General features: G+C 47.3%; 2 protein-coding genes across 7 annotated transcripts; both read left to right on the top strand.

The window, feature by feature from the left end:
- Positions 1 to 81,851: 81,851 nt before the first annotated feature.
- On the top strand, positions 81,852 to 114,682 carry LOC133904397 (helicase and polymerase-containing protein TEBICHI). 6 transcript variants are annotated; one of them, XM_062345889.1, is made up of 29 exons: positions 81,858 to 82,036; positions 82,116 to 82,435; positions 82,532 to 82,685; positions 82,775 to 82,843; positions 82,912 to 83,859; positions 85,309 to 85,373; positions 85,566 to 85,671; positions 85,743 to 85,943; positions 91,406 to 91,603; positions 92,611 to 92,772; positions 92,867 to 93,106; positions 93,488 to 93,700; positions 93,880 to 94,230; positions 94,305 to 94,457; positions 99,968 to 100,180; positions 100,930 to 101,148; positions 101,235 to 101,352; positions 108,175 to 109,166; positions 109,348 to 109,545; positions 109,625 to 109,884; positions 111,146 to 111,335; positions 111,412 to 111,525; positions 111,649 to 112,001; positions 113,109 to 113,217; positions 113,285 to 113,425; positions 113,536 to 113,632; positions 113,715 to 113,892; positions 113,985 to 114,106; positions 114,397 to 114,682. In XM_062345889.1, the coding sequence occupies exons 1-27, from the start codon at positions 82,001 to 82,003 to the stop codon at positions 113,786 to 113,788; spliced, it is 6,294 nt and encodes a 2,097-aa protein (XP_062201873.1). In that variant the 5' UTR covers positions 81,858 to 82,000; the 3' UTR covers positions 113,789 to 113,892; positions 113,985 to 114,106; positions 114,397 to 114,682. The 6 variants fall into 6 exon arrangements, with proteins under 6 accessions (XP_062201877.1, XP_062201873.1, XP_062201872.1 ...); XM_062345888.1 differs by having other exon boundaries at positions 114,223 to 114,682; XM_062345887.1 differs by having other exon boundaries at positions 113,985 to 114,130; positions 114,223 to 114,682.
- A 1,080-nt stretch (positions 114,683 to 115,762) lies between these two features.
- On the top strand, positions 115,763 to 116,814 carry LOC133904398 (ribulose bisphosphate carboxylase small subunit, chloroplastic 2). Its single transcript, XM_062345894.1, has 2 exons — positions 115,763 to 115,976; positions 116,079 to 116,814. Exons 1-2 carry the CDS (start codon positions 115,830 to 115,832, stop codon positions 116,457 to 116,459), a joined length of 528 nt encoding a protein of 175 aa, XP_062201878.1. The 5' UTR covers positions 115,763 to 115,829; the 3' UTR covers positions 116,460 to 116,814.
- The last annotated feature ends 27,365 nt before the right edge of the window (positions 116,815 to 144,179 follow it).

The raw sequence follows: 144,179 nt of genomic DNA, 5'->3' as shown, positions 1-144,179 counted from the left end.
AGTGTGGTTCCAGAGGTTCCGTTGCGGACTTGTGCATCAGTTGAGGTAGAGACGGCAAGAGAAGAATGTAACAACGGGGAAGATAATCAGGCCATGATACTCGCTGATCAGGGGGGCGGGACAAGGCACTTGTGGACTAGATAGAGGCAGATGACAATGAGTTCCGCACATTTGTGGACTCAGGTGCTGGAATTTAGGAGGAATGGTCGAATTTTACATCGGAGAATTTGCGGTGAACAATGGACACAAGTCATCATGGCAGTATGATTTCATCGTAGTGACCAAATGCTAGATGTTTCATGATAAGGTCCATCTGCAGCATGCAGTGAAGAGATTGTGTTTCTCAGAGAAGAGGGAGTTCAAGGTGGTTATTTCCAATCCTCGGACATACGATGTGAAATGTTTAGCGGAAGGTTGCACGTGGTGAGTCTATGGATTCTTGTTGAGGTGTGACACTGTATGGGTAGTGTCCATTGTTCAGTCGCATACTTACAACTTGTGCTGACATCTACGTGCACACAGGAATATGACCGTTGTTTTGTTGCAAAGGAGATATACACAGAGATTGTGGAGAAGACTAGTATGTCCCTGTTTGGAATTATGCATGCTATCAACAACCAATGTGGGTCCAAGATTTCATATGACATGGCTTGGAGAGTGAAACAGAAGGTGTTAAAGAAGAGGTTTGGCACATATAAGGACTCATACCACAACCTACCTTCATTGCTAGAGGTTATTCTCGGGAGAAACCTAGGCACCTGCATTGCTTCTCATGATTTTGTCAATCAGGATGGAGATCGAGTCCTTCAGGGAGCGTTCTCGTCATTCGGGTGAATGATCGAGGTATTCCGACATTGTCGGCCGGTGATGTGTGTGGACGGGATATTCCTCACAGGAAAATACAAAGGGGGTAGATACTCATGGTATCGGGGTTGATGGTGAGAACCAGGTTGTGTCTTTGGCTTTTGCACTTGTCGAACGCGAGTCTACGAATAGTTAGTTGTAGTTCATGCAGTGTGTTAAGAGATGTGTTATTTGTATTATGCCAAACATGTGTGTCCTGCACAATTGCCATGCAGGCTTATTGAACGCTATTAACACATAGTAGAGTGGTGCGAGCAGGGTATTGCCATGCGGGCAAACTTCTACAAATAATTTAGGAGCAAGAGATTGATGGATCTTTTTAAGAAGCTATGCAAACAGAACCAAAGGAGGAAGTTTGATGCTCCATGGGAAGAGCTGGATAGATTAACTGGTAGGCACATAGAAGAAATTTTGAAAAAGCCAATTGTACCAAGGGAGGAGGAGCCCGAGGACTTAAGGCCTTTACCATTTGAGCCGCAGAGTGTGACCGGGAGGAGGAAGTGTGTAAGGAAGGTTAAGTGTTTCTTCAACTGGATCATACACGAACCATTAGAGAAATAAAAGGGTACTTATTGTGGACATTGATGGTTCACATAATGGAATTATAACAACTAACATCGCCGAGGTTTACAATTGGGTAATGAAGGGGAATATGTCACTGCCATTGGTAGCAATTCTGGAGGGAGTCACTCGTGGAATGCAGTGGTATCTCCGAGTGCGTTACAGCAAGGTCGCGATACATATGGGCAACCCACAAAGGGTGTACACAGAGAAGATAACATCTTACATAGAAGAGAAGAGCGGGAAGGGCTAGTCCCGTAGGGTTCATGTTGTTGGTAACCGTTAGCACGTGTTCAATGTGATGTTGCGTGACAAGGGTGGACTCGGTATCGAAAGGCATGAAATTATATGGAATGCAGGTTGTGGCCAGCGAACTACAAGTGCGAGTGCACTGCAACAAGCCATCACTGATGCATTTGCCTTGCTCTCATGTGCTTGCTTATTGCGCGATGTCATCATTACTTTCTGTATGTGGCTTCTTTAAATTCCCTAACGAATGTTAGGTTTGTCATCGGTACATGCCTATGATGGAATGAAAACTGTACCGAATATGCAACTATCGTTGTTAGAGTCAGTGTATGACCTGTGGTGCTTCGTGCACTTTAACATTTCAATATTACAAGTGGCTCTATGTATGTACACTGAATTTTACTAAATTAAAAAATAATATTACTAAAAAATTAAAAAATATTGAAATGCCACCAGTCGGCACTCTATTTGCTGATAGGCCTGTCGGTACTTGGAATGTCGATAGGCCGGTCAGCTCTCGCCTAACCCGATAACCATATCAGTGTCTACTCTGGGGCCTGTCAGTACGCGGAGTGCCGTCAGGCCTTTTCGGCCACACATGCGTGCTAACAAGACCCCAGGTACACTGCCAAGTAGGATGTCGACATGCGGAGTATCGACAAGTCCCTAGTCGGTACTCCGCGTATTGGCAGGTACATATTCTTGCAATTTTGTGAATTTTTCTATTACTTTTATAATTTTCCAATAAATAATATTATTAAAAACAATTCTTGAGCTGGAGGGTTAACAATTAATGTGTGGGCCTCCCATGGCTAAGATAGAGTTAAGGGAGCCAGGCGAAACACTAATCCTACCCATAGCATCTGCCATGTTGCATAATAGAATTTAATTAACTGATGTATTATTACAACAAAGGTTACGTCGTTGCAGCATTACTACTTTTATTGCAGTAGCATCTTTTGTGTGCTGAGCTTTTTGACATTTGAACATAATTACTGTCTGTTGCTATTTTGAAGCTGTTGCACTAGGACATGTTTTGCATATGGCCTTAAAGTAGTTGCATTAAATATTTTGAGGCTGTTACGTTGAGTATTTCAAATTGTTCTGTTAGCTCTTTTCAGAAAAGATGCGTATGCCTCACAGAAATGTTACATTGAGTCGTACAAATTGTTAGTAATACTTTAATTTTATTTAAAAACATTAGGATCAAACTAAAAATTTAGACGTCATGAAAAAGTGGAAATAAATTGTAAAAAGTTAATCTATACTATATAAGACAGAAGTTGTTTCTCGCGTCACCTCTTCCCTTACTCTCCTCTCATCTAATAAAAACCCTTAAAATTTGAATAATTTGCCCAATTTTACCATTCACCCTCGTCCTCTAGCCTCCCTCGTTATCGGTTACAGATATGACACCCATTTTACTAATAAAAATAAATAAAGAAAATATGAGGAACATTAGCGGATAATCTTCTCCTTTTTCAGATCCCATCTGAAATTAAACTATGATATATCCTCTTGACATATTCATTCGGCCACTACTAAAAGATCATTTTTACAGATGGTTTGGAAACTCCGTGCAGGACAGTTTTTTGAACTATCTGTGGAAAATAGTCTATACAAATCAGATTTGTACAGACGTATTTTGAACCGTCTATACAAATCTTTTGTACAGATGGCTCATAGTCACGAGCCATATGTGATATAGTAATAGTACAAATGGCTCCAAAGAAAAGCCATATGTACTTATGTAATATCACAGACAACTCGAAACTTTGAGCCGTCTGTGATATAGCAACAGTATAGATGGTTAAAATTTCGAGCCGTCTATACTGTATAACAGAGGCCGTTGTAAAAAATCTATTATATAGACGATTGTATTTCTAAAACCGTCTGTAATTTCGTATATACAGTACAAAATCCATATATTACCGAATGTAACTGACATATCAACAACAAAAACACAGCAGTATTACTAAGGCTCAACAACATTACAAAATACAATACAGAATCAATATATTAGTAAATGTAATCCATATATATATATCACAAAGTCACACATTTACAAAGCCTCGCTACATTACAAAGTCACAAAGTCAATATTACATAGCCTCACGACATTTGCGTAGCATTCTTCACTCTTCATTCTTCATTCTCCCATGAACTCCATGCCTGATAATATATAAACCAACAAATTAGCTATAACACAGTGAATTAAAAGAATGTAATGAGTTCATTTGCTTCATTTTCAATATATTGAATTGACCGGCTTCTGTTGAGATTACAAACCTTGCCTAATAAAGTTTTCGGGATCATAAAATTCATCGGTCCCCTTTATGATCTCCCTAAGTATGAAACTGACGAGCCTTTTTTGATATACATGAGAGCGTCCTTTGAAGGATTATTTTTAGGAAATTTATATATCTATAGAAGAAACTTAAAATAGTTAGACACAACGATGGAAAATACATTTTAATATACTATAATTACACTAACCGACGGATATACTGGTGGACTAGAGCAAACAATTTGCATCATATACTGGGCATAATAGAACCCACAGAGCTTGGTGCCCGGTGGCTGCTTGTGACACTGCAGGAAATTTGTGCACGGTACATTTAGTTGTATGGAATGCATATTATAACGGTAACTTGATATGCGACAGAGGAATTATTACCGGAAACTTATGTTGGTGGCTCACCGAGGGTTTATCTTTCCATACAATCCGTTCATACTTCGCGAATGCCCTTGTCAACAAGTCTGTCAGATCGGAATACCTTTCTTTGTCGTAGTACATCGAGTCGAGGTATATGCAGTGTTGATTGTGTGTAAAGATACAAACTAGCATTCAATGGTCTCGGTAGTTGTATGATAGAAGAATTAGGTCCTTCTATCCACAGAGGGCAACCATGGACTCAACGATGTATTTCTCGACCTCCCCCGGAGACCAAGTGATTGTTGACCCACATATGACCTGTGGTCGAGGAATCCAATCGGATTCTCTCTCCTGGTTTCTTGAATCATAAGTCTACACATAAGAGTAATGTAGATGAATAAATGTATCAATGAGTTTGGCGGTTCATTAAGTATAGATCACGATTAGTAACATTTACACTATCCAGCATCTCAATAGACCGACATCCAGCTTATCAAGACGGTAGAGGAGGAATAAATCATCGAAAGTCACGATGAATCATCCAGCTAGTTGCAAGAAATGTTGCCGCTGGTACTTAGCACTGAAACAAGGAGAAAGATGTTTCTCCTAATGGAATCTCTTAAGGTATAGGTTGTGCAGAATCGTACTTGCCCAGCCCAATTTCTCTAACACTTTCTTGCTCAATAACGGCTCGCCTGGCACATAGGTGTTTGACAAATGTTCTTCTTCTACCTCCTTGATCTTGTCTTTCTGTTTGTTGGCTCTGCACTTTCCGGGAGGTGCCATTTTGATGGACTGTTGGCCAATTTTGCTGGACACTTGTTGCTGCTCATGTGGTGCAGAAGAAGATTTGCCCTTCAGCAGAGCACGACGAAAAGAGAAGTCACTGATGTCGCGTACTGGAGATAGAGGCCGCGGAGGTGGTGGAGGTGCAACCAGTGTTATGAACTTCTTCGGCCACTGGATGAAGGAGTGGACGGCCTCCCCAAGTGTCCCGACATCATCTTCTGGGGGAATAGGAACTGGGAGGGACGTGCAATTCTTGTGTATCAAGTCCATTGACACCCTAGTGTAACTAGGCTCTAACGGTAGTCTATGGATTTTCTGATCCCTGACACATGGGAACGTCAAGCCCATGCCAACCTCAATGATGTTATTGGCGCCATTTTTGGTGGGCAGTACGAGCTTGCACTTGGTGCTCGCCTCTATGTCGTAGACGGGGTATCTCTCGCCAGGGACCTCTTTTGGATTGTCATCGTCGGGAGTGTTACCTTCAAATCCGCTGATAGGGAAGTACTATTGATCAAGCATGTTATCTGGATCGTTCCCTGATGCAGATGCGCAGCTGCTCCAGTGCTGAGCCGGTGGAGATTCAAGTGTCGTGGCTGCATCCAGCTGCCTCATTGCTCGTACTCGCTCCTCGACCCATTGTTCCATCCTTTCTGCAAGCATATCCATCTGTTTTTTCATCCTTGCTTCGACCTCAACAATAATCTCCTTTCTCATCCATTCACGTTCGGCTGCATTGCGCTTAGCTTTATTTCTCCTTCAGATCCTATATGAATCGGCGTCGTCAGGGAGTCCCAACTTCCATGGAGCGAAAACACCTATGCCACGCTTGCGACCCATGTGCTCTTTGCTCCCCAAAGTTGAGGTTAGTATGTCTTTTTCCTGAGATGGCTGGAATGATCCTTGAGTGAATTCTTCTGAAAGTTGTAGGATCATTTGAGCCACTTGCTCGGTTTCTAGCTTCCTGAAGGTGACGGAACCATCGGCCGAGTGTACAGCCCTTCCTTGAAACTAGTTTCGGGCTCACCTCTCTTGGATCTGTGAAAATGGTGTGGAGCGGTTCTCCCGAGCTGCCTGCTCATCCTCCTTGTCCTAGTCCAACTCCTTGCTCGCGTACCCACCAGTGCCGAGCCTGTGGGGGTGCGTGTTGCGTGACTGGCGCGTCTTGTTAGCCTAACTCTGCTGCTAAAATTCCTCAGACTGGCACCTCTCCACAAAATTTGCCCATTGATCCGCCAAGTATCCATAAGTAATATTATTGGGGATGAGATCCTACTTCACATATGTATTATACAGCTCGCTCTTGAAGGTCTTCCACGCCTTGCCCATCTTGGCTATTGCCTGTCTTTCCACATCCTCCAAGGAGCACCCTTCAGGAAAGTCAAATTGGGCTTTAATTGTTTCCCACAAGAAGCTTTTTTCGCTCTACAGCATGGCCTTCCAGTTTGGGTAGGTTATCATGACCCTTGTCCATCCGAGTGAGGCACATGCTCTACAGAATGACACCTGAGCTTGCTGAGGCTGTGTTGGCACGCCTGCCTCATTGATGTGAGTTACAGTGTAGTGACCTGTGGGCATTTGGTTTCTGTCTCGACCACCTCGCTTTCGCTTCTGCATCTTAGTTTCTTCTGTTTGCTCCTGAGAAGTGGCATCGGCATCTCATTGAGGAGCAGAGGCTGGAGGCAGTTCGCGTTCATCTCCAGACGCCATCTTGAAAATAGGAAAAGTCACATGCTTATTAGGAACTTGTTATAATGGTAGAAGATTATTCATAGAAATAGAGGAAAGAAAAGGAATCAAGGTATGTGTTTTAAATTTTCAATTAAATTTAACATGTGTATTAGATTTGGCACTAGTTAAAGCTAACTTTGATGTAAAGTCATCTTATCTCAAAAGATTAACAAATCCATAACTTAAGCTCATGCTACGTGTACTAAGATATCGCTAATTTCCTGTTTTTTCTCTGTTAGTATATAGCCTCGCAGGGCCAATATTACATGGCAAATTGGTTGGCTAATAGACTTACCTAATTTATACTGAAATTACCGGGCCAATTGATTGGCTAATAGACTTACCTAAAGGAAATAATGAAGCACTATAGAAGTATTTCAATGGACAGTCAAGCACTACCAAGGCATAACATGCCTAAACAAACTTTTGATCGAAATGTACATGATGCAAGTACATATTAACAATCAGAGGAGAAATTGCATATATTGTTGAGTTGAACAATACTCAAAGATAACATAGTCCGTGACACCAACTAAAAGAAAAATTATCTATATGAAAGTTCAAATTTCTATTTATATTGCAACAAGTTTTTTTCCAATACATTTATGTGTAACTAATTTTCATCATAGAAACATGGAAAAAAATAGTGCACATAAATATTAGAGTAGTCATACATGCATAACACAGGCAATAGCTCATAGTTCAGTGACCATGTATAAACAACAATCGATGAAGGGTATAAGGTAAAAAAAATTGAGATGCATGACCAACTTGTCAAACTAGAATAACACAGATCAATACACATGTCCTTGGAATACAAGGAAGGAAAGAAAATGATCAACAATTGGCTCCAGGAAGGTAAGAAACTAGAATAACACAGATCAATACACATATCCGTACCATATACCAATTAGGGGGAAATGAATATGAGTCCTCACAAAAAATGATGAGCAATTGGCCCTAGAACTTTGAGAGTTATGCTCCCTAATTGTTCTAGTAAATACATCATAGAAATAGCAGTGTTTCTGAGATTTCACCTAGCAGCTAGAACCTCATTTAGCTCTAAAGCACCTATGTACCAAGCATCTAATAGGTTAATCAAGCTATCTCCAAGTGCAAGCATCTCATCACAGAGCCAAAACACATCGAGAAAAACACACCGAGCTATCTCTAGATGCAAGCTGAGAATATCACAGAACCAGCAAAATTACAGGTCTACGCTAGTGTACTCAGAAACATGCCCATTCTCATCAAATGTATTTCATCATCAAGCAAATTGTTGTAATACATGCCCAATTGAACACATCTATGCAAGATTTATAAATAACAACATTCATCAAAGAGCATAACCATCTGGCCTGAATACAAGCCAACATCACAGCATCGACTGGATCACCATCACAAGAATAGCCGGCCTGAATACAAACCAACAGCACAGCAGCACCACAAATCACAACAGTCGGCCACCACCACGGATGCGGCGCAAGAAGCACCAGCCGGATCACCATCACAAAAGAACAGTCGGCCAACACAAATCACATCGCCAATGATGGAGATCCTACTGAGATATACCAATTAGGGGGAAATGAATATGAGTGCTCTCATAATATGATCAACAATTGGCTCCAGAACTTTGAGAGTTCTGCTCCCTAATTGTTCTAGTAAGTACATCATAGAAATAGCAGTGTTTCTGAGATTTCACCTAGCAACTAGAACCTAATTTAGCTCTCAAGAACCTATATACCAAACATCAAGCAAAACACACCGAGCTATCTCCAAGTGCAAGCTGAGAATATCATAGAACCAGCAAAATTACAGGTCTACGCTAGTGTACTCAGAAACATGCCCATTCTCATCAAATGTATTTCATCATCGAGCACTAGCTGGATCACCATCACAAGAACAGCCAGCCTGAATACAAACCAGCAACACAATACCACCACATATCACAACAACCGGCCACCACCAGGGACGCGGTGCAAGAAGTACCGGTCGGATCACCATCACAAAAGAACAGCCGGCCAACACAAATCACATTGCCACCATCTCAACGGTCGTGGCATGGAGGCCGGCCAGATCACCACAGAGCAAATGCGTGAAGGTCATACCGGTGGCTCGCCGGGGAGAGAGGTCACTGAGGAGGTAGGTCGTACCAGTGGCTCACCGGGGAGGGACGAGGGCCGTCGGGGAGGGAGGTCACCGGGGAGGGATGAGGGCCGCCAGGGAGGGAGGTCGCCGGGAAGGGACGAGGGCCGCCAAGGACGGAGGTCACCCGGGGGGAGCTGCCGTAGAAGGACGAGGGCGACGGGGATGGAGGAGCCGCCGAGGATGGAGGTCGCTGGGAGGGGGCCGCCGGGGATGGAGGTCGCCGGGATTGAGCCGCCGGGGAGGAGTCATGGGGAGGATGTCGCCTAGGAGGAGTCTCTGGGGTCGTGAGGGAGACGAGCGGCTAGGGTTACACTTGGTGCGGCGCGGGTTGGACGAAACATTATTTATAGCCACATTTGTATAGATGGGTCGTAAATAGGAGCCATCAGTACTAATGGTATTAGTACAGTCGGCTTTTTTAATAAAATCCGTCTGTAAAAATAGTACAGATGGCTTATAACTTTGAGCCGTCTATACTACTGGTATTAGTACAGATGGCTTTTTATTAAAAGCCATCTGTACAAATAGTATAGACGGGTCATAACTACGAGCTATCTATACTATTGATTTTCCAGCAAAACATTGAAGCTTGCACAAATCATAAATAATCCTTACAAACTCTAAATGAGAACAAAATTTATATGTCAATTTATGATTAAATCTGTACTATCACATGGTGTGGGTACTCATCATAACTAATTCATACGAACTCCAAATTAATGAGATGCAATTTTTAAGTAAAATCATAACTAATTCATTGTAATATATTACACTGCAACATTAACAATAAGCCCTTCTTGATGATCGACGCATAGATAGCAAGCAGCCCCGGTCAGAAGTTGTTCTTTGTAATAGCGATGCTATGTCCAAGAGGGTACTCATCAAATTGATTGTACTCTTCTTCGTCCACAACATTCTTAACTCCAACAATCCTTCTTTTTCCCTAAAGGACTACGTTAAGCTTTGGGTTTACTGGGTCTTGCACATAAAAGACATAGACAACTTGCTTGGTGAGTACAAATGGTTTGTCTTTGTATGTGGCACGTTCGAGGTCGACAGTAGTCATTCCGTACTTGTCTACCTTAACACTTGAGAGTGCAACCCAATGGCACTAAAAGAGAGGGATCTTGAAACGTATATAGTCGAGTTCTCAAATCTCTTCTATGTACCCATAGTAGCACAGACCCCACGACGTTTGTCCTGGAAGGCATCTATGTACACACCGTTGTTCTATATGGTGCTCTTACTATCCCATGCTCTAGTATAAAAAGTGTACCCATTCATGTCGTATGCTTCAAATATCACGACTGTGTGACTTGGCCATCTTGCCAACTAGCCAATATTGTTCTCTGTTGAATTATTATTACGAAATTGCGCTGCCAACTAATTGTTGAAGCTGCGGTTGTGATGTTTTGTGATCCAAGCCTCCGTACGGCCTGGATTCTCTTTGTGTAGCACATCCTTATGCACTTCGATATGCGGGGCTACTTCAGTGATGTGTTACAAGACCGTGAAATGGGCTTTGGATAACGTGGAAAAGTTAGCGATGATTGATTTCCTACCTATGGTCCCCTTGCCATCCAGTCTCCCCTCATGGTGAGACATGGGCACACCAATTGGTTTGAGCTTCTCCATGTAATCGATACAGAACTCGACTACCTCTTCGGTTGTGTAACCTTGGACGATGCTGCCCTCCGGACGAGATCAATTCTATACATACTTCTTGAGAATTCCCATGTACCTCTCTAACGGGTACATCTGACGTAGGAATACTGGGCCGCATATCTTTATCTCTCTCACAAGGTGAATGATAACAAGTACCATGATATCAAAAAACAATGGAGGAATGTACATCTCAAGATGACACAGTGTCTTCACCACATCGGTTTGTAAAACATCAAGTACTTCGGGATCAATGACCTTATGAGAAATTGTGTTGAAGAAGTAACACAACTTGGTGATTGTGTCTCGGAGATAGGTCAGCTAGATATTTTGGATTGCAACAGGAAGCATCTGTGTCATCAACATGTGGCAATCATCGGACTTCATGCCAACCAATTTCAAATCTTGCATCGAAACAAGTTTCGAGATGTTGGTAGAGTAACCGAACGGAACTTTCACACCATGTAAGCACTGGCACAATTCGGTTCTCTTGGCCTTTTTTAGATTATAACAGGCTGGAGGAAGCCTCATTCTACCTTTTTCGGAGGGCTCAGCTGCCAACTTGGGCCTGATATTCAAATCAACCAAGTCAAGCCTTGTGTTGAGGTCGTCCTTCATCGTGCCTTCAATATTAAGTAAATGACCAACCAAGCTTTCGCATACGTTCTTCTATACGTGCATGACGTTGATGCAGTGGCGAACTTCAAGGTGCTTCCAATATAGTAGCTCCCGCAATATCGATCTCTTCTTCCACATGCCACCGGTACCCTTAGATTCTTTACTCCCCTTTCCGAACACAACATTGATATCTTTAACCATATTGTGCACCTCTTGACTACTGTAGTGCCTTGGACATAAATCTCTCTCCCTCGTTCTGTCGAATTGTTCCTTCATGCTGCGGTACGGATGATACCTATTAAGGAACCTACGGTGGCGCATGATCACCGTCTTGCATGAGTTAGGCAGCCACATACTCATGGTACCATCTAAGCAATGAGGGAACGCCATGTCTGCTTGTTTACTCTATCCCAAAAGGTTACGTAGAGCAGGAAAATCATTGATCATGCAGAACAACATGGCGCATAGCGTGAAATTCTCCCTTTTGTACGCATCCCATACTTGCGCCTCTTCGTTCCATAATGTTTTTAGATCTTCCACCAATGGTCTTAGGTATACATCAATATTGTTCCCAGGTTGTTCCAGGCCTTGGATAAGCAACGTCATCATCAAGTACTTCCGCTTCATACAGAGCCAAGGAGGTAGGTTATAAATACTAAAAATAATTGACCAAGTGTTGTGCCTACTGCTCATGTTCCTACAAGGATTCATCCCGTCCGTGCTCAAAGCAAACCTTATATTCCTCAGTTCTGCACCAAAGTCATCGAAGATCATGTCGATGTTTCTCCACTAGGGAGAATCAGCAGGGTGCCTTAGCTTTCCATCTTGCTTGCGGCCCTCTGAGTGTTAGCACAACAATTCAGCCTCTTTTCAATTCGCAAACAGACGCTTAAGACGCAGAATTAGATACCATACCACCTTAGCAAGAATCTTGTTCTGCACCTCATCGTCGTCTGATTGACTCTTACGCTTGTATCGGGATGCTTTGCACACTAGACATGATTGCAAGTCTAATAGATCTTTACGGTACAGGATACAATCATTCGGACATGCATGTATCCTTTCTACATGCATCCCCAATGGACATGATTGCTTCGTATGTGCTTTTGGGCAGCTCATTTCCATCTGGAAGCATGTCCGATAAGAGTTCTAATGTCACCATGAAACTCTTGTTCGACCAACCATCGCTTGCTTTCAATTTAAGCAGTTCAAGCACGGATGACAACTTTGTGTATTCCGGTTTGCATCCAGGGAACAACGGCTTCTCCGAGTCCTCGATCAAGCACATGAATCTGTTAAAGTCTCTATGAGTCCTCAAGTTCACGTCTGCATCAGCCAACATCTGACCCAACCTATCATCATCGCCTGCAGCACCACAATCATCATCATCTGCACCAAATTCTCGTCATCTTCTCTTCTTACGTCAACTTCGGGTTCTTCGACGATACCAACATCTTCATGTAACACATTCTCCTCTTCACCATGTTTGGTCCAACACGTGTAGTCCGGTTTGAATCCCCTGATAATCAAGTGCGCTTGGATCTGTAGGGCTGCGTTCTGTCTAAGAAAGGATCTTTCGTTTCTATAATCCTAGCAAGGACAATATATAAATTCAACACCCTTCTCCAAACAATCCTCCTCGGTAGTTTCCAGAAAAGCCGTCACACCATCAAGGTACCCTTGGTTCATACAAGAACCGTACATCCAGCCATGATCCATCTACAATATATGAAGTAAATTAATGTCAAATCAACCTAATAAATAGAGCAACCAATATTTTCGTCAAAAAAATGGAGCTACCATGCATGCATGCATGAATGAACCATACAAATGACAATTAATTCAGAAATAATTAATGATTACCATTATATTAATTATATACATGAATATCTAAAATAAGGGCAAACATAGATTCAAAACTTATCGTTAAATACTATAGTTATTGATAATTTTATGTTTATATACCAAAAATCCAAAATTTATCTACATTAACACTAGATTAAAGCTAGCCATTTATACTATCACATACTTATACCTTCATGTATACTTTGAGCTCCATATGTATACCTAGAGCAACTATTATATTCTAGATCATCATAAAAAAAAAATCTAAGTCTAGATATACATATAGTTGATCTCTCAAGACTAAATTGGAATACAAATCTACATCATCTAATGAATAGAACAAAACTATGATAATATGGAAAAAAATCTAGATCTATATCTATATCTAGCTAGCTCTCCAAACCAAAATCTAGACCATCTAAAACAAAATAGAGCATAATGCTTACCATGGAGTAACAAATGCCAATGAATCTTCAAGTTTTCGCCGAAATCTAACAATTTTTTGGTCAAAATCGCCCTCTCTCTCCAAAAGCTGTGCACAAACACTTCATAGTCCGGCGCCACTGTTCTGCTTCGATCCAGAGGTAGGGGATAATGTACTGTTAATAATACAGACGACTTCATCTTCGAAGCCCTCTGTACTAAAGTGTCCCACCTCCCCCCAGCTATTTTCTCAGACGGCTCGTGTTTAGAGCCGGCTATATTCTTAATACGGAGGGCTCGTGTTTGGAACCATCTGTGATATTCTTTTTAGTATAGATGGCTCCAAATACGAGCTGTCTGTATTAATATTACAGATGACTCCAATTTGGAGCGGTTTATGATACTAGTTTTATTATAGATGGCTCATAATTAGAGCCATCTATAATATTAATACACGTCTGTACTAAAAGTGTCCCACCCCTCCCAGAGGGGTCCACTCATTATCACAGACGGTTCTTGTTTAGAGCCGTATGTGATAATCTTTGTACAGACGACTCTATAGAACCATCTGTATAGGGGCATCCCACCAAATCATTTCTGTAGTAATGGGTGCTGCTTCCATGGCGTATTCACATCTCTATACCTTTAGTTTGTGATCAATATTATCACGTCCAATGCTTATGTTTTCGTTATAAGCATAGGCACTTATCCACAAAAAAGTGGAAATAGTAAAATGAAAATACAAACTAGAGAGAGAAACCCACGAGTGTGCGGGCATACCTCATGCAACACGTTCTGGCACTAGGGAGCACACACTTCGGCTAAAATCCAAAAATAGACAACATATGGCGCCGTATTTGCAAAAATTGACAATATGTTGGTGTATTTGCAAATTTAACATTTGTATTCAGCACCTCATTCACTGAAAATTCGATTTTGGTACGCGAGGCACCGAAAAAAGGGTAAGCCTGACCATTTTCGGCACCTGAGGTGCTAAATACGGCACGGTACAACGTATTCGGCACTTGAGTTGCCGAAAACAGCCTGTATGTGGCATATGCCGAATATTCTGAACAGTGCCATATTCGGCACCTCAAGTGCCGAATACAAGCTGACCCGTGCTACTTTCGAGGCCTCGCGACACCTCATGTCACATCTTGTCACTGCTATTGATGTGGTTGTGACATGTGCGGGGTCTCGTGCTGGTTTTGGTGCTGAATAAATGAGCTCACTAGCTTCAATCGAGAAGCATCAGCATGAGAAGAGAAAGGAGCAGTTGCAGAGTTGAGAAGCATCCGCACGAGAAGAGAAGGGAGCAACAACAGAGGAGCAACGCGAGGAGTAGCAGTAAAGAAGCAATACCCTCATGTAAGTACTTAGATTACGTAGTTAATTAATACTTATATTAGAGTACTTAGATTAGAGTAATTAGAGTACTTAGATTATTTGTTTATTCCGTTGTGAAGTAGATTTGCTTTGTCTCTTTGGAAGTAGATTATTTGCTTAGTTTGATTGTATGAATTTGATTAGTCAGTGTATGTAGATTATTTACTTAGTTTAATAACATGGAAAGATGATGTGGTTGTTAAGGAGAGCTGATTTTTTATTGGCCAACTATGTTTGATGATTGCTTTAGATATTACAAAGGATGTGAAGCATGTCAGAAATTTGGTGATCTACAATTAGTTTCTACTTCTATATTGCATCCTATCATCAAACCATGGCCGTTTCGTGGATGGGTTTTAGACTTTATCGGCTAAATTTATCCTTCATCTTCTAAAGGTCACCGTTTTATTTTGGTTGCTACAGATTATTTTCCAAAGTGACCAAGGAAGTTCCATTGAAGAACATGACACATAAAGAGGTAATCAAGTTTATTTTAGAGCATATCATTTATAGATTTGGCATTCCGCAAACTTTAACTATCGATCAAGGTTGTTCTTTTATTTCTCATCAAGTGTGTGAATTCGCCGAATCATCTAGAATTAAGCTTCTTAATTTTGGTCAGGCCGAGTCAAGCAATAAAACTTTGATTCAGCTTATAAAGAAGAAAATAGAAGAGTATCCAAAGAGATGGCATGAGGTTTTGAGTGAAGCATTGTGGGCTCATCGTATATCTAAATATAGTGCTACTAAAGTTACTCCTTATGAGCTAGTATATGGACAAGAGGCCATTTTGCCCATTGAGGTAAATCTTGGCGCGTTGATAGTGGCACGACAAAATGACTTATCGGATGTGGATTATTATAATGCTATGATAGCTAGGATAGATGATGTCATTGATGAAAGGCTTAAAGCTTTGAGAGAAATTGAGGATGATAAATTGAGGGTAGCTAAAGCCTACAATAAGAAAGTAAAGGAAAAATCGTTTCAATTAGGAGATCTAGTTTGGAAGATGATTTTACCTATTGGGTCTAAAGATAATAAGTTCGAAAAGTGGTCTCCTAGTTGGGAAGGTCCTTATAAAGTTGTAGAAATCATACATGGAAATTCATACATGCTGCAACATTTGCAAGGAGACAAGTTGCCTAGAGCTCTTAATGGGAAATATTTGAAAAGGTATTATCCTAGTATGTGGCAAGATGCATAGGGGAGATACTTGAATAATCATGACTGATGTAATCTACCATCGTCCTAAGAAATATAGTGGTACATGTCCGATGTAGTTAACATCGCCCTAAGAACATACATAAATGGCTGATATATTGTTTATATCGTCCTAAGTGATAGCTGAAAGTAGATAATGACCTATTCATGATTCTACTGTGTAAAAGTGTTTTTCGGTGCGCAAGCTTCACCAAAAAACAAGGGGGCATGTGTTGATAGCAAAAAATGGCACGACCCAGGTTTTTTGTGAATATTGGATAGTCCAGTGATCTATGTTGTGACTTCATCGGACTATCTGGTGTGTAGAGTAAGTTTTTGCAGAGAGGGTGCAGAAGTTTAGCTCTCTGGAAAAATTAGTCCGGTGAGGTATTTAGTAAATAACGAACTATCTGGTGAGCGTGTGGAATTTCTTGCAGAGAGAATTGCTCTCAAGAAAAATTAGTCTGATGCATGTTCCGGTGTATACGTTGGAATATCCGGTCAGCTCAAAGATGTTTTTTGCAGAAAATTTTGCTCTCCGAAAAAAATCATCCGGTGTAGATATAAAATGATCGTTGGACCATCCGGTGAATGTAAAGATGATTTCTTACAAAGAGTTTGCTCTCTGGAAATATTGATCCGGCGTACGGCTCTTTTGAGCACATTTTGGTCGGCGGAACATCCGGTGAACATTGGACTAGGATTTAGGTTTCAGCCGAGTTAAACTCACCGGATGGTTTGGTGTTTTCATTTTTGTTCTCACCGGACCATCCGGTGTTTAGCCCTAAACTGAATCAAGTTAGATTCTCATATCTGTTCAGATTCTTTTCATGTCTTTGGTCGAACAAGGCGTGTTGGCAGAGGTTTTAGGGTTTAGATCCTATTTCCATAAGGCCAAGTCCAAACCACCCTTATAAATAGCAAAGGGGGTGAAGGCTGATTGCAACACATCAGTCAATCGCAAAAATTGTATATGCTTTCATTCTCTTTTATTTTATTGCACATTAGGGTTAGTTCTTCATTGTTGCTTCAATTCTCCATGGATTGGGCAGTGGTCTTTGTTAACTGGCTTGTAAATCAATCGAGCAACGACTTTCACAGTTGTTGTTCGAAATCCTTTTCTTGTTTGCTCGTAAACAAGTTGCGATTTCCCTGCGAAATTGGGATAGTTATCCAAGATTAAAGTATTTATGTGTTGCACTGGGTTTGAAAATCTTGCACCAACACTTGCATCGCATCGGCACCAAAGCGAACCCATCATCAGACTGTTCACTTCATCAGGCACACCATACTACACAAAAGTGTATAAGTCCGGGGTGTACGCCTGGTACGGCGGCAGGGTGGGTCAATCCATGTCAAACCACTAGAAAGACCACAACATCAGCAGTGGGCACCCCGTGATGGAACCCATAGCTATGGTCCATATGCACGTGTCACAGAGCCCGAACTACGTCGAAGCCAAAACTGCAGAACCCTAGCTGTACTATGGAACCTCCTCCAAAGGGTCGTTCGCTATCTGTCGAGCATAGTAGACCAAGTGCTTATTGACGGTGTCGCCATAAATACTGGTGAACATCACCCACCTGAAAAGCCAGAGTAGGACTCCAGATGCCTACGAACTCTACAGTCCTTTGAATCTGGGATCAAACATGAGATGTGGAACTGCTCGGCCCAAGCCTTAGTGGGACCATGCTTCCTGTCAAAGGCCAACTACGGTCCCTCTGTGTGCTATGGGTCCTGTGGCAAGACCCCCTTGAACCGCTCCAGCAACTCTGTCCTTCACCTCAGCTCAGCCACAACTGGTCCGACAGCTACTCCTAAGATAACCAAGGAGCATCAAAACGTCATGTAGCATCGGGGCCATCTCACCAACTGCCAAGTGAAACGTGTGCGTCTCAGGACTCCAGTGGTCGACCCAGCATGCGCTGAGCAGTGTGGAGTCAAGTGGGAACTGGGGAGAACCATCCCGAGCTGACGCCACTAGTCTGGCAAACAGTAGCAACCCAGCAGGCTACAACCTATGTTGCAAGAAACATAGTAGGTACTCCTTACATCAAAAACTATAATATGAGACACATATAAATATTATTTACCTGGGTATCTAGTGGGCGTCTAAGGACTAGTAAATGGTCCGGTGTCCGGGGTTAAAGAGTGGGAAACAAGGCACCGTCTATGAGATGTGATCGAGGCTTAGCATCGATCAGTGGATCAAGCAACTCTAGGTCCACTAGACATGCAATGACACATTCTGACAAAGTAATATGAGATATTTCGAAATGCAACAACATAAGATTATTCTGAAAAGCTTATAGACCAACAAATATCATTACAGTCCGACACATAAAAACATGCATAGACCAACAAATTTCAATACAGTCTGATGCATAACGATATACATAGTCCAACATATATCATTACATTCCAACACATAAAAATAGACATAGACCAACAAATATCTATATAGTCTGACACATAACAAACATATATAGTCCAACACATATTATTACAATCTGACCGACACGTTAAAGTGTGCTACAAAGTCCAACTTATATTAGGCCCTGTTTGGTTCAGCTTCTACTGGCTTTTTCTACTTAGAAGCAGATTGTTAAACCAAACAGTTCATTTCTGGAAATGGCTTCTGAGAGGCAAAAGCTGTCATTGTTACTAGAAGCCAGAAGCAGATCTACAGGAGCTTTTGTAGCTTCTGAGGAATGATGTTATATGAGGTATTACATATTTATACATTTCATCTATTAAAAGACAATTCAAAAGCAGCTTTTCTATAAGTAGCTTTTCAACAATGGCTTTTTAAAGCAACTTTTAGAAAAGCCTTAGACCAACCAAACATGGCCTTATTACAGTTCAACATAAAACAATACATGGTTCAGATTGGACAGATACCTATCAAGAGTTTGGGCTTGCTTCCTTACTTTTGTCTCGCTTGCGCATCAAAACACGACATACGGTCTCTCCACCTTCTTGCACTATGTAAGCTTGTAATCCTTCCTCGAATGTCCTTCGCAGCACAACAGACATTCTTTCTTTCAATCTCTTGCCTCCAATTTGTCCATGGCGTTCTTGATTCACCTAGTCTTACGCCATCCCTTGATGTCGACCTTGCTACCCGGGTTTGGCGTCCAGAGCGGCACAAGCTCCGGAGGCTTTGTGAAGTTAGCAACTTCCCACCAACCATGCAATTCACCTTGCCATGTTGCTGCAACATTCTCCTTCATGTAGTAAGGAGAAACAAAGTGGATAGGCTCGATCCCTTCTTTTGCGCAAGTTGCCAAAACATGTGAGCATAAAAAAATGTAGGAGGAAAGGTTTGTTACAAGTGCATTCGCACTATGTATCAGTCGGCTTGAGTACACATTCCATTGTGATCTTGGATTGGGTAGCTTCAAGCCCTCCCTTGTCACGCAGAAGCACCTCAAATACATATTCTTTGTTGCCTGAGTACCATACCCAGTGCATCTAACCCTTTGCGCTCTTCTCAGCCATGTATTTGGTGATCTTGTCTGTGTAAAGCATCTGGGGTTCGTCACGTGTAGCAATGCAATGGTGTACCTTTACCGGAGATACTTCTATGTACCACATGTTATGCTTTCCACAATTGCTACTAACAATAGCGAGCGGGTTTCCTTCATGACCCAATTGTAGACTTTTGCAAGATTGGTCATCATTATACCATAATGTGAGCCATCAGTGTCATACAGGGGTGCCCACTTCTCCATTGGCTCATGCTCAATCCAATCTGAGAAAGCTTTCACCCTCCTACCACTCTTCTTCCTCCTCTTCACGGTACTCGGCTCATAAGGAATGGGTTCAATATGAGGAACCGTCCAAACAGTATTCTAATTAATCATTTAGTCGATCATTTGCTTAATCACAACTTAAACAATTAAGCAGAAGACCGCTCTGGTAGTCCTGGCACGTGTTTTATGCCCAAGATCGGAACACATGCCTTACCAACATAACACATCCCAACAAGGCTTAATAAAGATAAAGTAATTAAGGTTATATTACAAGTCTTTATTCATGCAACCATTTACAGCAATTTACAACAAAAGATGCAACTAAGCAGTGGAAGGTTAAACCGATTAACAAAAAAGAGAGCGGTGCCATATGCCCTTAGCACCGCCTTAAAAGCCTCAACAACAGAGTAGGATGAACTACTCTTGCTCATTGCCATCGCCGGCAGGCACGAAGTAGCCAAACACTGCCTCTTCATTACTGACAGAACCTAAAAGAGCAGTATGAGTACGAAGGTACTAGAAAGATTTAATCCATATAGAGCATATATACATAGCTCGACTCCAAGGATTATGCAATGAGCTATTAGCAAGGATAGACCACAAGGTTAAGTAAAACATATACAATATGCAACTTAGACCCATATGTGTGAGCATCTACACACAACCACAAACCTTACCCAAACCTGTAAACATCAATTGTCCACAAATGTAAAAGTAACCATGAACATAGCTGTAACTAGAACAACATCATCTTGTCATAACCAACTTCCAAACCCAACATACCATCCATCGACCCACAACGGAAATCTACGATGGTGCGCATGGATAGAAGGCGTGCTCATGACCGAGAGTACTTTACAATTTGAACTGTTTTTACACCCTTCAAGGGGTACTCCTTTACCCACACGACACAAGGACCATTAGGCTTGTGCAACCCGCTAAAGTCCACACAAGAGGGTACTCGTGATAACATTTCCCAATAAGCCCCAACCATTTGAAACAGGAACAGGCATCGCTCGGTGCAGAGATAGCTAGAACTACTCCTCGAGCAAACTAGCTACCTCTACAAGCCCGTCCAGTCACACCGTCGATGTTCAAGCCCAAATAATCACATCTAAAAAGGTATTCGACTCACCTTACCATTAGATCAACATGTGGTGAGTACGGTAAGTGCTAAAGCCAACGGCAACCAACACTCGGTGCTTAACATATGCAAAGCAGTCTACGGTGTCCGGGTTCCTTTCCTGAACTGCCCCGAGGACTCCTCCTGAGCAGAAAACACCCCTAACACCGCCCACATCTCTCCTCATCCTCACTTCTCACACAACCATCTCCACCATACTTTAATTGTGATCAATAATTAAGCCCTATGCTCACGAACAATGGCAGAACCATTATTGCATTGCTAAGCATTTCGATCAACCTTTGACATTAGACATCAACAACAACACCAAGGCTACAAGGATATAGATATTCAACAACACAAGGTAGAGATTATGCAATCAACATAGGTTCTACCCATACAGACCCAGCATCGACTTACTAAACATGAAAACATACATAAGCATAATTTATCAATTAAGACTCCATTCAATTCAACTAAAGGGGGTGCAATATGCTTAGATGTTTGCCTTGCTGCTCTGTCGGTTGCCTGATGCTAGCCACACAAAACTCACAAAAGTGGGGTGCCTAGGTGTCGCCCTCACTCACTTGAATCGTCGGTGTAACATTCTCTAAATGAAATAAGAATGCATAGCATAATTAAACAAATGATGGAAATGTGCACATATGATGCATGCTCAAGATATACTAGAACGCCGAGGTTCGAAAACACTTGCAAAAGATCACCAAGGTATTAGGGTTTCGAAGTTTGAAACCCCAGATAAACTAACCTAAGTGTACCTAGCTTCAATAGGCTGGCAGTCAGACCGGCCTTGAGGTGGTGGTTAGACCACTAGTTTACAGTAGGTTTTGGCCTCTAGTGGTCTGACTGAAGTTAAGCTGGCGGTCAGACTGCCCACCAACGTTCAAACCGGCCTGAGCGGCGATCAGACCGCCAGACCTGCTGACAGAATCTTCGCAAGGTCGCCGACGAGGATTCCAGTGAAGCCCTTGGCGACGAAGGGCGCCAATGTACTCCATAGGGCAAGGTAAAAGTTTTGCGTAGTCGTTCGGACACCATGCACAGCCCAAACACGTAAAACCCTAAAAAGTAGATCTATATCTAGGGTTGAAAATGGGTTTCCCAGCCAAAACCAAAATGGCGACAGGATCGAGCTAGGAAACAATGGAAAGACAGCATGGGGATGTTCACCTTGGGTAGGGGAACTTTATATTGTATCACTTTGCTTTGGGAATGCTTCGATCCACCGATTTGACTTCAAAAAGGGGAAGAGAGCTTGCAGTGGGAGACAAGCAGCGAAGAACTCCTCCGATGGCCGGAGGAAGGAGGGAAATGCTTGGTGGAGCCCTTCGGGAAGCTTGGGGAAGTTCCCACCTTCGATCTGCGACCTTGGAACGCGACGAACGGCAAAATCTCACTCTCTCTAGTGTTTTTAAGGTGTGAGAGAGGGAGAGAGTGAAATGAAAGAGAGGAGGGAGAGAGACCGGTTGAGGCCTTAGGTGGCTCCTCTGCTGTGTTCTGGCGGTCAGACCGCGCAGAGCTTCGGTCAAACCGTGGGAACACAGGTGGCAAGCCTACGTGGATGAACACCTGGCGGTCAGACCGCGGATATTCCTGGTCAGACTGCAAGGAGGGTTTTGTGCTAAAATTTTCTAAGTGTTCCTTCCCACCACATTTCTCCGCTTCCAACGTACCTAGGGTTTCTCTAAGTGCCTCAAAACCATCTTTAAGGTATTTTGAGACGTGGAACCCCTTTTTTTTAACAGGCAAACACACATATCCATAAGCGATGATGATTAAGCTTGCCTAACTGCTATTAACTTTCTAGGATGTCACATTCAAGACCCTGTCGCACCTCCTCCCTTGAAATTGCAAGCTTCTTCGACACTTTTTTCATGTGGCTGCTAGTGAGCCGTTCAAGCTCCTCCCATAGGACTTCAAAAAAAAATTCTTTGATTTTGTTTGCAGAGCTTCTTGAATTGGTTCATCAAGCACTTACTTTTGAACTACTTGTATAAGTTTGCCCCTAAGTGTTGCATGCACCTGCGACTATGCAAGTCTAGCCAAAGGAACAGCTCATTCGTGTTGGTCTGCAATGTATTAATGGCTGAAAACAAGCCTGCATGCCGATCGTGGAGGATGCAAACATTAGGTTTGTTCCAGAAAACTATCCTCTTAATCTCCCTCAGGAACCAAAGCCAGCTTTGGGTGTTCTCAGATTCAACGAAGGCAAATACCATGAGGACCACCTAATTATTGCCATCCACCCCGATCGCAGTGAGGATCTACCCTCTATACTTGCCTGTCAAGAAAGTTATCCACACACAACACTGGCCTGTAGTTCCTGAAAAGCCTCTATCATACAACCAAAAGACTAGAAAACATGCCAAATGACCCTTGTTTTGGATGGGTGCAAGAAGCCATCAATTGCAATCTAGGTATCCGGATTCCTTACTTGCAAAACCTCCAGAAGGGGAGGAAGGTCATGATAAGAGTCATCATACCTCCTAAGTCTCTTCTCCAATGCTTTCTGTTTCGCTTTCCATGTCTTGTTATAGGAGATTTCATAGCCAAATTTGTTCTCTATTGCATGCATAATATCGAAGGGAGACATATCACTCTTCTTCATGATCTCATGATACATCACCTTCGCCACATATCATGTTGCCATGTTCTTGTGCATTGCAAGGGTCTATTGTAAATTACATGTGTGCCTCTCCACCTTTGAAGCAACTCAAATGTTATCAACAGTAGGCTTGCAACCATGCACACGCCACGTGCACCCTGCATTTCCGCACTTAACATGATATATGCTCCTATTAGATATCACAACCTTGAACTCCCGTTTCTCAGAAAAAGCCCATCTCACGACCCAAATTCTTAACCACGCGATTAAGCATAATCATACTTTTGAAGCATTATGTTTAATTTTTGTGTAATTATAATTCGGAATGTTAATGCATTCGTATGAAATCATTTGGATGAGAGAAAGAAATACGGGAGAGAAAAGAATTGATTTCGCAGCGAAATGGACATCTTTCTCTCTAACATGTGGGACCCACCCGGCCCCACACCTCACCCACTCCAACCACTCAAGTGGGCAGCCCCCACCTGCTCCCTCTCTCTCCTCCCTCACTCCCACCGTGCAGCAGGAGCTGCTGCTCCTCCTCTCCCCTTCCCCAGTCAAGCTCGCACTCCCTCTCTCCATTTTCTTCCAAAATCCGAGCTCAAGAGAGGGATTGAAGGTATGCATGCGGTACCATTGCGATCACAAGCTCGCAAGCTATCCATCCCTCCAATTCATTTTTGTTTTCTCAAAGGATTCGAACCGACTTTGGTGTCTTTTGGTGTTCTAGGTCGAAACATGAAGAACACCGGAATTCAGCATCTCCCGAGCGTTTCCTCCATTTCCCGGTGGTCACCAACCTTCACAAGCTCTGTAGGTAAGTCCCTTAGGCTTCCCATGACAAGAATTCGTGGTTTGGTTGGTCGATTTCGAGTTTTAGCAAAGTTCATAAGATCTTGATGTTTTGGACAAAAAATGGGGATTTTGATGAAATTGAGTTAGGAATCGAGTTGCTACGTTGATGAGTGAGTTTTAGACTCTCTAAACTCTCCCAAACATATCCCCATTTGGAGTGAAAAAGATCGCAAATCAATTTGGTAAAGTTTCCCCTCAAATAAGAGCAATTCTGGAAAGTCCGGAACCTTCAGAAAATTGTCCAGAGGTTCCACAGTCCGAAACCTCCGCAGAAAAGTGCGAATAGTTTGCAAAAGTGCGGAGGGTCCGTACTTACTATTCATCAGGCATGTTGAGGCTTGTAAAATTCATAATTAATTCATCCGAACTCCAAACGACGTGAGACCAGTTGTGTTAGCTTCGTATGAGTGTGAGCTACGTGTTAAAAATGTTGGAAATTCAGAAAATATTTTTGATAATTAGTGAGTTAATTAAATGTGTTTCGGCTTGTTTAGGTCACGGTTAGTTGTTGTCATGTCCTAAAATTATGAAACCACTTTTGTTAGCCTTGTATTAACATGCTCTACACATTAAAAATACTATGATCTATGGGATGAGTGTTTGAATTCCGTTGGTTAATTAAATACGCGCTAAGGTTTAATAAGTCATTGAAATGGTTCCAATCTTTAACATTTCGTAATTAATTGAATCTAAACCCCTTATATAGTGTATGCCCATGTTTAGGTAAAGTGTGTCTAGTGTTCAAGTTGAATCAATCAACGAATCGGCGAAAACACATTTTCTGTCAATGTCCGGAGGGTCCGCACATGTCCGGAGTATCCAGAGAATTCTCCGGATAGTCTGGAGTTTGCCTGAGTTGCGCAAATGTCCGGATGTTCTGCATAATTTTGCAGATAGTCCGCATATGTCCGAAGGTTCCAGAGATTTTTCCGGAGGTTCCGCACTTTCAGCGACTTTTCAAATTGGTTTGAGTCCCAATTTTGTTCTAGCTCGCATGTTTGCACTTTTAACATGTTTTGCGCATCCTATCGCATGCATTGTTGCATTTCATCCATACTCATGGCATTGCATGCGTTATTCTTTTTAGAGAACGTTGAGCCGATTTTCCAAGAGAGCGAAGGAGATTTTGGGCAGCCACCTGAACAGCAAGGTAAGCAACTAACATATTTCACCCATGTAAAATTTGAAAGTCTTAATTGATGAATATGCTTATATATGTATGCATGTGTCGGGTACCCTTGGGTAGAACCTATGCCGATTGCATCTTTCTACCTTGGTCAATTGTTCAAGTAATTTCCTTGTAGTCTAGAGATGGTGTTATGTCTAGGTACAAGTACGATATATATGCTTAGCAATGCTTAGGTATTTCGGTAGAAGTCGAACGACGGTGTTCTCCGTTGTTCGTGAGATTAGGATCTACTACTGTTTACAATTACATGTTGTTGGTGATGGTATGGTTGGTGAGTGGTGAGTATGAGACGAGATGTGGGCGGTGTTAGGGCTGTCGTCTGCCTCGGTGAAAAGTCCAGGGGGCAAGTCGGGAGAGGAAACTCGAGCACCATACACCGCTTGCATCGTTTAAGGCCGTCCGTCAGTACCGTTGGCTTTAGCACTTACCTTACTCACCACATGCCAATCTAATGGTAAGGCGAGCCGAATACCTTCGCAGTTGTGGCTTTGTGGGTGTGAACATCGACAGTGTGAGTGGGCGGGCTTGTAAGTGGTACTAGTTTGCTCCGGGAGTAGTTCTAGTATCACCGCGCCGAGCGATGCATGCCCCACACGGTTGGGGCTGGTTGGGAAAGGTTGTCACGGGTACCCCTTGTGTGCACTTTAGCGGGTGGCACAAGCCGTATGGTCCTCGTGTCGTGTGGGTCCAGGAGTATCCCCCTGCAGGGTATATAAACAGTTTGAATTGCCGCGCTCTCGATCATGAGCATGCTACTGTTTCATCTGTATCAGTCGTAGAGGTTCGTTGTGGATTTGTGGTTCGGGTTTGTGGTGGTGGTATGGACATGGTGGTTATGTGAGAGTGGTCAGAGTTGGTACTTGTTATACTTTTTATATACTTGTTGCTCCTTTTACATATGCTCAGTTGTTGGTTATGGCAGGGTAGTTTCATATATGTTGGTCAAGTTAGTTGCACACACATATGTCTAGGTTGCTTACTGCTTTAATTCACTTAACCATATTTAATCCTTGCTACCAGCTAATGCATGATCCTTGGAGTCGAGCTATGTATATGTCCTCTATATTGTGTAAGAGTTGTGAGTACCTTCGTACTCAGAGTGCTGCCCTTAAGTTGATGCAGGTTCGCAGGTCAGTGAGGAAGAGACACTGTTTGGCTACTTTGTGCTTGCTGATCAGGGTGGCGGGTAGGAGTAGCACACTCTACTCCGAACTCAGTGTTTTGGTATGGAGCCTAAGGGCATGTGGCTCCATATCCTTTTTGTTGTATAGCTTTTAGTCTTCCGCTGCTTAGTTCTTTTGCTGGTTAGGTGAGCAGGTTTTAGTCTCCTTCTCGCTCTCTTTTGCTGTAAATTGTGATAACTTGTTGCATGCTTAATATTTGTAATATAAATGTTTATTACTTGCTCTTTATTAAGCTATGTTGTGATGCACTATGTTGGAGGCATGTGTTCCGATCCTTGGGCACAAAACACGTGTCGGGACTGCCGGAATGGTATTCGGGTTAATCGTCGAGGTTGGATTATGAATAATGATCCATCTGATGATTAATTTGAATGCTGTTTGGACGGGTCCTCACAGCCCACCTCTTAACTCCATCCTGCAATTGACCTTTATTGTGGAACATCTGCCCTATCCTAACCTCAAGTGCATCATACTTTCCGGATGAATCATGGTCATCATTCACCATTAGACTCTCCATAGAAAAGTTACTCCATTGATCGGATAAATCCTTCTCCTTGTCCCACTCAGCACTATTAGCAAATGTGACAAACTCTTCATTGTCTAACTCCATCTTCTCCACAACCTCCTCATCATCTAGCCCTGATCAGTGGCCAACAAGGAAATAAATTGTTCATTGCCTGAGTCTTGCACCGTAGCCTCCATCAACGGCTCAGGAGCCACATTTTTTTTCCTTTGTTGCAACAATTTCTTCCATCCCCATAGGGGCACTTGACTCACATTCTCTAGAACATGTCATAATACATTGCACGAGCATGACATGACTAAAACCCCTTTCAACCCCAACCTCACAAATTTCCTATGCTTTGGTCAACTGGGTTTCAAAATAACCAAAGTAGTCCTTCAACTGTTATTCTTGGTGTCAATTTTGTCTATTTACCTACTTGTTGTGTCATATGCTCATTCATCACCAACTCGGCAATAGGACTATTTCAATGACTTATCACATATACAAAAAAAAAACCTTTAACCCTCCCTCAAACACCTTTGTCTTAAACAAACATATTAACAAGTTTGCCACAACAGGATGTTATGGAGCCTGAAATTTGAAATTACAAGTTTTTCGCTAAGTTTTTTAATCTATTTGATAATTGGATTAGGAGTTACTTTTGGTCTAGGGGAGTAGGAAGAGATAAAATAGTATAGATGGAGAAAAGAGATTAAGACCCTTTTTGGCATTGCAGGTAGCTTTTTAAAAGTCTTTATTTATTTCTAACTAGCTAAGTGATCCATGTGTTGTAACGTAAATACAAGCATTGGACGCGGTAAAAACAAGCACAAACTCAAGATATGGAGATGTGGCTGCATCATGAGAGCGCCGCTGAACGAATACATCAGGAGCGATATCGTAGATTGATTTTAGATGAGATCCAAAAAATGAGAAGATTATATGCTCATTTTCCTCCTAATTTATTTATTTATTTTTATTAGTAAGGCAGGTCTCATATCCGTAGTTGCTAACAAGGCTAGGAGGTTAGAGGATAAGGATGGATATCAAAAATAGATAAATTATTTGAATTTTATGGGTTTTATTACATAAGAGAAGAGTAGGGGAAAATGTAATACGAGAACCAACTCGTATTTTATATAGTAGAGACGTTGGATGCAATGTTAGTTGGGAGCAGGTTTTAAAACTCAGTAACCGATACTCACTCAGTCACCTCAGCTATTATATGGTAATCGGCTTGTACTCAACCCTACTAGATTTATACATATATGTTCATATAGGTCCAAAATAAACATCAAATGTAGCTCTTTCAGCTATAACTGTACATGGACGATTTAACTTTTAAACCACCCGTGGAAGGCAATTTAAAGTAAAGCAAAACTTGTAATTCATATGACATATTGTTACAAAAGTAATAATACTTCATGATTCATTCCTTCATAGTTAATATCTACACCTTTACACTACTACAAAAACAGGTAAACAGTGTCGGTTCCAAAACCTTATCAGTGTCGGTTTTGGACCCGACACTAATTACTCGGCACTGATAGTCCGTGACTATCAGTGTAAGGTATGGAACCGACACTGAAAATCACTATCAGTGTCGGTTTGTGGATCGAACCAGCACTGATAGTACACATATCAGTGCTGGTTGGTAATACGAACCAACACTGATATGTGTACTATCAGTGCCGGTTTGTTTTACCAACCAGCACTGATAGGTATTTCCCGTCATTTTCAAAATGTGACGATTGTCGCCAATTCCGTGGTATTTTCAAATTTTGATAGTTGTCGGCAATAATATACGGTATATTTATGGACACGCACATATAAATTTAATTTACGAGACGTCGAGTTTTATCAAGCATATATACACAAGCACAAATAAATTTCAATTCTAAAACATCAAGTCGCATCACAGTATATATACACCGCATACATGTGAGGTTTCATTAAAAAATGAAAAAGAGTTTAAGGTTTCTTGATAATCGAAGAATCTGAACTCTGCTTTTTTCTTGTTGGATGAAGGTAACGAGAGAGAGAGGAGCCAAATTCATGGAACTCGCCGGTAGGACTGATGACTTGGTCATTGATGAACCCGACAAATTGTTCTTGAAGTGCGACGATTTCAATGGCCATGAGTCAATCTCTGGACAGCGCGAGGAGCTACAATTTCAACAATTGAAGAAATTAATCTGTCGGTGTATCAGGAACCGGGGGTCCCTGAGTCCCGAGGCCCGGCCAGCCATCCGCCGCCACATGGCGCAATTCCACGAGGTCCCTCCTAAGGGATGAGAAAAGCTCAAGTCCCGGGAGAATGTGCTCGGGGCCACAGTAGGTGGTCCCCGAGCGCCCCAGTTCCCCGATGATCCACAGAGTCTAAAGTACCGGGAAGAAAGTGCTCAGGGAGGTGACCGGTCACCCCCGAGCACCCTAGTCCCCCGACGATCAGAAGAGCTAAGTTCCGGGAGAGAGTGCTCGGGGCTGTGTGCGGCAGCTCCCGAGTGCTCGGTTCCCCGAAGATCCATACAAGAGTGCTCGGGGCTGCACGTGGCGGCCCCCAAGCACTCGGGCCCCTGAGCACTCGGTCCCCCGAAGGTCCATGCACGAGTGCTCGGGAGAGAGTGCTCGGGGAGGTGAACAGTACCCCCGAGCACCCGGTACCCCGAGGACAAGGATAGGCATTCTCGGGAGACAGTGCTCGGGGAGGTGAACAGTACCCCCGAGCACTCAGTGCCCCGACGACCCAGAAAGGCCCCCGAGGGGCCCGCCGATGAGGTGTCCACCAGTCAGAGGTTCGAGGCCACATTTAATGAGTGTGCGTGGCCTGACACATCCAACTGCTCCCGCTGCGGCGTCAGTTCCTGCCATGTTTTGGCAGAGAGGCGTGGGGTCATTAATTGCACGGGTCCCGTCCCGCGTCATCCGGCTTGTCTCGGGATAACATCACGAGGATCAAGGCGTTCTGTCTGCCGCCCTGCTGTGGCAGAGGAACAAGACAGGGCGGGCACGCCGGGTTGCTCTGCGGCTGCCCGGTGGGCCCTCTCCACCTCGCCCGTTGCCAGGGCGTTTATGGTGACAGGTGACCGGGCGTGCGACGCATTTTCCACCCCCGGTCACTTCACCCAGAAGAAATGATGACGCCTTTCCCAGTCATGGCGTCTTGGAACTTGTGCCCCCCTCCTTCCCGTTCGGGACATGTCGCAGCCGGCGAGTACTTAAAAGAGTCGGCGGCACAGAGGAGAGGGCAAGAATCGAAGATATAGACCAACAAGGAACCAACACAGGCAAGAGGCAACGGACTCACACACATACGAACTCGAGCCCTCTCGAAGAAGACCAGGCACAGTCCCAGCCGAAGAACAAGGAGCCTCAGGCTCTTAGTTAGGCTAGTATTCTTGTAACCAGCAACATCCTTGAGGGATTTCCTCAGGACGTTTATTGCATCCATACAGGAGTAGGGTATTACGCCCCCGTGCGGCCCGAACCTGTCTAAATTCCGGTGCATTTACTTCTTTTTGCACTAGGTCATCACCCCCACCACCGGCCGTTGCATTCATTCCATTTATTTCTCCGACGAACTTATTCAGGATCATCCCCCCGGCCGAATCTCTAAAAAGGGGTCTCTCGGGATCCCTGCGACAGGAGTTAATCCTCCAACAGCTGGCGCGCCAGATAGGGGGGAACATCCCTGAATCTGTTTGTTTGTTTTCTTCCATAGAAAAAATGGCCGGTGGACACCGCCTCCAGCGTTTCGGCTCCAGTTCTAGCGGGGAAATGCAGCCCCACGCACAGGAGGCCCTAGCCGCTGCTGCGTCCCAGCAGCAGCCGCGATCTGCACGCGCGGCATTTCCCTCCCAAGGGGACCAAGGCGCTGGGCCCAGCAGGGCCGCCGCCGCCGCCGCCGGTGCACCATCCGACCCCCAGCTGGTGGTCGAAACTCCGGCCGCCAGGTCTGCCTCTGGACAACACTGGGTGCCTCTCCGGCGTAGGCTCGCTTTCAGCGAAGCCGGCCCCGGGAGCGCGCTGCTTGCGGCGCACGCTCTCCTCAGGCATCCGCCTGTTCAGGCGACGCCGGAAACCCTGGAGGGCCGCTGGATCCAAGAAGTCGCTGCCCAGGTCAGCACTGCTCGCCGCCAGGTGCTGGCCAAGAGTTCTCGCGCCACCACCCAGCGTGGCGCCGCCAGAACCGGCCCATCAACGGGCAACGTTCGCACAGGTCAGGGGGCCTCCAGGCGGAGCGCCACCCCCCTGGCCGCGTCCGAAGCCCAGGACCTCCGCTTGCATCTCAACGAGCGGAGGGGCCACGAAGATGCGCGCGTCACTCTCAAGCGCCAGCGGGAGACCCGGCAGGAGGCCGAGGCTGAAGACCAGGCTTCCTCTTTGCCGGCCCACGATTGCCAGGATTCCCCGGCTCGCCGGCGTTCACCGCTAAGGAACGCCACCCGCACCACAGGGTACGGCACCGGCTGCCGTGCCTTCTCTAGTGAGCTCCGACGGGTCAAATGACCCTCCAAGTTCCGCCCTAGGCTGCCGGAGAAGTACGACGGGTCCATAGACCCCGTTGAGTTCCTCCAAATATACACTACGGCCGTCCAGGTGGCCGGTGGCAGTGAAAAGGTGATGGCAAATTATTTCCATGTTGCCTTGAGGGGCTCTGCCCGTTCTTGGCTCATGAACTTACCCCCAGGATCTATTAGCTCCTGGGATGACCTTTGCCACCAGTTTGTGGCTAATTTTCAGGGCACATTCACGTGCCCCGGTTTGGAGTGCGACCTCCACGCCGTCAAGCAACAGGAGGGGGAGACGCTGCGGCGCTTTATTCAGCGCTTCAGCCAAGTCTGCAACACCATCCCGCGGATAGCCCCCCATGTTGTTATCGTCGCCTTCCGGCAGGGCGTCCGCGATGAGCGGATGCTCGAGAAGCTAGGTACGCACGAAATCGAAACCACTGCGGAACTCTTCGCGTTGGCCGACAAGTGCGCCAAGGCAGCCGAGGCCCGGGCTTGGCATGCTCCACGCCCCGAGCGCCCCGCCGCCGACCAACCAAGTTCTTCCCGCTCCGACAGGCGGGAAAAGAAAAAGAGAAGGAAGCGCGAAGTCGCTCCTGTCGAACCGGCCCAGGGCCCCGCCCATAGGCCGGCCCAAGAGCCCGACCACCGGCAAGAACGTCAGGCGGCCGCCGACAGACGGCCTGCGCCCGCGAGAGCCCCGGCCAGGGCCCCTCCTAGGGCCCCAGCACCTGCAAGGGCACCAGCTCCCGCAAGAGCCCTGGCACCCGCCCGGGCTCCTGCTCCAGCGAGGGCCCCCACTCCCGCGGGGCCCGAGCCAGGCAAATGGTGCCCCATACACCAGACCAGATGGCACGATCTCACGGAGTGTCGTACGGTCAAAAGCCTCATCGAGCAGCGCCAAAGGGAGCGCGATGAGTCCCGCGGGGGAGGCGATGCTAAGGCCGCCCCCGGCAACGCCGAGCTCGGCTTCCAGGAACCCGAGCATACTGTCGCCTTCATCGACGGAGGCGCTTACACGCCTTCCTCACGATGTGGCATCAAGACCATGCGGCGCGAGGTATGCTCGGCAACCCCGAGCGAAGAGGCCGCCAGGCCCCTGAGGTGGTCAGACGCTCCAATCACGTTCAGTATAGCCGACCACCCCTCCAGTACTGCAGGCGTGGCACGACTACCTTTGGTAGTGTCCCCCACCATCTGTAATGTCAAGGTCGGCAGAGTGCTGATCGATGGGGGCGCAGGCCTCAACCTCCTCTCCAAGGAGGCCTTCGAGAAGCTGCAGGTGCCCTCCAGGCTCCTAAAGCCGTCGCTTCCATTCTGCGGAGTGACACCTGGGCACTCCCTGCCCCTCGGGCAGGTCAAGCTACCCGTAACCTTCGGGAGTCGGGACAACTTCCGCACGGAAAACGTCCTCTTCGATGTCGTGGAGCTCCCCCTCCCCTACAATGCCATCCTCGGGCGTCCGGCGCTCGCCAAATTCATGATGGCTGCGCATTATGCGTATCTCATGGTTAAGATGCTGGGCCCAGCAGGCCCCATCTCCATGACCACCGATTCCGGTGGCGCCGTTTCCTGCTGCGAGCAGTCATACATGGCTTTAGTATCAGCCCAGGCCGAGGTCGAAGGCTGCCCAGGGGGCCCGGGACCCTCTTCATCCAAACCCTGACTCACCGCCGACGCCTCTGTTCCTACGAAGGAGGTCGTGGTGAGCGAAGACGCCTCCCAGGTCATCCGAATCGGCGGTGACCTGGACGGCAAATAGGAAAGCACGCTCGTCACCTTCCTCCGGGCTAACGCCGACGTGTTTGCATGGCAGCCGTCTGACATGCCCGGGATCCCTAGGGAGGTGATTGAGCATCACTTGGTTGTGTGCCCGGACGCACGCCCGGTGAAGCAGAAGGTCCGGCGGCAGGCGCCTGAGCGCCAGGAGTTCATCCGGGAGCAGGTCAGCAAGCTCCTTGACGCCGGATTTATCCGAGAAGTCCTCCACCCCGAGTGGCTGGCGAATCCATTTATCGTCCCGAAGGCTAACGGCAAGCTCCGCATGTGCGTGGACTACACCGACCTAAATAAGGCTTACCCTAAAGATCCTTTTCCCTTGCCCCGCATAGATCAGATTGTAGATGCAACCGTGGGATATGATCTTTTGTGTTTTTTAGATGCAAATTCTGGATATCACCAGATTCGCATGGCCATAGAGGATGAAGAAAACACTGCTTTTACCACCCCGATGGAGACTTATTGTTATATGTCAATGCCTTTTGGTTTGCGCAACGCTGGGTCTTCCTTCCAGCGCGCTATCCGCATCACCCTTGGTTCGCAGGTTGGCCGTAACGTCGAGGCCTACATCGACGATCTCGTGGTCAAGTCCCGAGACCGCGCCACCCTGCTCGACGACCTTGCCGAGACTTTCAACGGTCTTCGCACTACCCGCCTAAAGCTCAACCCCGAGAAGTGTGTCTTCGGGGTACCCGCGGGCAAGCTCTTCGATTTCTTGGCTTCCAGCCGAGGAATCAAGGCCAATCCATAGAAGATCCGGGCCATCGAGCAGATGCGACCCCCGGCTCGACTCAAGGAGGTTCAGCGCCTCGCCGGTTGCATGGCGGCCCTCGGGCGCTTCATCTCCAAACTTGGGGAGCGGGGGCTCCCCTTCTTCAAGCTTCTGAAGAAGACTGGTCGTTTCGACTGGACGCCGGAGGCCGAGCAGGCCTTCCGCGATCTGAAGAAGTACCTCACCTCACCACCCATGCCGGTGGCTCCGACCGAAGGCGAGCCACTACTACTCTACGTATCGGCCACTCCTCAGGTCCTAAGCATGGTGCTAGTGGTGGAGCGCGACGAGTGCGCGGGGCCAGGTGCTGGGTCCCAGCTCCCGGCCGCCCCCGGGCACTCCCCCGTCCTCGCGGTTCCCCCCGAGCAGGGGGTTGATCCCGAGCACTTGGCTCCCCCCGAGCAGGGGGTTGAGCCTGAGCACTCGGCTCCTCCCGACTAGGGAGTAGAGCCCGAGCACCCGGTCAGCCCCGACCACGCCGCCGAGCCTGGGGGCTGCGACAGCCCCTCGGGTGAGGCCGCGGTCCGGGTTCGCCGGGTACAACGACCGGTGTACTTTGTCAGTGAAGTCCTCCGAGAGGCCAAAACAAGGAACCCCCAGGCTCAGAACCTGCTCTACACTGTGCTCATCGCATCCCGGAAGCTGCGCCACTACTTCCAAGCGCACAAGGTCTCGGTGGTTACCATGTATCCACTGGGACCTATCCTCCGGAACCGAGAAGGCACCGGGCATGTTGTCAAGTGGGCGGTGGAGCTGGCGGAATTTGACCTGCACTTTGTCAGTCGCCAGGCAATCAAAAGCCAGGCGCTCTCTGACTTCGTGGCAGAGTGGACACCCGTCCCCGAGGTCGTCCCAGAAGAGATTTCTGCATATCCCAGGCACGATGCGCCCGGGTACTGGATCATGCACTTCGACGGTTCCCTCTCGCTGAAAGGCGCGGGGGCCGGAGTGGTTCTCACCTCCCCAACGGGTGAAGAACTCCGGTACGTCGTGCAGCTGCAGTTCCGTGCATCCAACAACATGGCGGAATATGAAGGTCTCGTCGCTGACCTCCGAGCCGCGGTGGGCCTCGGGATTCGTCGCCTCCTGGTCAAGGGAGACTCCCAGCTGGTGGTCAACCAAGTATCCAAAGAGTACCAGTGCACAGATCCTCAAATGGCGGCGTACGTGGCAGCAGTCAGGAAGCTGGAGAAGCGCTACGATGGCCTTGAGCTGCGGTACATCCCTCGCCGTGACAACGCTCTGGCTGATTAACTCTCCCGCCTGGCCTCCTCCCGTGCGCGCGTCCCTGCCGGAGTCTTTGAAGAAAGACTCACACGGCCTTCCGTCCTGCCTGCCAAACAGGACAAAGGGGAAACCTCAAACTCAATCCAGGGGACCCCGGCGGTGCCCTCAGTGGGAAGCCCCGTCAGGGTGCCGCCGCCTGGCGAGTGAGCTGCACTTGCTGAATGTTCTCAAGATGCCTCGTGGATGAATGACATCCGAGGGTACTAGAAGGAAAAGTTCCTTCCCGCGGATGAGGCATCTGCCGAAAGAGTTGCTCGGCAGTCCAAACGCTATGCCATAGTAGATGGGGATCTCTACCGGCGTAGCGCAGGCGGTATTCTCCTGAAATGCATCTCCCGGGCAGAAGGCGGTGAGCTTCTCGCTGAGATCCACGAGGGCGAGGGCGGTGGCCATGCATCGTTCCGCACGCTGGTCGGGAAGGCCTTCCGGCAAGGTTTCTACTAGCCTACAGCCCTCCAGGATGCTTCCGAGCTGGTTCGACGCAGCAAGGCGTGCCAGTTCCATGCAAAGCAGATTCACCAGCCAGCTCAGGCTCTTCACACCATCCCCCTATCATGGCCTTTCGCGGTCTGGGGGCTGGACATTCTGGGTCCATTCCCCTGAGCAATCGGGGGCTATGAGTACCTCTACGTCACCATCGACAAATTCACCAAGTGGCCGGAGGCGGTCCCAGTCATCAAGGTGACCAAGAACACGGCACTCCAGTTCATCCACGGCATCACCAGTCGCTTTGGTGTCCCGAACCGGATCATCACCGACAACGGCACCCAGTTCACAAGTGCCCTGTTCGGGGACTACTGCGAAGACCTCAGCATCAAGCTCTGCTTCGCCTTCGTCGTTCATCCTCGGAGTAACGGGCAAGTTGAGCGCGCCAACGCAGAGATACTGAAGGGCCTCAAAACCCGGACCTATGACGTGCTCGCAAAGCACGGGAAGGGATGGGTCGACGAGCTACCTGTCATGCTATGGGCCAATCGGACCACGCCAAGCCGCGCTACCGGGGAGACTCCTTTCTTCCTCGTATACGGCGCTGAGGCAGTCCTCCCCTCCCAGCTCACTCTAGGCTCCCCTCAGGTGCATGCCTATTCTGAAGGCGAACAGGAGCAGCAGAGGCGCGACGACGTCGACTACTTGGAGGAGCGCCGGCGGCATGCCGCCGTCCGGGCAGCTCGTTACCAGCAAAGTCTGCGGCGCTACCATCAGCACCACGTCCGGGCCCGGTCTCTCGAGGTGGGGGACCTAGTTCTCCGACGCGTCCAGTCACACGAAGGAAAGAACAAGCTATCCCCTATGTGGGAAGGTCCCTTCACCGTGATTGGGGTCCCGCGAGAAGGCTCCTTCCGGCTGGCTGCAGAAGATGAGCAACCACTCCCCAACCCATGGAACATCGAGCACCTGCGCAAGTTCTACCCATAGATGACCATGTTCGCGGCTCAGGTCAACCAGGCCGGGGCCTTCCCCCCCCCCCCCCCCCCCAAGTTGACCGGGGGCTACCACTAGCTGGGTAAGTCACCCAACCTTGTAAAAATTTGTCAATTCAGTATGAATATAAATATGCAATCATGTGTCAATTTCGTTTTTCTGGATTCCATATGTTTAATCTGTCTGGTGAGATGCTCGATTGTGCGAGAAAAGTTCGATCTCTCATTTTCCCCGCTGATAAAAGAATCCCAATCGGTATGCTCGCGGGCAATTGCCGCTGACTTATGTCCGATGTGGTAGGCTGTGGTGTTCGGCGTCGTGGCAGGTCTCCGGCCACTACCGAGTCCCTGGGCGCCCTGGGTAATCCTATCGCTCGAGCTGCTCGAGTAGTCAGGAGCCCAGGCCCCAGGGGCGGGCTGTCGGTGCTCGGTCTGGTCTGTCATACCCGGGCGCCACCGAACCATAGGACCTCTGGGTTATGCCTCTGTCCGCTCTTGTCCGCCGATCTGGGTATTCGAGAGGTCTCGGGTCAAAAACGAGAGCAGTCTATAACAAGTACCGCACTAACAAAGCGCACCAAACAAGGATTTTCTCCATTCTCTCTTAAGTCACAGATCGACAATCAAAGCAAAAGTAGCTCGACCGCGAGGGCCTCGATGCCTAGGTCGCTGCTCAGCCCCAAGGGTCCTCAGGTGGTCCTACCGCTTAAGCATGAGTGGTCGAGATCACCCGACCCCGGGCTCCTCGCGCGCCCCTTGATGCTCGGGCGCCCCGGCTGAGGGAACCTGTGAGGAACCGTCCAAATAGTATTCTAATTAATCATCAGGAGGATCATTATTCATAATCACAACCTCGACGATTAACCAGAATACCATTCCGGTAGTCCCGGCACGTGTTTTGTGCCCAGGATCGGAACACATGCCTTCCAACTCAAATATCACAACACAGTTTAATAGAGAGCAAATAATTAAACTGGATTACAATTATTAAACATGCAACTACTTCCACAATTTAATCATGCAGCTGCTTCCACAATTTACAACAAAAGAGGAACAACAACAACTATGCAGCGGAAGAACAACCTATACAACAAAAGAGTATGGAGCCGTATGCCCTTAGGCTCCATACCAAAAGCGCCGGAGTTCGGAGTAGAAGGTGTTACTCCTGCCCACCACCCTGATCGGCAGGCACAAAGTAGCTTAACACTGCCTCTTCCTCGCCAACCTGCGAACCTGAAAGAAACTTAAGGGCAGCACCCCTTAGTACGAAGGTACTAGCAAGTCTTACATAGTATGAGTATATATATATTCTCGACTCCAAGGATCATGCATTTAAAGCTATAGCAAGGATTAAGACATGTTTAAGTTCATTAAGCGGTAAGCAACCTAGACTCTAGGTGTAAGCAACTGACTTAACCAACCACCGACTCAAACCCTGCCAACCAACTGATCAGAACTGATATATGAACAACAAGTGTATAAAAACAAACCATTCCCACCAAACCACCAACCACATACCGACCAACCCCCCCCCCCCAATCCAACCATGCCACAACCCACATCAAAACTCTATGACCAAAACATGGTCGCTCGATGGAGATAAGCGATAGCGATGCTCATGACCGAGAGCGCAGCAGCTCGAACTGATTATACACCCTGCAGGGGGATACTCCTGGACCCACACGACACAGGGACCATACGGCTTGTGCCACCCGCTAAGATGCACACAAGGGGGTACCCGTGACAACCTTTCCCAACCAAGCCCAACCATGTGGATCAACCATAGCTCGGCACGGCGGTATTAGAACTACTCCCCGAGCAAACTAATACCGCTAAAAGCCCGGACTCAAACCGGACTCACACCGTCTATGACGAGGCCCACATGACCACGTCTGCGAAGGTAATCAGTTTGCCTACCATTATATCAGCATGTGGTGAGTAAGGTATGTGCTAAAGCCGACTACACCGACGGTCGGTGCTTAACCGGCACAAGCGGTCTATGGTATCCGGGTTCCCTCCCCGAACTGCCTGAGGACTCCTCGTGAGCAGATGACACCCCTAACACTGCCCACACCTTGTCTCAACTCACCACTCACCAAACCGACTCATCATCAACACAACCATAAGTGTGAACAAGTAATAAGCCCTAGGCTCGCGACAACAGTAGACGCCGTCGTCGACTTCTACCGGAAAGCCTAAGTACCACTAAGCATAGCGAACTATAATTAGACCTCGACGACACCACTAGGCTCCAAGGAATAACACATGACACGTGACCAAAATGGGAGAATGCATCGTCATAGGTTCTACCCAACTCGGTACCCGACATATGCAATGTATACATAAGCGTAGATAATATATTAGATTTTGAATTGACACAGTGCAATATGATAGATGCTTGCCTTGCTGCCCTGGATCAGAAAGGTGGGGCGCCTCACGATCGCCCACGGCCTCCGGGATCTACGAATCGGCGTTCACTATAGAGAGCAACGCGTGCAATGTAATGAGCATGTATGAAATGCGACCATATAAGAAAAATATGCTCCACAATACATGACAATATTTTTCCCAGATTGCACTGTGCAAAACAAGAGTTTTCCCAGTGGTCTCAAAACTTTCGAACATGGCATTGACTATTTATGCTTTAACTAAGCTGAAATACATTTAATTAATAAATAAATTCTCAGAACGTATTTAATGAGTTTCAACATTTTTAACATGTAGTTCATGTTCCTACGAAGCCAACGCAACTGGTCTTATGAAATTTGGAGTTTGTACGAATTAACTTTGACTTTTACAAGCTACCAGCTTCCAGGAAAGCCTGATAACCGCCCTGCGACCACTGCTACAGTGCTCAGGGGTACCGGGGTGAGCAGTGCTCGGGGTACCGGGATGAACAGTACTCGGGGGGGCACCGGGATGAAAATGCACGGGCACTCGGGATGAACAGTACCCGGGAGTACTCGGGTGAACCGTGCTCGGGTGCTCGGTGTGAACAGTACCCGGAGTGCTCGGGGTGCTCGGGGGTGACCAGTATCCGGAGTGCTCGGGTGAACAGTACCCGGAGTGCTCGGGTGAACAGTACTCGGGGGTGCTCGAGGTGAGCAGTACTTCGGGATGAACAGTTCTCGAGGGTGCAACAGTCTCGGGCGCTACAGTAAAATCAGCCTCGTGCAGCTCCAGAACAGCAGCCATTACGAAGGGGAAAACTGGGCTAAACTAACCTGGGAGTCTCTCTAAATCAAAAGTAAAAATGACTAGAAGGGTGTACAAGGTCTAGACTTTGCTCAACCGCCTAGCAACATGATTCCTAACTCAAATCCACATAAATCCTCATTTGTTCCCAGACTGAAGAACTTTAAGAACTTTGCAACCCTAGTTCCAGATTCAAGATCTATCCAACGAAAAAGAGCATACTTGCCATGGGAGCCTAGCAGACTCACCCAATGTCCTTTGCTGAGGTTGGTGACCGCCAGTTGAAGGAGGAAACGACGGAAAATGGCTTGGAGAAGAGAGGAAAAACTGCTGCTTCCTTGCTTCTCCCAAAGAACACCAAACAAGTTCAGAACCAGCTCGAATTCCTTCGGGGAAACTAAAAATGAATTGGATGGACGAGTAGTCCTTGAGCTGGTGGTCACGTGAGTACCACATACGTACCTTGATCTTGCTCCCAGAGGTAGGGATCCAAAGGGGAAAAGGGAGCCTAAGAGAGAGAGTGAGAGACAGCCAACTCCAACTTGCTTCCTCAAAAAGCCTTATCTGGTGGAGTGGGTGAGTAGTACGTATGGGCAAGTTTGATGGGGAGAGAGAGTGTTGTTGCCCACCTATAGAGAGATATTTTCCACCCAAGTGGACCCCATTTACCTAGAGGAAAAGTCCAGACTTGCTTCTAGCTCCTTTATTTCTCTTAGTTTCCTTCTCCCACCTCATTGATTCAAAGTAAGGTGCTCCAGTGACCCAAACTGGAACATGAAGCTGAAATTGCATGTTTTAGGATTAAAACACACAATTACGGATTTCAGGACGTGACAGAACCAAGTCCCCGGGCACCCCGAGCTCGGAGCACACGCCCCTCCTGGATCGGTTGGCCGAAAGGCCGACAGCTGTCCGGTGAGTGGTTAAATTCAGAACGAATTTATGTTCAATAATATTTTGTTCCCGAGTCATCCTCGGGGGCCCTCATATTCTAATCTGCCCGGGGAGATGGTCTCCTCACGCACAAAACCCTACCGTGTGTCCTCTTTTCCCTAGAACGACAGAACGGTCCGTAGAAAGGTGTACCGTGCGTGCGGTAATGTCCAATCGAAGTCTTCCATGGTGGCCGTGGTGTTCGGTCCGCTTTTAGGGCCCCAAGCACTACCGAGTCCCTGCGCGCCCTGGGTAATCCTATCGCTCGAGCCGCTCGAGTAGTCTGGAGCCTAGGCCTCAGGGGCGGGCTGTCGGTGCTCGGTTTGGTCCGTCCTAAGCCCAGGCACCACCGAACCATGGGGACTCTTGGTCGCATTCCCGCCCGCACGTGTCTCCGGTCTGCTGACTGAGTGGTCGCAAGGTGGAAAAGCGTTCACTGGTCATGGCGTGCTCCGTGCTGGATCGATCTATCTCCCGAGCAAGGAAGTTCGTGTCTTTGTCTTTTGACTTAGCCGATGCGGACTCGCGAGGGCTCGGGGGCTGAACGCACCGAGAAGGACGGTCGGGACGACTTCGTTCGAAGGGAAGGAAAGGTCGGATCAAACCGACTAAGTACTCCTCGGGGCACCAAGGCAAAACATCAGAAGAAGCATCAACCACTCGCAAGAATACTGGAGTTGCGAGCCCAAAGAAAAGCTTCCATTATATTTACAAAGGGAATACAAGCATTTCTAAGGAATCACTCCCGTATTTACATCAAGTCAAAGAAAAATGAAAGAAGAACAAACTACAAAAAGCCTAGTCGGAGTCGACATCGGAGTCAGAATCGTCACGGCCACCCCCGGGGGCTGGCGGCGGCAGCACTTCCCGCTTGAAGCCGGCCGCCACCTCGGCAGTGGTGCTCCGAACTGCTTCCCGGGCGGCCTCTTCCTCGGCTTCGACTACTCCTTCCCAAGCTGGCTCCAGCGGGAAGTTCGAGTCTCTGCTCCGGTAGCAGGCCAGGACGTGCTCGGCCATCGCTTGGGCCAAGCCGCGCCCTTCCCGGGCGGCAAGTTCCTGGACGGCCCAGGGCAGCGCCTCGAAGTGCTCGCAGACCTCCTGGAGTCCCAGGACGAATCGGCCGGGACCGTCGCCCTTCGTCTCCACGACGAGTCACCCAAGGCTGGCCCTCGTCACGGACTGTCGCATCCGCCAGAGTGTATCCTCCAACATCTGCTGCAGGTTGGCCCGCGCGACAAAGGCGGCCTCGAGCTTCTCCTTCGCGATCCGCAGCTGCTCCTCGAGCCCCTAGCCCCCGACCGCGCCAGAAGAGCCGGCGTCGGGTGCATGGCCGGTGGCCAGCTTCACCTGCCCCGCCAGCTCGGACAGGGCCCGCTCTCGGGCGGCCAGCTCCGCCTCGTGCTTGGTGATCTGCTCCTCCCTGGCAGCAGTGGCCACCGCCGCCTCGGCAGCCTCCGACTCCCAGCAGGTCAGCAGTTCCTCTCGGGCACCCAAGTCCGCCGCCGTGATCCCGGTGTTGACCTCCCGCATGCCGACGTCCTCCTCCCAGCGTCGGAGATCCCCTTCGATGTTCTGGAGCTCCTCTGCCCAACGTTGGAGGTTGGCGCGTGTCCAGTCGGCCTCGCCCTCTCGACAGGTTAGCTCAGCCTGGAGGGCCTCCGCCGCCCTCTCGTGGCTCGCGACCGCCTCCTCCCGCTCCTGCGCCTGCCTCTCCCTGGCAAGGGCCTCAGCAGCCTGCTGCCACGACGCCTCAGCCAGGCGGGCGGCGTCTTCCCGCTCCCGCGCGACTTCCGCAAGTATCCTCCAAAAACTTCCGCTCCCGTGCGCCCTCCGCACGGGCCTCCTCCATGACGCGTTGTTCCTCCTCGTTAGCGGCGTGCACCGCGACGAGGTGGGACTCGAAGGAGCGCCAAGCAATCGTGAGCTGCGATCTCTCCGTGGCCAGCGCGGCGCGCTCCGCCTCTAGTTACGCCACCTCCTCTACCGCGGCCGCCTCCAGCCGCTCCATCGCCTCCCGGACGCTCCCCAGCGCGGCCGGGAGGGGTTCAGCGGGCTGCCTGGGCGGCGGCTGGGCGCTGGGTCCCCGAAAACTGCCGCACGATCATCCGCCCCGGGCTCGGCATGATCGAGGTAGGCTCGAACGGCACCGAACGCTCCGACGGCGGCTGCGTCTCCGTCTCGGCCGCCGCGTCCGCCGGCTCCGGCACCACCGCCGCGTCCGTCTGCCCCGTCTCCGTTGTCGTGTCCGCTGGCCTCGGCCCGGCCGCCTCGCTTGCCAGCCCTGGCTCCGCCGGCGCGCTCGGCTCGGGGGCTGGCGCCGGCCTTGGCGCCTCCGGCCGCCCCTGGCCCTCAGCGGCGCCCGTAGGCGGCCTGCAGGAGAAGGACGAAGATCAAAAACCTAAATCCAAAGCTTAGTTCGGGCGAAGCACGCCCAAGAAGGAATGAAGAACAAAACTTACGCGGCCTTAGTCCCTCGGTACTGCCACTTGGCTGCCGGAATCCTAAACTCCGGGCCCGATAGCGCCGGCCCAGAGTCCTCCCTCCTCCTCTTCCGCCGGGGGCTCGGCGGGGCCGCCGCGCGGTCTCCGGGCGCCGGATCGGGCCCCAGCCAAATGAGGCGCAGCTCCAGAACCGGGAACGCCACCTCTGCCAATGGCGACGGCGGGGACTCCGGCACGGGAATGAAGAGACGGGGGCGCTTGCCCCGGTCCTCCGGCGCCGCCGCCGCTCCAATGCCAGCGGTGCCTCCTCCTCCGGTGCGATGGCTACTACCCACAGCGGCCCCACCGCTGGCCTGCGGCTCGCCGCTCGCGGCGCCCGGGCCACCGGTCCGCACCGGACTGCTCACGGCCCCCTTACTGGCTGCCTCATCCAACCCGGGGAGCTCGGGGGCCTCGGGGCTCCGGCTCCTCGGCCGGTCGACTAGCCCCTGGGTGTCGAATTCCGGCAGCTTCGCCTGGATCGCCACGCACTCGGGGTTGGCGTAGAGCGCCATTTCCCTCCACGGGAGCTCCGCCCAGCTCATCTCCTCCATGTCATCACCACCCGGAGCATGCCCCTCAGCTCCGCCGGGCCTAAGTCCCAGCTTGCGTCGATCTAGGTCCGAGTGATGTCTTCAGGCCCGGTGTAGAGCCAGCAGGGCCGGGCCCGCTCCCGCAGGGGCACCAGGCGGCGACGCAGAAAATCCGCCACCACCATCACCGAGGTCAGCCCGGCGTTGTGCAGGAACCTGATGCGCTCGAAGACCGGCTCCAACCTTGCATCCGACAGCGGCAGTACCTCCCATGTCAATTTCTGGGGCTCCGCCGCCACCTCCGGCAGGGTGAGGCGGTCGTGGGGGTCAACGTCGACGTAAAACCAGTCCCGCCGCTGCTCCTCCCATTTGGTTCGTAGCACCTGGGGGATGTACCGCTCTCCCATGCCGTCCCGCAGCCGAAGATTGCAGCAGCCCGCGACGTCCGCCGTGGAGTAGCCTCTCTTCTTCCCGACCGATCGCAGGGTGAAGAAATGCCGAAGAAGCGTCACCGACGGCGCCACTCCCACGAACATCTCGTAGAAGTGCGCAAACACCGCCAAGACAACGATTGAGTTGGGGCTCAGATGCACCAACTGAACGCCGTAGGTGTCGAGGACTTGAAAAAAAATGTCAAAAACGGTGGCACCAGCCCCGCCGCCACGAAGGAAGTAAACAGGACGATGCGCCCGGGGTGGGTCGTCACCGGCGGGAAGCTTGCCGGCGTCACCTTCAGGGCCCCCTGCTGGAACTCGGGGACCAGTAGCTTCCTGATCCTCTCCGCCGCCTCCTCATTCCTCAAGCGAGACTCCGATAGTACGCTGTCCGGAGTCCTATCACGACGGCTTTCCCTAGCTCTCAGCATCTCGTCGGAGGGGGAGGTTGTCTGGGTGGTGGAGAGAGAGAAATGCTCTAATCGCCTAGGGGATTCTAAGGGCTCAGGAGCGCGAAGGAAGCAAGAGCAGGATCGCGAGATGGCATAAAGAGGGGGGCGGATCGCTCCCCTCCTCCTTTTATACCTCAAAGAATTCAAACGTCTCCTGCCACGGCGGAACGGTTTCCTCGATAGATGCAACTGCCAGGTGAATCTCCCACTGGTCGTGCGGTGTCAGCGGCTACCAGGCGTATTTCCCTCGATCTGCGAGGCAGCCGCACGTGCCGCTCGTCCCGTTGTCATGCCCGTCGGGAGTTGTGTGGACGCATGTCCATTCGTCTCCCCATCGGGCCGTACTAAAGGCCCGGATCGAGGGGGCCACCATCTGAAAGCTTGCCAAGTGGCGTCCGCACCGGCTTCGGCCTCGTTCGCGACGAAGGGCCCATCCGCAGTCTCCGTGCCATCGTCTACCAATGGGCCCGGGGGCTACTGTCGGTGTATCAGGAGCCGGGGGTCCCTGAGTCCTGAGGCCCGGCCAGCCATCCGCCACATGGCGCCATTCCACGAGGTCCCTCCTAAGGGATGAGAAAAGCTCAAGTCTCGGGAGAAGGTGCTCAGGGCCACAGTCAGTGGTCCCCGAGCACCCCAATTCCCCGATGATCCACAGAGTCTAAAGTACCAGGAAGAAAGTGCTGGAGGAGGTGCCCGGTCACCCCCGAGCACCCTAGTCCCCCAACGATCAGAAGAGCTAAGTTCCGGGAGAGAGTGCTCGGGGCTGCGTGTGGCAGCTCCCGAGGGCTCGATTCCCCGAAGATCCATACAAGAGTGCTCGGAAGATAGTGCTCGGGGCTGCACGTGGCGGCCCCCGAGCACTCGGTCCCCCGAAGGTCCGTGCACGAGTGCTCGGGAGATAGTGCTCGGGGAGGTGAACAGTACCCCCGAGCACCCGGTACCCTGAGGATAAGGATAGGCATTCTCGGGAGAGACTGCTCGGGGAGGTGAACAGTACCCCCCGAGCACTCGGTGCCCCGACGACCCAGAAAGGCCCCCGAGGGGCCCGTCGATGAGGTGTCCACCAGTCAGAGGTCCGAGGCCACATTTAATGAGCGTGCGTGGCCTGACACATCCAACTGCTCCCACCGCGGCGTCAGTTCCTGCCATGTTTTGGCAGAGAGCCGTGGGGTCATTAATTGCATGGGTCCCGTCCCGCGTCATCCGGTTTGTCTCGGGATAACATCACGAGGATCAAGGCGTTCCATCTGCCGCCCTGCTGTGGCAGAGGAACAAGACAGGGTGGGCACGCCGGGTTGCTCTGCGGCTGCCCGGTGGGCCCTCTCCACGGCGCCCGTTGCCAGGGCGTTTATGGTGACAGGTGACCGAGCGTGCGACGTATTTTTCACCCCCGGTCACTTCACCCAAAAGAAATGATGACGCCTTTCCCAGTCATGGCATCTTGGAACTTGTGCCCCCTCCTTCCCGTTCGGGATATGTCGCAGCCGGTGAGTACTTCAAAGAGCCGGCGACACACTGGAGAGGGCAAGAATCGAAGATATAGACCAACAAGGAACCAACACAGGCAAGAGGCAACAGACTCACACACATACGAACTCGAGCCCTCTCGGAGAAGACCAGGCACAGTCCCAGCCGAAGAACAAGGAGCCTCAGGCTCTTAGTTAGGCCAGTATTCTTGTAAACAGCAACATCCTTGAGGGATTTCCTCAGGACAGTTATTGCATCCATATAGGAGTAGGGTATTACGCCCCCGTGCGGCCCGAACCTGTCTAAATTCTGGTGCATTTACTTCTTTTTGCACTAGGTCATCACCCCCACCACCGACCGTTGCATTCATTCCATTTATTTCTCCGACGAACTTATTCAGGATCATCCCCCGGCCGAATCTCTAAAAAGGGGTCTCTCGGGATCCCTGCGACAGGAGTTAATCCTCCGACACAATCCTTATGAACATGTGTCGGACCTGAAAATTAGTCATCAAGATGTATGTCACATACCTCAGCATCGACCACCTGGTACGACGCGTTTCCGTTGAATCCGTCTATGAATTCCATTACATAAAAACCACATAAATTATTGCCCAGGCCCTGCTTTCTACAAGGAAAGTCATGTCGAATAATCCATTCTTTCGCAAATGGCTAGTGTCCGACACTCTTCTTGATGTATCGTAGGTACACTATGCATTTATCTGATTATTATCGTAAGTAGATTTATATTCAATCTAATCAAATATTATAAGAGTAATAACGAAATGGCAAGGTTTTACCTTTGGAGCAATTCAATGATGGGTTGGTAGGTTTCTTTTGGATTATTCTGTGAGTCAAAAACAACAACGATCTTGCTGATGTCTGGCTGGATGACAAGGAGGATTCAGTGATAACTGCACATAGGTCACCATAGGTTAGTTGGTCCCAATTTCTAACTACGTATTGCTCAAAAAGAGTAGAACATTCATGGAGGGAAACACATACCCAAAGTGGTAGGGCAAAAGTATGTATTTCTTCAATTGTAGCTCCAGAAAACACTTCAATGCATAGTCCTCGGTTCCTTTTGGATCGTATTGCATCATTGTCAGGTTTACATGATGTGGGTCGATGAATCCCACATGATCGATGCCCTCTGTTCTGCATCTTTGTACCTCCATTCTACATAAGGAATAACTTAAGATATTCAATCCAATGATACATGAATGTATACTATGAATTACACATATATGACACTTACAGAGCCCAACAACTCAAGATAGACACGTCGAGGCCATCTTGTTGGTACAGTCGATACATTTCCTCAAATAATATATAAATAGAGCCGTTCCTGTGGAGGAAATATCAATCCTTGTATCTGGTCTTGAACATTTCCCTACCATCCTGCGACTCCTTCATGTACCACGTATGGAATTTCCGAAGTTAATAGGTCAATTTGTCCCACACGTTTGGCGCGACCAAGAGTTCGCCCAACTTAAATTGTCATCTCTCAGCAGCTTTTGGTACTAGGGACTCGTCTAGAAATTGCTCTTTTGTCATTTTAGCATCTTCAAGAAATCTTTCTAAATTCTGTTCTTGTCATATCTGTTCAATAGAAGACTCTTCCAAGTATTTCTTGCTTTTGATGCGCGCGTAGTCTGATTTACTCTTACCCTCAACAGGTTTGGCCATCGTCAAGAAAAACTTCTGCGTTTCTGCACGAATTGGTTTTTTCTTCTCAGGCTCTGTCTTTTGAAAGAATTTCTTGACACTGGCATCCACTGTCGCTTTTGTTTCCTCTGGTGTTTGTTCATAAGGCAACTTCTCAGGTGCTGCCACCTTCTTAGGTGCCCTTTGCTTCTGGGATGAAGCCCACTTCTAAGATGAACTCAAATTCTTAGACTGTGCAACTATTGTCAACTTCGGAGGGGGAGGAGTTGCCTCTCTTGGTGGCACTGGTGCTGACTTTTGAGGGGGAGGAGTTGGCTCCTTTGGTGGCAACTTCGGAGTGGGAAGAGTTGCCTCTATTCTGGGTGACGGTGGCAGTGGCGGCGACTGTGGAGGAGTTGGCTCTCTTCTTTGTGACGGTGGTGGTGGCGGCGACCGTGGAGGAGTCAGAGAAATTCTGTGTGGTGGGTCTGACTCCACATCAAACGACTCGTCAGTCTCATCTTCAAACACTATGTCGCGCTTGGGCCACAAAACGAAGCCACCCACGTCTGATCCGAGCCTCTTGGAACCCGTCTCTCTGGGGTAATCCATGTCAATCTTATGGTACGGCCTTCGCATGGAGTCCACGTGGACCTTGGCGTATCCCCACAGTATCAGAAGATCGTTGAAGAGAGCTCCTTTCGCGCATTAGTCGACCTGCCCCATAGCCACCGTGGTGGTAATGTTCAAGGTGGCCACAACAAGCTTGCACCTTTTGCTTTATGTGATGTCATCCATGGGGTAATGGGCTGATTCTTCTTCTACAAACCACGCAGACGCGCAACTGCTCCGACGACCACCAGGGCTCACAGCATTTTCTTCGCCTTGCTACTACCTGTTTACTTGCTGAAGTGCTTCTTTGATTTTGGCATCTGTCATCTGATGCTCCGGTACAAGTTCTTATCATACTACAGCCAGCAGGTCTTCTAGTTCTTCTCTCCTTCTCTTCTGACTACTGTAACTTTCTGCGACTTCTGGGAATCCCTCTATCCAAGGCACCACACCCTTGCCTCTGGTGCGTCCTGGGTGCTCCTTGGTTCCCAGAGCCAAGGTTAGATGGTCTTTCTCCCTTTCTGGCCTGAAAGAGCCTTGCAAAGACTGGGCATGGGCATCTGCAATTCTTTGTGTTACTTCCTGTTCTCTGTCGCTTTTGAAGTTTAGGCTGCCATCTGCCGACAAAGTCACCCCTCTCGCGTACAGATAGTGTTTCGCTAGTTCAATCAAGTCGGTTGTCTAAGGTGTGGCACCACTGCGGGTTACTTGTTCTTCCATCTCTGCCCACTCGTCATATTCCCTCATGCACCCACGCGAGCCAGTTCTGTGGGGGTACACGTTCTTGTGGGAGTTGGCCTTTTTTACCTCACTTAGTCGTTGAGCTTCCTCTGACCGCCTGTACTCTACGAAATCGTTCCAAAATAGTTCCACCGTCGGATAATCATCCATTTCAGTGTCTAGCCCACCAAGTAATAATTTCTCCATAGCTTACCCTTGAAATTCTTGAACGCGATATCCATTGTTGATAGGGCATGACTCTTCACTTTGACCATGTTGCATCCTTCATAGTATTCAAACTTTGTCACCAACTTGCCCCACATAAGATCCTTGATGTTATAGGGAACCACCCATATGTCATCTCGTCTGCCTCTCCAACTTCTATATGTGATTGCAACATGGTCCCTCACTAGACACCTAATTGCTGTTTTGAACGGCCCTAGAACAACTTTAGGTCTTGTGAGCTTCCTGACTGAATTCACCTCCGTGATGATGAAACGTCCCTCGGGCATCCTGTTGGGACCTCGTCCACTCCTTTCTTCTCCTATCATCTTGTCACCCTCTGGAGCATCAGCATCTGGATCGATCTGACCCTCCGGAGCATCATCTTCGGCCCTGCCCTGCGCAGCCTCAGCGGCTGTCTCCAACTCAAACTAATCCATGTTTAGGTACGCACTCGGGCTACCACCTCCCATCTGGTTCAGCTCCATGTTTGCATGCACATCATGTATCATAGCTGGAGCTGGATCTGAGGAGGGGCCTTATATCGGAGGGGGGATAGGAAGAGGCCGTGCACGGCGGTTGGATTTTGTACGTGCCATTCCTACACAAAAAAATTTGACACAAGAAGCACTTGATTTAATTTAAAATTAATGAGATATGTAATCAAATTATGGTCACAATATATGCATCCATTTACATTTAGGAAAAGACCAAGTAAAATGTGCAGATGGTTAGTAAGTCATTGTCTTACTCATGGACATATGCTAGCTAGCTACGTAGATATAAAGAAAAGGACACGACTTCTTGATGGGCCTCATAGTGCCACGAAGGCTAGCTACTCATTACCTCATTTGCCCTTGCCGCCTGCAATTGTATGCTGCACAATTAGCTAGTTAATCTATAGGAGTATCTGCTTCTAGGCTCTAGCGCGAGCTAAGTGGAGTAGGAAACATATCGCCCCTAGGTCTACTTCTACATTCAACTTTTCACACATCGTCTGTAGTGAGGATCTTGGTGCAATCAAAATGAACTAGTGTTGTAGTGCATAATCATGAGCGACAATCTTGTTTGGTCAAAGTCAAATGCATATATTTGTAGTAGAAATCAGTACAACATTCACGCTTCATCAAATATAATATCTTGAAAACTAATATTTAATTATCAATATTAACTCCAGTAGAATGACTTCAACTTTATATATATTTCCACTAGATTAATGTGAAAGGTCCATACACAAGAACATCCAGAGATAACAAAGCAACAACATAAGTGCAATATAGCCAAACATGTGGAAGGCATATGCTGCAGAAAACATAACAAAGTATAATGATGTATATATCCGTAATAAGCTAGTGTCTCTTTATTCCACCTTCCTCACTTTCATGAAACAGAAAAGATCAGCTAGCCAAACGATTTCACAAGAGTTTCTATTTCTACAAAGAAACGTTCCCACTCATAAACAAAATCAGAAACTGCTTCTTATGAAATAGAAATGCGCGTCGAGGAAAAAAAGCACACGCAATGAAAATGAGTACACATGTCGCACGCATCATGAGTGGAGTACGCGCATCACGTGCACATGAGCTCTGTCAAAAAAAAAAGAACCTACGAGCTGGTGAGACGTGTTACCTCATTAGAAGACTACACGGACAATAAACGGAGTAGCTAGTAGCTACTGAGCTATAGCGCGGTTCTTATACACTAGTTAGCGTCTAGCAAATGCATCATCAGAAGACCACGGTTTATGTCAAGACCAAATTAAGTTCATGTTAATACCTCTAGCAAGCCAGACAGACAGATTTGCAAACAATTTGTAATCTCGTCTAGTTTCTTTTCCGTTCTGGCACCCAACATGTGTATGTGCCTACCGACGATAATATGTGCATGCACGTAGGTAAGAACTAAGCATGAAAATTGTACGGAAATTTTAGTGACAATAATACTAGCATATATGCTAATACGCCTGCATATTATATCCTGCCGGTGACAAGAGGCAGACCGGCAAGCACTCCTGGTGGACTGCTGGAGTAGTACGTGCTCTGGCTGTCAGGCAGGACTGACCAATGTATGGTATAATTCAGATAGGATCATAGCAACCTGCAGTGAATATTGCAAGATGATCTCTAGCTGCATATAAACAAAAAACTATATAACCACGTGCAGACAAGCCATTCCTGTTGGATAGTTGAATACCAGTTTGGCCATTCCTCAAGCCCTGGCCCCAATTCAAGCCACGCAATTAATCTATCTGATTCTAACTACTCTCTTTCTCCTCTTTGAACGAAATATAAAGAGTAGTTAGCCTTTGATCACAACCATATATTGCCAAGATGAAACTAGCGTCATCACGCGGATCACCGACAAGGTCAAGTTTTGGGATTAATTTATAGGTAGGATGGAGGAAAATGCATGGTTATCTCTTGCATTAATTGATTGTCAAGCTCCCAGAAGTTGCAGGTAATTAGTATCCAATATTGGAGACAATTGCAACAATTAATTGAATCTGACTTTCAACATACACACTGCATATACATTACTCAGGATTTAAAAAAAAAATCCTCAGAAGACACAAGGCAAGTAACTGTTTCAATTGGGTGCAGGCGTGCAGCTACGTGTGACTTTCCACTATATATGTTGTTCTGCGTTCGTCAGGAAACAACTAGATGCATACATAAGCATACTGTTTTTCATGCCCGCATGACTTCAGTATATGATGTACTTATCATGATAACAGAATAATTTGGATCAAATTTGTGTCCAAAATTAAAATAAACAATAATGTCAACTTGCAACCAAATATATTGCATACTCTGGACCACATAAATGAAATCAAGGAGAAGTTCAAATTTCAAACTAAAAATAAATTAACACCTCAAATGAGGAACGCATCCGGAGGTTTCACATAGTTCATTGCTGTCACTTATAGTATGTACCCATTCCTCACAAAGGTAGCGCAGACAATGTAGGTGATAGGTGTAGAGTGCCCGATCTTTCGGCGAGTGATGATAATTTCGATTAGTGGACGTCGACCCTCACGATCCGACTACGACGAGCAAGCCCGAAGCGCCAATGCAATCGCTGAACCAACTTCCGATGGATATTAACCTTGCGGTAAACAAGATCAACCTGATCACGAGGATCAATTCTTGCAAGCAATCGAAGAACGAGCAAGAATTAGAGGCGAGCAATCTGATGTATTGCACGAAGGTGGAGTTCTGAATTCACGTCGAAGGACGGATTGTAGCTAGGCTATCAATTAAACAAAACTCAAGTAAAATAGGGGGCGCAGCCCCTGGTTTTATAGGGTGGAAAAGAGGGGGCGCAGCCCCTAGGGCCGGCTAGGAGAGGGAGAGGCACGCACCCCTAGGGGCGCCCTCCTTTGGGCCGCCTTGGCCAGATTGGCCCAAGTTGGTCCACATCAGTCTTTAGGCCTTCTGTTGGTCAAACTGAGCTTCTGGGCCTTCATTCTTCAGCACCAAAACAATCTTTAATTCTCGTGCACGGGCCCGAGTCATTGGCCTAGCTGGTGGCGCCTGGATTGATGGAGATGGCGTGTGGACTTGGGCTGATGGAGATGGCACCTGGGCTGGAGTGGATGGCGTCTGGGCTGATATATAGGTGTCGATGTCCTCATCATCCTCCCCTTCTTGAAGTGAAGTCGTCCTCGACGGCAATTCATCATCCTCGCCCAAATATAGTTTCAAATCTGCAACATTAAAACTAGTGGAAACACCAAACTCCATGGGCAGATCAAGAACATAAGCATTATCATTAATTTTGGTTAGCACTTTAAAAGGACCAGCAGCACGAGGCATCAATTTCGAACGACGCAAAGTAGGAAATCTATCTTTACGCAAATGCAACCAAACCAAATCACCAGGTTCAAAAGAAACATGTTTTCGACCTTTACTACCAGCAACTTGATACTTTTTATTAGCAACAGCAATGTTTTGTTGTGTTTCTTTATGCAATTGTTTCATGTGATCAATATGAGCAAGAGCATCAACATGTGGTTCATCTTCAACATCAATAACAAACAAATCAATAGGCGCCCTAGGAATATAGCCATAAACAACCTCAAAAGGACACATCTTAGTTGTAGAATGTGTAGCACGATTATAAGCAAATTCAACATGAGGTAAACAATCTTCCCAACGTCTCAAATTTTTATCTAGAACAGCTCTAAGCATAGCAGACAAAGTTCTATTTACTACCTCAGTTTGCCCATCAGTTTGAGGATGACAAGTAGTACTAAACAGCAGCTTAGTTCCCAATTTATTCCAAAGAGAACGCCAAAAGTGACTAAGAAATTTAGCATCACGATCAGAGACAATTGTTTTAGGAATTCCATGCAATCTAACAATCTCTCTAAAGAACAATTCAGCAACATTTGAGGCATCATCAGTTTTATGACAAGGTATAAAGTGAGCCATTTTAGAGAATCTATCAACGACTACAAAAATACTGTCCCTCCCCTTCTTAGTGCGAGGCAATCCCAAAACAAAATCCATCGAAATATTATGCCAAGGTGAAGAGGGAACAGGCAAGGGCATATACAAACCATGATTACCCAAACGAGACTTAGCTTTCTGACATGTAGTGCAACGTGCAACAAGGCGCTCAACATCACGGCGCATCCGTGGCCAAAAGAAGTGGTCGGACAACACCTCGTGTGTTTTGAAAACGCCGAAGTGACCCATCAGACCACCTCCATGCGCCTCCTGCAACAACAAAAGACGAACCGAGCTAGCTGGAATACACAGCTTGTTAGCACGAAACAGGAACCCATCCTGCATATGAAATTTGCCCCAAGGTTTGCCATCTTTACAGTGTAAAACAATGTCATGAAAATCAGCATCATTAACATATTGATCTTTCAAAGTTTGCAAACCAAAGATTTTAAAGTCTAATTGGGACAGCATCGTATAACGACGAGACAAAGCATCAGCAATCACATTTTCCTTCCCGTTTTTATGTTTGATGATGTACGGAAAAGACTCAATGAATTCGACCCACTTAGCATGACGACGGTTCAGATTAGTTTGGGTTCGAATATGTTTCAAAGCTTCATGATCAGAATGAATAATAAACTCGCGAGGCCATAGATAATGCTGCCATGTTTGCAAAGTTCGCACTAAAGCATAAAGTTCTTTATCATAAGTAGAATAATTAAGAGCAGCACCACTTAACTTCTCACTAAAATATGCAATGGGTTTATGATCTTGTAATAAAACAGCACCTAACCCAATTCCACTAGCATCACATTCCAATTCAAACACTTTATCAAAATTAGGCAATTGCAAGAGAGGAGCATGAGTTAACCGTTCCTTTAAAGTGTTGAAGGCTTCATCCTGTGGTGCGCCCCACTCAAATGGCGCACCCTTCTTGGTCAATTCGTGCAACGGTGCAGCGATGGTGCTAAAATCTTTCACAAAACGACGATAGAAACCTGCAAGACCAAGAAAACTGCGAACCTGTGTAACCGTCGTCGGTTGAGGCCAACTTTGAATGGCGTCCACCTTGCTGCCATCTACCTCAATTCCCTGTGAAGTGACAACATAGCCAAGAAACGAAACACGTTGCGTGCAAAAAGTGCATTTTTCCATGTTACCAAACAAGTGAGTAGCACGCAAAGCATCAAAAACAGCACGCAAATGATCTAAATGCTCATTCATGGATTTGCTGTATATAAGAATATCATCAAAATAAACAACAACAAATATTCCAATGAAAGGCCTAAGAACTTCATTCATTAAGCGCATAAAAGTGCTAGGAGCATTAGACAAACCAAACGGCATAACCAACCATTCATACAAGCCAAATTTTGTTTTAAATGCCGTTTTCCATTCATCTCCTAGTTTCATTCTAATCTGATGGTAACCACTACGCAAATCAACCTTAGAGAAAATTGTGGCACCACTAAGTTCATCAAGCACATCATCAAGGCGTGGTATAGGATATCGATAACGAATTGTAATATTGTTAATTGCACGACAATCGACACACATACGCCATGAACCATCTTTCTTAGGAACAAGCAAAACAGGAACCGAACAAGGACTAAGAGACTCACGAATGTAACCTTTGTCAAGCAACGCTTGGACTTGACGCTGAATTTCTTTCGTCTCTTCAGGATTTGTGCGGTACGGAGCGCGATTAGGAAGCTGTGCGCCTGGAATTAAATCAATTTGATGTTCTATGCCACGAATAGGAGGAAGACCCGGTGGCAATTCAGCGGGAAAGACATCTTTATATTCCTGCAAAAGGTTAGCAACAGCAGGAGGAATATGCAATGTAGGCGCCTCATCTAGTGAAACAAGCATACGAGAGCAAACGAGCGCATAACAAGGCAAATTAGCATCATGTAATTCATCAAAATCAGCACGTGTAGCAAGCAAGATAGGGTTATGCAATTTAATCTCAGGTTGAACAGGTGCAACAGGAGGTGATTTAATCAATTTTGCAGCTTTTGCCGCTCTAGCAATATCATCTTTTAGAACTTGTTCAGGTGTCATAGGATGAATAACAATTTTCTGACCCTTAAACATGAAGGAATAATAATTGGAACGACCATGATGAACACTATCAACATCATATTGCCAAGGACGGCCAAGCAACAAAGAACATGCTTCCATTGGAACAACATCACAATCCACAAAATCAGAATAGGCGCCAAGAGAAAAAGGAACACGTACCGAGCGCGTTACCTTTATTTTGCCGCCATCATTAAGCCACTGAACATGATAAGGATGTGGATGCTTCCTTGTTGGCAATGACAACTGCTCCACCAAGGTCGTACTAGCCAAATTGTTGCAACTGCCACCATCGATGATTATACGGACCGCTCGTTCTTGCACGACGCCTTTGATATGAAAAATGTTGTGGCGCTGATTCTTTTCGTCCTGAACGACCTGTGTACTAAGAACACGCTGCACAACAAGATTTGCATACCTGTCGGCGGCACTAGAGTCGACATGAAGCTCCGTATTATCTGCATGGTCAGTAGCAAGCATAGAATGTTGAACATCCTCAGAATCACTAGCGGAAGAATACTCACCGTCGTCACGAATCAGCATGGTCCGTTTGTTGGGGCAATCTCGAATTACATGACCAAACCCTTTGCAACGATGACACTGAATATCGCGAGCACGTCCAGATGACGGCGCGGGCTTGGCCGGAGGCGCGGTCGGCTTGGCCGACGAGTCGCGCGAAGGTGCGGTCGATGAAGAGGTCGACTCGCGCGGGGTGGAAGAGGAAGTAGGGGGCGTCGACCGTGGGGCTAGTGTAGGAGCCTTGCTCGAACCTGCAAAATGATTAGTGCGTGTCGAAGATCGCCGTCCCTGCACTTCGCGTTCAGCTTTACAAGCATATTCAAATAAGGTGGTCATGTCATCATAATCCTTATAATCAAGAATGTCCTGAATTTCACGGTTTAAACCACCTCTAAAACGAGCCATAGCAGCATCATCCTGTTCAACTAAACCACAGCGAATCATACCCTTTTGCAAAGCTTGATAATAATCCTCTACGGAAAGCGAACCTTGTTGAAAACGCTGCATTTGATTAAGCAAATCTCTAGCAAAATATGACGGCACAAAACGATGACGCATAGCAGCTTTTAATGCCGTCCAAGTGGCTGGAATATTATCAGGATATTTTTGTCTATACTCACGCCACCAAATTAAAGCAAATTCAGTAAATTCACTAATAGCAGCCTTAACTTGTAAATTAGCAGGAATATCATGGCAGGCAAATTTTTGTTCAACTTCTAATTCCCAATCAAGATAAGCAGCCGGATCATATTTGCCAGTAAAAGTAGGAATCTTAAATTTTATTTTGGCAAAAGAATCATTAATAGGAACACGTACCCTACGAGCACGACCACGACGATTGTCTTCATCTAGCTCGGTGTCGGCGCCGTAGTCACGTGCATTTTGCAACTCCGTGAGCTGTGTCGACATGGTCCGAAGCTGTGTCGTCATGGCCTCAAGACGAGTCGTGATCGACTCGAGCGTGGTGTGGGCAGCTGTATCAGCGAGGTCGAGCTGATCAAAACGCGCATTCGACGAAGTGATCGTAGAATCAAATCTCTCGTGCATCGTCTTCATGTCGTTTTTGAGCCCATCAACCTGCGCCTGGACATCCTGGAGGGAGAGCTCCTCCGACTGCGAGCCTTTTTCTGTCATCGAAACACCAACAAAAACAACCACAAAAAAAAAAGATCCTACGACGAGAGGTGAGTAATGGATGAAAAAGCTCAATCAGAAAGCTGTTATCAACTCTTACCCGTTCTTATCAAGCACGCAAGAGTGAACTGCAACCACAGGTAAAACCGGTGGAAGATTGGAGGAGCGATTGCGTGGTGAAACAAAAACCTGCTCGTAGTAGAAAATTTGTGGAGCTAGGAGGCTGCACTCAATCCAAGGGTTAGCACAATTCAAACAATAACTGCAAAGTTGAATAATAGTGCTAAACACGAACAGATGCTGCCGGCACAAGTGCGAAAGGCTAGTAAAAGGTGTAGGAACCGCCGGTGGAAAACTGATGGCCGATTGCCAGACGCGCCTGAAACCAAGGCGAGTGCGATCTTTCCAACAAACCAACGAGCAAAACGGAGTGGTAATCGGTCAAGATAAACAACCCCTTTTTCTTTTTCTTTTTTTTTTCTTCTTCAGGGGAACGTAAAATCTGAATATATGAACAAAGAGACCTCAAAAGAGCAATTGATGACACACACTTTTTTTTTTGTAGAGGCAGGGGTAAAACGGTAATTAAAAGATACTCTCTCTCTCTCTCTCTAGAGTAGGGTCAAAATTTGAGCTGGTTTGTGCTTGTCGCGGCGGATCTGGACGAGCAAAAGACGCGGCGCGACCGGGTAGGAAACGGCCGGATCGCGTGGCGCGGCAAACGGAACCGAACAGGACTCTCGCGCGCGGTAGCCAAAACGAGCTGGACTCTTGCGCGCGTCAAGAGACCGTGGCGCACACGGCAGGGAAGATTGGGGCGGCTAGAACAGATGGAGAGAAAGACACGAGTAACCAGCAACAATTGAACGCGTAAGCACAAAAAAACTCAACAATGCAGATTATTGAAAGAAAGTGCAAGGCGCAAAGGGTGCTGGGACAAAGATCTAACCTAATTTTTTTTTTTTTTTGGTTTATGTGGACTAGGATGAACGAAAAACACACGATAAACTCACCGAGAAAACCTGGAATCTGATACCACTTGATAGGTGTAGAGTGCCCGATCTTTCGGCGAGTGATGATAATTTCGATTAGTGGACGTCGACCCTCACGATCCGACTACGACGAGCAAGCCCGAAGCGCCAATGCAATCGCTGAACCAACTTCCGATGGATATTAACCTTGCGGTAAACAAGATCAACCTGATCACGAGGATCAATTCTTGCAAGCAATCGAAGAACGAGCAAGAATTAGAGGCGAGCAATCTGATGTATTGCACGAAGGTGGAGTTCTGAATTCACGTCGAAGGACGGATTGTAGCTAGGCTATCAATTAAACAAAACTCAAGTAAAATAGGGGGCGCAGCCCCTGGTTTTATAGGGTGGAAAAGAGGGGGCGCAGCCCCTAGGGCCGGCTAGGAGAGGGAGAGGCACGCACCCCTAGGGGCGCCCTCCTTTGGGCCGCCTTGGCCAGATTGGCCCAAGTTGGTCCACATCAGTCTTTAGGCCTTCTGTTGGTCAAACTGAGCTTCTGGGCCTTCATTCTTCAGCACCAAAACAATCTTTAATTCTCGTGCACGGGCCCGAGTCATTGGCCTAGCTGGTGGCGCCTGGATTGATGGAGATGGCGTGTGGACTTGGGCTGATGGAGATGGCACCTGGGCTGGAGTGGATGGCGTCTGGGCTGATATATAGGTGTCGATGTCCTCATCAGTAGGGGCGGAGCTAGGGTCCCTTACCGCCACGGGAAATCAGTAATCGGTGCCAAGTCCGAACAGGGAGGAATCGGTTCGTCGGAAGGAGGAGCGGTGGCACGTCGGGGAGGAGTTGACGCATCTGGAGGAGGAGCGGCGGCGCGTTGGGAGGAGGGGTGGCGCATCAGGGGTCGGCAGGACGGGGTGTCTGGGGTCAGCGGGACGGCCGGGGAAGAGGCAGCGCGGTCGGGGAGGAAGCGGCCGTTGGGGAGGAGCGGCGGTGGTGGAGATGAGGAGCGTCGGGAGGAGTGGGCTGAAATGGTGAATGGAGCAAACGAGGCTAAGTGTTGGTATGTATATGTACAGAAGCATCAATGCCGGTTCTAGTTTCTAACGGCACTGATGCACGTATCAGTGCCGGTTCTAGTTTCTAACCGGCACTGTTATGTTGAGTATCAGTGCTGATTACTACTCAGAACCGGCACTGATAAATATTTTTCCCTTGAAATATTCTTCTATTGTTAAATTCGGCTGAAAACTTGAAAAATTCATAGAACAATAATTAGAGTTGAGAAAAATATGAAACCAAATTTATTGAGTTTGTATAATTGTCGCCTACATGATAAAAATACTTGCATACATGAAATGTGCATTGAATTAATTTGTTAATTCCGTAATAAAATTATGAAATATCTGTATAAAAAAAACATGTGAAACCAATTATGTTAAACTTAATTTTTCATACTCTTTACATGAAAATTAATGTTGACTACTTATTCTTGGTTAACTTTGTGATTTTTAACTCTTCACTTGATTTTCTCCATTTAATCCAATTTGAATTCTAACCAAGTTATTAATATCAAAGTTGATTTTGTATATTTTAAATTTGTAATATTAATGAATACTTGCATGCATGAAATGTGCACGATATAACAAAAATCGGGTTTTGTGTGAAAATTGGTGCACGATACTTGTAGTGTCAAAGTACATAAAAAAGTAATGAATACTTGCATGCATGAAATGTGCACTAAATTTGAATTTTAACCAAATCAAACATACACAAACTTAATAGTTCGGATTTCCAATAAGAGAAAAGTGTGTTGTCACCTAAGCCCGATCGCCTGGTCCGACACCCAGATCTAAACTTTCAAAAAGTTACTCCTTATTACGGTCGCCAAATACGTGAAAACTGCTTTCATTAAACGATTAATGCTTCGTTATGGTCACGACGTATGTAGGTAGCTTCCTCAGTATCATCAATGAGAGGAAGTTTGACATTCTCTCCGAAAGGAGGCAGGTCATCTGTCGGAGGATGAACTCCACAAGCGGGGACCCGGAGGGACCCCCTTTGAGATTCGGCCGGGGGGATGATTCTGAGTCCGCCTTGTATGTGAAATAAATGGGAGTAAATGAGATGCAGGTAGAATGGATGATCGGATGCAGGAGGAAATAAATGCTCAGGGGATTTTAGACAGGTTCGGGCCGCATGGAGCGTAATACCCTACTCCTGTGTGTATGCTATAAATGCTTAGGGAATGCCTCTCTGAGGATCTCTTGTGTTACAAGGATGTTTGTCTAAGTCTAGAGCTTCGTGCTTCTTCCATCGTCGTCGTCCAGGATTCGTTTCGTGTGTTCCGTCCCTCTTCTCCGGGGAGCCCGCCCCTCTTTTATACCCGTCGGGGCGGGTAGTGTGCCCGGAAAGGATGGCGCAAGTTCCAAGGCGCCATAAATGGAAAGCAACCATCATGGGCTGAAGCTTGAGGTGACGGAGAGGGTTGAAAACGCGCCCCCGTCCGGTCTTCGTCGTCATCATTCCGCTTTTCAGCGGGTGCAGCAGGGAGGGCCCGCCGGGCAGCCACCGAGCAGCCCCGCGTGCCCGCCCGGTCAGAGCGAGCCTGACACAGTAGGGCGGTAGGCATTACGCCTCGAGCCCTACGACGTTATCCTGAGGCACGCCGGATGATGCGCGATGGGACCCGCGCATTAAATGTCCCTACGCCTCCCTGCCAGACCGTGGCAGGGACTGACAGCAGGCGTGGGGGGAGTGGTTGGAAGTGATAGGCCACGCGCCCTCTTAAATGCAACATCGGGCCTCTCACCAATTGACACCTCACCGCTGAGCCCTTGTGGGGACCACCGGTGAGGGACTTCTCAGGCCCTCGGGGAACTGTGAGTGCTTAGGGACTACCGTTCATAGCCCCGAGCACTCTCTCCCGAATATGCCCTTTCTTGATCCTCGGGGAACTCGGGTGCTCGGGGACCACTGTTCATGGCCCCGAGCGCCCTCTCCCGGAACTTGACTGCTCGGGTCCTCGGGGAACACGGGTGCGCAATGACCACTGTTCATGGCCTCGAGCACCCTCTCCCGGAACTGACTTCTATTGTCATCGGGGGACTCTGGTGCTCGGGGACCACTGTTCATGGCCCCGAGCACCCTCTCCCGGAACTTGGCCTTCTCGGGTCATCGAGGAACTTGGGTACTCGGGGACCACTGTTCATGGCCCCGAGCACCCTCTCCCAGAACTTGGTCTTCTCGGACCTCGAGGAGAGAATCCCCGAGGGAGGGCGCCACGTGGCACTCTGCTGTCTTGGCTTCGGGACTCGGGGACCCCTGGTTCCCATGTCACCGACAGCAGCCATCAGGCCCATTGGTAGGCGATGGCCCAGAGACTACGGATGGGGCCCTCGTTTTCTTTGAGGCCGATCCTAGCACCGATGCCACGTGGCCTGTTCTCAAGGCGCTGGTCTTTCTGGCCCAGGCTTTCGGTATGGCCCAGGCGGGGAACCGAAAGGACGCGTGTCCTTCTGACTTTCGAGGAGCGTGATAACGATGCGGGAGGTGCGCGTGGCAACCACACGGATCAAGGATAGTGCACCTTGCAACCGCACGGATCGAGGGAGATTCGCCTGGCATCCATGCCGATCGAGGGAATGCGCTTCGCCGAATGTGCTGTGGAAAGCGCCGTTTGAAATCCCTAGGATATAAAAAAGGGAGGGGGAGCGAACCGTTGCCCCTTACGCCATTCTTGCGATCATCTCCTCTGTCTTCTTCTTCCTTGAGCTCAGGAGTTCTCGCCTTCCTTTCAGCCCGCAGCGCACCCTCTCTCTCATTCCTTCTAGCACACTCCCCACCCCCAAAGATGTCGAGGGCAGGAAGTAGCCGTCGGGACAAGTTGAGCTCCGACAGTGTGCTGTTGGAGTCGCGCATCATGAACGAGGAGGGGGCGGAGAAGGTTCGCAAGCTGATGGTGCCCGCCGGCCAGCGGGAGGTGTCAGTGGTGACACCAGCGAGCTTTCCGCCCTCCACGCGCCGGCCGGAGTGGATCGTCATCTTCGTCTCCTTCATCACCGTCAGGCTGGTGCCGCCCTTATCAACCTTCTTCCTTCAAGTGCTAGACACCTTCGGCATCCAGCTCGTCCACCTGAGTCCAAACTCGGTGGTAATCCTGGCCATCTTCGCGCACTTCTGCGAGATGTTCATGGGAGTGCCGCCGTTGATAGCCCTGTTCTGACACTTCTTTGTCCTGCGAACAGCCGGGAAGAAGAAGGGATCCTCCGACGTGGACGTCGCCGGCTGCTGCAATTTCCACTTAGGGGACGGGCTTGGCGAACTCTACATTCCGCAAGTGCTGCGGAGCAAATGGGAGGACTGGCGCCGGGACTGGGTCTACGTCGACGTCACCCCCCATGACCGCCTCACGCTGCCTAAGACGCCGGCGGAACCCCACAAGTCGACTTGAGAAGTGGCCCCCGCGGAGGATGAGCGCATGCGCCCGGTGCTGAACCGCATCGACGATCAGCGCCGGGCGGGGCTGACTTCGCTGATGGTGGTGGCTGACTACCTGCGCCGCCGTCTGGCACCCTTGCGGGAGCGGGCCTGCCTCGCCTGGATGTACACGGGCCCGGGCGACATCACGAGGACCCACATCGGTGAGGACAGCAACCTGGATGAGGGGGCTGAGGGGGCGCTGGCGACCTTACTGAAGGTGGTGACCGGCGTTGAAGACCTCGCCCTGGCGGTCCTGCCTCGAGAGGAGCTGGAGCTCTGCGCGGACACGGGCCGGGTGGCACTGCAAGCAACTATGCCAGAATTCGATGCCCAGGGCCTGGTGGAGCGTCCAGGGTGCCGGAACCCCGGACTATACAAATCCCTAGGGTGGACAAAGAGGCAACCAGCGGGCAGCAAATTGGTGGCAGGGACACCGTGGGCGGTAGGCAGCAGACCGGCGGCAGGGGCGCCACGGGCGATAGGAAGCAGACCAGCGGTAGGGACGCCACGGGCAGCAGGCAGCAGGCTGGCCGCAGGGACACCGCAGGCAGCAGCCAGCAAGCCGACGGCAGGGACGCCGCAGGCAGCAGGGCGACGGCCTAAGGGGACAAGGGAAAGCATCCCCGGTCATACGTGCCTCAGCCATCTTCCTCGTCGTCACCGTCACCTCTGCAAAAACGGTTGGCGGAGCGACGGAGGGTGGCCGAGGCGGCCAATCTTCGGGTGCAGGGTTCGGGACGGGGGCCAGGTCTAGGGCACGGGAGCCCGAGGGCCAGGGCCCGACCGGCAGCGCAACAGCTAGCACCCGAACCGACCAGCCGCTAGAGGCAGGCCCTCCACCGAAGAGGAGGAAGGCGGAGCCTGGACTGAAGCCGCATGGCCCCAACTTCAAGATCCCTGAGTCCCGGTGGCAGTACCGCGGGCCAAAGTCCACGTTAGCTCCCTTTCTGTCTCGAGCATGTCTGCCCGGATGTTGACTTGTCACTAACTTTTTTCTGTTTTCAGGCCACCCAAGGACCCATCAGGAGACCAAGGGCAACCAGAGGAGCCGAGGCCAGCCACTGCTCCTGGGCCGAGCACGCCCGTTTCGGAGCCGAGCGCGCTAGTAGGCCCGGAGCCGAGGGCACCGACTAGCCCTGAGCCGAGGGCAGCGGCCGCTCCCAAGCAGCCAGCGCCGACCGAGCCCGTCCTGAGCACTCCGAGGGCGGAGCGAATGGCTGCGGTGGATGTGGTCGCGGTGAGGGCGGCGTCAGCACGGCAGCCGTCGGGGACCCCGAGTGCCTTTGCAGAGAGGGCTCGCAGGGGACCCAGCCCCCGGCCACCGTCTAGCCAAGTCCTGGAACCCCTCCCGGAGGTGCTCGGAAGCGCCCGGGAGGTCATTGAGCGGCTTGAAGTGGCCGTGGTGGCGGAGCGAGCCGAGCTCGACAAGGAGCGCACCGCCCTGGTTGAAGAGAGAGGGTGGCTAGAAGAGGTCGGCAAACTTTTAGAGGCCCGTATCTCCTTGGCCCGCGCAAACCACGAGAAGTCAATGCGCGCGGTGGCCGAGGAGCGGGAAGAGTTGGAGGAGATGCGTGACGAGGCCGTTGCCGCGCAGGAGAAGGCTAGCCACATGGAGCGGCAAGCGACCGAGTGCGACCAGGCATCCCGGAGGTGGGCCGCAGAGCTGCTCGCTCGGGAGCGGCTACTTCTGTCTCGGGAGGAGGCGGTCGGCAAGCCCGAGAAGGCCGTGCGATTTGCCCAAGCGGACTTAGCCCGCCAGAACGACAAGTTCGAGCGTGGCCGCGCCGAAGTCTTTCATCGGGAGGAGGAGGTCGCGGTACGTGAGACCGACGTCGAGATAACGGCATGGCTCTGGACGCCCAGGAGGAGCAGATCACGCGGCGCGAGGCGGATGCCGCCTTGGCATCATCGGCCCTCACTGTTCGGGAGGAGCTGGCCGCCAAGCGGGAGGCCGACCTGGCCGCCCGAGAGCAGGCCATCGCGGCCTGGGCCGAGCAGCTGAAGTGAGCTCAAGCCGAGGCCCCAGCCACCAGGGGCGTCCCTGCCGTCGCAGCCGACGGTACTAGCCTCGAGGACCGGTTGTGGATCGCAAAGGACGAGCTCGAGACCGTCATCACCGAGCGGAACCACGTCAAGCTGATGATGCGAGACATTCTCCATCAAGCACAGAAGTCCAAGAAGGTAGCCGGGCTCGGGCACGTGAACGTGGACGAGCAGGGGCTGGACAAGGAGACGATCGACCACATCGCCCTCAGCTTTGAAGAGATCTCCCGATGCCTTAAGGCTCTTTCGAAGGATGTGCAGGAGTTGGCATCCCGGGAGGGGCGTGCTCTGGCCCAGGCAGTGGCCGAGCACGTTCTTGCCTGCTACCGCAGCCGAGACCCTGCCTTCTCGCTGGAGCCGATCTGACCAGGAGTGGTCGAGGCCGAGGAAACTGCTGCCCAGGAAGTCGTCCATGACGTTGCCGCTGAGGTGGCGGCGTGCTTTACGTGGGAGCCTGCGCCAAAACCGAGCAGCAACGGCAGCAGCGACGCGTCTTTGCCTCCGTTGGAGCCTGCGGCTTAGTTTAGTTTTTTTGTTTTTTGAATGTTGTAAATATGGGAGTGATCCCCTCCAGAATGGTTCCTTTGAAATATAATAGAAGCCTTTCTTTGGGATCGAAACTCCATTGTACTTGTCTTTGATATTGTTTGCTTTTTGCTTGATGTCCCGAGAGGTACTAACCGGACCGAGCCCAGCCTTCTTCCCGCGAGAGTTAAGTTGCCCCGACCACTCATCGTATGAGTAGTGGGACCACCCGAGCATCCAGCCCCTGAGCCTTCGCGAGTCCGCAGTTGCTAAGTCAAGAGACACAGACACGAACTTCCTTGCTCGGGAGATAAGTCCATCCAGCACGGAGCACGCCACGACCAGTGAACACTTTCCATCCTGCGACCTCTCAAACAAGCAGACCGGAGACACGTGCGAGCGGAAATGCGACCAAGAGTCCCCACGGTTTGGTGGTGTCCGGGGTAGGACTGACCAGACTGAGCACCGACAGCCCGCCCCTGGGGTCTAGCGGTCCCGACCACTCTTTGCTCAAGCGGTAGGATTACCCGAGAACCCCAGAGACTCGGTAGTGCCTGAGGTACTGCCAAGCCGGCCGAACACCACGGCCACCATAAAGGACCTCGGTCAGTAATCACCATCTGTACGGTACATCGACTGCTGTTTGTTTTTGTTGTTCCGGAAAAAGAGAGCACGTGGGCAGGGTTTTGTGTGCGAGGAGACCATCTCGCTGAACAGATTAGAATGCGAGGGTCCCGAGGATCACTCGAGAACAATAGTTTATTGCGTATGTACGAAAGGAAAATTTATATGACTTTCGTCACTCACCGGACAGCTGTCAGCCTTCCAACCGACCAATCCAGGAGGGGTAGGTGCCTCGAGCTCAGGGCGCCCGGGAACGTTGGTTCCCTTGTACGGAATGCCCGAGCACTGGAAAGTAGGTGAGAGAACCAGGGGCTAGGCAGTCCCGACCACTCATGCCCGAGTGGTGGGATTACCCGAGGACCCCGTAGGTTCGAGCAGCGCCCTAGGCACTGAGGCCCTTGTGGTCGGGCTGCTTTGTTCTTGATCATTTGATCTGTAAGCTTAAGAAAATAGGAAAAGACTCTTTGTTTGGTACGCTCTGTTAGTGAGGTACTTATTAGACCGCTCTCGTTTTTGACACAAGACCTCTCGAATACTCGGACCGGTGAAGTGTACAGACAGAGGCATAACCAAAAGGTCCAATGGCTTGGCGGCGCCCGGGGTAGGACTGACTAGACCGAGCACCGACAGCCCACCTCTGGGGTCTAGGCGGTCCCGACCACTCTTTGCTCAAGCGGTAGGATTACCCGAGAACCCCAGAGGCTCGGTGGTGCTCAGGGCACTGCCATGTAGCCGGACACCACAGCTTACCACAACAGACTTAAGTCAGCAGCTAGTGCATGCGCGCATACCGACCAGGATCCGTTTTTATCAACGGAAAAAATGAGAGAGTGTTTTCTCGCACAATTGAGCATCTCACCAAACAAATTAAATATATGGATTCCAGAGAGAAAAAACTCGAATAAGAGTGTATATTGACAATTTTGTATAGAAGTGGTAACTTATATGGTTGGTGGTAGCCCCCGACCAACTTGGGCAGGGGGGACCCCTGGCCTGGTTGGCCCGAGCACTAACATGTCCACCTAGGGATAAAACAAGCGCAGATGCTCAATATTCCACGCGTTTGGGAGCGGCTGTCCATTTTCTGCAGCCAGCCGAAACGAGCCTTGTCGTGGGACACCGATCACGATGAAGGGGCCTTCCCACATAGGAGACAGTTTATTCTTTCCTTCGCGCAATTGACCGGGCTCGGATGTAACGCTAATGATAATGACTACTCGGACGGCGGCTCATCGCCGGCGCTCCTCCAGGTGGTCGACGTCGTCGCGTCTTCACTGTTCCTATTCGCCTTTGGAGTAGGTATTCACCCGAGGGGAGCCGAGAGTGAGCTCGGAGGGGAGGACTGCCTCGGCGTCGTACACAAGGAAGAATGGAGTCTCCCCGGTGGCGCAGCTTGGCGTGGTCCGGTTGGCCCATAACACAGCAGGTAGCACGTCAATCCACCATTTCCCGTGTTTTGCGAGCACGTCGTAGGTCCGGGTTTTGAGCCCTTTCAGTATCTCAGCATTGGCGCGCTCGACCTGCCCATTGCTCCGAAGATGAGCAACAGAGGCGAAGCCGAGCTTGATGCTGAGGTCCTCGCAGTAGTCCCCGAACAGGGCACTTGTGAACTGGGTGCTATTGTCGGTGATGATTCTGTTCGGGACGTCGAAGCGACTTGTGATACCACGGATGAATTAAAGCATCGTGTTCTTGGTAACCTTGATAACTGGGACCGCCTCCGGCCACTTGGTGAACTTGTCGATGGCAACGTAAAGGTACTCATAGCCCCCGATTGATCGGGGGAATGGACCCAGGATGTCCAGCCTCCAGACCGCGAAGGGCCATGACAGGGGAATGGTATGGAGAGCCTGAGCTGGCTGGTGAATCTACTTTGCATGGAACTGGCACACCCTGCAGCGCCGAACCAACTCGGAAGTGTCCTGGAGAGCTGTAGGCCAGTAGAAACCTTGCTGAAAGGCCTTTCCAATCAGCGTGCGAAATGATGCATGGCCACCGCACTCACCCTCATGGATCTCAGTGAGGAGCTCACTGCCTTCTGCCAGGGTGATGCATTTCAGGAGGACATCGTCCGTGCCGCGCCGGTAGAGATCTCCGTCTACTATGGCATAGCGTTTGGACTGCCATGCAATCCTCTCCTCAGAGGCGTCATCTCTGGGAAGGATGTTTTCTTTAAAGAACCCTCGGATCTCGTCGATCCACGAGGCATATTGAGAACCACCAGCAAGCGCAGCGCACTCACCGGGCGGCGGCACCCTAACAGGACCTCCCACTGAGGGTGCTGCCTGGGTTCCCTCAACTAGGCTCGATGGTTCCCCTTCATCCTTGTCGGCAGGCAGGACAGATGGCCGTGTGAGCCTTTCTTCAAAGGTTCCGGCTGGGACGAGCGCCCGAGCAGAGGCCAGGCGAGAGAGGTCATCGGCCAGAGCGTTGTCATGGCGAGATATGTACCGCAGCTCCAAGCCGTCGAAGTGCCTCTACAGCCTCCTAACTTCCGCCACATACACCACCATCTGAGGATCCGTGCACTGGTATTCCTTGGAAACTTGGTTGACTACCAGTTGGGAGTCTCCCTTGACCAGCAGGCACTGAATCCCGAGGCCCACCGCTGCTCGGAGGCCAGCGATGAGGCCCTCATACTTCGCCATGTTGTTGGTTGCTTGGAAATGCAGCCGCATGACGTACTGGAGTACTTCACCCATTGGGGAGGAAAGAACCACTCCAGCCCTCGCGCCTTTCAGCATGAGGGAGCCGTCAAAGTGCATGACCCAGTACCCGGGCCCATCTTGCCCGGAGTACTCGAAAATCTCTTCATGGTCGATCTCGGGGACCGGCGTCCACTCCGCCACAAAGTCAGACAGGGCCTGGCTTTTGATTGCCTGGCGGTTGATGAAGTGCAGATCGAACTCCGCCAGCTCCACTGCCCACTTGACGATACGCCCAGTGCCTTCTCGGTTCCGGAGGATCGGCCCCAGTTGATATGTTGTTACCACCGAGACCTTGTGCGCCTGGAAGTAGTGGCACAGCTTCCTCGAAGCGATGAGTACGGCATAGAGCATCTTCTAGGCCAAGGGATACCTTGTCTTGGTGTCTCGGAGGACTTCACTGACGAAGTACACCGGTCGCTATACACGGCGGGCCCGGACTGAGGCCTCGCCCGAGGGCTTATCACAGCCCCCGAGCTCAGCATAGTGGTCGGGGCCAGCCGGGTTCTCGGGCTTGACTCCCTGGTCGGGAGGGGCCATGCACTCGGGCTCGACTCCCTGCTCGGGAGGAGCCCCAAGAATTGAAGACTGCTCAGGGGTGGCCGGGAGCTCAGACCCAGAACCTTGCCCCGAGCACTCATCACTCTCTAACACAAGTACCATGCTCACGACCTGAGGAGTGGCCGAGACGTAGAGCAGTAAAGGCTCACCCTCGGAGGGGGCCACCAGTACAGGCGGTGAGGTGAGATACTTCTTCAAGTCTTGGAAGGCCTGCTCGGCCTCTGGTGTCCAGTCAAAGTGACCGGTCTTCTTCAGTAGTTTGAAGAGAGGGAGCCCTCGCTCCCTGAGCTTGGAGATAAAGCGCTCCAGGGCTGCCATGCAGCCAGCGAGACGCTGGAACTCCTTGAGTCGAGCCGGGGGTTGCATCTGTTCGATGGCTCGGATCTTCTCCGGATTAGCCTCGATCCCTCGGCTGGAGACCAACAAGACGAGGAGCTTGCCCGCGGGTACCCCGAAGACGCACTTCTCGGGGTTGAGCTTCAAACGGGTAGTGCAGAGACTATTGAAAGTCTCGGCTAAGTCCTCCAGCAGGGTGGCGCGGTCTTGGGATTTGACCACGAGATCGTCGATGTAAGCTTCGATGTTGTGGCCAACCTGCGAATCAAGGGTAATGCGTACGGCCCGCTGGAAAGACGACCCAGCGTTGTGCAAACCAAAAGGCATTGAGACATAACAATAGGTCCCCACCGGGGTAGTAAAAGAAGTTTTTTCCTCGTCCTGTTTGGCCATGCAGATTTGGTGATAACCCGAATTTGCATCTAAAAAACACAAAAGATCGCATCCCACAGTGGCATCTACAATTTCATTTATGCGGGGTAAAGGAAAAGGATCTTTCGGACAAGCCTTGTTTAAGTCGATATAGTCGACGCACATGCGAAGCTTGCCGTTGGCTTTCGGGACAATGACTGGGTTTGCCAGCCACTCTGGGTGGAGGACCTCTCGGATGAAGCCGACGTCAAGGAGCTTGCTGACTTGCTCCTGGATGAACTTCTGGCACTCGGGCGCCTGTCGCCAGACCTTCTGCCTCACCGGTCGTGCATCGGGGCTCACAGCAAGGTGGTGCTCGATCACCTCCCTAGGGATCCCGGGCATATCGGACGGCTGCCATGGAAACACGTTGACGTTAGCCCAGAGGAAGGCGACGAGCACGCTTTCCTATTTGCTGCCCAGGTCACTGGCGATCCGGACGACCTGGAAGGAGTCTTCGACCACCACGACCTCCTTCGTAGGGATGGAGGCGTCGGCGGCGAGTCGGGGATTGGATGAAAAGGGTCCCAGGCCCCCAGGGTGTCCTTCGACCTCAACCCGAGCAGAGACCAAGGCCGAGTAGAGCTGCTCGATGCAAGAGATGGCGCTGCCGGTCTCGGCGGGCACGGAGATGGGGCCTGCAGGGCCCAGCATCTTAACCGTGAGATAGGCATCTTAACCATGAACCGGACGAGCGCCAGGCGCCCGAGTATGGCATTGTAGGGGAGAGGGACTTCCGCGACATCGAAGGTGACGCTCTCTATCCGAAAATTGTCCCGGCTCCCGAATGTGACGGGCAACTCGACATGCCTACGGGGGCAGAGTGTGCCCCGGTGTCACCCCATAGAAGGGGAGCGACAGCTTTAGGCGCCTGTAAGGACCTGCAGCTTCTTGAAGGCCTCCTGAGACATGAGGTTTAGGCCTGCACCACCATCGATCAGCACACTGCTGACCTTTACATTACAGATGGTGGGGGGACACTACCAGGGGTAGTCACCCCACGCCTCCAGTACTCGCGAGGTGGTCTGTCATACTGAACGTGATCGGGGTGTCTGACCACTTCAGGGGCCTTGCGGCCGCAGTGCTCGGGGTCGCCGAGCACACCTCACGCCGCATGGTTTTGACGCAGCGACGGGAGGAGGGCGTGTACGCGCCTCCGTCGATGAAGGCGATGGTGTGCTTGGGCTCCTGGAACCCGAGCTCTTGGTTCTCGGGGGCGGCTCTGTCGTCGCCGCCACTGCAGCGCTCTTCACGCTCCTTCTGGTGCCGCTCGATAAGGCCTTTGACCGACCGACACTCTGTGAGGTCATGCCAGTCAGTCTGGTGGATCACGCACCACTTTGCCGGCTCGGGCTTCGCAGGAGCGGGAGCCCTTGGGGGAGCAGGAGCCCTCGCGGGAATGGTCCTTCTGTCGGCAGCCGCCCGGCGTGCCGGCATGCGGTCAGGGCCCTCTGCCGGTACAACCGGGGCAGCATTGCGCCTTGTTCTCTTTTTCTTTTCCCGCCTATCGAAGCGGGAAGAACCTGATTGGTCGGTAGCGGGTTGCTCAGGGTGCGGGACATGCCACGCCCGAGCATCCACTCATCGTGAACGCCCTGCCGGAATGCGACGATGATGGCGTGGGGAGTTATCCGCGGGATGGTGTTACGGACCTGGCTAAAGCGTTGTATGAAGCGCCTCAGCGTCTCCCCCTCCTGTTGCTTCATGGCGTGGAGGTCGCACTCCAAGCCGAGGCGCGTGAAGGTGCCCTGAAAGTTGGCCACAAACTGGTGGCAGAGATCATCCCAGGAACTAATAGATCCTAGGGGTAAGTTCATAAGCCATAAACGGGCAGAGCCCCTCAAGGCTACATGGAAGTAAATTGGCCATAACCTTTTCACTGCCGCCCGTCGCTTGGACGGCGGTGGTGTAGATCTGGAGGAACTCGACGGGGTCGATGGACCCATCGTACTTCTCCGGTAGTTCTGGCCTGAACTTCGTGGGCTAGTTGACCCGATGGAGCTCGTTGGTGAATGCACGGCAGCCTGTGCCGTATCCCGCTGCGTGAACAGCGCCCTGGGGTTGTGAACGCCGGCGCGCCGGGGAGCCCCGGCGGTCATGGGCTGGCATAAAGGAATCCTAGTCCTCTGCCTCGGCCTCGTGCCAGGACTCCCGATGGCGCTCGAGGGTGACGCGCGCATCTTCGGCGGCCCTCCGCTCGTTCAGGTGAAGCGGAGGTCCTGAGCTCCAGTTGTGGCCAAGGGGGCGGCACTCCACCTGGAGGCCCCCCGGCCGGTTCGGCCGCCACCTGAGGATGGACCGACCTTGGTTGCACCGCGGCGGGAGGTGGTGCGAGAGCTTTCGGCCAGCACCTGCCGGTGAGCTATACCCACCAGGGCAGCCACCTCCTGAAGCCAATGGCCTTCTGGGGTTCCCCCCGCTGCTTGGACAGGCGGGTGCCTGAGGAGTGCTTGCGCCGCAAACAACACACTCCCAGTGCTGTCCGAACGTAGATCTCGCGGAAGGGGTGTCTACCGCTTGCTGAGGGTTAGGCGGCCCGCCTGTGATGGTGGCCGCGGCCCTGCTGGGACCAGCGCCATTGTCCCCATGAGAGGGGAGCGTCGTACGGGCGGACCGTTGCTGCTGCTGCTGAGGAGCAGCAGAAACTGGGGCCGCCTGAGCGATGGGCTCCACTTCTTCGCTGGAGGTGGAGCCGGTGCGTTGGAGACGATGTCCACCTGCCATCTTTTCTGCAGGAAACAAAGCGGATTCAGGAATGCAACCCCCCTACCTGGCGCGTTGGCTGTCGGAGGATGAACTCCACAAGCGGGGACCCGGAGGGACCCCCTTTGAGATTCGGCCGGGGGATGATTCTTGATGAGTAATGTTGGCCTGATCTTCCGATAGGTAACGATAAGTCGGTGGGTGGAGAACTCGACGTTGATGATCCAAAGGATTCAACCCAAACAGATCGCCTCCCTTGCATCACTACATCACAGCTCCGTTGGTTATCAACCGTGTCGCGCGGTTGACCTCGCCAAGAAGGCTCAATCCCTGCAAGCGTACCGAGAACACAAGAAAGAACGTAGAACATGCAATCTGAAATATTGCGAATCGAATTCAAGCACTCGAAGTCGGGGTTCCACAAACACTTACGACGGCCTAGTCGGTCCGGAACAAGAGCGAAAATCTCACAACTGTGTATAGATCAATATCTAAGCAAAACCCAACCCTAATTAGGGCAGCGGCTACTGTATATAAAAAACTAGGGTCGGCCAAGGACCCCTGAATGCGTCCCTAATAGACTCCAACACGTTACACGGCCCAACGGCCCAAAAGATGGTGGCGCAGCACCCTGACAGATTCTGGATGTCCACTTGTTTTGATGATTTCTGTTGACTCAGAAAGAATTTGGACATGGGACCAGTCCCGTTGGAAAGCTTATCTCCTTATATTTCCATCCATGTGTAGAACGTTGAAAACGGAGTCCGTATGCGTCCTGGGCTACGATTTTAGTGCATGCTGGTCCTGGACTCCGAAACGGACTCGAACTTGATTGGACCTCCACCTTGGCTTGGGCGCCCTTGCTGTTCTTCTCCCGTGTTCCTAAGTAATAATACATCACAATTATTCAGTAGCATCCCATCCTTATCAAAATATAAAGGAACACTAAGGAACGAGCTCACCTCATGATTTAGTTGACATGCACGAGCTCGTGTCAATGGACCTATTGTTGGAGGAATACTCGGTGTGTGCGTATCCGAAAGAGTGATGTCCTCATCAATTCTGAGTCCGCCTTATATGTGAAATAAATGGGAGTAAATGAGATGCAGGTGGAATGGATGATCGGATGCAGGAGAAAATAAATGCTCAGGGAATTTTAGACAGGTTTGGGCCGCACGGAGCATAATAACCTACTCCTGTGTATATGCTATAAATGCTCAAGGAATGTCTCTCTGAGGATCTCTTGTGTTACAAGGATGTTTGTCTAAGTCTAGAGCTTCGTGCTTCTTCCGTCGTCATCATCCAGGGTTCGTTTCGTGTGTTCCGTCCCTCTTCTTCGGGGAGCCCGCCCCTCTTTTATACTCGTCGGGGCGGGTAGCGTGCCCAGAAAGGATGGCGCAAGTTCCAAGCCTCCATAAATGGAAAGCAACCATCATGGGCTGAAGCTTGAGGTGACGGGGAGGGTTGAAAACGCGCCCCCGTCCGGTCTACGTCATCATCATTCCGCTTTTCAGCGGGTGCAGCGGGGAGGGCCCGCCGGGCAGCCACCGAGCAGCCCCGCGTGCCCGCCCGGTCAGAGCGAGCCTGACACAGCAGGGCGGCAGGCGTTACGCCTCGAGCCCTGCGACATTATCCCGAGGCGCGTCGGATGACGCGCGATGGGACCCACGCATTAAATGTCCCCACGCCTCCCTGCCAGACCGTGGTAGGGACTGACAGCAGGCGTGGTGGAGTGGTTGGAAGTGACAGGCCACGCGCCCTCTTAAATCCAGCATCAGGTCTCTCACCAATTGACACATCACCGCTGAGCCCTTGTGGGGACCACCGGCGAGGGATTTCTCAGGCCCTCGGGGAACTGTGAGTGCTCGGGGACTACTATTCATAGCCCCGAGCACTCTCTCCCAGATATGCTCTTTCTTATTTCTCGGGGAACTCAGGTGCTCGGGGACCACTATTCATGGCCTTGAGCGCCCTTTCCTAGAACTTGACTGCTCAGGTCCACGGGGAACTGAGGTGCTCAGGGACCATTGTTCATGGCCCTGAGCACCCTCTCCCGGAACTGACTTCTATTGTCATCGGGGGACTCGGGTGCTCGGGGACCACTGTTCATGGCCCCGAGCACCCTCTCCCGGAACTTGGCCTTCTCGGGTCATCGAGGAACTTGGGTACTTGGGGACCACTGTTCATGGCCCCGAGCATCCTCTCCGGGAACTTGGTCTTCTTGGACCTCTGGGAGAGAATCCCCGAGGGAGGGTGCCACATGGCACTTTGCTGTCCTGGCCTCGGGACTCGGGGACCCCTGGTTCCCATGTCACCGACATCATCGAATTGTCGCAGTCTTCTTCATCGATAACATCCTCACACTGACAATCTTTCGTTTTCCTTGAAGAACCACATGAAGCTCCTCCTTGTCAGCTGGGTCCGGGTCCTTTACATAGAAGACTTGTGCAACATCCTTGACAAGCACGAATGGTTGTTCTCTATATCCAACGAGTTTGAGGTCCACAATAGTCATACCATACTTGTCGACCTTGATCCCCTGGGAGTCTCACCCATTGGCACCAAAACAGAGGGACTATCAACTCACTATATTCAAGCTCTCAAATCTCCTCTATGAATCCATAGTAGGTCTCCTTGTTGCCAGCGCGGTCGTAGAAATCAATACAGACACCGCTATTTTTATTAGTGCTTTTGTTGTCTTGTGCTCTCGTATAAAATATATAGCCATTGATCTCGTATGCTTAGAATGTGCGAATCATAGTTGACGGCCCATTAGCCGGCAGTTCCAACAGAGCATCATCGGTATCCTTACTCATCATGTGTTGACATAACCAATTACCAAAATTATCTCTGTCCTCTCTTGCGATCCAATCATCTGACTTCGTTGGATTTGTGGAGCGTAGTATGCTCACATGCAATTAACATACGGGCTCACTACAAGTGACTGTTACAGAACTACAAAGTGTGGTTTAGTGAATGAAACATGATCTTTAATATGGATTGAAGTATGACCTATCATCCCTTTCCCCTTTAGCCTTCCCTCACAGCGAGATATAGGCATACCAATCGCATTCAACTTTTGGCAATGCAACCTTTTAGGCGACCTCGGTTATGAACATATTTCTTCAGAACCCCCATGAACCTTTAGAAAGGATACATCTGATGCAAAAACACAGGGCCAAGGCTCTTTATCTCACCCACCATGTGAACAATTAGATGGGGCATTATATCAAAAAATATCGGAGGGAAAATAGTCTCAAACTGACATATAATATGGACCACGTCTTCCTGTAGCTTTGCCAGTTTGTTCAGATCAATGACCTTCTGTGAAATTGTGTTAAAAAAATGAACACAACTTTATGATTGGGTCTCGGACCTTATCCGGTAGAATACCTCTAATTGCAACTGGAAGCATCTGCATCATCATCACGTGACAATCATGAGACTTCTTACCAACTAACTTCTTATCTTTCATGTTTACTAAGCTCCTGATATTGGAGGAGTAACTAGTCGAAACTTTGACATCACGCAACCAACCACCAAATTTTGCATTCAATGTGTCCCACAACTCCTTTGCGTCTTTTATGTGCATGTACACATCATAGAGATGATCGGTAACTGCGCTAAGAACACATCCTACAAAGAGTGTGTTGGCTTCCTCGAACTTCTTCTCCTCATCAAAGAAAAGAGTTCCTATAGGGATCAGTGACTTCCTAAGAGGGGGTTCAATTAGGACACATAAATCTAATCGTCTCCAAAAACTTCACAAGATAAACCTATATCAATTTCTATCGAAATATGCTCTAGGTTCATCTAGTTTGTCTACTCTACCGTTTAAAAATGTTTGCAACCTATAGCCAATCCTAACAAACTACTTAAAAAGGTAAACATGAAAAGGTAGATTGCAAGTATGTAAATGCAGAAACGTAAAGATGGTAGAGGGAGCAAACTCGGCACTAGGGATTTTTATCTCGTGATATCAATGGCATAAACTCCACCCATAGTCCACATTGGAGCAGCCACCTAATCTATAGCTCCCAGACGACACCCGCTCACGACCCTTGAGTCACTTAGGCCTCAAGTAGGTTGAGCCATCAAGCCACTAAGGCAAGGCCTCATCACAAGCCTCTCTTTCGGTCACTTACTGCCATCTTCACTTTGGATCTTGAGCCACCAAGGCAAGGGTCTCTGTGTCCTCGTACTAGCTTCTTGCCGCTGCTCCACACAAAGTTGGATGGTCAACAAGCATGAGTCACCAAATCACCAAGGCTCACGGTGCCGATGAGTCACTAAGACTTCAAGGTATCGACGTACCACTTGGTATAATGTAAGATCACTCCTTGATCCCCTCTCTAGGCAGCAGCACCTAGCAACAACTCTCTCTAGGCCTATTAACACTAATCACTCCCTTAATCTTGTACTTAAATGCTTTGGATGATCATTTTTACTACTTTTGTGGCTTGTATATCTTCTCAAGTGTCTATGAGCTTCCTTGTACTCTAGCACATTTAAATATCTAAGTGGGGGTATTTATAGCCTCAAACCTACAAACTAGTCGTTGCTCCAAAAAGACTGTGAACACTAGATGATTCGACATCAATAGTAGTACAAACACAAGACCATTCTGTGTGTACAGTAGTAGAAACTAGCCGTTCAAATCGTACTCAATGTCATTATGAACACAGGATATACCGACGTTAATTTGACTCCATTACCGAACTATCCATTGTGTATACTTGAGCCAATCGAGCCACTTCTCATTATCCATTTGTTCGGTGTGTAAATCCTCTGATCACCAGACCATCCGGTGTGTACAACCACATCAGAGAAGCCGTTGCAACATCTCTTGGAAAATGCTTCGGTGTAGCAACCTTCTCATCGCTAGACCATCTGACGTATACAGCATTTTCACCTTCATCTGAGAATGCTCCGGGGTGTACAAGCCTCTAAGCGCCGCACCATACGGCGTTCAAACTCCTTCTGCCACCGAGAAACACCTCCTAAAAAAATGCTCCTGCGTGCTTATCACTTCAAAACTGGACAATCCGGTGCGTTCTTCAATTTTCTCTTCTTAGCTAAAAACACTTCGGCGTATACATTTTACTAAGCATCGAACCATCCAATGAGTACAATTTTTTTGAACTCGTCCAATTCAAACTCTCTTGAGTTATGCTTCAGTGGCTTCTTCATATATTACATCTATGAGATCTACTAAAACGTATACTTGATAAACATTTTAGTCCCACTGACTATGTTCACCAAAATCACATACATGCCCTAAAAGGGCTATATTCCCTACAGTTCCTTCAGATTTTCTAGACACAACCTAGTAGCAGTTCATAACCATAAGCCACATAGTGACTTTGACCTGCCATCTCTTAAAATTTGCACACCATTAAACTTGTCTGGCCTCAGTACATCGGCAAAACCAGCCATTGTTAAATCAAAATGTCTACACTAAGGTTGGAAAATAATAGCACTTTAGATTTAATTTAATTCAATACTCGATATAACACGAACAAGAACTAATGCAGATAATCAATATCGACTAGGTTTCAACTAGCTCCAACGAGTCTCAACTCGATTCAACTATCACTCGTGTTGGGCTCGACTAGCACTGACGAGTCTCGACTAGATTCGACTAGGTAGCAATGTACGTACCTGATGGTGACGTGTGATGTAGAGGCCCCTGTGATGTTGAAGCAATAGACGATGACGAAGATGATGAAGTAGTCAAAGTAGATCACAATGATGTAGAGGAAGCAGATCATGAGCAATTACAATGAGCACTTCCCAAAAACCTTATTCGCCCTCTCTCGGTGCAAGATCTCAATAGCTGCGGGTTCCGAAGACCTACACTCTTGTTCGTCAGTGCACGCCGGCACAACGGGATGGAGTAGACTACGTGTGACGGTACAACAGAGAGAAATTGGCAAAACCCTAATTCCGTATATTTCTTTATGGTGGTAGCTGGCAAATATATATAGAGGGTGGATTGCATGGTTGAGCATGCCACGATCGGACCCTGTTACGTGCTGCGATCGGACTCTTAACCGACACGATTTTTCAAATACTTATATGTTTGCCCACGCAACAAAAAGCATAAAACTGCAAAAAAAAGCCGCACCTGCGCAAGCAATTGGACCCGATTTCAGCGGACCATTCACGCAGGTGCCGCGTGCCTGCACCCTCCGCTTCGGTGAGGCGAGGTGAGAGAGCACGCACGTCTAGTCCTCTTATCCACACATGCTAAGTGTTGGAGGAGAAAATCCCTTTTAAGTTGGTCCGCCTCCACCTCTAATAGCTGGAGTATGTCACGTGTGCATGTTGGAAAAATAATAGCACTTTCAATTAATTCAATTTCTGATATAACATAAGCAAGAACAGATGCAGATAATCAATATCGACTAGGTTTCGGCTAGCTCCGACGAGTCTTGACTCAATTCGACTATCACTCGTGTTGGGCTCGATTAGCTTCGATGAGTTTCAACTAGATTCGACTATCACTCGAGTAGGGTTCGACTAGATAGCAATGTACATACCCGATGACGACGTGTGATGTAGAGGCCTCCGTGATGTTGAAGCAGTAGACGATGACTAAGACGATGAAGTAGTTGAAGTAGATCGTGATGATGTGGAGTAAGCAGATCATGAGTAGTTGCGACGAGCATTTCTCAAAAACCTTATTCACCCTCTCTCGGTGCAGGATCCCAAGAGCAGCGGGTTTCGAAGACCTACTCTCCCGTTCGTCGGTGCACGCCGGTACAGCGGGATGGAGTAGACTATGTGCGATGGTATAACAGAGAGAAATTGGTAAAACCCTAATTGCGTATATTTCTTTATGGTGGTAATTGGTAGATATATATATAGAGGGAGGATTGCGTGGTTGAGGCGTGCCACTATCGGACTTTGTTACATGTTGTGATCGGACTCCTAACCGATACAATTTCCAAATACTTATATGTTTACCCACGCAACAAAAAGCATAAAACAGCAAAAATAGCCACACCTGCGCAAGCAACTGGACCCGATTTTTGCGGACCATTCACGCAAGTGTCGCGTGCCTGCGCCCTCTACTCCGGTGAGGCGAGGCGAGAGAGCACGTACGTGTATTCTCCTAGTCGTCTTATCCACACATGCTAAGTGTTAGAGGAAAAAATCCCTTTTAAATTGGTACTCTCCACCTCTATTAGTAAGGTGAGACAAAAAATACAGTCTGATGAGGACATCACTCTTTCGGATACACACACCGAGTATTCCTCCAACAATAGGTCCATTGACACGAGCTCGTGCACGTCAACTAAATCATGAGGTGACCTCGTTCCTTAGTGTTCCTTTATATTTTGATGAGGATGGGATGCTACTGAATAATTGTGATGTATTATTACTTAAGAACACGGGAGAAGAACAGCAAGAGCGCCCAAGCCAAGGTGGAGGTCCAATCAAGTTCGAGTCCGTTTCGGAGTCCAGGACCAGCTTGCACTAAAATCGTCGCCCAGGACGCATATAGACTCCGTTTTTGACGTTCTACACATGGTTGGAAAGCTAAGGAGATAAGCTTTCCAACGGGACTGGTCCCATATCTAAATTCTTTCTGAGTCAACGGGAATCGTCGAAACAAGTGGACGTACAGAATCTGTCAAGGTGCTGCGCCACCATCTTTTGGGCCGTTGGGCCATGTATCGTGTTGGAGTCCATTAGGGACGCGTCCAGGGGTCCTTGGCCGACCCTAGTCTTTTATATACAGTAGCCGCCGCCCTAATTAGGGTTGAGTTTTGCTTAGATATTGATCTACACATAGTTGTGAGATTTTCGCTCTTGTTCCGGACCGACTAGGCCGCCGCAAGTGTTTGTGGAACCCCGACTTCGAGTGCTTGAATTCAATTCGCAATATTTCAGATTGTATCTTCTACGTTCTTGCTTGTGTTCTCGGTACGCTTGCAGGGATTAAGCCTTCTTGGCGAAGTCAACCGCGCGACACGGTTGATAACCATCGGAGCTGTGGTGTAGTGATTGCAAGGGAAACGATCTGTTCGGGTCGAAGCCTTTGGATCATCAACGTCGAGTTCTCCATCCACCGACTTATCGCTACATATCGGAAGATCAGACCAACATTACTCATCACAGTCCCATCTTCATATGGTTAGATTTTTAAGATTTATTTAGAATTACATAAATATAATGGGTCAAACCCATATATATTGCATTGTATCTATGGATATTTAGATGGGCTCCTAATTTGATCCGGACATTTAAGCATCCATGTTGGAGTTGTTTCCGCTGTAGTTCGAGAATCTTTTATGGTTGTTTGATGATTTTATCTCTTTAAGACATTAATCAACACATTTGGGGTGGCATGACCTTAGAGCACAAAATCAAATGCGAAGGATTAGAAACAAAAATAACGTTTTACAGTAACTTCAAGAACCAAATTGACTATCCGATGAAAAAGGAACCAAATTGATTACTTGCCGTGGCAGTTCAAGAACCAAAACTTCGGAGCGTCCCTTTCCGGTTTTCAAACGAGAAAAAAGGAAGCCTTCCACTCCTCCCTCTCGCCTCCTCCGCCCATCCGCCCATTTCAAACGAAACCGAGAGCCCCCTGGCCTCCGCAATGGCGTCGGGCTCCTCTCACCCCCAAATCGACCAGGTAAAACCCTAACCCTAGCACATGGTCCCCTTACCCTGCCTCGAAGCCCTAACCCTCTCCTCGATCCGCTCCTCCGCAGTTCTTTCCAGCCAAGAAGCGGAGGCCCTCGTCGCGCAAGAACGACCCGCCACGATCCGGGTCGCAACATGGGAGCCCCGGAGGAGCGAAGGGGTCCCTGGAGGGGTACCTCGTCCGGTCCCCGTCCACCGTGGCCGTGGCGGCGGCATCGGCGTCCCCCGCGGGCTCGCCGAGGGGCGGGGACGCGGGCGCCAGGAGGAGCCTCTCGACGGCGATGGATGTCGATGTCGGCTCTTCCGCCCCGGCGGCACTAGCGGATGGTGACGGGGCGAGCCTGGAGCTCAAGAGGTTCACGACGGACTTCCTGTCCCATTACTGCAGGTGAGCGGTTCATGTGCGAAACGGGATGGGGGGTTCTTGTTTTGGTGCCAAGAACCGGTCTTGTGCGAACTGCGGGCTGTAATCTTGTTGTTGCAGTGCTATCCCAACTTCGATGGATGATTCTGGCATTGGCGAGCAGTGGGAGAAGAAGCAGAAGCGGAGTGCGAACCAGTCGTTCTTGGTTCCTCGTGACAATGCATCTGTCAAGAAGCAGCGCGTTGCTCATTGCGGTGGCTTGGAAGCTTTAAAGGTTAGGCCAAGATACATGATTCATCAAATCTGAGCAACATTGCATGAAAGTGATGCAGTAGCTGTAACTCACAATTTGTTGCTTTGCAGGAATTAGGTGATAATGTGACCTTCAAGAGGCAATGCCTCAATCTTCCTGGTGGCTCAGAGGCTCTGGAGGTTCAGTTATATTAGAACAAATAAAATCTGGAACCTATTTTTGGAAATTCTCACAATTTTCTTTTCAGCAGGAATCAATCGAGGGGGCAAAGGTGAGTGGTGTGAGCTTTGCGGCCTTGCAAAGATGTAGCTTTACCCCAAATACCGCACATAAAAAGGCTGAGTTTTCTTTAACCACCGGGGAAACCCCAAAGTCTGTATCCAGGAATTCCCTTACTTCACCAGGGCAGGAGTTCTGGAATGCAGCAATTGAATTTGCTGACGGGGTATCTGCCCAGGCTGACAAGGCCCATGGAAGGCCTGAGTTTGATGCAGCAGGGGACAAGTCATCTTGTGCAGTAGCAGTATGCTCTAAGACTCTTCCTCGATCAGGAAAGGGCGAGTTTGACTGTCAAAATGCAGTAGTCAGCAATGATACACATCAAATGGTGAAATCTTCAGTTGAATCACTGGCAGCAAACAGTCAGCATATAATTGGCTCTCCTTTGCCTGTGAAGCACTTTGACTTCTTTCATGAAGATGACATTCAAGTTTCAAGCTCGAAAGGTAAAGAAAATGGCAGCAGTGAAGCCGGGAGTGTACACATGGATCACAGTCAATTGAAAAACATTGGCTTTCGGAGAGTGGAAAATCTCATGCACCCTGTATATGCCATGAAGAAAAGTACTCTTGATTTGCACGTCGATTCTGCAGCCATGATTCCATGTCAGAGTCTTTTCAAGTCAAAAACTGAAGGCAAGGTTAATTCAACTCGAGATGCTGACAAATGTTCTCATCTCAGCAAGAGAGACCTCAATGAACTGATCCACAATGAGAATAAATCACTTGCTGCATATTCATATAGTTCCAAGCCTAACAAAGATTCCAAGAGTAAGTTTGCTTCTAAAGAAGTGGAAGTTAGCACACCTACTAGCTCACTTCCTTTGAAAGACCACTCAAAGCTCTCAAGTTGGCTCCCTTCCGAGCTTTGTGCTGTATACTACAAAAAGGGCATTTCAGAGCTGTATCCTTGGCAGGTTAGTTTTTCTTTTCCTTTATAATTTATCCTTGACAGTTTAGTTTTCTTCTTTCCGATCATTTTTCTTCAGTGCAAATTGTGTAATGTCAGACATTTTCTAAAGTCTGGAGTTCAACATACCACTGCTGCCCTTTCAAGCAGTAGGCTCACCAAGTGTCTGCTTCTAAATAGTAAAAATGGATGACTGTACTGCTAGTTCGTTACTTCATTTTTGTTGTTACCTATGTTTTTCATACCAAAAGATACATCTCAGAAAGTAGTATATACTTCAGTTATGATAGGATCAACTATGGATCGGGCCGGGAGTATGTACTTCCGGAGTACAGACTAGTGGTATGCAGTTCAATAGCTCAGTAGCTCCCTGGTGTAGAATAGCACATGTGTGTGCGTATATATATATACTGTATATATTATGTGCCTAGGCTTAACTCTAGTTACTGTTGCGCCACTTCCAGTTACAATCTAAAAAATAGTAGAGTTACAATCTGCGAGACAGGGAGTTACAACTAGACATAAATAAAAAGAAAATTGAGTTGCAATTGCGTTATGGATGAACGTAACTCCTAATGAATTCCTTGCCTAATGATGTACAACTTAAGGAACACGATTGTAATCGTATTACAATCTAAAATGTAACTCCGGTCCTTATATATATATTAATTGTAATTGATTATAACTCGTTAGCTTCTCGTGTTGCAATTATGTACTTCTGGACGCGCGGTTGTAACTGGTCTACTTAGCGGATTTGTAACTGATAGTTTTTTGAGTTATAAATGGGAGTGTGCGCAGTGGTAAGTATAGTGCGCCTAAGCACAGAATATATTCGTCGTATATATACTGTATATATACATATACATGTGACACCAAAAACTATTATCTACTCTATGTCAAAGGATTCACATAAAAAGCTTAGTATTGTTACGGTATTACTACCGGCACATTTTATTTACCTTACAATCTAAATAATGGTTTTTCTGCTATGTAGTGCTTTCCCAGATCTGTCTGAATCCCCTTGTTTTATTTGTGTGCATGCATGCATGTATTTGTGCATGTTATCTAGCTATGCTTGTATTTTTTTCTTTTCTTTTTTGTATTTGTGTGGTTGCACACTCACAAATCACAATTATCATTTATCTCCATTTTGGTGTGTTGATATATGATTTGCCTGTCTTCATGTAAAGTGTTGCCCAAAGTTGGCAGCAATTTTGTAAACATAATTAAAGTAACTACCTTTTATTTGTTCAAAAGTATAGTCCTTCATCTTTTTTGTTTTTAGAGTATCAGATTATCGTAAGTAATTAAGCATGTATGTTGATGGAAATATTATTATTTTTTCTTCAAAATATTACCCTTGCTAACCAATAATCTGTTGCAAGTCCTTGTCCCTTGAAATAATTCTTTGATTGTATTGCTTATCAATTGGGTTACATTCCCATATCCATTGCAGGTGGAGTGTTTACTTGTACAAGGTGTATTGGAGAAACGCAATCTTGTGTATTGTGCATCTACAAGGTACTTTGATGTCCTACATGTCTGTTAATAATTTCGGTTTCCCATGATTGAAACCTAGTTTTTTTCTGGCACTCTAAAATAGCTATGCCATACTTGGAGGTTTACATGCTCAGCTATTAGCTATTTGCTTCTAATTCCTATTCTATGTATGGGTTTTAATCTTATGTGTATTATTTTGTTCTTACATTGCAGTGCTGGGAAAAGTTTTGTTGCTGAAGTTCTGATGTTGAGACGAATATTGTCAAGTGGCAATATGGCAATTCTTGTCCTGCCCTATGTGTCAATATGTGCCGAAAAGGTTGACTTAGTTGCAGCTTGGTGATGTTTTAAAACTTACTTGTGTATGACTATTCATTTACCTTTCTTCAGGCTGAACATCTCGAGCAACTTCTTGAGCCACTAGGTAGGCATGTTCGTAGCTTCTATGGGAATCAAGGGGGAGGGTCACTTCCTAAAGATACTGCAGTGGCTGTATGTACCATAGAGAAGGCAAACTCGTTGGTAAACAAGTTGTTGGAGGATGGCCGCCTTTCTGAACTTGGTGTAATTGTAATAGACGAGCTTCATATGGTAAGCTTATCTAAAATAAAATCACTTCTCATAAATTCATCCTTTTACATTCGCTTTCAAGTTTTTTTACTTTCATGGTTACTCATACTCCCTCTGCTGCAATGTAAGTCCATTATCCTAAGAAGTGCCGTTGCACAATGTAAGTCCGTTGAGGCATTGAGAATACCAAGAATGTAGTTACTGCAATATTTCCACTCTACCATTGCTATTGTGGAGGAAGGTGGACCAGGTGTTAGTGCTAGGGAATGGGAGGGAGATGGGTGTGTTGTGATTGAGATGGGCTGGCTTGGTTGACTGGGTTGAGCCTCTAAGCTGGCCCATCTCTTTTTTCGCCTCCTTTTAACTTCTATTTTTCCTCTAGTATATACAGAGGCTGCTTGGTTCCTTTGTCTGCGGCAAGGATTGCCTAACCTTGCCCAGCCTGCTAGAACAGCTATCTTCTTCCCTTTTATTATATTCTTCGTCCTCTTGACCAAATGCACTCACTGTGATGCCATTTTCTTCGGTCTCCACTTGAGAGCACAAGCTGCTTCTCTACATCTTCGCTATCTCATAGCTGTAGCAAACACCAATTTCGCTGAGGACATCCCCACTGCCTCCGAGTGTAGATTTCTTGTTACCGAGGTTGACCCTTCCGCCACCGGGCTCTGACTTATGTTGCCGCCAAGCTTTGATTCAAGCCTACACCAAGCTCGCCGATGTTGCCCCTGTTGGGGAACGGGCAGGCTACGCTAACCTAAAACAAATTTTTTTCTATCGCATTCATCCAGGAAATCATGCTAGTAGGAGATCATAGATTGTTACCGTTCGACGCGTAATGTAGCGGAAGAAGAGTTGGAGTAGACCGATTCAACGTCGTGCGCGTCAAACTCCTTGAGCAGCTTCTCGATTAGATCCGCAACCAGCCTCACGCAGGTGGTCACGCTCCTCGACCAACTCCGAGTAGGTGGTCACGCTCCTCGACCAACTCCGAGTAGGTGGTTACGTTCCTCGACCAACTCCGAGTAGGTGGTCGTGCTCCTCGACCAACTCCGAGCAGACGGTCGTGCTCCTCAACCAACTCCGAGCAGACGGTCGTGCTCCTTGACCAACTCCGAGCAGATGGTACCGAGAACCACTTTTAGCCAAATAAAAATGGGGCCAATCAATGTTATAGACTCACATGTCCTCAAAATCCATTCACCAATGATCATGACTAGACTAAGTTGCTAGAAAGCTAAACAACATTTATCCACAATTCTCTACTTCTAAAGCAGATTTTATGGTCATAGTCAAGTTAAGATCGGAATAACAATTATTTCATTGAAAACTCCAAGGATAATAATGAAGCTACAGTGCGAATCGGCCAACAATAATTATTTGCTATATTGCCGATGCACATATCAACTTTGCCTCTTGCCAAAAACTCTAGTTTGATTCTAGTATCAATTACCTAAGAGTTATAAGAGAAAATGGCAAGATCCAAGTCTATATCATTGATATCTAGGGCCAGAAGTCACACTTTCTTTTCTCGAGATCTTCCAAGTATTCCCAGTTCCCTTTGAACTATCATGACATGTTCACAACCCTTTTAGTGCTATACTTGGCATCCAATGCCCCACTTTCTACACTTGTAAACAAGTGAGGTTTTCAAGATCAAGTATCTTTTGGCTAACCTCGGTTCTCCACAATGCAATATGCCCTTCAATCATATTGAAGTCATATTCAATGTGAGACTGTGGTCATAAAGTGAGCAATCACAATGTTTCTCATAAACTCTGTGAGTTACAAGATAACACCTTTAAGCTAGTTCATCAGGACAAGAACCTCTAGAACACATCCTTTGCATCATTAAGTGAGAACAATTCCCAATTCAATTTCATGTCAATCGTCACAATTTAATCCGGAACTGTAAGGGGAATTACTTCCAAAATCTACAACAAAATATATGCAACGCTTCAACACTATGTTTGTGTGTATCATCCTGTGTTACCCGGACACCCGTGTCCAATTTTTTTTTGCCGAGTCGGACACTCGTGTATCCGTGTCGGATTGCAAGTGGTATTTGGCGTGTCCCAAATTTTTTTGCCGAATCAGACGCCCCGACAAGAGTCGGACTCCGACACCCGCACCCGTGTCCATGTAACACAGGTATCATCTAATAAACAATTTATCAAAAGATACTCCCACTATATGTTTTGAAACCGTTTCCCTCAAATGCAATACAATGAGACAAGATCTATATTCAACTAAGTTCTAGTGAGCTTTGGCATCACTGCTAGAAACCTAAGTGAGATAGGTAAGTAACACATTGCTAATCACATCTTTATGTGACTCTTGTTTGTTGGGTGGCATCGAATGCCTCAGCTCCCAACACCATGCCCTAAGTCTAAAACCGTTTTGATATCTTGTTAAGTAAACTAACACTATGCGTGTAGATGTCCGACATCTACCCTAATTGGTTAAGATAAATGATGACACTCTGTTTTGGCAAACCTACTACACAATGATCAAAACTTATGTAGGTGCAGCTATTGGAAGGACATCAATTACTCTTAATTTTTTTAGGGAAGCTACTCTATCATGGTAATCATATCCACCGCATATAAAGCATAAAAGAATAGTATTGCAGGAACATAAAAACATCACAGACAATCATATTAATTGTGACATAGTATGGCCCCTTCACATGGTGATCTCCATCGCCACGGTTCCTGTCTTTCGGGTTATCATGCTTTGAGTCTCTATGAATATGTGCTAGTCTACTACACCTAATAGCACTAGACAAATTACATGAGATAAAGAAGCATCACAAGTCGGCACGTAGGTCATTATACAATAACATGACAGCCTTGGGTTGTAATTAACCATGACACGCAAGCTATGAAAATTACACATATGCATCACATATATAACAAGGTCATACCAGTCACAACATTCTCTACAAAAACGAGTTAAGCGTAGAATCGAATTCTAATGTCACGACGTGAACATGTTATCCTTAAAAGCCCTAGGCTTGGACATTATGGCAGTCCTGCTAACCGGGCAGGGGGGGTTGAGGGGGAGCCACCCCCCTCGGGTTTCAGGGCAGCGCTTTTAAAAACTCTCAGAAATTCATAGGTCGTATCTATGAAATCGCTATGAAAATCTCATCGGATTGATCATATCAAGCCGATTCCGAGTCATTCACAATGCCTCAATTTTCGTTGGATCAATCATATTGATCATCGCGTGAGGTTTTCTGGAAACGACGACAATATGTATAGCCTCGACCTACTGTTCTCCCAGCCACTAAGCGGCGGGCTCTGTCAGCCCCGATGATGATTCCAACCGGTAGGGGCAAGTCGCACGCGCGGTCAGGTGGGAGATCAAGCTAATCTTGTGGTCATATGGTTTCATTGACTCACACCTCATTTGATCCCATTAACACCGAACCGTGTGTCGACCGATCCATCACATGAACCGATCACAAGAACAGAATAGATCCAATATATTTCTACCACATATCACTTATATGTGATCGATCCAGATTAAAAAACTATGCAAGATGGTTCTGATACCACTGTTGGGGAATGAGTAGGCTACGCTAGCCTAAAACAAAATTTATTCTACCGTATTCACCCAGGAAATCATGGTAGTAGGAGATCATAAATTGTTACCGCTCGACGCGCAGTGCAGCGGAAGAAGAGTTGGAGTAGACCAATCCAACGTCGCGCGCGTCAAACTCCTCGAGCAGTTTCTCGATCAGATCCGCGACCAGTCCCGCGTAGGTGGTCACGCTCTTCAACCAACTCTGTGCAGGTGGTCGTGATCCTCGACCAACTCCGAGCTCGACCAACTCCGAGCATATAGTCGTGCTCCTTGACCAACTTCGAGTAGCCTGCGACCAGCTTCGAGTGGTCGCTGTGTGATCCTCGACCACATAGAGGAAGCAACAACCACGATGGGGAGGCCTCGATCACGTCCCCGATCACGAAGAGGAAGTAGTTGATGACCTTATCGACCACAGAGCATGTATAGTACGATCTTCGTGCCGAGAAGATTAACGCCGTAATAGCAGCAGTGTCTCTACGGTATCCACACGTATCGGGATGGAACGCCGTACGCCGGTGTGCTAGCACCGCGCGCTCGACTAGGGATTCGTAGGGAGTTCGGGAAGAGGTGGTGGCCAGGGTTGTGGCGGGATCAACTCATGCGCCCACTGCCCCTCCTCTTATATAGAGTACGCTAATGGACCTTTAATCACATTAAAACCTATTATGACTCTAAACCCTAATGGACCTTTAATCATATTAAATCCCACTCGCAGATCCAATCCGCATATGTGATCGCCTCTAGGGCATATCACCTACAGCCCCGCCGTCGTGGAGCATTGATTTCCACCACTGAGGTCATCCTTGCCACCGCCAAGCTTCGATTTCATGCCAATAACAAGCTCGCCGAGGTCGCTCGCCGTTATGAAGCGTCGATTTGTGCCACGGAGGTCATCGCCGCTGGTGCCAAGCCTTGATTCGCACCAATACAAAGCTCGATGAGGTCACCCCATTGACGCATCATGCCAATTTTTGCCATGGAGGTGGCCGCTCATGTTGTCACCAGTGCTTGGTTTCGTTTCCATCTGCTAGCGCTAGGCTTAGGAACAGTCAAAAAGAGGCTGCAGCGAGCTAGCAAGCACCTCCTGTGTTGGCAAGGAAAACCTTGCTAGGTTGGGTGAGCTCGCTCGGCAAAGTGAGGTCTTTTTGTGCAACCAAATGCCTGACCTTGCCTAGTGAGGTGAGGCGAGGCAGAGCAAAGAACCAAGCAGCCCCATAATTTGCTACATGTATGGCTGTGTGCATGGCATTATGCTCTAATCAATTTAATTCAAAGAGGTACTATTTTCACTTCTAATGTACTGCGATTCCGGTCACACAAGTGGAAGGGGCTCCTGGCAAGGGTGAGGAGGCTTGGTTGTTACACAGCGTACCTGTTAATGAGGCAGCTTTTCTGTTAGATTGATGTTATCTGTTAGTTAATTTTGTGTTCGATGAGTTTTCGTATTATTTTATCATAATTATAAGGAGTGATTATAAATAAGTAAGGTTTGTTATCTTTGGGATTAAGCAAGCAACAAGAAATAAAAGTACAATCAACTCTGGCTCAGGACGAATGGCGGCGGCATGCTTAACACATGCAAGTCGAATAGGAAGTTTGCTTCTTCCTTTCTCTGAGCTGCCCTCTGAGCATTGTAGCGTCCAGGGCTCAGGACGAATAGCTCCAAGCTGGCCATTCAAGGGCGAGAGCTGTATTACAGTATGACTCGATCCCTGGCCCTCAAGCTGTTACTTATGGAAGCACAAAACGATGTGTTTATACCTGTTTCTGTTTACCTTTCCCCATATGTCATCTGAGTTGGTTCTTTCCTCCTTTCTCTTTTGATTTTCTCTGTCTAAGAATGTCACAATTTACATGTTGATTTCCTGTAATATACAATCGTGTTATAGGTTGGTGACCAACACAGAGGGTATATTTTAGAGCTGATGTTGACAAAGCTTCGGTATGCTGCTGGTGAAGGGAATTCAGAGTCATCTAGTGGAGAGACTACAGGCTCAAGCAGTGGGAAGATGGCAACTCAAGGATTGCAGATAATTGGTATGAGTGCTACTATGCCCAACGTTGCAGCTGTAGCCGATTGGCTTCAAGTAAGAGATTTATTGTTGTTTTTGTCCGTTATGCTATATGCATTTTTTAGGTGATACTGTTATCTGCCATCGAAAGAATAGTACTAATCTAAGAGAAATTATGTCAGAGGAAAAATGTGTTTTTCTGGTAATCTGGTTTACGTGAGCAATTGAGCCTTTAAGTTCCAACTGTATATTGTATCATGTTTTTTTAGTCATATATAATGCCACTGATTTTTTCGTCTAGCCTAAAATGAAATATTTTGATATATAGTGATAGTGCAGTATCTTAGTCCTGGCCTTTTATTAGTTTCTTGCAGTGTGGCCACAAGGTGTGTCGGTCAAATGGTGCACGCAAAGGCGTTGTTTTTTTCTGAAAACTGAACGATGGGTAAATAACACCCACTTTCTACCAAACAAGATATTCACTAATCATGATCTTAACTAACTAACAAACCAAATCGATTCTCCAAAAAATCACAACAAAACACGTTTTACCTAAACTGACCTCTAAAATCTTCATCCAAACAACCACTGAGTTGTTGTATTGCAAGTTGAGTACTCTACTCAACCAAAATTGGTGGTCTAGTAGTTTGCAAAAAAGAAAAGTATTTGTAACATGCATAGTTGCATACATGATTATTGTTGAGGTGATGCGAATCTCTGCTAAAGCTTTATGGTTGGACGCCACTACCTGCGCCGTGCTAGGGCAGCAGTCGTGCCCAACCCTGCCACGGCTGCGTGAAGAGCACATGGGGTCCAAGGAGACTTCATCCTCAAGTTAATATGCCAAACCACCATCAGATTATTGTTGGGTGCAATCCTATAGAGTGGATTGCCAAACTACCATCAGATTTAAGCAATAAAGAAGTCTCACCTTAATATGCTAACTTTTGATCTGTTTGGGGCTTTGGGCAATATGAGGTATATCTAGTCAAGTGTCTATCATACTTTCTGTACCAAATTGGTATTGTACTCCATGACAGACTTAAATTTTAATAATTGATGTCTATCTGATGCAATCCTAGGCTGCCCTTTACCAAACTGACTTTCGACCTGTTCCACTGGAGGAATTTATCAAAGTTGGTAATCAAATATTAGATAAAGATATGAATGTTGTTCGTGTCCTTCCAAAAGTAGCTGAACTTGGTGGCAAGGATCCAGATCATATTGTTGAATTGTGTAACGAGGTAAGTTCAATATGTACAGTGCATGTTCCAGTTATCCTCCGTTCCCCACCATAGATTCTAAGGAAATTGAATAATCTACCTGTTTTTCTCCCAGGTTGTTCTGCAGGGCCATTCTGTGCTTTTGTTTTGTTCCAGCCGCAAAGGTTGTGAGTCAACTGCAAGACATGTTGCCAAGTTCTTGAAAATAGCCTCTGTTGGATCAAGTGCTGTTGGTTCAGAGTTTTCAGATGCCGCATCTGCCATTGAAGCCTTGAGGAGATGCCCTGCTGGGTTAGACCCTGTATTGGAAGAAACCCTTCCCTTTGGTGTTGCATACCATCATGCTGGTCTCACGGTACTGTAACTTATCATTTTATCTTCATCAAATACAAAAGATCAAGAACATTATTTTTTTGTGTGTAGAAGTGTAGTCTTATAGTCTGATTTTATTGTCCGCTACTGTGGTTTCCTTGGCTTTCTCAAGCTAATAGCTGAGTGACTCTTGCCACTTTTTTTAGCAGAATGCTGTTGGAGTATATTGCTAACTATGAAAGCCATGTCATTTTGATTTCATAACAACTTTTGTATTTCAGTTTTCGACATGATTGAATCCAGTTCCAGATTTTTGTGTGGTTATTTTGAGAGCTATTTTCTCTGTTTGTGACAATAATGCAATGCCAAATCATTGAGTTCATCTATGGCCTGTTCAGTTTGATTCAATGAGTGCCATTGGCAGGTTGAGGAGAGAGAGATTGTGGAATCATGCTACCGTAAAGGCCTTGTCCGTGTTCTGACTGCCACTTCAACTTTAGCTGCTGGTGTTAACTTGCCTGCTAGGCGAGTTATATTCAGGCAGCCTAGGATAGGTCGTGATTTTATTGATGGGACTCGCTATAGGCAGATGTCTGGTCGTGCTGGTCGAACTGGAATAGACACAAAAGGAGAAAGTGTAAGCTAAATGATCTTCAGTTTCATTATATCGAAATTTGAGAATGATTTTCATTTTTTCATAAATTTACCAATGCTGTTTTCATTTTTAAATTTATGTAAATGGAAATATTCCTTGTTTTTGGTCTTTGTGCGATCGAGTAACATGGTTTGTCTAAAATTTTTACATTTGAAATACAGATACTTGTATGCAGGCCTGAAGAGGTCAAGAGGATTACAGGTATTATTAGAAGCAATTGCTCTCCCTTGGACTCCTGTCTCTCGGAAGATAAAAATGGAATGATTCATGCAATCATGGAGGTTGTTGCTGGTGGGATTGTGCAAACTGCAAGTGATATCCATAGATATGTGCGGTGTACGCTGCTTAACTCTACTAAACCTTTCGAAGATGTTGTGAAGTCAGCTCAAGATTCCCTTCGTTGGTTATGCCATAAAAAGTTTGTTGAATGGAACAACGAGACTAAAATATACTCCGCTACCCCCCTTGGTCGAGCAGCTTTTGGGAGTTCACTTAATCCCGAGGAATCACTGGTAGGTTACATTAGCTTGTTTCTTTTTGTTATTTTTTTCCATTTAATCCTACATTTCTCTCTTTCTCCCTGTAGGTCGTGCTTGATGATCTTTCAAGAGCAAGAGAAGGCTTTGTTCTCGCATCTGATTTGCATTTAGTTTACCTGGTAACGCCCATAAATGTAGATGTTGAACCTGACTGGGAATTATATTACGAAAGATTCATGCAACTTTCTTCTCTTGAGCAGGTATACATGTCTTTTGTAGTTCTGTTGCACTTGAGAAATTTATTGTCTAACAATAGTTTGAACCTTTGAATATACATAGACTTTAAACTCTATTTGTGTTGATTAGAAATTGTGAAAATAACCCTTTTATGTTGAACTAACTGTTAAGCAAAAGTAAATTAAAAAATGATCAGAGTCTATTTTGATATTTTACATGAGTCTGGCAAAAATATACATATGTTAATTTGACTGTTTTGCATTGCACCTGAATGCAGGCTACTACATATGGAAAATGGCATTGTTCATAAGATTCGTTTAGGACTGAATCAAATACTTTAGTTTTTGGAATCCGGATGGTTGTTCGTTGGGCATAAAAAAGGGGATAATTTGGTATGATGATATCTAAAAACCAATTACAAATACTAAATTTATATTGTATGATGTTACCGTGGCAGTGTCGTAAAACAAAGGAAAATTTGTCTCTAGGACATCCAAATGGGTGCGGTTTGGTCCCGTAGCACATCACAACTGTTTGTCGATTTTTCTTGGTGGACACTGTTTTTGTTATTTTGTGTGGAGGACACTTCACCGAATAAAATAATCATTTCTGGCTGAGAGAGATGGTAAAAAGACCATTCTGCACTCTTCCTTTACTTATCTTTCTCTCTCCCAGGCTTGAGCTTGCCAGTCATCCCTGTTAAGGGTATAATAGTCAAGGGTATTATAGTAATCTCCTAGTCTAGGGTTTCCCTCTGTATTCTATATATTGCCCCTATGGGCTACCATTGAATACAAATTGCTATTCCTAATATGGAATCTGAGCTAGGTTTTCCTCCATGGCATAGCAACTCGTCCTAAAACCCTAGTTTCTTGGCTAATCTTTTTCCGTCATTATTGATACAACTGCGTCATCTAGGTACTCGATTTTGTAACTGTTTTCCTCTCTTTAATGAAATGACCCGCATCTCTCCTGCGTGTTAGGGAAAAAAAAACTGCGATATCTAGGTCTTTTCGTAGCCTTAGTGACAATTTCTTTTGTTGTCTTGCTACTCATTGTTGCTTTGATGCGATTCTCGATCAAGGGCGTTCATTTATTGTTATCATCATGACTCTACTCTTGTGCTTCGCTATGCACTTCTTCGGCTTCATTCGACAGGATTACCAAGGCTTCACTCAATGACGACTTTGACGAGACAACTTTTGGATGTATTAGTTTTTATTTTGTCTAAGTTTATTACTTAGTGTAACCTTTTTCAAATGCAACACTATTGCATACGCTTTGCATTTGAGGGGGATGTTAAGGGTATAATAGTCAAGGGTATTATGGTAATCTCCTAGTCTAGGGTTTCTCTCATGTACTCTATATATTGCCTTCATAGGCTACTATTGAATACAAGTTGCTATTCCTAACAATCCCCTCCCCTTCCTTTCCTCTCCTTTCCTTTCTCTCTCCCTCCATATCCCCTCCGTTGGTCGCCAGTTGTCGCTCCACCAGCCGTCGCCATTCCTGCTCTAGAGCACCACCCTTGCCTCCAATAAACGCCCGTGCCGTCCCCTCTGTCGCCGGAACCAGATTCGGTGGACCTTGATGCCAGAGCTGGAGGCGAAGCTACGCCGTCGATCTCAATCCTCGAGTCGTCTCTAACCAAGCTGCTGTGCTAGCAGCTCTACCTCGCTGTCCTAAACCTTCAAAGTTGCTCCTGAACCGCCGTTGCTGCCTCCACTTGTGCCTTGCTTTATTTTCCCACCGCCGGTAATATCCAATAGAAGGAAAGAAAGAGATAGAGAGAGACGAGAGGGTCACATAGCTAAGGGCACTAGTGTCATTTTAAAAGTTCTCTCTCCTCATCAATTGGAAATGATTATTTTTGAAAGAAAGCAAAGATGGGAGAATGCTCAACTTGATTATTCTCATATAGCCGGTTGACTTATGAGATATCCTATACAGGGTAAGGGACCAATTTCTCTAAACTAGAAAGGGTACCTGCACATTCCAAATATACATAACCCTAATTGGAGCGAGCTTCAATCGGCGTGGCGTAGGGGTTCCGTGTAGACAAGATGATGTTGTCGATGTACAACAGGAGGTAGGCGATGTCGGTGCCGCTGGAGTAGACGAAGAGGGAGGAGTTTGTCTTGCAGCCGCGGAAGGTGATGGAGACCGCGAAAGTTTGGAAGCGGTTGTACCAGGAGACTGTAGAGCGATCTGTTGAGTTGACAGACGTGATTTGGTTTGTCATCGTCGATGAAGCTGTAAGGTTGCTGGCAGAAGACTCTCCTCAAGCTTGCCGTTTAGGAAGGCATTCTTGACGTCGAGTTGATGGATGGGCCTGTTGTTGCATATGGCGAGGGAGAGCACCGCAAGTATGGTGGTTGGCTTGACGACGGGGCTGAAGGTCTCATTATAGTCGATGCAGGCCTGCTGGGAGAAGCCACGTAGAACCAAACGCGCCTTGTAGCGGGCAAGGGTGCTGTCGGAGTTGTAGTTGTGGCGGATATCCATTTGCCGGAGACGATGTTGGCACGCGGCAGAGGCGGTACGAGATCCCAAGGGTTGGTGGAGACAACGGTGAATTCATTGATCATCGCGTCTCGCCAGTTGGGGTCGTTGAGAGCGCCATGGTACGTCTACGGTACAAGGGAGATGGAGGCGGTGGTGGCGACGAGGTTGAAGAGCTGTTGTGCTTTGGCATGTGTGACTATGGGGTGGCCTGTCGCACCTGCTGCCAGGCCTGAGTTACCGGCTGGGGGTTTTGAGCTAGCTGTTGCACCGGAGCCGCCCTAGGCGTTGGTTGCACGCGAGCTAGTAGCCGAGTCGCACCATGGAGCAGCTGCATCCGAGCCGATGACGGTGGCGGAGGGCAGGACCGAGGCGGCCGGGCCTGAGCCGACTGCATGGAGGCCACCTATGCTCACGTGCCCGTCGACCGTCGTTGAAGCATCTGTTGTCACCGAAGTGTTCGCCGATGTCGATCCTCTTGTCGTGGCGAAGAGGATGGATGGACCTGAGGAACCGGTGACGTGTGAGCTGCCTGCACCCGATCCGCTGTCGATCAGCGCAGGGAGGCTGGTCGCCCGATGGCCGCTAGCTGTTTGTTAGCTTAGAGGCACCCGACGATGGGACAACCATCGCGGTCGAGACGCCTGTCGCAGGGGCGGAGGAACTGTGGGTGGCGGTCGGGCCACCGGCCAAAGTGATGGGTGCAGTCGTTGCGTGTTGGCGACGCTTGTAGACGAGGAGGGGCGCCACGGCAGGTTGGTCCGCCGGCGCTGCTGCTGCTGCTGTTGATGGATGAGGACGACGACTGTACACTCGGAGTGGCACCGGTGTGTCGTGGTTGGCTGCTGTTGGGGAATCGGCTGAGGGAGGAGTAGCCGTTGCCGAGGAGGAAGGTGCAACCCTCGTCGTGGGAGGTGCGCTGACTGGTGTAGGTTCGTCAGGCGCAACAAAAATGTTATATGTGCCAGACGAGACCGGCATGCGTGATGCAAAGGGGAACGTGGCTTCGTCAAAAACCACATGACATGATATGATGACGTTGTGAGTAGAAAGATAAGGTGGCGGTAGCCTTTGTGGTGAGCGAGTTTGTGTGGTGCGGTAGTTGAGGAGTTTGGGTAATAGAGGCACCCAAACATGCGAAGATGGTCGTATGTGGGAGGACAACCGAACGAGGCTTGATATGGTGTAGTGGAGGGAAGAGGCTTGGTGGAGCGTCAGTTGAGGAGGTAGATGGTGGTATGGAGTGCCTCGACCTAATAGCTTGGTGGCATGGAGGCTTGGAAGAGCAGCGAACAGAGCACGTCATTGATGGTGCGAATGGTACGCTTGGCTTTACCGTTCTGCTGCGATGTGGAGGGGCACAGGAGTCGCAGGTGAATGCCGCAGGCGAGGAAGAAGGTGCGGGCAGCGATGTTGTCGAACTCTCGGCTGTTGTCGCACTGGATGTTCTGAATTGTGTTGTGGAACTGGTTAGTGACATAGGCATGCAAATTTCATATAGCAGGTAGAGTATTGGATTTCAACTTGAGAGGAAAACCCCAATAAAAGTGCGGGAAATCATCAAACATCACTAAATAGTATTTGTAGCTAGAAATACTGGGTACAGGAGATGCCCACAGATCACAATGAAGAAGCTCAAAAGGTACCCTAGTGCGAGAGACAAAAGGAAGAAACTTAAGGTGAACATGTCGGCTGAGTTGGCATGCGTGGCAGAGGGATGGTGTTGTTTTATTTGTGGTGGCGATGGTGGCGTTGCTGGCGCGGAGATTGGAGAGGGCCTGGTGACCGAGGTGACCCAAACGTTGGTGCCAAGTGGTGGAAGGTGCGCTGATGGTGTGATGATGACGAGCAGGTGGTGCAAAGAACGGGTATAGGTCACCGGATATATTATACTTGAGAATCATGGTCCTAGTGCGGAGATCCTTCACAGAGAGGCCAAATGGATCAAACTCGGTAGAACAAAGATTATCGGTTGTGAATTTGCAAACAAAAATAAGGTTGGTGATGAGGTTGGGGAAACTAGAATATTAGAAAGAGTGAGAGGCCTAGTGGCGTGAAAGTTAGCACGGTCGAAGGTTGTGATGGGAAAACAAAGCCATCACCGACGACCACCTTACTTTTGGTTTTGGGGGGTGGAGAGAGGTTACCCGGGTCGGTGGATAGATGGGAAGAAACACCTGAAACAATTCATGCCAGCGGGAGTAGTTCAGTGGGTGTGGGTGAAGTTCGAATGAGAAGGGGATGTGCGTACGCACGTTGATGGTGGAGAGGCGGAAGCAGCGGTGGTTGCCATGGTGTGCACCGAAGGTGGTGCTGGTGGTCGGCTGCTGGGGGAAGGTGCGCGTGTGGAGGGCGGCACACAGGGCGCATGGAGAGGGCGTCTCGGGGGGGGGGGGGGGTGGTGGTGGTGGTAGGTCGGCCACGCTGGGGAAGTTTGGCCCCCGGGGGGGGGGAGGGGGGGGGAGGGTGTGGATCGGTTTAGTCTGATGCCATGAAAGAAAGCAAAGATGAGGAGAATGCTCAACTTGATTATTCTCATATAGCCGGCTGGCTTATATAGATGTACAGGGAGTTAAGTTAGGTAAGAGATATCCTGTACAAGGTAAGGGATCAATCTCTCTAAATTAGGAAGGATAATTGTACATTTCGAATATACACAACCCTAATTGGGTGACTGTCGGCTAGGCTGGTCGGTTGGGCTGGCTGGGCCTGGCCGACAGGGCTGGTATGGCTTGTATTCCAATAATTTTATTTTGGTCTCCTGCAGACAAAACCACAAAACCGCAGTGTCCACCAGGCAAAATCAACAGTTACGGAGTCTAGGGACCAAACCACACAATTTGGATGTCCTAGAGACAAATTTCGCCTAAAACAAATACATATCTCGTTTCTCAATTTTATCTGAATGACTATAATTGATTGAAACTATGTCATTCAAATCTTTGTTTACTGTACCAATTTTAGTTCATATAGTACACATTTTTTTTAAAATTTCTGGTTTGTGGTTTTTTATTGAAAACCTTGAATGCAGTCAGTGGGCAACAGGGTTGGAGTGATGGAACCTTTTTTGATGCACATGGCTCATGGGGTGGCAATGCCTGTTCGTGGAAGACCTCAGAGGAACACCAGTACACGCAACAAGTCTCCAGCACAAGGTTCTGGTGGAAATTCTCTTATTAATGAGCAGACACTCAGAGTGTGTAAACGCTTTTACGTGGCCTTGATGTTATCAAGCCTTGCTCAGGTATAATTTGACAACTAGTGGGCAACTTTATGTGCTAATTTATTATTTCTGGCATTTGGCATTGTGTGTCATCTATCTTGCAGTTAAAGGCTTAAGGCCTGCAAATTGCCCGAGATGTAAAGCACAAAAATAGTTAGGTGAAGAATTAAAAACATAATGTTTTGCTAGTGTGGTAACTTGAAACATTAGGCCATGTTTTATACCAACGTACGGAAATCCATACTTCATATATGTCGTAAAAGATCGCAAACACTACTTTTATAAATATTCAGTTAAAAAGTCAATAGCTTATACTTTAGGCTTTTAACATCTACATGACAGCTAACCACACTCCTGTTTGCCCTCTGCCTTTACCCTTCTTTCCTCTGTCCACAAGACCAGGCGTTTGCATATGCCATCGACATCCATCTAATTGATTGCTGGATTATTTTTTCTTCTAATGTTCAAGTTGAAATATGTCTGATCTGTGTTTGTTTTGTGTTATATACAAGCAGAATAGATTATTTCTTGTAAGTTGTAATGGTCTTGATCTGGGCGCATTTTGTACTATAGCATTTCAGTTAAGGAATTGTTCATCCTGATAATATTATCCACCTCTAGTCTTTCCGTTTATTTTGTTTCTATGTTTAGAGTGTTCCGCGTTTCTTTTGTTCATATTAGATGGCAGCATGGCACATATCATCCTGTGTGATCTATTTTCTTTGCTTGAAAAGATTGTAGTATCTGTTTTCATTTAATATTTCTTTCAGGAGATTCCTGTTGCTGATGTTTGCGAGGCATTTAAAGTCGCCAGAGGTATGATCCAGGCGTTACAGGAAAATGCTGGCAGGTTTGCTTCAATGGTTTCTGCTTTTTGTCAGAGACTTGGTTGGCATGATTTAGAAGGTCTTGTTGCGAAGTTCCAAAATCGTGTCTCTTTTGGAGTTAGGGCAGAGATTGCAGAACTCACATCAATTCCATTTGTCAAGGTGTGCTTCTGTTATCACACATATAAGTTATTTACGTGTTGCTACAACATATTTTCTTACTTATGTTTATGTAAAATGTGATGTAGGGCTCACGCGCAAGGGCTCTGTATAAGTCTGGTCTGCGTACTCCTGTTGCCATTGCTGAAGCATCTATTCCTGAAATTGCAAGAGCTCTTTTCGAATCATCTACTTGGTCTGGGCATGGTTTGTTGTCTCCATCTATGCTTGAATTCCTGTCTAATATGTTTCTGTACATATCTTATTGCTTAGGATCAAGTGGGCAATAGTGGTACGATAGAAAGGAAAATGCAACATTTTACATCGAAAGACCACGCAAAGCAACACACGCAGATGCACACGCAGGCGCACACCAACACACTACACCCTAAGCGACTCTAGACATACAGGCAAGACGTATCGAGGAGAAGAAGGCCGACGGCAACAATCCAAAGTGGCGGTTAAGATACCTTATGTTTATTCATATAAATAAGTAAGTTTAGATTTAGGAGATAGTTAGTTAAAGATTTGAGATAGTTAAGAATTCCAGTCGGATTAGTTAAAGATAGAGTTGTATTCGGATTAGAATTGGTATGGCTCTATAAATACAGAGCAAACCGTCCAGGCAAGGCAAGCAATAGATTATTCTAATTTTCTCATCTCAAGTTCTGTACGATCTCACCTTTACTATTGCCTGATCATCGGCGCTTGGGCATCTTCTTCGCCTTCATCACGGGCAAAAAACCGGCGAAGGCCAGGCCGGCCACCTCCCACTCGTATCCTATCCGATCACTGTCGCAAGGCCGTGACAACTTGGTATCAGAGACACCATCATCCATGGGATCTGGGCCGATCAAGATCAATTTAGCAAACTCCTTGCTGCACATGAATCTACTGCGCCATGAGTTCCAAACGGCGTTCTCCAACATCCAGTCCACGCTGAATGATGTCACGAAAGCCCTGACCGGCGTCATGGAGCGATTGATGCGGTTGGAAAAAGCGAAGGGTGTCGAGGAGCCTAGCGACGTTGTCGACTCGGCTGATCTCTCCCGATTAGTCGGCACCGAACCACCGGCGCTCATGGACGAGGCCGCCAAGCTTGCTACACGGGCCGCTGGGAAGACGCAAACTGGTCGGGCCTTTCTCGGGGGGTCTGGCATCCTGCAATACCCTAGCTCGCCGCACCAGGGCTTTGAGCTCCCGCTAAAGCATCCGGTTCGGGACAGCCTGCTACCTTCTCGCTGTAATTCCTGCGACTACACAGATGGAGCCACCAGAGGCGTTCCCAAGTTTTTCAAGCTGGATTTCCCAAAATACGACGGCAAAGAGGATCCCCTCCCATGGCTTAATCGCTGTGAGATGTTCTTCCGAGGACAGCGGACAGAGGAACGGCACAAGGTATGGCTCGCATCATTCAATATGGACGGCGACGCGCACCACTGGTACACCCATCTGGAACGCACCCGCGGCGAGCCCCCATGGTTGGAATTCTGGGAACTCTGTAATACACGTTTCGGGCTGCCAATCAGGAGCAATCCATTAGGTGAACTCCGCCTCCTCTGACAGTCCGGATCAGTGAACGACTACCAATGCCGCTTCCTTGCCTTACTCAGCCGAACGGATCCATTGACGGAGAAATAGGAGAGGCAGCTCTTCAGATCGGGCTTCACTGACGAAATTTGCATTGACGATCGAATTGCAAGATCCCGTGGACCTTGAGCACGCCATGAGCTTAGCACGCGCATATGAGAAGAAGGCAACATGCTATGTCCGCGGTCCAAGTGCACGTATGGCGGCATGCAGGGTCCCCTGTTGACAATAGTTGCAGAATCGACAGCATTGGCCCCCTAGCGAGGGCGTCCAGCTGTAGCGCCCGATCAAGCATCTTACGCCAGCCGAGATGGCAGACCGATGCCTGGGCCTATGTTTCAACTGTGATGAAAGTTCTCGTGTGGCCATCGGTGTGCTCACCTATTCTACATGGAACTTGATGATACAACGGTGGACAACAGCGACGATGAGGCTCATGAGACGACGCCGGATGATTCGCACATATCCCTCTATGCGTTGGCGGGCGTTCAAACAGCAGGCACGGTGCGCCTGCGGATTTCTGTGGGCGGCCACTCTTGTGGCACTTGTGGACTCGGGATCGTCTCACATCTTCATTCGCGACGAGATGGCAATCAATCTCGGCTTGCATCTACAGCCAGTGCGCATGGGCCTGTGCGTTACGGTAGCAAACGGTGACCAACTGCGTACCAGTGGTGTTTGCCAATTCTTAGCAATCGGAGTTGGGCAAGAGATGTTCGAGCTTGATTGTTTTGTGGTGCCACTCGGAGGTTGCGATTTGATCCTCAGCATGCAATGGCTGCACTCCCTCGGGCCGGTTTTATGGGATTTCAACAAGTTGACCATATCCTGTGTTCTCTACGGCAAATGCGTCACATGGCGCGGAGTACCATCCACAACACCAACAATCTTCACCATCACCCATGAAGACAATATACTGGACAAGCTCCTTGATGAGTTTGGCACATTGTTTGGTGAACCATCTGGGTTGCCTGCACCTCGTGTACATGATCATCGTATTCACTTACATGCTGGAGCCATGCCGGTAGCAGTACGGCCTTACAGGTACCCTTAGCTTCAGAAGGACAAGTTGGAAAGGCAATGTGTTACCATGCTTACTCAGGGCCTCATGTCTCAGCACCTCAGCTTTCTCGTCACCAGTTCTTTTGGTTAAGAAACGGGATGGTTCGTGGCGCTTTTGTGTTGATTATCGGGCACTCAATGCTATCACAATCAAGGACAAGTTTCCAATTCCGGTGGTCGAAGAACTGTTGGATGAGCTGCGTGGTGCTTGCTATTTTACCAAATTGGATTTGCGCAGTGGATACCATCAAGTACGTATGCATGTAGCCAACGTAGAAAAGACTGCTTTTCACACACATCAGGGCCATTATGAATTTTTGGTGATGCCGTTTGGACTAACAAACGCTCTGACAACGTTTCAAGCTCTTATGAATGACATTCTTCGTCGGTATCTTCGTCGGTTCGTTCTGGTTTTCTTTGATGATATATTAATCTACAACTCATCTTGGGTTGATCACCTTCGCCATGTCTGAGCTGTTCTTGAGACACTGAGAGCACACAACTTGTTTTCGAAGAAATCTAAGTGTTTATTTGCGGTCTCCTCGGTATCCTATTTGGGACATGTGGTAACTGCGGACGGCGTCGCCATGGAAAGACAGAAGGTCCATGCGGTGTCTAAGTGGCCAGAACCAAAATCCATCCGTGCGCTCCATGGATTCCTGGGCTTGGTCGGCTACTATCGTCGCTTCATTCAGAATTATGGCACTATTGCAGCTTTTGAAGAAAGAAAGATTCGCATGGACAGAAGAAGCCTCTCAGGCCTTTCTCGCCCTCAAACGTGATCTCCCCTTGTCACCAGTGCTGCAGCTACTTGATTTTCGTTGCAATTTTGTGACTGAATGCGATGCTTCAGGGTCAGGCATTGGTGCTGTGCTCCATCAAGGAACGGGTCCAGTGGCATTTTTTAGCAAAGCATTGGCACCTCGACACGTAGGGTTGGTCGCGTACGAGCGCGAACTAATTGGTTTAGCGCACGCCATCAAGCATCGGAGACCTTATCTGTGGGGATGACACTTTGTGGTGAAAACGGATCATTATAGCCTGAAATTTCTCCTTGATCAACGCCTATCTACAATTCCTTAACATCGTTGGATTAGTAAGTTATTGGGATTTGATTTTGAAGTGGAATACAACCCCGGTGTCTCCAATACAGTGACGGATGCACTCTCTTGTCTTGACGCCGAGACCTTGGTAACATGAGCTCTATCCGCGTCGATATTTTCACTTTGGGATGAACTGCGTGCCGAATTGGCTGCTGACCAGGATTTCTGTCGTCTCCGTGCGAATGTGCTGGTCGGTAGGAAGGGACCAGCTTGGGAAGTCTCTGATGGATTGATCACAATTGCTCGCCGTATATTTGTGCCGGATTGTTCCTCCCTCATACCGCAATTACTGGACCTAGCGCATATAGCAGGACATGAAGGAGTTCAGCGCACCCTTCATCGTCTTCGCGCTGATTTCCAGATTCTGGGCGACAAAAAGCTGGTACAGGATTTTGTGCGCGATTGTACAATTTGTCAGCGCAATAAAACAGACCACCTTCACCCAGCTGGCCTGTTATAGCCACTGCAAATTCCATCGCAAGTGTGGAGTGATATTGCTATGGATTTCGTTGAAGGTCTTCCACGGATCAACAATAAGTCAATTATTTTAACTGTGGTTGATCGCTTCTCTAAATTTGCTCACTTTATTCCATTGGGACATCCTTACACCGCAACTTCTGTAGCCAAGGCTTTCTTTGATGAAGTGGTACGTTTACATGGTCTTCCGGAATCTATTGTGAGTGATCGTGATCCTATTTTCACAAGCAATTTGTGGAAAGAGCTTTTTCGTCTCTCTGGTACACGTTTGCACATGAGTTCTGCATTTCATCCACAAAGTGACGGTCAATCAGAAGCAGCAAACCAAGTGATTGTCATGTATCTTCGTTGCTTGTCAGGGGATCGATCAAACCAGTGGCTCCGATGGCTTCCTTGGGCTGAGTATTGTTACAATACAGCATATCATTCCAGTCTTCGTGATACCCCATTTCATATTGTTTATGGTCGTTCTCCTCCCACTTTGCGTGCCTATGATAAAGGAGAAGCTTAGGTACTAGCCGTTGAGCAATCCCTATTGGAAAGAGATGAGTTCCTTGCTGATATCAGAGAACGACTTCTTCAGGCATAGGAACATGCCAAACAATATTACTATGCTAAGCACACGGATGTAGCGTTTGCAGTTGGTGATTGGGTCTGGCTGAAGCTTCTTCATCGTCCTGCAACTTCGATCCCGATTACCAAGGGCAAGTTGTCGCCGTGCTTCTATGGTCCTTTTCAAATTCAGGCACGAATTGGTGATGTGGCTTATCACCTTCAATTACCAGCGGGGGCAAGAATACATGATGTGTTCCATGTGAGCGTCCTCAAGAAATTTCACGGCCAGCCTCCGCAATAAGTTCCTCAGCTACCACCAATTCTATGGTAGAGCATTGCCTACTTTGGCGTTTGTCATTCGCAGTCGTTTTGCTCGCAACAATTGGCAAGTATTGGTGCGATGGCAAGGTCAGCAAGCTTGTGACGCCACTTGGGAAGATGTGAAATCTTTCAAGCAACGCTATCCTAATTTCCATCTCGAGGATGAGCTGTTTCTGGAGAAGGGGAGAGATGTCATGGTCGGCAAGACGTATACGAGGAGAAGGCCGACGGCAACAATCCAAAGTGGCGGTTAAGATACCTTATGTTTATTCATATAAATATGTTTAGATTTAGGAGATAGTTAGTTAAAGATTTGAGGTAGTTAAGTATTCTAGTCGGATTAGTTAAAGATAGAGTTGTATTCGGATTAGATTTGGTATGGCTCTATAAATACAGAGGAAACCGTTGAGGAAAGGCAAGGAATAGATTATTCTAATTTTCTCATCTCAAGTTCTCTACGATCTCACCTTTGCTATTGCCTGATTGTCGGCGCTTGGGTGTCTTCTTCGTCTTCATCACGGGCAGAAAATCAGCGAAGGCCAGGCGGGCCACCTCCCACTCGTATCCTATCCGATCATTGCCGCAAGGCCGTGACACGGACTAAGTGGAAGGACGATTAGGTGAACAGAAGCGCATCAAACCGGCGATGGCCATCAGGTGGCCAGATCGCGCTTAACCCTTTAGCTCTTGCCATGCACCAGAGCTTGGCATCTTCCCTGATGCTCCGAAGCACTGACTGGACATCTGGGGACGCGCCATCGAACACATAGGAATTACGGTGTTTCCACAGCTGCCAAACCACCAAGATGACGATCGAGTTGAAACCTTTCCGCATAGGCTTAGGCAGTCGATGTTGCGATTGGCGCCACTAGTCTTCGAGCAACACGTCGTCCGGTTGCGGGGTCAAACCCTGGAGGCCAGCGATCGACAGAGCCGTGAACCACACCTCCCTGACAAACATGCAGGGCACAAGGAGGTGGTGAACTAGTTTGTCCTCCTGGTCGCACAAAGGGCATCGCACCGGATGCGGCAGCCTACGCTTCGCTAGACAGTCCGCCGTCCAGCACCGGCCGAGAATCGCGAGCCAAGTAAAGAACTTGCAACGCGGCGACACCCACAATTTCCAAATGAGCTTCCACTGTTCAAATCCCATCGCGCTGATGAAGAAACATATATAGGCCGACATAGAGTACTCACCAGTAGGCGATGGTGTCAAGCTGTGTTGGTCCTCGATGTCCGCATGTATGGCTACCCTGGCCATGCGATTCCACAGATGCAGATACTCTGCCAGGGCCGGCACCATCAGACTCCCTCTGATCGCGGACCCACTGGTGATCTTGCAGCGCCTGTTGGATGGTACGGTTGTTGACAAACTAAAAGAAAACTAGATTATTTATACTTAATTCAAAAGGATGGCAATTGCTCTTAATTATATGGTACTCTTAACTAATTGTATCCTGAGCTGATATAATTTGAAAGGCCTAAAAGTAAGGTGCAATCCAACTCAAACTACTTGCCTCTAACAATAATTTACCCCACCCTAAACAATGAAATTGGCGGAAACCCATCTAAGGCATGGGGTACAACAAAAGTATCACTATTCATGTTCATGCTACAGTACCACATGGGCAATGCCACAAAAGTCCTTAATGGCCTCCACACAAAAGCAGGACCTCTTGGTAATCTGAGCACAGTATTTTTTTCTAAGGCCTACCCAGAATAAACTGTTATTCTGTTCAATATCCATATTGGCATTACTTCATCTATCTTTTCTTTGCTTCATCCTTTTATTTTCTCATTTGCTTCAGGATACGCACAGTAAGAAGCTGTTAGATGCCCATCTTTTTTAACATACAATTGGTTAGTCTATTTCTTGTTCATTTTTAAGCCTACTCTGATTACATTTTGTTCAATTGACTAGATGATTCTGGTTTACACCGAATGCAATTCGGTATAGCCAAGAAGATAAAAAATGGAGCTCGCAAGATTGTTCTTGAGGAGGCAGAAGCAGCCAGAGTAGCAGCATTCTCAGCCTTCAAGTCACTTGGTGTAGAAGTTCCTCAGTTTACTGCACCTGCACTCCCAACTATTGAGGATTCCCCAACTCGAGATACCATGGTTTCTCCTTGCGGAGATAAAGCTAATTGCAATAAGCTAGCTTTAGTGACGCATGCTGGTGATGATAAAAATTACTGCTCTAATTATGATGCTGCTCAAAGGGCTTCTACAGATAGTTTAGGAGACTACACGTGCCCTGGTTCTTCCATTCATATGAAAGATAATGCAGGACTAGCTAGTAATGTTAACATCACTATCCAGGAAGCAGCATCACCTTTGTCCACACAAATTACTGATAAGTCAAGTGGTAGAAATGTGGCCGACAAAGGTCCTATCAATGCATATAACTTCCCAGGGGGGTTTGATTGTTTTCTTGATCGATGGTCTGCTGTTGGTGAATTCTCCTTCGATCTTCATTTTGTCAAGAAATCAACCAATCTATCGTGGACCCTTTTTGAAGTTTTTGGATTGGCTGTCTGTTGGGAAAACTCCCCCATTTACTACTGCAACTTTCCGAAGGATCTAGTCACAATTGGTAACAACGATTCCAGTGAAATGTGGGGGCATTTTCAGAGAAGATGGAATAAAATAGCTGACATTATGCAACAAAATAGTGTCAAGAAAATGACATGGAACTTGAAGATCCAGATCCAAGCACTTAAATCTGCTTATTTTTCTTGCCAACGGCTTGCAAGGTTTCATCTTGACCATAAAATGTTGAACAATATTGAAGTACTTGACAACTCATATGTGTTGCTACCACCAATCTCTGTTTACAATGGAATAGACATATGCTTGGTGGCATGGGTTCTATGGCCTGATGAGGAAAGCAAAACAATGCCGAGCCTTGAGAAGGTACACGGATGCTGTGTTCTGCAATGCCTTTTCCTTTTTCATTGTTAATGCATACTCCTTCAAGCTCATTTTTAAGGTTGATTTCTTCTGATCTTGCAATACACAGTTGTTACTTAATTTTGATGCTGAATTATTTCGGACAATGTAGTTCATTTGTATTTCACTCTTTTGTGATAATTAGTTAGTCAAGAGAAGGCTTCATAGTGAAGCTGCTGCTGCTGCAAATCGGGATGGAAGATGGAGAAATCAGATGCATAAAGCAGCACACAATGGCTGTTGTAGACGTGCTGCACAGACACGGGCTTTGTCTTCTGTTCTGAAGAAATTACTTGTTTCTCAAAATCTCGATGGTTTGGTTGAAATGATAGAGGGTCCATTGGTAAATTTCTTACCCTTGCCTAATGCAAGATTGTTGCTTGCAGAATGCCTCAAAATCTCTATCTCATCCATTTGTATAGGTAAATATTCTTGCTGATATGGAACTTTGGGGAATTGGTGCTGACATGGATGCATGTCTCCATGCGCGACATATTATAATAAACAAGCTGAAGGAACTAGAGAAAGAAGCATACAGATTAGCTGGCAAGAGTTTTTCACTAAATGCAACTGCTGATATCGCCGACATTCTATACACGCACTTAGAATTGCCAGTTCCAAAAGGTTGTGAGAAAGGAAAGCTGCATCCTAGCACTGGCAAGCAGTCTCTAGACCATCTAAGGTATATTTCATTTCTCTCACTTGCTAGTTCTGCTGTCAAACATGTCTTTTTTGGGCTTTTGCAACAGTAAGTGTATCATTTTGTGGCAAGAGATTATTTGTGCAGGAACTTTACATGATTTTACAATATATTTTTCTAATTTGAAATATACATTCTGCTATGTCTGGTGTTCTGATGGAGCAATGGTCCACTTTGTGTGAGTTTAAGATAGTCTTGATCTAAGCTAGAAAAGTTCTGTGTGTCTGTGTCACGTTCTTAGATTGGTGCACGCTGGAGAGAGTATATAGGCCGACCCTAACAAAGGATCTAACTTGATAAGAAAGCAAACTAACTAATTAAATGGATGGAATGATAAGGGAGGGCGGCAACAGACTTAGCTTCTAGCTGCATCCTCCTTCACGGCAGCTCCAAGCTGGTCCCTTCTCCTTGTGTAGGTGACCCCGAGCACCCCGAGCATGACATGGTGTACATTGACATTATTGGCATCTGCCCATCTTCTGGACATGCTTTAAGAAAATTATTGTGCCAATGCCCAAAAGGTGCTGTTTTTCTGTTTTTTCAGAGTCGCATTTTGGGGATGGCTCATATTTCTCCCTAATAAACTATATGCAAATGCAATTTATTTCATTACATGTTCACCTAGACCTTTTGTTTGGAAAAACCTTTTATGCTGTTGAGAATAATTGGTTTTCTTTTTGTTAACCCTAGCCACCACACTACAAAGAGAAGGAAGGCTCTATCCTCAACGTTCCTACGCCTGTTCCTCTGATCTCTTATTCTTTGGGTATGCTATGGTACAAATACCTGTTCGCTAGAAAACGTCTATCAATTTTCCATCCTACACATTCCTGCTTCTCTTCACTCCCCACTTGTAGGGCAAGTAGAGGTTGCATAAGTGTTTGTAAAATGCATAAAATGCAGGCACATGTACCATTTTTACCCCTTTGTTTGCCTTATTTTATATTTCTAGCCTCCTGATGTCCCTACTATGTGCACCCTGAACATCTGTAGCAAGGCAGCAACACTGCAATGAACTTGCCAGGGAGGCCTTCCTTCTGTTTTAACATCTATTGCAATCTTTCTGTTTGCACTTAGCCCTAAATTTTTCCATGATTTAAGAATTGCTGATTGTTAGCAATAAAATTATGATCGATGTTGACAAAATTGTTCTCTTTGAGCTTCTATCCATTATCCCAGTATTGGTGGAGCATTTTAATTTTTTCATTTTCAATAGAAACTTTCTAATGTTCTTGTTATTTAGGGACCAACACCCGATTATCCCAGTAATTAAGGAACACAGAACATTGGCAAAATTGTTGAATGGCACGTTGGGGTCCATTTGTTCACGGGCAAAGTTGTGCACCCAATCACAAAGGTACATCATACATGGAAATTGGCTTCAGACATCAACTGCCACTGGCCGTTTATCAATGGAGGAGCCGAATCTCCAGGTTAAATTTAACAAAGTTTTGTGTTTTTGTTTAGATTTATCTGAATTACTGACTGATTTACCCTGTTACTTTGTAGTGTGTTGAGCACTTAGTGGAATTCAATACAGGGAAAAGTGATAAAGATTACTCAAGCATGTCAGTGGTTTCACATCATCAAATCAACGCCCGTGATTTTTTCATTCCCACCCAGGTATTGATGATCCGTCTTGTGAACTTGTTGAATATGTTTTTCTAAAATGATTAGGATAATTTGTTGAACATGACTTGTAACAATCCTTAGTATAATGTCACAGCCTATCTTTTCTGTTTGTAGGATAATTGGTTGTTGGTAACTGCTGATTACTCACAGATTGAGTTGCGCTTAATGGCTCATTTTTCTAAAGATCCTACGTTGATTGAGCTTCTAAGTAAACCGGATGGTGATGTTTTTACTATGATCGCTTCAAGATGGGCTGGTAAAGCAGAGGCCTTGATCTCTTCTAAGGAGAGAGAGAACACTAAAAGATTAATTTATGGCATCCTTTATGGAATGGGTGCAAATTCCCTTGCAGAACAACTTGAATGCAGCATAGACGAAGCTGCACAGAAAATCCAAAGCTTTAAGAGATTCTTTCCTGGTGTTTCGTCGTGGCTACATGAAGCTGTTGCATCTTGTCGCCAAAAAGGGTTAGTCTACTTTGTAGCAATTTCGTTCATAGTCTTTTTATATATAATATCTTCCCCTTTTTATGTTAATTTAGAGTTTCACATTAGGTCTATGAAAAAATATCGACATATGAACATGTATTATCTGCTGTTTTAAAACATTAATATGTGGGCTGCTTCTCAGCAGTAATTCAAGGTGGTAACTTCATAGAATAAATTGCTAGGACTACTGTTCTTTGCCTCTTTTACTTATCTGACAGGTACCTTATGATCACTGCTCGATTATCACTTGGGTTGACGTAGGTGAACATATGTGCATAAAATATAAATGGAAAGATTGACAGGCACGAGTACTTGTGCACACACAAAGAGACGTGTGCGTGCCTTCACTGAAAGATGCTCTTGGGAGTTCTCTGACATTACATGATTTTATACACTGCTTTGCATACATAAGTTGCATGCATATAGCTTGTATCTTTTAGTTCCATACAATTGCCATCTTTTCGATTATGTCCAAGATTTGGGAATGCTAAACTAAGTTTGGCAGTAATATTCCCAATTTGTGTTTGCATCTTCTGGATCATTCCTAAGGTTTGTTGGTTCTTATGTATAAGAAAAGTATAACAAATAAAAGTTTGTGTCGTAAAGACAACTACATATGCATTGAATGACAGGTGTGTTTGATTTCACCACATATAATTGATACGACTGGGGTAGATGGAGCGTACTCGCCCTCTCTTCAGAGGCTCTGAGCAGCTATTACGTGAACTTTAAGCTTTATTGGTCATTGCCTCTGCCGAACATCCACAACCCACTATATCAGGCTGGCACCTAACCAATTCACAATCTTATCTCTAACCATAATGAATCTAACTATACAATCTTTATCTCTAACAATATCTAATGAATGCAACCGACAAATCTTTATCTCTACTCCAAAGCCTGATCTGCAACTGCTGTTGCCGCCAGCCCTGTCTTCACCTGAACCCGACGCTTGTATTTTCGTCCAACAAAAGTGTCCACAACAGTAATTCACTGTACAGTGGAGATATAAGGATGGATCCTCCATTCGCTTTTCTCCAACTAGACACACATCAAAGAAATTGCTAATGTATTATCAATTTTCAGATATGTGGAGACCTTGATGGGCCGGCGACGTTTTCTTACAAAAATAACGGCTGGAAATAACAAAGAGAAAGCTAAAGCACAGAGACAAGCAGTAAATTCTATTTGCCAGGTAATACAGCATTTGTCTCGCATAAGTTAACACGTTTCATTTGTTGATTGAGCTCTTGTTTTTCCAGGGTTCTGCTGCTGATATCATCAAGGTGGCTATGATTAAAGTTCATTCTGTAATTACTAACAGGAGTAAGGCAGTTGATTCTACGGATGAAGTTACGAGAATCTTTTCGGAAATCAGTGGCCATTGTCACCTTATTTTGCAGGTGCTTTATGAAAGCTAGCATGAAATACTGACAAATACTGGTTTTCCATGATAGTTATATCTGTTTGTTTTTTTAAGTATGTATGATTATAACCCTTTTTTTCTTTGAAGGTGCATGATGAATTGGTACTGGAAGTTGATCCATGTATGTTAGCACGGGCTGGAAGGCTGTTACAGATATGCATGGAGAATGCTGCTTCACTCTTGGGTATCCGTTTAATCTGAACTGGATGATTGTGACTTGTTTATTGCCTAGCTAAAAATTGAATTGCTTTTTACTCTTGTTTCAGTACCTTTACGTACGAAAATAAAGGTGGGAAAAACTTGGGGTTCTCTAGAACCCTTCTATCCTGAACCTTGTTGATGCTATGGTGAATTCCACTTTTGAGTAAGCTCCTTGGAAGCCAACTTTTTGTGACATGTTGAGGGCCAAGATGCTGTTTCTATAAGGAATTCCAACATGCTCCAGTGAGGCCATGATTTTGACTCTTCTATGTCTCCAGAATTTCAGTCGTCTCTTAAATTACCCGTTCAAAGTCTCTAACTTATCTTGTTTCCAGGAAATTCACTTCCTCCTGTATTAACAATCTCGTGGAGCCTGGCTTTTAACATTGTGGCTTCATGTTCTAAGCTATCCATCCATTATTTCAGAAGCACGCCTGGTCCATTTGTGTGGAGCATGGTTAGTTTACCAAGTTACAGAAATGTATACACCTCACTGCGTGCCTTCTTTATTTTTGATTTTGGAAATTAGTTTGTTTTCTATTGTTGATCTCTTTGAAACTTCCATTGAATCAGGTGATTCGTTCTGGTTCACTATAAGTTGGGCCTTTATTCCATTGCTTTGGCTGGGCTATCTTCTGTTCTGTTACTACTGAATATATGTGAAATCAAGGGTAGTTACCAGATCTATTATTGGGGATAACGGCATGAGGGGCCAATGGTATGATTGATGCTTCGTGTCGCATGCAGGCTTTTTCTATTCAGCTCTTGATAAGTCATCCACAGATGCTGTCACAGGAAGCTGCTAATGGGCATCTATTGGGCATGCGGTCCTTCAAGGTTCCTGAAGTTTGTAAATGAACTACTGGAAGAGAAGGGCAAATTTCCCTGATGATCTGTACATTTTTGTTCTTCTGAGATCATCTGTATGTAAGTAGCTGCAAATTTTGCAACTTTTGTAAAGGTATTTTTTTAAAGGAACGTTTGTAAAGGTTTTGATTACCATGCAAGTATGTAAAATACACATTTTTTATTCCTTTTAATTATTAGTGGTGTAGGGTTTTGAAAATCGGGCAGGCCCTATAACCAGGACCAACCTGGGGGCCCAGTTTCATGTTGTTCTATTTTCCTTTTGGGTTTATTTAGCAGTTGCAAATTTTCAAATTTTCGTGAAATTCAGCTTGGGCGGTCAAAAGGATATTATTGCACACATTTTTTAAAATCATAGGATCACTGTATTCGGAGGTCAATTCTCTTTCTTTGACCTCCCACCGTTACTGAAGTGTTCTATCAGAGCCTAGGGGTCATGAGATGGTGTTCTGGCTAATGCACATTTGTTTTTGAAGATACTTTTTCAAAAAGAAGTATTGAAGGAAAGTGTTATGTGTGTGCATTGCACGCTTCTTTTTAAACAGTTCAAATGTTTGATAACGTTTGATGGTACGAATGGAATTTCATGTTCTTATTTTTGCGAAGAAAACCTCAGATTCAACAAATTCGTCTCCTAGGTGAAAAATGGAATGCGTGAAGCTCCCACTGAAAGCTCAACAGAAACAAACCAGCGCCTACGCAGTTTCCTCAAACGCACTGCTAATTTGATTGTGCTCGCCATTGCTGCATACTCTTGCATCGACCTGGATCCGTGAAAAGCGGCTTCTTCCACGACGTGGCTTCTATAGAGCGTGGTACGATGCAGGATACGCAGAGGCCTGCCGCCGTTGGCACCCGGCGGGGGCCGTATATGTTCGATGGAGCCAATTCCGTTCCATCCCGTGGTCCTGCAACCGCCACCTGCAGCGTAAAAGAAGAGCGAAGCAGCAGCGCCGAGAAATATCTCGCCACAAAGCTCAGCTCACCAAGAGGCCAGAGGCAAGCAAGCGAGGTCGGCGAGACGTGGCCAAACCAGCGTGGACTGCCCATCCAACCCCGTGGTCCAGAGGATAAGGCGCGCCACTGGGCGCCTACACGTGGCGCCAGACCTGATCAGGATAGGCCAGCCTGGGTGGGTGCCGCCACCGGCGAACGGGAGCCACTCCTCCCACATCCAGACGTCCTGGCGCGGGATGGGATGGTGTGCCGTGGAGCCTGTGGCTTTATATAAGCCGTCGGTGGGGGAACCTACAGGGACTCAAGCACTCCTGCCTCCTCTTCTCCTTCGGTAGAGAGCAGAGAGCTAGCGAGCCATGGCACCCACCGTGATGGCGTCGTCCGCCACCTCAGTCGCTCCCTTCCAGGGACTCAAGTCCACCGCCGGGCTCCCCGTGAGCCGCCGCTCCAGCAGCTCCGGCTTTGGCAACGTCAGCAACGGTGGAAGGATCAAGTGCATGCAGGTAAGCGTCGACTTTTCAGTTGCTGCTTTGGGAGTTAGTATGTGAGGAGCTGAATGCAGAGCACGAACTGTTCCTTGATGTGTGTGTGCACTCGTTGTTCAGGTGTGGCCGATTGAGGGCATCAAGAAGTTCGAGACCCTGTCCTACTTGCCGCCGCTCACCACGGAGGACCTCCTGAAGCAGATTGAGTACCTCATCCGGTCCAAGTGGATTCCTTGCCTCGAGTTCAGCAAGGTCGGGTTCGTCTACCGTGAGAACGCCAGGTCCCCAGGGTACTACGACGGCCGCTACTGGACCATGTGGAAGCTGCCCATGTTCGGCTGTACCGATGCCACCCAGGTGCTCAAGGAGCTCGAGGAGGCCAAGAAGGCCTACCCCGACGCTTTCGTCCGCATCATCGGCTTCGACAATGTCAGGCAAGTGCAGTGCATCAGCTTCATCGCGTACAAGCCACCGGGCTGCGAGGAGTCCGGCGGTGCCTAAGCCCTAAGCGCAGCTATGGTTGCTCATCATGCATGAGCAACCATGAAGTGTCTCTTCGGTTTTGCTTCGGGTCACCTCGGTTTTTTTTTTAAATTCTGGTTGCTTCTGCTGAATCCACGGCCTGTTCATGTATGCGATCTCTCCCTCCAACCTTAGAGTTACGTATGTAGGATTACTACAACTATCGTTGGGTGAGGAACAAGTGAATGCAAGCTCCGGCTATACAGAGAGATATGTAATATGGATACTAAAGCATACCTGCCAATCCGTCGACAATACTAGATCGTGTTAATTACTGGTGTTTTTGTCTTTACTAATGCATCAATAATAATAAGTTTCGTGTTTTTTCCATGTACTTTCTGTACTCTCTTGGACGTAAATCTGTTAATGAGAAGGCTCGCATAACCTCTCACTACGAGGATCCCAAATATTTGTGGCGGTGGCTTATTTTCGGGAGGGGTATGGACTATGGAGCACCGCAAAAAGAATCGTCATTTTCGTAAGTTCACTTCCAGAAAACAGGTGATTCCTGACGGGGTAAGATGTTCCTGACGGGCCGGCAAGAAAGAAAAATATTTACTTGGGTCAAACCTTTGACCGCGGACAGACCGCGAGCAACGGAGACCGTGGATACAGCCGGCGCTCGGCGAGCTTCACCAGCGGTGGTTAGCTGCTCGGCGGTGGTCGAGGCCATCTCCAGAAGGTTCAACATGGCGTAGGGAGATTGTTTGTGGCACATGCGCAGCGCGGCGGCGTTGACCGGAGCTAGCTCGGTGGCGAACCACGGTGGTAGGCGACGCTCGGTCTGAGCTTGACGGAGGCAATTACCAAGAGAGGGAGAAGAAAGGAGAGGGGTCACATGGGGCTCACCAGAGCTTGGCTGGACTAGGGAGGGGCTAAGGCAGGCCGGTGGTGTGGCTTCTCGGCGGTGGAGTCGAGCCTGCTGGAGGCCGGCCGTGGCGAAGATCGTGGTGGCGCGCAGTGGGGCTTGGCTCTAGGACGACGGAAAGGAGACGGCGACCAGCGGAGGAGACCGACTCAGGCTTCTCCTGCGGATCCAGGCGGCAACGCGAGTGAAGGGAAGGGAGAGCGGCTGTAGCTCGGTTGAGAGAGTAGTGAGAAATGTTGCATGATTATTAATCCTGAGCATTTTGTTTTTTCCGTTTTGATTGTTAGAGGCATGGCTGTGCCCAGCGATCATGCAGTAAGTGTCATTTCCATTTCTGCATGTAGGAGTTTTAATTAGCCATTTCTGTATGTAGGAGTTTTAATTAGCCGTTTCTGCAGTTAGTGTTCAGACGTGCACGTAATGGCGCCGGTTGTGCGCGTGATGGTGCAAGACGTGGGCATCGTGATGCCATACGCCTGAGACTTTGTTGTTTGGCTCATAAATCAAGGAGAAAACATAAAAGCTGCAGTTCAATTGCAACACAATATTCCTGGGTGTTTTCTACAGTGTTAGCGTGTGCTCATCTAGACTGATTCCAACATTTGTTATCAGAGCATCTGTTGCCAATCCAAGCACTGCTATGTCGTCGTAGGCTCTAGGAGTGCGCGGTCGAGGACTCCTCCGTGCCGAGGCTGCCATAGCTCACTGACACCTCCTCTGCGCTGACTGTGACACCATGACAACAATGGCCATGAGATGATCGTGCAACATGTTGTCAAGTAGGCATTGGGTTTGGTGGTCTACCCTACGCTCACCTGGATGAACTACACCGACTAGGCGCTTGTGATGCGTGTCAATCGGCAAGTGCAGGGTCTTTGGGAGGCGATCGAGCTTGGTGGCGGTGATTACTACGATGAAATTGGCATTGTCTGCCATTCTCCATGTCATGCTGCCAGGGATACTATCAACTCTCACCATCAAGTACACCACCAAACGATGCATGCGAAACGGTCAAGATGATACGCATCGGCATCTAGCGTGTTAGAGAAGCAAATGCACAGAAGCTGCGACGTGAGCTCAGCAAGATTGAGTTCAAAGATGACGAGGTGAGTCCATCGATGACTTCTCCCTAAGGATCATGAGCCTTGCCAACAACCTCCGAGTTCTGGGGATGAAGTCATTGAAGTTGAGTGGTGTGAAAATTTTTGCAGGTTGTCTCGGAATGTCTCCAGCATGTCATCATCTCTATCGAGATCCTCCTTGATATGAGCAGAGGTACAGGCTTGGCTTTTCAGAAGGCGATGGCAGGTAGAAGCTACTCCTCACCGAGGAGGAGTGGCTAGGTTGTGTAAACAAGCGCAATGGTGAGGGAAGATCCAATAGCGGCGGTAATGGCGGCTCCCATCATCATCATGCCAAGAATCGTGGGAGCGATTGCATCAAATGATCATGAGACAACAATGCCAACGAGTCTGTTCCAAGTTGTGGCAAGGACCAATGCCAAAACTATGGAAAATTCAGTCATTGGGCCAAGGATTGCTGCAGCAAGTCGAAGCGGGCTGTTGACGTAAGGCAACGATGCACAATGTCGTCCTCCCCGATCACAGCCAATCCGCTGTGCTTGCTGCCGAATTCCTCATGGTAATTCGATTCCTGCCACAAGGCATCCCTTTCATCGTTTATCGTTCTGAGTGTGCACCGAAGAGAAGTCAGCTCCTAGGTAGATTCCTAATAATCTTGTTGGCTTTGGTTAATTATCTCATATTTATTCAAAACCTGCAATGTGCATAGTTGAAACAAAGATGACATTTGTTGGTCAAGATATTCTTATTGCTTCTTGTTCCTTGCTCTTATGTTTTGCCTTTTCTTATATGATTAATTGATCCATTCTTACCAGTCACTGAAGATTTCAGCCTAATTGATCCATTCTTATGTTTCATCTTTTCTTATATGACTAGTTAAATGCCCGTGTATTGCAATGGGAACAAAACAAATCACACCAACCAGCAAAACAACACCGCACAACCAAACAACAAGTTCAACGCCTATCACAAAGAAGTTATGGGGTCCGTCTTCTGCACAATTCAAAGTTATGATACACCACCTCCTCTCCTTGAAAATGACCAATCTGGACACTATGTGAACTCCATTGTAAACTTCAGCGCTTCTCTCCATGGCAGATAACACATTTTCTAGCCAGAAGTGCTCTCTATGTTATGTTCACTTTTTCATCAAACTGGTTGAGTCAAGCGGATTAATGGCTCATGTTCCAAATAAAGCTTATTTAAATGCATCAAAGTTACTCTAAGAAAATACGCTATCATGTCGCAAGTTCACATTTCCCAGATGCCTTCTACATCTCCCCTCAAAAACTACTATAAATTAGCGTAATGAACACTGACCATAGTGTATGACATGGAATGATGGAAAACTGAAGTCTCCCCTAAAAAACTATCATAAATAAGCGTAACAAACACTGTCCATAGTGTATGACATGGAATGATAGAAAACAGAATTATGGAACAAGATTTGTAAACTATGAAGCTACAAACCTTTACATGTCAAACGGAGTGGTTCCAAGGTGAAGTTCAAATATTTTCTAGGATACACAGACATGGATGTCATAGGAGGGCGCAATGAAAATTTCCAACTTGTATTATATATTCCAACTTTTCTATGAATGACTCAATATTGTGTCGTAATTTCCTAGCCTGAACGAGCATGACCTGGGAGGTGGTGTTGGACTGTGAGCGGCCGTCGAGGAGGAATCGACACCACCATCGGCGCTGCTCCTTGTCACCCTCGCCGCTGTACTCGTACACCAGGTCCTGGAAGAACGATGAGCCAGAGGAGATGAGTGGGGCCTCGATGTCAGTCTCTAGATCCACCGTGCCACCACCGATGTTGCCATCCTTGGGATCCCTTGGAGCCATCACCTCAGCTACTCCGCTGCTACTGCCACACAGACAACTGAAACAAGCTGAGGGGAAGTGGTGGTAGTTCGATGTCTAGCATCGGTGAATCAGGCAAGGATTGGACGACGTGTAGGTGCCTCCTGGCAGCGGGGGCGGCTGACAGCTTCTTTTGTATGGCGCCCTAGTCCTCAGTCAGAGCCAAGTTGGGTACCCCCACCGTGGGCTTCATGCGAGGGGGCATTGACAGTGGGGATGACCTACGGTGGCTGATCCGATCGAAAACGACAGTGGTGATAACCTGTAGCCACCGATCTGATCCGAAATGACAGCGGCGATGAGGGCATTGACCCGCGTCTTGGATCATGGCTCGCTGGGTATGGCGTAGCAGGGGCAGGATGTGGTGAATGGTGACATCATCGCTCAATGGGGAGGAGGAACAAGGCAGTTTAGGAGGGGCACAAGATTGGGGTTGGACGGGAAAGAGGACCACCTGTTAGGAATAAAGAGGACAAGGGGCAGGACGTCCTACTTGTCTTGGAACGATGACTACTGTGTATTTTTTAAGTAGTAGAAATAGAGATGAATTGATCCACTCTCTATCCTGCTTGTGGCAGAGGGAGTTGATCCAAGGCATCAAACATTCTACTACTGGTATATACTTGTTCTCCATATTTTTTATGATACTTTATCTGTTTCATAACTATTTTAAATATTTTAATTTTGTAGGACAACTCCCTAGCAGGTTTAGCACATAGGATAGTATTTGTTTAGCCCTTGGATGCTTGTTGTACAAAGGTATTTTTTATTCTCAGCTATTTTTGAGTTGACAAAAGGATGTGAAATATTGAAAATGTATTATTTTTATCCTACTTTGATGCTGATAGGATGCAACAACACTACACCATAAATAAGAGAAGAACTATTATGTTATGATTTCATCGACTACATTACGTAGTAGGGTGAGTTGCCTAGTTATAATAAGACTGCTATGTGCATTTGGGTAGATTGTGGCTTTGATGGAATGTCGACCACCTTCTTCTTTGTTGTTGCATCTCAGTTGATGTGCGGGCTAATGCAGAACTTTGTTAACTGGATGCAATTGTTTTGCTACCCTCTAGAGGAGAAGGTGGAGAATTGGTGCATTTTTCTGGAGACACACCTTCAAAATATCTATGTAGAGGAAATTCTTAGCAAGAGCTGATAGCAAGCCAAAGCTGGAGGTGAATGAGGGGTGAAGGAAAAAGATGCTGATGGCAGGGTGCTGATTGCAATACCCAAGATTCTAGTAGTGCAAAGTTTAATTTTGTGCAATGTTTTCCCCAGGGACAGAGCAACACCAAGGATAACATGTGCAGTTAGCAGAGTACTTCAAAGAAGCCTAAGAAGATGAACCCAAGAAAAGGAAAGTAGCTTGAAGTGCAATTCAAGGATAACATGTGATACAGCCCTCTTTGGCTAGTTAAGGCAAAGGTATTCACGCATTTGGATTGAGAGGAGGACCGCAACGATCAGTCGTTGTACCTTGACATTGGCACCATGAACCACATGACCTGATCATGCGCCGCCTTCTCTGAGATGGACTCCAGTATCCGGGGCACCATCAAATTTGGTGATGGCTCCATCGTCCACATCGAGGGGCGCTACATGATCCTGTTCGCTTGCAAAATCGGTGAGCATTGCACGCTCATGGAAGTGTAATTCATTCCCCTACTCATCACCAACATCATCAACATCAGCTAGGTTGACAAGAGCGTCTACCAAGTGCTAGTTGATGGCGGCGTTATGTGGATCCTGGATCCAGAGTGACGGTTGCTGGCAATGGTGAAGCGCTCTTCTAGCCAGCCATAGACACTCGGCCTCGACATTGCACACCCAGTATGCTTATCGGTGAGGAGCTCCGATGAGTCTTGGCGCTGACATGCTAGGTTTGGCCATATCAACTTTCAGGCTCTACGTAAGCTCGTCCAACATGAGATGGTATGAGGTCTGTCGTGTATTGATCAGGTGGATCTAGTGCTTGAAAACTGCCTCATCCACATCAACCTTTGTAGGCCAATCGCGCCAATGACACTGATTAGCAGCTGCTACTTCCTACTTGTTGTGGATGACTTGATCTACTACATGTTGCTTAGTCTCCTCGTGAGCAAGGACCAAGCTCCGGGGCAATTAGGCGATTCCAGGTTATGGTGGAGGTGGATTTCGGAAGGAAGCTCAAGGTACTCCACACCAATCATAGCAACAAGTTCATGTCGGTGGAGTTTGGGGACTACTGCAGCAACCATGGTGTTTAGCTGTAGCTCACACCCCTATTCTCCACAACAGAGTGGGGTCATTGAGCGTCGCAATCTGACAATGGTCACCATGGCCTGAAGCATGCTGAAGGGAAAGGGTCTACTTGGAACATTCCGGGATGAGGCCGTCTCCACCATAGTCTTCATCCTCAAACATACGCCGATGCAGAGCACCAATAGCAAGACTTCGTATGAGGCCTGGCATGATGTGTGGTCGGTGGTGCACTTCCTCTGCACCTTCGGCTGCATCACGCACGTTAGGAACAAAACCTCCACCTGAAGAAACTGAAAGACAACAACAACATGATGGTGTTAGCTACGAGGACGGCTTCAAGCATATTGGGTGTATGTAACATCCCAAATTCAAAACACAAAAGAAATAAAAACTTTTATAAAGAAAAATCCAAAACTTTTGCAAAACTAAATAAACCCTAAGCATCTGTATATGTATACAGGCATGTATTTTGTAGCTAAAAACTTTTATAAAGAAAAATCCAAAACTTTTGCAAATCTCTTACAATATGCATGTATTTTGTAGCTAAAACCCATATGCATGTATTTGTAGCTAAAACAATATGCATGCATGTATACATGAGACATGATGTTATCGCAGTATGTCAATCAAAGGAGCACATAATGCTAAAAACAAAAATTACTGAGGACTACTGAATACTGACACTATTGAATAATTTGAGTTGCAGCTAAATAGACATTCAGTAGTTTTGAAGTTTCATTAATTCTGTAGTTAACAGAAGTTCAATAGTTCTTAGTAGTTAAATAGCTCTTAGTAGTAGAATTAAGTCAACATCAAATTGTTGACTACTGAATATCTGACTATCGATAAACCTAGAACTACTGGAACTACTGAATATCTGACTACTAACTAACCTAGCACTACTAAAAATACTAAATATCTGAGGAATATTGACTAACTTAGAACTATTGAATACCTGAGGACTACTGACTAACCAAGAACTACTGAGGATTATTGACCAACCTAGAACTACTAAAACTACTGGATACCTAAGGACTACTGACTAACTTAGAACTACTGAAACTACTGTATTCATAATTACTAACTAACCTAGAACTACTGAAACACTCCAGCAGACTAGCCATTTACATATATTTATTCATAATGGTTAGTTTTTTCAAACGGCTATAAATTAGTACATTAGTTCTTAGCAGTTCGTAGCTCTTAGTAGTAGAATTAGCTCAACATCAAATTGTTGACTACTGAATATCTAACTACCGACAAACCTAGAACTACTGAAACTATTGAATTCAGTAAACTTTTACACTTGTACTTGTAAGCATCCAACCTATAGCAAAATTACGGAAGAATCCAAGTCATAGTAAATTCTCATATTTGTCGGTTATTGAAGACCTATCAGATGCTACAGTACTGGCAGGGGGAGTGGATTATGCTCATTGCTACAGTAGCAGTGGGGAGTGGGTTGGGCCATATGCTACGGTACCACACGGGGTGGGTTGGGCCAGACACTACAATACCACTAGGGGGAGTGGGCTGGATTGGTTTGTTGGTTGGTTGCATTAGACCAGGTTGTTAGTTGGGTTAGGTGTGGGGCTCTAGGGTGTAGAACACTATTCTACACCATAGGTGTAGTATAGCATATATATATATATATATATATATATATATATATATATTTCTATCTATAAATAATTGCTTGATTGCTTATGTGAGCTAATATATATGTGTAAATTGTATATGTTGTGTATGTATATATATACATGAATACACAAGAGAATACAAAGAAATAGAATAGAAAAGGAACAAGAAAAAGGACAAGGAGCTTGGGTCGGAACCCTTAGACCATCCCATTCCTTCACCCCCTCTCTTCTAGGCCATTCAGCCAGCTCGCTCGACCCTCTCCTCTCTCTCCCTGCCCTTTCTCTCTGCACGGGGCGAGCCAGCCGACCCAGCTCTCCTCCGCCTCCCTCCCTCCCTCTCTCTCTCTCTCTCACTATCAACTGGACCCACCTATCATCTCCCTCTCCCTCTCTATTTGTCTCTCTCCTTCTTTGTTTTCATTGGCAACTGGAGAGATCACGGCGATCGCGCGTGGGAGACACCATGTCCAAACCAGAGATCGAGCAACAAGCACCAAAACGAGTTCGTCTGAGCCTCTAGAAACTAAAGCCCATGTCAAATTGACAAAGCCCTAGCCAGCTATGAGATAGCCTCAAGAACAAATCCACCAGCCGCATGGGACTCCATTCAAATTCACGCAAACTAGAAGGAGATCAGCTAAGAGATAAGAAGGGAAAGATTCCAGAAGCTATACGCAATCTTTGACCCATTCTATCTGTATCCAAGCCAGTTTCAATCACAAGATAGAGCTCGGATCCCCTCCACCACTGCAAATAAAATCCAACTCAATTATGCGCAACCGTGCTCTCCCGTGTATAAATATGCAGCCCAGATATTCTTCAGAGCGTCGCAAACATTTTGCGCAACTTGCCAAGCCAAAATCGCCCCTGTAGCCCCATCTTCGATGAGCTCCACGGTTCAAAGCCGCTACTCACCGTCGCTAGCCTTACCGAACCATCACTGACATCAACCTATAGCCTAGACATGTTCATCGGGAGCACGTGGCCCTATTTCATCACTCATTGGAGTAGTTGGAGCATGACGATGAGGTTCTGGCCATCTCCGGTGATCGTGCCACCGCGGAATCTCTCTACGCTGCTATTCAATGCATCGGGGTCGAAGCCGAAGGAAGTGAGCCGTCCGATCTTGAGCGCACGGTCATGATTAGATTAACGCATACCGGTTCACCGATTAGATCTAGATCGTTTGATCTTAGATCAACGGTTCAGATTTAATGATTTTAATAGTTTTGTTTAATTCTATTTAATGTTTTTAAATACTTTTATAATTCAAATAAATGCTAGAAAATCCCCAAAAATCATAGATGGCTCTGGAAAAACTCTAGAAAATTTCTAGCAACATAATTTCATCTGTAGAAATATTTTTGGTTCTGTTCTAATCTTTTGAAAGCCGTAACTTGTTAACCTTAGCTCTGATTTGACCGTTCTTTCACTGGATTTTCCGAAAAAGTGTGAATTGTGTGTGATGATGTTTGTGGTGTGATATTTGGTTATTTTGGATCTTGGTGTATATGTGTTGCCTTTTCGCTTATGTTTGCGAGTTGATGCCAACGTTCTAGAGGGCTAGAAGTACTGCAGGATCAAGACTTTGAACACCCAACTGAGTACAGTGAAGGTAAGTTATGTTCTTGGATATATTTATCCTAGTTTTTAAAATATTTTATTTTACAAACATGCATGCTAATAATTTATCGAGAATCCCAAGAGTTAGGCTTTACCCTAATTGTTTCTTATCATCCTTGTCACCAAGGTTATGGTTTTGGGTTATGGAAGGGTAGGTGATGCTTAGCTTGCTTTGGGATCGCGATCATGATAATTTTTCTACCAAATATGATAATTATCACACCTTGATTCCCAATTTTTGCAAATTTCTAAAATTTTCCAATAGGTTGAATAATCAGAATAGGAAAAAGCCTATTTTCTAAATTCAAATTCAAAGTTGAATAATGTTATTATTGGTTTGAGTGCATTCATACTGGAAATAGGCATTTAGGGTTTATTTGTTTTTTGTCTGAATTTTATTTGACTTTGTTTGTATTTGATTTGCTTTAGTATAGAAATAGAAAAGGATAGAATAAAAAAAAGAAAAGGAAAAGAAACCTAAACCTAAACCTGGCCCGTTTCCCCTCTCTCTACCCAGTCCACCCTTTTTCCTTCACTCGGCCCGTTCCCTTCCCCAGCCCGCTTGCTCTCCCCCTCACCCGCCTCCCACTTGGGCCAGCACCCCGGCCCAGCTCACCTTCGCCCGAGCCACTGACAAGTGGGACCCACCTGTCGGATCCGTCTCCTACCAGGAGTTTGCCGCACAGCTAAGCCAAATCGTACCGCCACGTGAGTTCCACACCTAATTCGAGGATGGGATCATCTAGAAGCTTGCGGGATAGCGTCCACATGATCCCCTTGATCGATTGTCGGATTTATCCCCAACAAATCACGTTTAAACGAAGAGATCAAGCTCGGTTGTGCTGCCATCGCTGAATCCTAGTCGAACTCTCCCCGACCTTCTCGAGCCTTCCTGCCTATAAATAGATGGTCCTACGCCCTCCCTAGAGCATGCCGCTCCATTTGCCTAACTCGCCGACGCGAAAACGACGTCGTAGTGCCCAGTTGCCGTAGATCCGCTGTTCGTTGCCAAGCTGCTCTGGTGGTCCGTCATCCCTACCAACGCCGTTGCTGAGTTGCCCAAGCCCCCAAGCCTCTCTTCCGCCGCTCAGTGGAGTTCAAAGCCCACTGGAATCCAATTCTAGCGAAAGTCTGGTCGTCCGCTGCCCGTCGGTCCACGGTAAGATTCATGCACCAAGTCCACAATCCGTCCATCGCCGCTGTGCGCCCAATGCACAAACCCGACGATCAAGACCCATCTCGCCACCCAGTCAACCCTAGATCTAGTCATCGCCTACATGGGAAACACATTGTGGCCATGTCAGTGCCACGTGTGCGCCACATCAGTAGCTCTGTTGTTGTGTCTGGCCCATTCAACGCCTGCGTGTAAAATAGGATTTTCAGTATAAAAATAATTCCAAATAATTATGATAATTGGTAATTTTACAAATAGACCCCTAAACTTTTCTATTTTCATAAAAGGCCCTATCTTTTTAAACTTTAGTCCCTGAATGTTTCCATAATTACAAATAGGTCCCTCTATTTTACAAAAGGTCCCTAAACTTTCTGTTATATTCAAATTAAGTCCTTTTCTTTTTCAGTTTAAACCCTAATCTTGTTTTTAGTGCATCTTTCTCGTCCTAGCTCCTTTTTTAGCGCTTCTTGCGCCGTTAGATTCGTTTTTCAAAGCTTTATCTTTCTGGGTAGGTTTTATCTTGTTGTTATTTTGTTTTGTGATATGTTCTTAGAGTATTTTGTTTGTGTTCTTTGCCGGTAATTGTGCGATTAGACAACAATGTCCCAGATTAGTTTGAGGAACGTTAAGACCAGGAGCTAAAGTACACTAAGCAGCAACAAGGAGAAGGCAAGTGTCCTTGATCATCTTGTACCTATATTTTTGAATGTTTTGTTTTACAAAATTGCATGCAATGTCAATTTGATGGATAGCCACCTATGTTAGGCTTTTCCCTAGATCTTCCTTTACATTTCTTGAAGCCTAAGTGGTGGTTGGTATGAGTCTTTGGGTAGATTTGCTTAGCCATGATGTTGGGATGTTGGGAAGTGTCATATACTTGACTAATGAATATTTAACAATGATGATTAATATGATGATGAATTTGATATAGCAACATGGAACCTTAGGCCTTGAGAAAATAGGTGATTGTGAAGGTGACCATAGATATGTCTTAGGTTTAGTCTTTGCTCAAGTGACCTAAGTAAGGACCATTTTGTGGAGCAACAACCCAAGATATTCCATACAAACACGAGACCGATATGGGTAGGCTTAGCCGATTAATTAGAGTTCTCCCAGTGTTGTATGGGACAGATTGGAGATGTAGATGAGAAAAGATAATTCTCAGAAACCACAAGACACAAGAGGGGGCTTCTGGGTAGGAGTTGGACTCGCGTATATTCTGGCGGTGAAACCTAGAGTGATGGTGACACATACTGGGAGGATTCTCTGTAAGGGCTTCATAGTGATCTCCTAGCAACACACCTTAGAAGTGTGTAAAATGCTTGGCCAGTACTGCAACATGGAGACTTTAGTCACCTTCTTGTAGGTGATGAAATCATGACTTGTGGGAAAGTTATACAACATTTGCAAAGTGTAAAATCTGATATATCAGCCGTGCTCATGGTCATGAGAGACTTGGATCCTCATATGATTAGGTGGTTTTGATTATGGTTTGGTGGTTCTGGTGGTACTAAATGGTTACAGGTTACAAGGTGGTTAGCTTTGGATGGTGGTTATTGGGTCTTTTGGGTTACATTCATTTAATAACTGTTTAATGCTTTTGAATTACATACTGTTTCTTTACTCTCATTTACACAAGTATACCATGTATTAGCCTATTCTTCTTGAAAACCTATATATCATTATTTTCCCACACTTACTGAGTACTCCGAGTGCTCACCCTTGCTATCTCCCACAATCCATATGCTGCTCAGTGGAAGGCTTTGAAGATTTCCAAGACGACGACCTGGTGTTCTAGGAGTGTGTCTTTCGGTCAGTGCCTGTGGAGTGGTTGGTCACCGATGCTTTCATCCCACTGTCGTTATTTAGTTGCTATCATTTATCTAATAGAGTTGTTTAGGTGAAGTCTTTAATATAGGAGTTGAACGATTGTAAGTTAAAATATTGATACTGTTATTTCACCTATGATGTCCTTATGTGTGATAAACTTCCTAGGCACACATAAGCCACACTTGGTTTTATCCGTTAAAACCGGGTGTGACAATAATGGTCCTATGCAACATTGATAAAAGATGATGGCATATTTTTTGTAGAAACATGGTATATAGATTTGAGCAATTGTTTGATGAGAATGGTACAGGTTGTACAATTGGGATGTGGTAGTCTTACTCAAATCTAAGGATCGGTTCATAGAGTGATCTTTTTGTGTAAACAGTACAATCACAAGGATGGAATGGGATGGGACTAGCCTTTAATTTGCATACTCTTAGCATTGTGTAGACCATTCGGTTGTGTGGAATAGAAGGGTGTACTTCTAGGGTGTTCCATTGGCGCAAGAGAGGGCTGTTGATGTTAAGGTGTATTCACATGGCGGTGAAACTTTAGCGGGTATGTACGTGCTGAGAGGGGTATTGTAAAGGCTTTGTAGTGGTTAACTTATCGCACACCTCGGAAGTGTGTAAGGTACTGATGGGTACCAACAACGGAGTATGATCATAACGTGTGGGTAAAGTGTACGACCTCTGTAGAGTGTAAAACTAGTTAATCAGCCGTACTCACAGTTACGAGTGGCAAGGAAAATCTCACATGATTAGAACTTGATGGTTCGGTTGGTTTGGTCAATCATGGTGGTGAAAACTATTATAGGTGTTATTCAACCTTGGTGGTGGGAACCTTGGTTGAGGTGTTGGAAGGTTGTTTAAGTCAAGATGGTTGGAATCATGAGGTGGTTGGTTATTCATAGTTATTTACTTGATTATTACTGCTTTTCAAATGTTTTAGTTAAATTCTATTTCATGCAAAAGAGCCATATTTCCATATTGTTGTCAAGCCTTCATATGCATATTATTCACAACTTGCTGAGTACGACCTGTGCTCACTTTTGCTATCACCAAACACTCATTTGAAGAAGGAATCGAAGAGTTTGCTGAGGATGGATCGTTCTAAGATGCATTCTACGTCAGTTTTGCCTGCGGAGATGCCATGAAGGATTAGAGAATACGTAGCAACATTGCAGTTTTATTTGGATGTCATGAAGGCCCTCGAAGGTCACTTTTGTAAGGCAATTTAATAATTATTAAGGGTGATATTGTAATGATATTTATCTATGAAGTCACTATGTGTTGGGATTGATTCCTGGGCTCAATACATAGATGAGATTAGTTAGTTACATTGATCGGCCTCGACAGTGTACGACCACATCAAAAAGTGTGTGCACGTGTTGCACGACATTGTCTTCAATGAGGTGGCACAGTGGGTCTGGAGCAGCCATAGTGAGGCCATTGCAATGAGCACGGCGGAGCCGTTCGCCATGGAGTACATACACTATAGTGTACGCACCTGAGGCGGCGGAGACCAATGACACGACCAATCACCAGGAGTCACCATAGGAACCAGGCAACACACACACAACAATGCCAAGCACGGTGGACATGGCACCACTTATGGTGTCGAGCGTAGTGGAAATTGCATCGCCATCGGCAAATACAAAGGAGGACCTCAACATCGACAATGATGATGCTCCTACTCCGGTTCCGCACCATCGATAACGTCCTCGAGCTAGTCTCACCATGCGGGCTCGCATTGTGCATTCTAGACTCTGAGTTGCACTTAATCACGATTGATGGGCTGGCCTCGTTTAGTGAGGTAGAGCAGCATGAATTCTCGTGCTATGCTATGATGGACGAGATGAAGTCGATCGACAACAATGACACATGGGAGCTTGTTGACCTCCCAGACAGCACTGACCCATTAGGGTCAAGTGGGTCTTCAAGGTGAAGATGATGAGCATGATGCCATCATCAATTATAAGGTGCGACTGGTGGCGAAGGGGTATGTGCAGTGCCCCGGGATCAACTTCAAGGAAGTGTTCGCCCAAGTGGTGCACATTGAGTTCATGTGGGTTCTTCTGGCCATGGCAGTGCATGAAGGATAGCAAGTCCATCACATGGACGTGAATAGCATGTTACTCAATGGCATGCTTATGAGGGAGGTGTACGTGGTCTAACCACCAAACATCGTCCACGATGGCACCGAACGCAAGGTGCTCAAACTGATGAAGGCCTTGTACGGCCTGCAAAGCACTGAGGTCATGGAATTCCAACCTCGACGATAGCCTAATCAATCTCGGCTTCTAGCAGAGGGCCTCGGAGCATGCCATGTATGGGCACAGCAAAGGCGCATCTTGTCTCCTCATCATGTGTTCGTCAATGACCTGATCACCATTGGGACCAATGAGCTTGTGGTCTGTAGGTTCAAGGAGGAGATGCATAACTATTCAAAATGAGAGACCTTAGAATTCTAAGCTACTACCTTGGCATTGAGGTCCAAAAGCGTGTGGGTGGCATCACCATTAGCCAAATAGCCTACTCATGCAAGATCTTGGAGAACAATGGCATGACCAACTGCAATCCATGTCAAGCGTCCATGGAGACATGACTAAAGCTAAGCAAGCAGAGCACAAGTTATCCCATGGACATGACCAAGTACCACAACATTGTCGGCAGACTTCACTACTTGGTTCATACCCGGCTCGAAATCGCCTATGCTGTGTGGTATGTGAGCCGTTTCATGGAGGCGCAGTGGGAAGGTCACCTCACCGTGGTGAAATGTGTCATGTGCTACATCACCAAGACTGAACATGGGCTACCACTACACAACGAAGCTCAACGAGTGGCCATGGCTGATAGGATACAATGACTTGACCGGCGACGTCGACTACAACAACAATACCATAGGTGTGCTCTTCTTCCTCGCTGGAGCCCAGTTAGCTGGCAGTCGTAGAAGCATAGAGTGGTAGTCCTTGCTTCTTGCGAGCCGAGTACATAGCCACCTCCACCGAGGTGTTCTAGGCCATTTGGCTTGCCCATTTGCTGAGCAACATTGATAGTGGCAAGCCCAAAGCAGCAATGCTAAATGTGGACAACAAAGTAGCCATCTCTCTATGCAAGAACATGGTGTTCCATGACAGGAGCAAACACATTGATACATGGAATCATTTCATTTAGGAATGCATCGAGGGAGGCAAAATCAACATCGAGTCCATCAACGGTGTGGAGCAACTGGTAGACATGCTCACAAAGCATGGCATCGTCAACATAAAGAACTGCATGAGGATTAGGGGAAGTTTGTTACCCAATTATTAATCCTAAGCAATTTGTTTTTTTTTCTGTTTTGATTGTTAGACTCATGGCTGTGCCCATCAACAGTTAGTGTCATTTTCCTTTCTGCATGTAGGAGTTTTAATTAGCCATTTCTGCATGTAGGAGTTTTATTTAGCCGTTTCAGCCGTTAGGGCTCAGATGTGCATGTAATGGCACCGGTTGTGCACGTGATGGTGCAGTACGTGGGCATCGTGATGCCACATGCTTGAGACTTATTGTTTGATCGATAAATAAAGGAGAAAACAGAAAAAGTTGCAGTTCAGTCACAGCACAAAATTCGTGGGTGTTTTTCCACGGTGTTAGCATGTGTTCATCTAGGCTAATTCCAACAAGTTAGAGTGAGTGAGTGAGACTGAACAGGGAGGCCGGCGATTTTTGGGCTGGTTCTGGATGGAGGGAGGCAACGGTGTTGACTGCTGCGATACTTGGCAGAGGGGGAAGCGGCTGATGACGTCAGACAGCATTGGACAACGTCAGTGCAAGTGCAAAGGTGAGGTCCACCGCATGGCGGCACTGTTCTGCGCTTGGTCGGGAGGGAGGAGGAAGAAAGAAAAAAAAAAAAACCAAAAGTGGGTTCCACGTGGAACAATGATCAGACCTAATTTTCTCCTCTCTCACTTTCTCTATTCAATTTGGACCACCTATAATTTGTCAAAAAATATGCTGATTTTTTAGTAATACTAGAATTCATAATGAATCCATTTTAGTTGGGTTGACTCAAAAAATTTGAGTCAAATTTGAATTAAAATTCCTCAAATTGACTGCTTTTAAATTTTGCATGAATTTTTTTGGCTTCAATTTAATTCACTAATGTAACACCCTAAAATTCAATTTTCACAATAATTTAAAATTTTGTTAGAAATTTAACAGGTGTTGCAATTTTGTTCTTCCAAAGAAATTAATTTCTAAATTTAAATTGATATAGGTTATATAAGATTGTTGCATTCATGCTATCTTAGTTGCAATAGGTCTTATGCGCAGAAAAATTTGCAAAACTTCGCTAGAAGTCGCTCGTTTAAACTTCTTTTGAAAATTGTTCAAAATCTAGAAAGAAAAACAAATTCATAATTGGAAAAATGATCTCGGGCCGAATTCTCTCTCTGACCCACTCCTCCCCCCCCCCCTCTTTTTTTTCTCCTCCTGAGCGGCCCACGCCCTTTCTCCATGCCAGCCTGTTAAGGCCAAGCCGGCCTGCGCGCTTGGCCGAGCTGGCCCCCTCCTTCCCTCTCGCCGCCTTGTGGGCCCGCCCTAGACCCGAGCCGTGCAACAAGCCATCGCCCACCCTGAGCCGGCTCCCCTTCCTCTTCCTCCCGCCGCCTGACCCTGACGCCCCCAAATCCGTCGGTAGTTTCAAATCCGAGCCTCCCCACGCCTTAATTCTTCAATCAAGCCGCATGGCCGTGATCCCCTCCCTCCCCTCTCTTGATTTCGGCTGTTTCCCCCATCATTCTACCCTCTTAAGTATGGAAACTGACACTTTATTTCCAATTAGGGCCGCCGGCCAATCCTTTCAAATTCGCCCTCTCCTCTCCCTCTCTCGGGTATATACGCTCCCCATCATCTCCGTTGTGAGGTTCCTCACCCGGTCCACCCTTTTTCCCTTTCGTTCAAGTGCGAAATCGAGCCCGCCGCCGTCTCCACCATTGTCACCGGTAAGGAGCTCGCCGCCGCCCAAATTCTCCTTGGCCGAACCATTTTTCACCTCGGTCTTGGCCTTTTCGGTGTTGCAGGACCTCAAGCATCGCATCCTGACACCTCTCGGGCCTTCTTCCGCCGCCAGACGCCGCCACGCCGAGCTCAGAGCTCCGCCAACTGACCCTCTCCATCGCCGGCCTTCCTCGGACCTTCTTTGCTATCGTGCAACATCGGTGTAGACTTCCCTCGCCCTTCTCTTCATTTTGCGCCATTCTCCGTCGAAAACCGTGGCCGGATGCGCAATTCGGCGCATCTCCGGTGATGCACTAGCTACCCCGTCGCTGTTAGCTGCCGTCCACCCCTGTTTAGCGCTGCTGGCCAAGCCAATTAAAACCCGGCCGCCCGATCTCTATCCAACAGCCCGGATTGCATACCCTTTCATTGATTCATAATCGGTCCACTGTGGGTCGTGGACCGGCCTGCAGGCTGTGGTCCACGGTTCCATGGACTTATTCTTTGAGTTTTTCCAGTAGAAAATAAAATAGTTTTTGATTTATGACATCATAATCGAGGTTTTCCAGTATAAAATTGATTTGGGTTTTTCTAAAATCAATACTTGCAGTTTAGCCCCTGGAACTTCAAAAGCTCAATACTTTTTGCCTGTAACTCTGATTTGGGCGATTTTCATGCTCAAATGTTCGTAGCGACGTGTAGAATCTTTTTATAGGGTTTGTACCTAGTTTTAGTGCTGTATGGTGTACTGTTATTAGAGTTTTTCCTTATGTGCTTTTTCCGGTGTATCGCTTAGGAGGTGAGCAGTCCTGTAATCTCCATGATCAAGCTTTCAAGGATTTTGAGCAACCCTTAACCGAAGGCAGTGTCCTTGAGCATTTCGCCCCTATTTTAGGATTCATGTGTAGATGTTTATACTTCAAATGCATGCTTGTCTAATTTGAAATCCTACATTAGGGTTTACTAGTTTTTGAATGACTATTCCTTGTCACCGTTGTTAAGTCATGATATAAATGGGTAGAATATGCTAGTGCAGTCATGGTTGGGAAAAATATTAATATTGACTAATGATTATGCAACAAGAATCGGGAAGGGTAATTTGGTAGCAACATGGTATAGCGATCCCAATAGAATGGTTATTTGATGATGGTACGGGAATGCACGTGTGCCGGTAGTGCACAGTTGGTCGTGGTTGTTCCTGTGTGGGGTCCTAAGGATCGGTTCCTCTTCCTCTTCCTCCCGCCGTCCGACTCTGACTCCCCCAAATCCGACGGCAGTTAGAAATCTGAGCCTCCCTGCGCCTTAATTTTTCAATCAAGTCGCATGGCCGTGATCCCCTCCCTCCCCTCTCTTGATTTCGGTCGTTTACCCCTTCATTCTCCCCTCTTAAGTATGGAAACTGACACTTTATTTCCAATTAGGGCTGCCGGCCAATCCTTTCAAATTCGCCCTATCCTCTCCCTCTCTCAGGTATATAAGCTCCTCATCGTCTCTGTTGTGAGGTTCCCCACCTGTTCCACCCTTTTTCCCTTCCGTTCACGCGCGAAATTGAGCCCACCGCTGTCTCCGCCATTGTCGCTGGTAAGGAGCTCGCTGCCGCCCAAATTCTCCTTGGCTGAACCATTTTTGACCTCGGTCTTAGCCTTTTCGGTGTCGCAGGACCTGGAGCATCGCATATCTGCACCACTCAGGCCTTCTTCCGCCGTTGGACGCCGCCGTGCCGAGATCAAAGCTCCGCCGACCGCCCCTCTCTGTCGCTGGCCTTCCTCGGACCTTCTCTGCCATCGTGCAACCTCGGTATAGATTCCCCTCGCCCTCCTCTTCATTTTGCGCTGTTCTCCGTTGAAAATCGTAGCCGGATGCGCACTCCAGCGCATCTCCGGCGATGCGCCGGTGACCCCGTTGCCGTTAGCTGCCTCTCGCCCCTGTTTAGCATCGCCGGCCAAGCCCGATTAAAACCCGGCCGCCCCATCTCTATCCAACAGCCCAGATTGCATACCCTTTCACCGATTCATAATCTTTCTATCATGGACCGGCCTGCAGGTTGTGGTCCACAGGTCCATGGACTTATCCTTTGAGTTTTTCTAATAGAAAATAAAATAGGTTTTGATTTATGAAATCATGATCGAGGTTTTCCAGTATAACATTAATTTGGGTTTTTCTAAAAATCAATTAAAACTTGCAGTTTAGCCCTTGAAACTTCAAAAGCTCAATACTTTTTGCTCGTAACTCCGATTTGGGCGATTTTCATGCCCAAATGTTTGTAGCGACGTTTAGAATTTTTTTATAGTGTTTTTGCCTAGTTTTCATGCCCAAATGTTCGTAGCAACGTTTAGAATGCACGTGTGCCAATAGTGCACAGTTGGTCGTGGTTGTTCCTGTACGGGGTCCTAAGGACCGGTTCTTGAACATGTAACCAAGTTATTTCCGCACAACCATGAGGCCAATATGGGTACAGCCTGGCCAACTAACTAGCCACCCCTCTGATTTTGTGGGCACCGTTGGATGGTTAAGTGGCACAAGAGGGGGCTTCTGCAGCGATGGAATCGTCTGTTAGCGGTGAAACCTCAGTGGGTGCCTGCAGGTTACTGGGAGCTTTGTAAAGGCCATGTAGTGAGACCCCGACTCCACACCCCGGAACTGTGAAGCAACACGGGAATCACGACTCGTGGGGAAAGCTGTGCAAACCCTGCAGAGTATCAAATTGATCAAACAGCCGTGCTCACGGACAAGAGAGAACTTGGACTTCGTCGGAATTAGTTGGGATCATGGTTGGTATGGTCGGTCGGGTAGCCGGGTGATGGAATTACCTGGTGAGTCTTGGTAGTCGGATGGAATCCGATGAGTCATTTCTTTTTGTTATAGTTGAGTCTAGGCTGATGTTGATGTCATAGGTCATAGTTGCTTAGTGCAGTTAACCTGTGCCTATCCTTTCCTTGGCTTGAGCCCCATAGCATATTTTCCCTACTCTTGGGGAGTAAATTTGGAACTCACTCCTGTTACCCCTCTTCTTGCATTCTACCTCTGTTCAGAAGCTGTCTTTGACGCTGCAAACTTCGACGAGAACGACTTCGATCCAGAGTTGCTATTCTAGGCTGGTGTGCCCTCGGTCGACGCATGTGGAAGATGGTGGCCCCGCTGGCGTTGAATTCCTCTTTTTAGTTCTGTTGTGTTTTCTTTTAGACCCTCAGGTCCCTTTGTAATAAGTTATTTATTGTTGTAATTTTGGCACTGTAATGATACACTGATGATGTAGCACATGTATGGAAACTTGATCCTGGCATACATGTGTGGTGCCCGGTTTTGTTCCTTTAAAATTGGGTGTTACAGAAGTGGTATCAAAGCCGTGTTGACCGTAGGACACAGCCTAGATAGAAAGGACGTGCTAAGGACCTATGTTTGCACAAACTAATTTTGTAAAATTGTTTCCCTTTCAGTTTTTCCTCTCCTTGTCTATTGCTCTTTACAAAATTGTAACTAATTTTCTGTCTTCTTCAAAATTTTAGATGGATCACTTGAAGATCACTCCATGCAAGCGTGTGTTGGTTCCTGAGGTGGAGGTCCCTGCTGGTGTAGTCTAGAGGCACCAACCCCCAGCTAAGTTCTACTCCGATGGACAACTTCTCGGCTACTTCGCCCGCGTGTTGTGGTACCTGCTCCAGGGACTTGGCTACCACGATGCTCCACTCTTCAGGGGAGTCAGAGTCCTGCTTGGAGGCCGTGGTTACTCCTGGTCAGTGGAGGTGACCATGTTCGAGAAGCCCTCCGACGACGGTCTTTGCTGAGTTCGTCGAGTTCACACCGCTATCGCCCTTAGAGCTATGTTCGAGGCAGGGATTGAGGACACTGCTTGCTAGGCTCTAGCTATTCTCTGTAGGGAGAACAGACAGGACCTCTGCCACACCCAGTTCAGGAAGTTCCCGCAGTGCTCGTCCGGTATCTTGGAGGTCATCTTTGCGCCGAGAGAGCAGGTCCACCTCACCGCCGCCCTATACACCGAGCTGGACAGAGCACTCGATGAGCTGGAGGATATGCACCAGCACCATGCTGAGCACGAGCAGATGATCCGTGATCTGGAGATGCTACTAGAGGATCCCAACCAGCTCCCTCTCCTCGAGGATGCTTCCCAGCACCCGTGGCTGCACCGCCCCGCTCCCCTCCACGCAAGAAGCTCTGTCAGGCAGATGCAGCAGGCCCTTCAGGTACAACAGGCGAGGAGTAGAGTTGAGCTAGGAGGATGTCCTTAGCTGAATAAATTGTTTAGTCTCGTGTGTCATTTGTGCTAGTGTGTGCTTATGTTGGAGTCTGTTGTGTGAACCTTGCTATGAGTTGGATCTTTGCTTGAGTGTTGGTGTAGTGTGGGGGTTTCCCTCTACATTGCATCAGCTATTATTATAATAATAGTTGGGAGTCCTTTCTTCCTGTTTCTTTCCATCCCAATCTGTTCTTTTCTATACTTGTCTTGTTTTTCCACCCTTACTTTTCTCTTATGCTCTCCCGCTCGTACCCTGGCGACCAACATATGGTGAACACCAGATGCAACAGCAATGTCAACGACAACACCAACAACAACATCAACAACAACGACAATGACAATGTCAACGACAACGCCAATGACAACGCTGCCAACTAGGGTGATCTTCCACCCCCACCCCCTCTGATGGATGCCAATCAAGTGATGACCGTCCTCCAAGGTTTGATTCAAGCTATCAATCAGCAACCCTAAGCTCAGCAAGCACCGCCACAGCAACTGCAGTCCAAGCTCAGGACTTTTTTGAGCACTCAGCCACCCATATTCTCTCAAGCAGTGGAGCCCATGGAGGTAGATGACTGGCTAAGAGCAAAGAAGGCAAGCTACAAATAGCTCAGTGTAATGGAAGGGAGAAAGTTCTCTTCGCATCCCATCAACTGATTGGACCAGCTCAAGAGTGGTGGACAGCTTACACTGCTCATGGGAATCCCTAGGAAATCACTTGGGCAGAGTTCCAGGATAACTTCCATGCGCACCATGTCCCCAATGGTGAAGTAAAACTGAAGAGGAGGGAAGCAAGGACCCATGGCAGTAAGGGAATACCTCACCAAGTTCACCCAGCTCTCTCGCTACGACTCCAATGACGTGGATACTGATGAAAAGAAATAAGATTGCTTCTTGGAGGGTCTCAACGAAGTATGCCCTCTCAACCAATGAATACCCCAGTTTCCAGAAGCTAGAGGACAGAGCATTCATCATGGTGAAGAAACATCAGAACCTAGGAGAAGAGTGCAAGCGTAGTCTGCAGAGTCAGTTTTCTGGCAGTAACACCCGGCCCCGCTTCAACCCTCCTGCCACTGGCCCTATGTTCTGCCATGGAGGGCAGAATCAACAGCAGAGCCCACCACAGAAGATGCCAAATCAGGTTGCAGGGTCATACAAGCTGCCCGTACAGCAGCAACAACATCAGCAGTCTCACTCGAATTTCTAGCAATAGCAGCGACCCAACACCAACAACCAGCCCTAGCAACAGAATAGCGTAGGTCAGGGGTCAGGCAACATTGGCCTGTGTTTTAGTTGTGACAACTTTGGGCATGTTGCCAACAAATGCCCCAAGAAGCAGCAGGGCCAAGCATAGTCCCAGGGCAACAATCAGCAACAGCAACCTCGATAGAATGCGATGCATGGTCGTATCAACCATGTTGTGGTGGAGGAAGCTCAGGATGCTCCTGACGTAGTACTAGGTATGTTTTTTGCCAACTCTCACCCTGCTACAGTATTGTTTGATTTTGGTGCTATGCATTCTTTCATATCATCTAAGTTTGTGAATGCATATAAATTTCTAAGGGCCTTAATGAAAAATCGAGTGCTAGTTAGTTCTCCTGGAGGAGAAATGGAATCAGCAAGCCGTCGCACGCCCCGAGTCGGCTTCACTTCCTCTTCCTCCCACCGCCCGACTCTGACTCCCCCAAATCCACCAGCAGTTTCAAATCTGAGCTTCCCTGCGCCTTAATTCTTCAATCAAGTCACATGGTTGTGATCCCCTCCCTCCCCTCTCTTGATTTCGGTCTTTTACCCCTTCATTCTCCCCTCTTAAGTATGGAAACCGACACTTTATTTCCAATTAGGGCCGCTAGCCAATCCTTTCAAATTCGCCCTCTCCTCTCCCTCTCTCAGGTATATAAGCTCCTCATCGTCTCTGTTGTGAGGTTCCCCACCCGTTCCACCCTTTTCCCCTTCCATTCACGCGCGAAATCGAGCCCACCGCCGTCTCCACCATTGTCGCCGATAAGGAGCTCGCTACAGCCCAAATTCTCCTTGGTTGAACCATTTTTGACCTCGGTCTTGGCCTTTTCGGTGTCGCAGGACCTCAAGCATCGCATCTCAGCACCTCTCGGGCCTTCTTCCGCCGCCGGACACTGCCGCACCGAGCTCAAAGCTCCACCGACCGCCCCTCTCTGTCGCTGGCCTTCCTCGGACCTTCTCTACCATTGTGCAACCTCGATATAGATTCCCCTCACCCTCCTCTTCATTTTGCGGTGTTCTCTGTCGAAAATCGTGGCCGGATGCGCACTCTGGCGCATCTCCGGCGATGCGCCGGTGACCCCGTCGCCGTTAACTGCCTCCCGCCCCTGTTTAGCACTGCTGGCCAAGCCTGATTAAAACCCAGCCGCCCTATCTCTATCCAATGGCCCAGATTGCATACCCTTTCACCGATTCATAATCTTTCCACCGTGGACCAGCCTACAGGTCGTGGTCCACGGGTCCATGGACTTATCCTTTGAGTTTTTCCAACAGAAAATAAAATAGGTTTTTATTTATGACATCATAATCGAGGTTTTCCAGTATAAAATTAATTTGGGTTTTTTCTGAAAATCAATTAAAACTTGCAGTTTAGCCCCTGGAACTTCAAAAGCTCAATATTTTTTGCTCGTAGCTCCGATTTGGGCGATTTTCATGCCCAAATGTTCGTAGCGACGTTTAGAATCTTTTCATAGTGTTTTTACCTAGTTTTCATGCCCAAATGTTTGTAGGAACATTTAGAATGCACGTGTGACGGTAGTGCACAGTTGGTCGTGGTTAAACTCATGCTTGCCAATTCAATTCGGAACTTCCGGCTTAATCTGGAATTTTCGGATTGTCACGATGACCAAGACAAAGGAGGGTCATCCAGAAGTTCATCCAGAACTTCCAGATTGTCACAATGACCAAGACAGAGAAGGGTCATTCGGAAGTTAATCCGGAACTTCCGAATTGTCACGATGAAGGGTCATCCGGAGGTTAATCTAGAACTTCCAGATTATCACGATGTCTAGGATAGAGAAGGGTATCTGGAACTTCCGGCCAAAATCCAGAACTTCATGATTTACTGTTCATCAGACATTTTTCCTTTATTTGTTTACTTTGCTGACAGTTTGTATATTTCGTACTTAATTCATACGAACTTCAAAAGTCATGAGACCAATTGTGTTAGTTTGTACCAGTATGAACTACATGCTAAAAATGTTGGAACTCAAGAAATACTTTCTGATAATTAATTAATTGATTAATTAAATGTATTTTAGATTAATTAACTCACATTTAATTAATGCAATGTCATAAAATTATGAAACCACTTGGAAAATTCATGTTGTGATTAGTGCTATCTAGTAAAAATAAACTTTGGTATGAAAATGTTGTTTAAACTATTAAACTTCATTTAATCTTGATAGCTAGCTTAATTAAGGCTTATTTTGAACAGACCTTAAGTACATCATTTATACCATGAGCTTTCACGCTTCAATTCAGATGATTCTTGAAGCATACTTCATTACACCTTATTCATGCTCATCGCATTGCATGCACTCTTCTTTAGAGAATGAAGGAGCGGAGTGTGACGCGGGCTTGATCGAGGACGATCCTGAGTTTGTTGCTGTTGATTGTGAAGCCGAGCACCAAGGCAAGCATCTAAACCTATTATACCTTATACTTTGGATCATGTGATGTCTAAATTGATAAGTTATCGCTTATGTATGTTATGCATGTTTAGCGAGTCAAAGTCGGGTTATATGGGTAGAACCTATGTTGATGCATTTTCCTACCTTGTATTATTGATGTTTGCTATCCTTGTAACCCGGGTATTACATGTCGTTGTCTAACTTAAAAGTTATCTAAGATGCTTAAAAATGTATAGATCCTCGATCGTGAGCTATAGGCTTAATTATTGATCACAAGGATGATGTTGGTGATGAGATGTATGAGATGTGAGAATGAGGTGAGATGTGGGCGGTGCTAGGGGTAGGTTGAGAGAGGAACCCGAATACCATAGACCGCTTGCATCAATAAGCACCAACAATTATTGCAGTTAGCTTTAGCACGTATCCGTACTACCACATATCCGTATATGGGACGAGTGAGCTGAGTACCTTATGTTGCTATGGCATTTTGGCATGCGAGTCTTTGGTGTTGTGGGCTGTGGGCTTGTAGAGGTATCTAGTTTGCTCGGAAAGTAGTTCTAGATGATCTTTGCACCTATCAGAGCATGTTCAAATTGTTGGGGCTTATATGGGAAAGGTTGCCACGTGAATCATCGCTTGCAACCGACGGGTTGTACGGAGGGTGGTCTCGTGTCGTGTAGGTAATGAAGTATCCCCTACAGGGTGTAAGAACAATTTGAATTGCTGCACTCTCGGTTATGAGCACGCTTCTGTCCATTTGCATCAATCATAGAGTCTGATGTGGAATGACGTTATGGTATGTTGGGAAGTAGCTGTGATGGTTGATGATGAGTGAGATGTTTCAAGTTAAATGTATGTTTATGTTGTTGATCTCAGGGTAGAAGGGTATAAGTCATTAGGTGTAGCTGCTCACACACTTGAGTCGAATTTTGCTTCTGCATACAAATTCACTTAACCTTATGGTCGATTCTTTGCTACTTCATACAGATGCATTATCCTTGGAGTCGGGTTATTATATGTACTCAATATGGATTATGTATTGTGAGTACCTTCATACTCACATTGTTTTGATGAGTTTTGCAGGTGAGGAAGAGGTAGTTTTTGGTTACTTCACGCCCGCTAATGTTGGAGACGGGCGAGAGTAGTGCCATCTACTTGGGTGATGCCATTTTGAGGTGGTGCCTCTGGGCAAAAGGCTCCACTATCTTTTGTTGTAATAGACTTTATATTCCGCTGCGTAGTTTCTCTAAGCGCTAGGAGGTGAAGTGATGCTTTTATCCTCCTAGCGTATGTTTCTGTAAATGGATGTAAAACTGTAATGACTTAAAGACTTGTAATATAATTTCATTACTAACTTTTTGTTTTTCCTTGATTTTATGAAGCATGATGTAAAGGCTCGTGTTCTGATCTTGGGTATAAAACACTTGCCAGGACTACTTGGATTGGACTCTGGTTAATCATTGTGGTCATGATTGTGTAAATGATCACCCTAATGATTAATTAGAATACAATTTGGATGGTTCCCCACAGTATGGTCCGGTGTTAGTGTTGAGTGCACACCAGAGTATTCTCAAAAAATAGAGTTGAATACACCAGATGGTCCGGTGCTCAGAAAGATGTGCACACTGGAGCATTTTCTAGGAGGAATATTTTGGTACAAAAGATTTGTACACACCAGATAGTCCGATGCTCAGAGAAGATATACACACTGGAACATTTCTCCATAGAACTATGAAGATCTACATGCCGGATGGTCTAGTGCTCAGAAGTGGACACGCCGGATGGTTGCACCAGAGAATTTTCCAGGAGAAGGTCTCAACAGCTAGTTTGTCGTGGTTGTACAGGTTGGATGGTCCGGTGTCCTGAAGATCTACACACCGGACAATAAACAGTGTAGAAGAAGTGGCTCGGTTGGCTGAAATATATACACCGGATAGTCCGATGATGGAGTTCAAGGTTACATCGGAATATCCGGTGTTCACAATGTGTTTAGTGGGGTTCTAATGGCTAGTTTTCTACTACTGTACACACCAGATGGTCCGGTGTCTGTACTATTGTTAACACCGGATCATCCAGTGTTCATAGTCTTTTGTAACTGTTGGAGCAATGGCTAGTGTGTGGGTTTAAGGCTATAAATACCCCCCCCCACTCGGCCATTTGTGTGTGCTGGAGTCCAGGGAAGCACATAGACACTTGAGAAGATATCCAAGCCACCAAAGTGCTAAAAGTGATCATCCAAGTCAATTAAGCACAAAATTAGGGAGTGATTAGTGCTAATAGGACTAGAGAGTTGTTGCTAGATGTTGCTGCCTAGAGAAGAGATCAAGGAGTGATCCTACATTGTACGAAGTGGTACGTTGGTACCTTGGAGTCTTGGTGATTCGTCTGCACCATGAGCCTTGGTGGCTCATACTTGTTGACCCTCCGACTTGGTGTGGCTCAAGCTCTGAAGTGAAGATGGCAGCAAGTGACCAGA

The sequence above is a fragment of the Phragmites australis genome, chromosome 22 (genome assembly GCF_958298935.1).
Source record: "Phragmites australis chromosome 22, lpPhrAust1.1, whole genome shotgun sequence".
Lineage (NCBI taxonomy): Eukaryota > Viridiplantae > Streptophyta > Magnoliopsida > Poales > Poaceae > Phragmites > Phragmites australis.
This window is presented reverse-complemented; position numbering and strand designations above follow the sequence as displayed.

What these genes read in the sequence shown, in the direction of transcription:
- LOC133904398 (XM_062345894.1), top strand. Translation starts at nt 115,830, where the DNA reads ATGGCACCCACCGTGATGGCGTCGTCCGCCACCTCAGTCGCTCCCTTC. An exon ending in GAAGGATCAAGTGCATGCAG is followed by an intron (nt 115,977 to 116,078) that starts GTAAGCGTCGAC and finishes CTCGTTGTTCAG; the next exon opens with GTGTGGCCGATTGAGGGCAT.
- LOC133904397 (XM_062345889.1), top strand. Translation starts at nt 82,001, where the DNA reads ATGGCGTCGGGCTCCTCTCACCCCCAAATCGACCAG. An exon ending in GTGTATTGTGCATCTACAAG is followed by an intron (nt 85,374 to 85,565) that starts GTACTTTGATGT and finishes CTTACATTGCAG; the next exon opens with TGCTGGGAAAAGTTTTGTTG. An exon ending in TTGTTGAATTGTGTAACGAG is followed by an intron (nt 92,773 to 92,866) that starts GTAAGTTCAATA and finishes TTTTTCTCCCAG; the next exon opens with GTTGTTCTGCAGGGCCATTC.